This window comes from Aythya ferina (genome assembly GCF_964211825.1).
Source record: "Aythya ferina genome assembly, chromosome: 5".
NCBI classification, from domain to species: domain Eukaryota; kingdom Metazoa; phylum Chordata; class Aves; order Anseriformes; family Anatidae; genus Aythya; species Aythya ferina.
In genome coordinates, this window is record NC_140301.1 from 65,017,221 (window position 1) to 65,160,227 (window position 143,007).

Genomic DNA, 143,007 nt, shown 5'->3' on the forward strand with positions numbered 1-143,007 from the left:
GCTGGTGCTGCCGGAGGGCTGATGCTCGGGGCTGGCCCCCTCTTGCTGTGCTTCTCCGTGTGGCTCCAGCTTCAGCCCCCGCCGTCTGCCTCGCCATGCCTCAGCCCCTCAGCTGCCCCCGCAGCCCCGGAGGTGGCTGTGCTCGCACTGCCCCATGGCACGGCAGCACCCAGCGGCTGGCGGCCTGCAGCCCCATGCCTGCAGCCGTGGCACATCACAGACAGGCCTCCAGCTCTGCTGTCTGACACACAGCACCGCCTGCCAGCCGCCTCGCCTCTCCGGCTTGCCTTGCCCAGGTTGTGCCAACACCTTAATGCTCACAAAAGTAGCTCTGCAGGAACCTGCTTCTTTCTCCACATACAGTTGTGTGTAGTTTTCATTTCTTCTTAAATAAACATATTCCCCACATATTGAAATTAAATCTAGAGAGGGAAAAAAAAATAGCTTTAAAAAAAAAAAAAAAAAAAAGTAAACAGCCTCTCCACAAACACCTTCAAGAACCCACAACTATTTGTGGTCTCTGTGATTCTGGTAAGTCAGGGGGAGGTGTACAGATTTATCGATTTGGTTGTTGCAGGATGATTTGTAAACATGTTCCTGGCTCAGTGCAGGCTTTCCATGGCTCTCTTGGTCTTACCTTTACTTTCCAAAACAGAAACAAAATAATTCAAGCCTTTGTTTGGGAAGTTTAACCTCTCATGTTCCATTCTAGCCCTTCTGCTGTTCCTGGACTTTCTGACCTGCAGTTTTATGACACAACAGCCCGTTTCTCCCTGCTTTGCCTCTCACTTCCTGCCTCATCCACCTTAACTGAACACGAACAGAAGGCAGATACGTAAAAACAAATGAACAGTGAAAAAGTCACACCTACAACACACCTAAAAACTCCTCCTTTCAAAATTACATTCACCCACCTGCAGAATAAATTCTTCTATTGTCTTCTCAAAGCCCACAGTTCTCTTTCACCCATGAGGCACAATTCAGCAGCTGTTGGCAGCACATCTTCCCAGCATCCTGGGAGGAGACACTGAACAGCGAGGGGGATTCAGGAGCCTGACACCACCAGACACAAAAGAACACTTAATTCACAAAGGAATATGAACTACTGCCACCGGTGATCAGCTGATGTTTTACCACACAGTGCCAGAAAGGAGCATGTTTGTTGCTGCTGCTGGGATGGGAACTGTCTGTGGCATCATGCAGGGGACGCTCCTTCATAGCAGACAGGGACACACTGATTCTCCTAAATGTACTAGGGCTACTTTCAAGTCATGGAAGTCCAGTCTTGCTAAACCAAGATGGAAAATGAAGTCTCACCCAAGTCTGAATAAGTTAAGTTCCTCCTTTCCATGTAAGATGAGCAGAGAAAAATTCCATCCAGAGAGGTTTGTCTGTGTGGGAAATCCGAGCACCTGAGCTGCCAGGGGACCCCACTCGGCAGGCACCGTCAGGCTGCCTCCACTGCCCTGCACGGGTGAGTATCCCCATGTCGCTACATACTGCTAGAGACCTGTGGTCGGGTTTTATACAAGTGACGGCTGGAATGAGACAGGCTAAATACAGAATTTTAGATCTTCTGAGAAGAAAAAATGGATTGAAAGGAATGGGTTTCCCCACAGCATGGGTACCCTTGTAAAGCCCATCTTTTTCCCACCTTATTTCATTTCATACTGTTTATAGCAGGTGCCTTCTGCTATCACCTTGTCAAAGCATCATTTCTGTTTCCTTCTCATTGACACACAATAAACATGAAGGGTTGCAATTTTTAGCTTTTGTGTGCATTTATATGAGTATGTGATTCACTGTTCACTTATAAAAATTTTAGACCAAACGGAGATGCTGCTTTATGTGACTGATTTGTGTATTACAAAATGGGAGAAGCAGTCTCAAGCCATTACACCAATGGTATCTGCAAATCTGGGTCCTGAAGAAGCCGATTCTGCCATCACACACGGTTTTCACCAAGCAAATCCCTCTGGCTTCAGTAGTGCCACTTACAGGTAGTGCATTGCAAGACACTGGGGACACTGTGTCCTTGTTCTCCAAGTGCAGTGTCCAAGGGCTTCTCAGCCAGCCCGTCCGGCACTTTTGAGCTTATCTTACACAGTTCAAGCAGTCAGAGGTCTGTCACAGGGGACATCAGGCAGGCTGGTACAATCACAGACCTGACATGGCTGGAAATGCAAGGAACAGGGACATGAACCCATAGTGCAAACATTTACATCAGGAGGGGGCTAGACCAGGCCTAAGCGAGCACAGCCTCGTAGCCCACTGCTGCCACATGTGCACACAAGCAAGAGCACCGATGTGCTGCCAGGGGTCGAGTACTACAGCAGGGGAGGCAGCCGCAGCAGGACCAGGGATGAATCACTGCCAGCCACCAGGATATCTCAAATGACATAAACATCTACACGTAGTCTGAAGAATTACAAGTTGAGTACCAGGCAGTTTCCAAACTGATGCTAGCAAGCTATAGATATGAACCAATTCAGTTTTATCTATTCTAAGCCAAAAAAAAAAAAAAAAAAAAAAAGAAAGGCGCTGATTGCTCTGTCTGGAGATGTCAGCACAAAGCCCTCCCCAGGCAGAGGCAAGGGCAGGACAAGGCAGGGCAGTCCCAGCCCCAGCCCCAGCCCCCTGAGCAGCCTGGCACAAGCAAGGAGGCGCCGGCAGCAAGCCTGGAGGAGCACACTCAGGGTGACAGGTCACACCGGTGTGCTGTTGGGGAGTTTGTTTTCAAATCTTTGATGTTTCAGGAGACGACTTTGTGAAGCCTCCTGGTGAAAGCATCCTATGCCATCAAAAGCAGTGCTGGCTGCTGTTCTGTCCAGCCTCAGCCCTTCCACGCCGCACCCTAACGCAGCCAGGGCCAGGGCGGACAAACAGAGGTGGCAGGAGCTGTCCTTACCCTGCCGAAACACAAACGTGCCACCTGCATTTGGCAGCCAGGGTCGCTTGTCCATGTCACCCACACCGCATGGCTCCATACACCACCAGCCCAGGATAACCCCTTGGAGAAGGAATAGTGAACGGAGCACAGAGGGGTGTGCAACAGACGACATGGTTCAGACCTGCTGTAGGGAAGATGCTTTGTATCTGTTCTCCATGATGCTTTTAAATGACATCCACAGTACTTGTTTCCAGCTGGATAAACACTGGCAGAAAAACCCTGAAATTTATTAAAAAAAAAAAAAAAAAAAAAAAAAAAAAAAAAAAAAAGACTATATAATTTGGAATAGGTAAATTAATAGAAAAATGTAAACTATGTCTCTCACTGCTTTATAAATAAACATATGTATTCATGTCAGGGCCATCTTGGTTTCACCACTACATTTGCACAGGGGTAGTTATAAGGCAAATAAATCAGTACCTTTGGTGAAGGAAATGAGGAGTATCTATGTATTTAAAAAAAAAAAAAATTAGATTAGATTTTCCTGGCATCCATAAATGTTTACTGGGAACATTTGAGGAATGAATTTACAAAAACCTATTTGTAGAAACCACACAGAAGTATGCAAAACAGCAAATGGAGCTTGAATATTCTTGAGGTTGAAGGCATCCTCAGGGCATCCCTGCCAGCATCCTTGGGGCATTCCAGTGGAAAAAGATCTATTCTAGTCCTTGCACTATAGATTAAAAATGGTGAAAGTCACTGAAAATAGTATCTGAGGAAAAAAATAAAAAATAAAGAACCTGCTTAATAAAATTGCACCTCTCTGCCAAGGAACAGAAACACAATAATTTAACTTATAAAATCAATTATACCATGGAAATAGCAAAGCTCATGAACACAAACTTGTCAAAAAAAAAAAGTGTTTTCACATAGTATGTGAAGTAGCTGTAAAAGCAGATTGTGAGTTTTTAGAAACAAGTGGTTAGCATATGAAATCTCAGCCAGTAGTAAGCAACAGCCAAGAAGCAGTAGCATCATCACTACCATTCCTAATTTAGGAAAACATTCTTGAAGAAATTGCTTCAGCCAAATGTGTGTAACATTTGTCTCCAATTTAAATCTCACCTAAGCCAATATGTTACAGGCACACTGGGATGGAATTTGAGATCTTTGCTCTTACAATTACTGAGTTATCTTTGTCTAATCTCAGGGACCACAGTTTACAGCTATTTAATAGGATGGTGAGAAGCAGAGGATTCCTGTACCTTTGGGGACTCAGCTTGCTTTCCAGACCTTTCAGGGGCAGGGTGAAGGCTTCTGCCCCTAGGGCATCCTGCCAGTCCAGCAGTGTTTCTCTCTCAAAAGCTTCTGTGCCCCTTGTGTCCTCAAGTCTAATCCCACACGTGTTGCACTGTAGGAAATGGCTGCCTTAGCTCAGGATCTCAGATTGCTTGGTCTGGCTTTCAGCTCCCGCTCTGGCTTTCAGAACATTCAGCAGCTTTCATATCTTCAGGACAAATTTAGTTTTTTCATGCTTTATTGTGGAGATTATCGCATTGTGGAACAATTAAAAATTAAACATCAGCAACATGGCAAACATGAAAATCCACTTTCTGTCCTGGGGACAGACAGCAGTTTTCCACCAGTCCAAAAGGTTTTGGCAACATCTGGCTCCCTCTTGGAAACACAGGCCCATGTCTGTGTCTCGGACAGCAGGTCTGTGGACTCCTTTCTGTCTGGATAATCCCATCCGCACATCCAGGCTGCAGGATGCTCCCTTCACCTCACTGACAAGAATCACGAGTCAGAAGCAACAGGAGCCTGGCGCTGAAAGATGTGTGGTTCTTCCCTCTGACTGTGCTGGCCGTGATGCCAGCTTTGCCCCGGATGGTCTGCTTGCCAGCAGTTCTGTTATTCATTCCCCTGGCTCCACTCCAGCAGAAGGAAGAGCAACGCGACGCTCCTTGAGCTGGCACTCAGCAGAGGGCAAGCAATGGGTGCCAAGGACCCACATGCTGAAGTTTCTGGAGAGAACCCCTGGCTTTTGGGATTGCCGGTGCTTCCCTTGTGCCATGTGCCCACAGCCCTGTGCAGAGGAGCAGGGGACAAGCAGGAGCCAGCATGCAGAGCCGAGGCACCGTTCCCCAGGCAGCTCCGTGCTGCTGGGGATGCTGACAGCAGGCGGCCCAGCCCTGCCCTGCTGTGCTGCTTGCATGCGGGTGCTGGAACCACCTGGGCCTTTGCTCCCAGCGGCCTGGTGCAGAGGTGGTGAGCTGGAAAGCCCTAAACACCATGTCAGGGCTAAAGGCACCACCTGCGCCTTCCCCACAGGCATCTCAGTCGTTGTGAGTGCCCGCACCCCACCTCTCCTCACCTCCCACTGCCACTGGAGTTCCTTTGGTCTACCTTCAGAAGTGGTATTTCAGCAAGGATTGAGAGACAAGCATTAATATGCTCATGTAGTTAAGGCAAACATTGCAAAAGCAGTGAAATCTTTATATGGCACAAAACTGCTAGTGACAATTCACGTAATCAGGCAACTGTGCATGAGAATCATGCACACATATGGAGACCGGGGAACTTAAAACCAGGAGATGCTTCACTCCAGGAAAAACATGGTTTCCTTACGTCAGTCTTTCATGTTTAGTTGTGCCTACCACTTTCGAGAAAAGTTTATTTAAAAATACAGTGTATCCACATACCCCAAAAGAACTTAAGAATCAGGGCAGGAAACAGGTTCTCAAGTGTTAATACATATGAAGCTCTGTGCGACATAAAGTTATTAATTTGTGCAATGACTGCATAATTAATGTTTGGTCTCATCTCACTCTCTTTTAAATGTATTCCCACATTGCATAGAAGTTGTTGGCTAATGAATTAAACAGTTTGATGTTGATGAATCACAATTTTGCCTATCAATATTAAAATATTGCCAGAGGTATGCTTTTCAGTTTGGGTCATGAAAGTTTAAACTGTAATACTGTCAAAAATGCAGACATTGTGTTTTGCCAGGCTTCAGTTCAAAAGCAGACGAGTCAGAGTTTTTTTTGTTTTCAGATCTGGGCTTTGGGATTTACTTTTGTTTTCTTTCTTCCACTGAAGCAATGACATGAACACAAGGTATCACGCAAAACTCTAGATTTATCTATAATAGCATCTGAAATGGAGAAATCCAGTTACATTGGAAATCTCAAGTCAAAACTAGTCTGTTCCAGTCCTTGGACTATGATTAATGTGGTAAGTGGTACCAGATGGTAAATGCTTTGAGAAGCCTCTGCACTCCAAAGAAGTGCTAATTACTTTCAAGGCTGCAGCAAGAGGATAAGAGAGGAAGAGTCGGCACCAGCCCAGCACTCACCCCGCTCAGGGCAGCAGTGGGGCTCTGCTGCCCAGACCTGCAGCAGCTCCCAGCCATCCTCACAGCTCCCAGCCATCCTCACAGCTCCCAGCCATCCTCACAGCTCCTAGCCATCCTCACTGGCCGTCCCCACGGCTCCCAGCCATCCTCAATGCCCGTCCCCACGCTCCTGCTGCAGCTCACACACCTCGGGAGCCAACTCCTGTCTCCTGAGGAGGTAACTGCTGGTCTAGAAGAGTCAATAAACTCTCATTGCTCTCCTGCATAATAGACAGGAAATGCGGACTGGCATGGGAATAGCCACGTGTTAGTCCACATTTTGGCATCATGATGCCCCTGGTAACTGGCCATCATGTGGTGCCTGTAGCTGAGTTCAGTGGCAGACAGCACGTGTCTCCCCACATCCATGGTTAATTCCTGGGCCAGGCGGGTGCTGTGATATTCTCCATGTGGAGTCATAGGCTTTGTGCACATCAGTTTCCATCAAAGGGGCTGTAAGAGGAGAAGACTATGGCTGCATAAAATGATCTAATAAGCAAAACATCTTGTCATGAGCCAAACACTTCAGAAGGAGAGAGTAGAATATGTTATACCCCTTTCCATAATTTGGGAGACCATTAGGTCATTTTCTGTGCCAGAAACCACTTGAACCCCACCAGGGCAGCCACCTGCATGTGTAGTCACATCTTTTAAGCTTTGGAAGACCTAAACCAGGGATCAGAAATAAAGCAAATCCAACAGTGCAAGTGTGTTTTCCTGCACTCTGTGAGTTTGGGACGACCACAGCCTGCAGCTCCTCATCTGACCTACAGCTGCATCCCCTGCAAAAGCTATTGTGGAGCTCTCAATGAAAGTGTGTGAGCTTGTGCTGTGAGGAGGAAAATATAAGCAAGGAAAGAAGTCAAGTCCCTTCATCGTGACCTGCTGGAATGAGGAGCAGCAGAAGAGGCACACAGCTCTGGTTTGGGGGCCGGAGCCCGAACTCGTCTGTGCAGCAGGGTGAGACCAGCCTCAGGCTCCACACAGCACCGCCCTCCTGCCTGGTCACACTGACACCCCAGCCACCTCAGCACCAGCTGTTTCTGTTCTTTATTAGCCAATAAATATAATTGATGCATACCTGCAAGTTACACATAAGCCTGCTTCCAAGTCTGAGCAGTAGAAGTGCCCAGATAAAGCTGCGTGAGGAGCAGGACTGTGGGAGGGAGCCTTCAGGGGGCTGGGGAGCAGCCGGGGGCTCAGGCTGCAGGATCAGAGCAGGGCTGGGCTGCAGCGCTCAGGGATATGAAATGGGCTGCAGCCTGCGGGGCTCCGGCACAGAGCCGTGCCTGGGGAAGGGGAAATGGCTGGAAACAGCTGGCTGCTGGGGACAGGCGGCTCCTCAGGGAGCTCAGCCCTCCTGGCTGCCAGCAGGCCGAGGGGTGCAGCTAGCTGACAACAGCACTGCTAGGAGAGGTGTTGGTTTTGCTTCGATTCACTGCTGCATCAGCAGCCGCTGGTGGCACAGACCTTGCTGAGGTGGTCAAAATGCTGCAAGATCAGCTGTCCTAATGCCAGACACAGCCTCTTGTGGACTGATGCCTGCTTTCAAGGATTAAAGATGGAAAATAAATTAATAAATAAATAATAATTAAAAAAAAAAAAAAAAAAAAAAAAAAAAAAGATTATGTACACTAACAGGGTATCATCACTGCCTTTCTGAAGCAAACTTAGTATGTTAGAAGTAGACCACAACCACAAGGTAAGGAGCAGGTCTGTCTCCCAAAGCAACAAGGGACTGCTATTTCATTATGAATTTCCTCGAGGGGTGGAAAATTGTAACTGCATCATGTACCACAATAAACTGCCAGAAATAAGCATAAACTCTCTCTAAGGCTCAGCAGTCATCAATGTCCATGATCTTTGGCTGTTAATATTGTCATGACACGCAGCAGCAATGGCTGCTTTGTGAAGGGCAAGCCAAGGAGAACTTCAGGTCAGGAACATGACAGAGTCTGAGATTGAAGAGAAATTCAGATCTGTCAGGTTGGCAGCACGCAATTCACAGAGAACATGGAGGGCTCCTTGCAACTATTTAATTTAATAAACAATAAGCAAAGGCTTATTTGGATTACTTTACAAGTAGAAAGAATAAGTTTTAAAAGTCAGTCTGATGAAAGGTCTGCTGCTTCTGTAATTTCAGTACTCAGAAGGTCACATTACAGGAAAGCCAGTGCTTCTACAGGCACCGACAGAGGTGAGTGTGAAAGTGAAGTAGCTGTTACTGTACACCTAGTCTCTGTGCTACAGAGAGCAACTGCACCACCAGCACCCTTTAAAAATGTGCATCCCCCTCCATCACACATTAGATAAAATTCAAGCAGTCCCCATCGATACCTTGGGGATTGCAGGACCAGCCCCAAATTTCTAACAGCAAAAGCCACATATGACAAAAAGTGTTGGCCTTTAAATTTCACAGGCATTTTTATCTTTTTCTGCAATGTAGTGAAAGACATTTTCTGTCTTCCTTGTCCTACATCACAGACAATGTTCAGCAGAGGTGAAGCCTTCCAGCACTGGCAGGGATGGGGATATCTGACCTGCTGTGATTCCCAGCCACCAACCCAGTCTTGCCTGAGACCCAGCCATTTTTTTCAAACTTCTACCAAGAAAAGAGAAAGAAATTACCTCTTCAGAGTGCAACAACAGTTTCTAAATACTGATCCATACAATGAAATGCTGAAAATCCTAAGAATCAAAGCCTGAAGGACACTTCAATACTGTGTTTGCATTTGCTTTACAGCCAGCTCCTACTGCTTGGTGAGATACTTTGCAGTAGGCACTACAGCAATCCCAAGCACTACAGGTGAAAACTGCCTGGAGAGCTTCCCTAAGGGACTGTCAGACTGAAAAACTGAGGACGAAACATAGAGTAGTGGTACAAACAGTGATGGTTTGCCCAAACCTCCAGCAAGGCTTCTGCTTCGTGCTGCTATCAGCCAGGCACATTCTGGCTTCTTCCAAGGGAAGGTCCACTTTGGAAAGTTGCATCTCCTGGACAAGGTGCTACACAGTAGGCAGAAACTGTGGTGGCCTAATTATTGTAGAGATGGCTGGTGGTAAAGAGCACCTTTGCCAAAAAAGCACATGCTGTTTCCTCTAACAGGGCAGGAACTTTACTGAACCTCCTGGTTTTGAGATTTCTGGCCTCAGCAGAGCAAAGACGCTAGACAGTGGGAGAGACAATGTGAGGAAAGGACTCTCAGCAGCATCTGTGTCATAAATCTGATTTCTTTCACTACACTGTTGCCAGCCACACAGTTCACAGCTGTGGTGCAGGACCTGGTGCCACCTGCATCACACTCCTGCCACCATCTTCCTGATGGCCACTGGAAATGGGCCAAGTCCTTCCCAAAGCCTGCCTGCGGTACCCCTGCCACCCCACAACCCCCACACCACTGCCAGCAGTGGGGAGCACAGGCCCGGCCGGTGCAGCACCAGGGCACAGCAGGCAGCGAACTGCCCCGGCTCTGCTCTGCACCCTGGGGCCGGCAGAACTGCACCCGCAGAGCAGCCAGGGGTGAGTCCTGCCCTCCAGATCCTCTGGCAGGTTTCCTTTGCTAACCACTGATGATCTTGCAATTTGTTATCAACAACCTGCTGCTTCACCAGAATCACAGGGGGCTGTGCTGGCAGGGTGCTGTTAGGAATATCGAGTACCTCATTCCCTCTGCAAATCCAGCTCTGCAGCAGAGACTTCTCAGCAATAGGAGTTGCTGAGAAGTACATCTGTAAGTGTTTAACCAGGCTAACATCAGCAAACAGCTTTTAGGAGGATTAAGGATCTTTGAACTTACTCTATGGAGAATTTCAAGCTTTGGAATTTTACTCCTAAGGTTGTACTAATTCATACAAAACTTCATATAAATCTCACAGATAGATTTAGGAACGACAATTCAATTTTTAGTTATTTCATGGATTACCTTTTATAGAAAGCAATAAAAACATATATGGAGGTTGCTAGATTCTTCAGCTACATTAAGGAAACAGTTGTACTGAATACTGGCTGTGCTTAGGAAAAGACCATTCCTACTCCAAAATACTCACCATCTAAGAACATCAGATAGAAAACAATACACCAAACCAGCTTATATTTAGCATATTAACTCGAAAGATTGTGTATTAACTAATCCTTTAAAGTATCTGACCTTGTTCAACAGTAATTTATGAAATAATTTTAATAAATTAAAAGTTAATGCAAACTGTGACCATGCATAAGCATAAATAGAAGCAGTTTTGTAACGTGCTGTTACCAGACATCTCAGTAGGCAGCCATGAAGACAGGGAAACAGCTACATTGAGCTCAGATATTAAAGAGAAGGCCAAAGAATTGTGCGAAGAGGAAAACAGAATCTTAATTATGGCAAGAGTTTTGAAATTACTGGTGTGTGAGACCTCCCAAGGAAGAGGGATTAACTGCCAAGTACCCCCACTCGCCAACCAAGACACCCGTTCTCCAAATACTTGGGATTCAGCTCTGCAGCCTCGTATTTGCTATTAGATATATTGAAGCTACAATTAATCCACCAGCCTAATTTATCATACAATAAACTTTGCCAGTCATGAACGAGTAATGAATGAACAGATTGCCCTATTGCACATTTCAGCTATCTTTTAGAGATTATCAATAATAATGTTATTAATCGCTAAATCCAAGGACATAAAGAAAGAATAAAAAGACAAGATCCAGATTCCCCTACTGGTTTTTGTTTAGCTACAGCTCTAGATCACACTAAAATAAAGCCATCTCCAGTCTATACACAGAGTGGTCCCAGCTCACCAGGATCCTATGGAAAATAATCCCTGCTGGGGGAATGGAGACAAGTCCCTTTAGCCTCAGAGCTGCTTCCTCCATGGACCAACTCACCAGCTCTCAGGTGACCAGAGACACCCAGTTTTGGTGTAAAGACCTCAAGAAATAGAGAGCCTGCTATGGCCCGGAGAGAACTGCAGTCCTGGTTAATCACAGTCAGTCATAAAGACCTGTGTCTTATTTCTAGTCTGAGTTTGTCAGGTTTTAGCTTTCACTGATTGGCTTTTGCTAGACTTTATTTCTGCTAGATTAAAAGAGCTGTTAAAAGATGTTTTTATTTCTAGCTGCCAGCTCTGCAAACCTCTCCAAGGCTCTGACAGTTGAGCCAAGTTTCTCCTGGGGGTGGGGGAAAGCATGAGCTCCAAATAATAGACTTCATATGTTAAAGTTAATCTTCAGTGACACCTGTGCAAGCAAAATGCCTTCAAAGGAATTGCTAAAATATAATTGACTGGCCAAGCAATTGGAAACAACTGCACTGAAGATGCAGGCAGAGATGACTCCAGCTCACTATTCCCACCGCACCACATCTACAGCAGCAGCCGAGTCAAAACATTACAGACTGGTTTTGTATCACTCGGACATCAGGGAAAGGCCTCCTTGAAAAGATCGTGTCTTCTGAAAAGCATTCCTCTAACATGCCAACGTATCCAGCCCCCCAGCAGAGAGCTGATCCACAGCCACTGAGGACGAGGATGTGGCCGGGCCCCGCTCAGCTGCACCCCGCTGGTCCCCGGGGCGGAGGCGCGGCAGCAGCCGAGGGGATGGCACAGGGCAGGCCCCAGAGACCCCACAGCCGGCTTGGCCCTCGGCTGCCAGCAGATAAACCATGCTGATCATAGCATCACAGAAGCATTTAGGTTGGAAAAGACCCATCGGATCATCACGCCCAGCCATCACTAACACCACCATTAAGCCCTGTCCCCAGCCCTTCCTGGTGTGCCCATGCCGGGGGAGCAGTCAGGCCCTGTGCCCCCCACTCACCGTGCTCCCACCCCACCTGCAGCCACGTAAGCGCCAAACAGAGCAAACCTCTTCCCTCTGACTCTTTGATTTCCAGGTACTCATGCAGAAACGTGCAGCGTAGCCAATTATTTTCTGCTTGTGCCACTGTGAAATGCTCTGTTCAATTGACAATTTGACCAGAAAAAAACAAGCAAGGCGCGTCCTGCCCTCCCTGTGCCTTTGAGAGCAGGCTCACGCTACGCACCGAGCTCTCCCGCAGCAGGGAGAAGAGAGCCTTTGAACAGAGCAAAGTGCTACCCACACCTAGAAGAAATCTTAATTGGATATAAGAAAAGATTTTGTGTATTCCGTGTAGAGGAGACTAAGCCACTTAGAAAAGGATCAAACAAATCCTCTGAAGTGGGCCAGTATCATTTGATCAGCACTTGGTGTCTTCAGATCGAGAAGAGATTTTCTTCTTCTTTTTTTTTTTTTTTTTTTTCAGTTTGAGGAGATGCTGTGCTCAAACCACAGACGGTTGGAGCCTGTTGTGTCTGCCCACACAAGAGGAGCGTGTTACCCGCTCTACAGCAGTCACCTGCCTGCTCCCCAGCCCAGGATGCGGGTGCAGCCCTGAGCCTCAGCAGGAGAAGCACTGCGTGTCTGGCCAGGCCGAGTTTATCAGCAGCCCTCGCTGCCAGGCCTTTGTATTCCAGTGCTATTTGCCAAGACTTCTGGTATGAGATGGGCTCCCTTGTGCTAAATGCAGCAGGCATATGAATACCCGTGTAAAGCATGGTCTGCCTGCAAAGTGTCTTGATTAAAAAATAAAAAAGAATAAAATTAAAAAGTGACAGTGGAGGTCTTTTACTGCTTCTGCTCATAAGTGGAAATAGGAAAGCCAAGGAAATTGAGTTTGTCCAATGAGTCAGGTGCTCTTCCTCTGCCTCAGATCACAACACCAGGTTTCCCCTGTACCCTGTTCTGCAGTCCCACAATCTCGCAGCACTTGTGGCAGTACAGGGAGGCCAGGGGCTCTGAGAAGGCTATAGGCAGCACACAGCCCTGCAGAGAGAGGGTGAACACCAAAATATATAGAGCTCTGGGCAATGCTCAGGAAGATACTAAAGTTTCCCTGTGAGTTATCTGCACCAGTACTTCACCAAAAATGTACTTGTTTTCTTGTTAAGAAGACTGATGAGAATAAAAGAATAAAGTAATTGGAGAAAAATATTTCTCCTTTTCTCTCTCCCAGCTGCACTTCTGTATCCATTCTTTTGGAACTGATCTTGTCTTCCACTCACCAGTACAGAAATGGTTTGAGACAAAACACATCTGCGCAGCCCCGTGGTCGGCTCCGCAGCACGTGCACTGCTCTGCAGGAGAGTGGCGCTTAGCGAGCGATGCCAGTGCAGTGCTGCTGGGAGCGGGGTGCTGGGCTTCCTGAGCGAGCATCCCTGTAGAAGCGACCTGCCACAGTCATTCCCTGTCAGCAGTACCTTCTCAGTCTTTGAAGCTTTTAAGGATGTGCAGTCCCTTTGGCTCTGCTCTATTTCAGCTGGCAGAGATTGCCATGCCACATGGGGCATTTTCCCCATGCAGAGCAAAGGAAAGAGCTTTGTTCTGCTCCACAGACACACGTGAGCCCGGGCATCAGCAGATGCTGTGGAGCTCAGGGATGAAGAAGTGCTGATAAGGGCATGGGGGCGGTCTCTGGGGAGACCGGGTGTCACCGCCACTGCCTGCAAGGCAGAGGGATGTCCTGTGAAGCCTCCCGTGGTGGGGACACTGCTGATAGCTGTGAGGGACTCAACATTCCCAGGACAAGCCTGCAGCCAGATCCTGATGCGCTCTACGAGCCTCTCTCAGGATGCTTTACTTGTTGAAGAATGACTCTGAGAGGTTTGGCCCTTCTTCGATGGGGTGAGCAGCCAGGTGGGTGCAGAGATGCCCTGCAGTGGGGTGAGGCACATGGGTGCATTGCTGCAGCACATCTCATTCCTGCAGCGTGAGAAGAGGTGCACTGCTCTGAAAAGAGATGCTTGTGCAGCCAGTGCAGTAAGAGCAAAAGTCAGAGGGAAGAGAGCTGGTGATATCACTGCAAGTTATTCATGGCAGGGGTGGAGAGGGTGCAGCCAATCTCGCTAGCACCATTAGGGTAACAGGGACGAGCCCAGAGCTGGGGTAAATGTACTTTTTCAATGGAAAAGGGAAGCCCTATTAATGTTAGCAAGGAATACCAAGGGCCTCCAGAACAGAAAGAACAAGGCCAGGCAGAGGTTTCATTCCCTCTCTGTGCAATGCGCCATGCCAAGGCCCCAGTAAATCAGTTATTTGTAAGAAACACTCTGGTGTGGGTGTCTGTGCAGCACAGCTGTTACGCTGTAGCATTATGCTAATAGTTGTGTCTGGATGCTTTTCCAAGAAAGAAAGGAAGACACGTTTCTGTATATACACTTGAAATGCAAGCCACAGCTTCAGAGCAGCACTCTGGGGTCTCCTCTGCTGAAACGTTTATATGAAAAGCAATCCAACACTGGGCTTTCTCTGAAAGTGCATTCACTGAGGAGACTGCCTCATTTACGAGTCAGCTGGAGACCAGGTTCCTGTGTACAGATACACTGAGCTCAGAGGCTGCTTCTTTGTAATGGCACTGCACCAGGCACAGGTGATTTTCTTTTCTTTCCTTCTTTTTGTACTGGACAATCTGTCTCTTCTTACTAATCTTAAAAACAAAAATTGAACAGAAATTGATCCTTCACTCACAGGAGTATTAAAGTCACACTTTTCCAAGCCTTATTCTGGTATGAACCTGCCAAATGGCCTTAGCAGCACTGAATCATAGTGCCAATCTTGCCAAAAGTGGGCAGAAATCTTTTAAATTGCTGATTTATTATTGTTTCACCTGTGCTTTAGCTAATAGACATCTGAAAATTAAGAAAGTTTTTTTTACATTATATCTGAAAATAAATCATTTTTGCTAGCTCTTTTCTCCATATGCCCAAAGACGCCTGCAGGGCAATGTCTGTTTCATGTATTTTAATTTTGCTGTGAATGTTATAAATATTACAAACTCCCCTTTAAAGAAATAAGATACTTCAGCACTGAATTTTCTTTCACCAGGAAGGTCACAGCACAGCACAGCCAGGGAATGGGCAGAAGGGTGCTCCGAGCAGCTACGTGCCAGCAGCACCCCCAGACACTGCTTCTCCTGTGCCTCAGTCATTTCTCTGCCTCAGCCTTCCCCAGTTCTGGTCAAGCTATGCTCAGAGGTACAAAGCCAAAGAAGCAATATCAATTTGCACCAGAAATACATGCAGAATGCAATCTCAGCACTTTCCCTTTAGAGGAACATTCAGCTTTTGCCCCCAGGCATTAGCAGGTTCACAGCAATATCAAGCAACGGGCTGCTGCTGGATCCCCCAGACAGACTGGAACATGGATCGAGCTGAGCAGGGGCTGATGTGTACAAAGGACAACTGCCAGGATCTTTTTTTTTTTTTTAATCATGTCAGCTTGTACAGCATCATTTCCAGATAATCATAACAAGTCCCAGCCATTGCCTATCAGTTCTCAATGCAATTAATGAGTCTCTCCCATGGCATTAGCAAATTAATAAGAACACATCAGCTGTCGGCTGAGCTGCAGTCGGTGGCAGGAGCCATGCTCGGGTACCTGCAGCTCGCACTGCACAGCCTGCTCCTGGCCTGGCCCCGCCGCAGGTCTGCTCCTTCCAGCTGCTCAGCACAGGGGCACCTCAAAGAGCTCACACCAAGCACCCTCCTGAGCCAGGAAAAGACTTGTTTATTCAACAAAACAGATAAATAAAACTAGTAAGGCTATAAAATAGCAGATGTATATGGATGTGCAACGTTTCTCTCAAGGAATTAAGTAAGTGTAAAATCACTGTGAGACTTCCCACGAAGAGCTAACTAAACTCGCTAAAGTATTTCTGGTCCTGACATCATCATACAGCTCGTGGAGACTCAGTCAGCAAGGAGCAAACCTCGGAGCCTGTGGTGCCAGCTGCTGCCCACCACACCAGCAGCAGTAGCAGCACCGGGGTCACCCTGGACACTTGAGCTCTCCAAAGCCTACTCCTGCACCCCCAGTTCCCCACCACACGGCTCCAGCCTAGAAGCCCCACGCCCTGCCACCTTTTGGCCCTACAGGGCCCTTGCTCTCCTCCGCAGCTTGTCCCCCCCCCATCACAACACTCTGCCTCCAACGAGGAGCCCAGCACCCGCACAGTGACAGGCCTGCCCACACCACTGCAGCTCCGGGCAGCTTCCCTGTGCCAACAGCAATGAGACACTGGCACAAAATGTACAGAAGCCATGTCAGCAGCTGAATGAGAAGCAGATAAGTTCTTTTCTAGCCTTTAAACCATACAAAATGATTTTGAATAAATTTATACAAATGCAACTTCAGGTTCAATTTCTGCAAAGCATGTGTCCCGCTGTATGTCTGTGTAGCAACGTCTGAAGATGAACAAGGGTTTGCTATGAGCACAGAGACCAGGGAGTCCCTCTGCAGCTAAGAGCAGTTCTGGCAGCACAGGATAAATCTGGAGTAGCATGTAAGATTTGGGATCTACCATCTGAGAGCAGCTATTTGTGAGAAACCAGTGCTTTGCCAGAGCAGGAATGCAGATTTGGCTGGGTGACCACATGACTCCAGGTGCTGCAGCCAGAGCATGAGGGCACTGTGGGGGTGCTAGGGGCCAGGGTTCTGGCAAGCTGAGCAGGATGCAATGGGGAGCCACCTCCTGGCACGCTGCAGCGCCCAAGCAATGAGAAAGAGGAGCAATGGGACTTGCCACGTGCAGGCTGGCATCTTGCCACTCATCTGCCCACTCCCCTCACTCATGCTGGAGGCAGCACCAGCCTCCAGCCTCCGTGTGCACAGCAGCAGACTGAGCAGGTGCATGAGGACAGCAGGACATTGTGCACCAAGCCCATGGGCTGAGCCCTTCTCTGCATGTGTGTGGGGGCAGGAAGGAGCCAGGACAGGCACAGGAGCTCTCGTCACCTCCACTGGCAGCTGGGGAACCCTCTGCAGCCTGGCCCTGCGCTTCTTCAGCAGGGGAGTCAGTAAGTGAAGTGCTGGGTCAGAAGCAATTATTCCCAGACTGATCCCATCCCATCTTCTTGGAGGTTTTATGCCCACTGCTATGGCTGCTGGGAAGTGTAACATGGACGTGAGTTTTGCCCCCATTTAAATGTATTAGCTCTCCTTCTTGGAACCAGAACTCTGTTGTTCCTCAGATCCCACCGTGTTTGACTCACCGTGCTGTCTCTTCTGCTCTTGACAGATACAAACTGTGCAGATCCATATGTCAAGCAGTTTGATGCAGTCTGATCACAGGTTTTACATCAATATGAGTGGAAAGTTGTAAAGGATTTGCAAAACATCAGTTCTGAGACTGCGTCTGTTCCTTGTATGTACTTTACATCTGTTTTACTATCAAAAAGTCTTAAAAAAAAAAACACAGAACAAAAGAAAACCTCAAATGAAAAGACAATTTTTCTAAACTTGTAGTTTTTACAGAAGTTAACATAAATCAAATTATGAGAATGATCCTTCATATCCTTAACATTTTCTATATTTAAAATTTTTTTTCACTGAAATGCCAACAAGGGGGAGAGGGGGTGCAAATTCGGTGAACAAGTATGCCCCCAGAAGAAAGTACAGCTGTCACACTGAGCTCTGTAAGTCTCATTTTCTATGTTTAGGTATTCCACGTGTGTATAATCATGTAAACATGATTGCTTTCATATGACTGCAAAATAAGCCTGGTGAATGGATTGCAAATATGAAGCAAAGCTACTATAGATTGAACATAATTGCCAATGGAAATGATACATTCTTCTCCCTTATCAGAGTACTGTGGCAGCACAGCTCTGCAGCTGTCTCATTGTGCCTTGTCCCTGCATGACTGTCTCATCCTGCCACTGTTTAACTTCCTGAGCTCAAAACATTAATCCAGCAATTAGGAAATAAGGAGTTACTTTTCTACCAAGAGAAGTGCTGAAGACAAGCCCCACTCCAGGCAGATGACACAGTAATGATAACTATTGCCTTACATTAGAAGAAACAAAGGAGGAATGCCAAGATATTAAACACAGGACTTTGCAATAAGAAATTCTGGCAGATTATCTCCACTGAACAGTCATTTTCCATGTCTAAAAATCTCAGTCATTTCAAATGACAGCTGAGAGTTTTCTCTATAATGAATTCAAGGACAATTAGTTGGAATCATCCAATGAAACCTAAGATACCTCAGAGGAAGTGTTATGACTTGCCATAAAAATATATACACTTCATTTGTTATACTCAAAATCTTGTTACAGGCAAACAGGAGCGCACATCCAAGGTGCCAAAAATTTATTGCTGGTCTAATTAATGTTTTACCAGCCTAATCGAAATATGAGAACCAGTTATTATTAGTCCAGCTACAACAGCACTAACACCTACATTCCAAATTATCTCATTATTATTTTTTTAAATCATTAAAAATACAGCTACATTCTTGCTAGGTGAGCTCCCCAGCGCCTGGCTGTGCCCCTGCCCTAGCCCACAGGACCCAGGGCTGCTGGCACCCCTGGGCAGCCACTTCCCATTGCCACTCATTGCAGGGTCACAGATGCTGACCCCACCTGGCAGAGCTCCTTGATAGCACTGGCAAGTAATTAACAAAAAGCAAGTTAAGCTAAAACCAAAGCAAATTCAGGCAGTGGCCACCTAACCATCAGACAGTCGCTGTCCCACTGAAAACAAGCTCATTGTCTTGCACCACGGAAAGCCCATGCAAGGCTGGGACCACACCGACTTGTCAGTATGGAGCCTGCAGCTCTAATTTTAGATTTGCTATTGCTAGAGTAATGAGAGATTGGTTACTTATTTTTATGAAGAAAAATGTCAGGAAAAGCCATTAAAAAATACTGAGAAAATATACCTGGGGAAGAAAGAGGTGACCAGAGAGGCAGGAGGGTACCCAGGACCCAGAGCATGCACCTCCTCTCCAACACGGTTTTGCTGGAATCAGATGCATGATCCACACAGGACCAGCTGTGTGCAGCCAGTGGTAGAGGACAGATGCTTTCCATCCCTCCGGTCAGTCTGTTCCATAGGAATAACCATGCCAGATATAATTGGCCCTGTGGCTCCGGGCATGAGCCCTGGTCCCAGGAGGGTGCACGCAGGAGCTGCCAGGCTGCTGCTCTCCCCAGCCTCAGCTCAGCACTGAGCACTTGTCCCTTGTCCTCCATCACTGCCCAGAAATGAGCAAACACCCAGTGCAAACAGGCACAGGGCTTGGGAAGGGACAAATAAAGGCTGGCATGGTAACTTGTGGGCATTAGCCAGCACGCTGCCTGCTGGGATTTAGTCACCATTAGTGGCATGCGGTGTTTAAAATAACCAGCCAGGTTCTCATAAAGGCTCTCACATTGCCACTTCAGACTGCAATGTTTTATCTTGTGCATACAGCTAATTGCTGGACCAATTAAGATTTTTCTTTGATTTAATAATCTTCTCATCACAATATACTCAGAATCTTGGCCCAACTGTCTTGGCAGCAGCATTTCAAAGAACACACCCTGTGCACGCCAGCTTGTCATACCCAAAGCAAAGCCTTGGAGCAGGGGCTCAGAGGAAAGCCCCCCCTCCAGCTGCACACCCAGCCTGGAGCTGCCCACAAGCTCAGACTGAGCATATAAATGTAAGCTTTTATCCTTTAAGAAATTTGTGTGGTAGTGTTGGTAGGTAACCAAATGGATGTAAGTTTTGTATTCAGTGTTTTTTCTTCTCCAAAATAACTCCAAAGGGATAACTAAGTTACTTCCCATTCCAGCTTGGAGTTGTGGCTCTCTCAGATGTCACACAGACACATTTGCCTACTTGTGTTTTTTTCACCCCTCCAAAGGTCAGGTAACATTTATATTCAAAGGTTGCTCCTGGGCAGTTAAGGGACACAGCATTCTTAGTTTTTACACCAAAGTACCTGCTCACTTGGCTGTAAGCAGGCTGGTCCCTGCCGCAGACGGGCCGGATGGGGGACGTGGTGGTGCCTGCAGCAGGTCGGGCACACGGCGGTCACGGAGTGAGCCCTGGCTGAGCACGGTGCAGGCCAGGTGTCTCACACAACCCGGCAGGCATAGCTGCCTCTCTTCCAGCCCCTGTTGTTCAGCTCCAACAATCTGAGCCCCACTGCCTCTTCCTGGCCCCAGCCCGCCACGGGCCCCTGCTCTCCTTGTCACACACCACAAACGCCCATGGCATGCTCATCTGCACCACCAGCTCCCAGCCAGAGGCCTGCAGGGGCTGCACAAAGTACAGAGGACAAATTTAACACCCACAGGGTTTTGTCTCTCCCATCCATCACCATTTTTGCCAAGCTCAAGTCTCCTACCAGAGGCTGTGCTGGGGGAAATCTCACTTTAGCTTAGTCAAAATGCTGAAGTCAGAAGCCTGCACATGAAAAAGCACTGCAGTGGTGATTTATTTGCTTAACACATATTGATGGGAAACATGTATTTGCAATGACTTTGGTATCAGCGAGAGCAACAGGGTGAAACCTCAGAGAACTGAACTCAAGGCTCCAGCCAACAAAGGGAGTGGAAAGAAGCAGATTCTTTTAAAACAAAATACAAATGAGCCAGTTACCCTGCTTTTGAAATAACTTGTATCATTGTCAAGGGAAGGCTCCAAGGATCTTTGCTAAAATACATGAACTGCTTCTCATGTAAATCTCCATTTTTTCACTGCCTCATTGATTCTGAAAAGGGTTCAAAGATGGATAATGTGAAGACCCATTTAAAGCAGAGGAAGATACACCAAATAAGAAAAACTAAATGATCTGGGGGGGGGGGGGGGGGGGGGGGAAGGAGGAGATGAGGAGGGGGATTGAAAGAGAGAGCTGCTAAAGATGGCCATTTATATTTTTTTTTCCACATCAAATAGTTATATTCACCATACAGATAATCTGGAAGAGCAGAAACACCAGGTCCTCCCGCTTACTCTATTATTTCTTAAATAAAGTTATTGCTTCAAACAGGTTCACAGCTGGGGAGAAGAGAGAAAGGCTTGATATGAATAGCAGCAGGATGAGCAGTAGCCTATTTAATGGCAATTATCAGTAAAAAAGGACCAAGCAAGAAACCCCGTCTTGGTCTGCAGGCTGTCCCTAAAGGCTCGCTCTGAAGCCTGTAGGCGGTGGGCAGCAGGTTAGTCAGCAGGGGCTCCTGCTGTGGTGGTGATCCTGCACATTACCCCTCCTCCATCTGATGCATGGGAGCACTGTAAGTCTCAGAGGCACCTCACTGGGGCCAGGCTCAGCACATGCTGCAAGGCAGTCACCTGGCACGGCTGGCCCTCACCATCACCCACTGAGGTGAGATGCTCTGTTTTCTTGGGTAGGACTTCAGCAGGACGACAGGAGCAGCACTGAGGTTGCCCTCTCACCACATCAGGTGGCTCACTTGTCTTAACCAAAGCATCGAGCTACGCAGCAGTGTGCAAGTATTCCCCAACCATCAGGGGAGGACAGAACCACACATTTCATGTAAGAGCTCTACTACCAGAGGGCTGCCAATTCTCCAACTCCACCACCCAGCCCCCTTGAAGCATTAGTCCCTGTCTGAAACCTGACATGCATTTGCCTGGACCAAGGATGGAAAGGACTTGGCTATTCTACCATGCAGGGATGGAAGCTACCAGAAAGACAGAAAACCTTGTTCCAGCCCTAGCTCCACATTAAAAATCCCAACATACAATCCGCTACACATCTCCCATCAGCTCCGCTCGGTTCTCCCAGTGACATCGATTTTACTTTTCTGAAGGCACCGCAGAGTGCTGGGCCCTGCTCTGCCCCAGGTGGGGGCTTTCACGAAGTCCCACCCAAGCTGCCCAGCTCCTGCTGTGAGCACCGCGCAGACACAGCCCCACTGCAGGGCCAGGTGCCCAGGCAGATGGATGGCACCGAGCCCAGGCGCTGCCAGAGCTCGGGGTGCTTCCCAGGGGCTGCAGAGACAGGGAGCCTCCGGGGATCGCTCCTGGCCAGCAGGCAGAGAGCTCAATAAAACAGACACCCCCGTAACGCCGTGGGGAGGTGTGTGGAAGGAAGACACCCTGACGGAGCTCCTGCCCGGCACTCACTGCCCTGCACACACTGCCCAGCGCTCTGCATTGCTGTGAACTGCAACAAGCACTGTGACAGCCACCAGCATGGTTTCATGCTACAAACACACTTTATCTAAAGCAGAAGTGAAGAATTGTAAATGGCTTTTGATAAGATCCCCACAAGAGCCTATTAAGGATGCTTAATTTTGCTCCTCAGTCATTATTGACATAAGAGCCAAATAGAAAGAATGATTAAGATGACAGCAAATATTTCCCAAGTGGAACAGACACATCCTGAACAGCAGCTGAGGAACAAAGCACAGCAAATGAACACTGGTTCATAGGCTCCTGCACAAAGTGCAAGTGCGACACGAAGCTCCCGTGTGTGCACAGCTTGGTGCCACTCTGCCACGCCAAAACCAACTCCTCAGTGTGACTGGATGACCCCATAGACCCAACAACCTTTAAACTGGAACAGCCACACAGATCAGAACCAGCCAGGTTACAATTTCTCTCCCAGGAAGTTTACCAGTGGAACATTAACGGCACTCATCATCAGCAATGGTTCAGTTATGTTTAAAAAGGGGGCCCCACACCTCACACCCTGTTTTTGTGAAACTGTTTCCTTATGTCACTGTCAGCATCTTCCGATCAATCCCAAAGTGACATACTGTGGTTGGAACTGAGAAACGTAACAGGAAAGTCTTTCACCAAAGGTAACATGTGCTCTGTACATGTTCAGTAACGGGATTATTTGGCAGTGGGGTTTCTTGTTTTACCAGTCTGTAAATGCCTACTTGTATAAATTTGCTTTCTAAAGAAAACCACCAATTGTCTCAGTGGCTGAGCTCCTCTTTTCCATACTTACCTCAGAAGAGATTGCTGGTGTGACTCAAGACACCTCTAGGGAACTTTGTAGGTGGCGCAGCGGGATGAGAGACTTCATCCACTGACTCACTTCTCGCTCTGCATGCTGTGCAGAAAAGCTGCTTAATAGCAGCAAAGACGAGAGCAACAGGTTCATGTAGAAAGAGCAGGAGAGTCCCTTGGTTCGTTCTGTTTCCTTCCAGAATTAGATTTCCATTTAGAAGTACTCTTCTCACCACGGAAGGACAGACTATCAGGAGACTGCCCCAGAGGCAGCCGCTGAATCCCCAGCCCCGCTGGACCAGCAGCCCCCCAGAGAAGCTGCCCGTGCCCTCCCAGCTCAGGCAGTTCCCAGCTCTGCTCCAGATACTGTACACTCTGCACACCCACTGTTTGTTTCCCTATCCATCATAGACACAAGGCAGACATTTCCTGTCCTTTCTGATTCTCAGTGTTTTGTTTGTTGTTGTTTTTTTGTTTGTTTGTTTTTTAAAAGGGCATTACCATACGTCAAAGCCCTGTGTCCCAAGGTGTCACTTCTGGGTGATGTGTAACCCAAGCATCAAATCCCTCGCTCTGTCCTGAGACACCCCACCCTCTGCAGCCTGCTGACCACCCCACACCTGCCCCACGCCTCTCCCAGGGCAGGCACAGCAGCCAGAGCAGCAGCCCAAGAAGGCTCTTAAGCCCTCGGGGGGGGGTGGGGGGGAAGAAATCCATGCACACGCTGTGAGCCTGAAGGGCCGGTGGGCTGTGCCCTCACCCTGCTGCATACAGGGACCCAGCAACAGACCTGCATCTCCTCATCATCCCCAGCAGCACACAGACCCCACTCTTTGCTCAGGTGTCGTTAGCTCTGCAGCCCTGTTTGTCCAGATCAGAGACACTCCATCTAGGAATCAGGCAAAGCTTTCACAAACAGCTCCTAGAAATCCATCATCCCTTCTTTTCTCTATCATAACCCCAGCACACACTCCAGGGCTTTTTGTACAGTTTAGCTGATGTCAGTTCTGTGTTGGGGAGGTCACCCTCTTTAGGAAGGGATGCAGAACTGTCTGATTACTGCCAGCCCTGTCCATGACCGCTCACCCCACCACAGGGCATGAGACCTGGATATTGACCTCTGCACAACGCAGGGGCAGCAGCTGAGCATCCAGCAAGCAGACGGATCCTGCCAGACAAGGGCAGGGCTTCCCTCCACGGAGCCTTGCCCTGGAGGCGAAGGGCTGTGTTGTGCCAGCCGCTGTCGGTGCTCCAGGAAAGCAGCAGCAAAGCCCCCACATTCCTCCAGCACAAAAATATCTCCGCGTGGGCTGAGCCGTGTGAACGCTCCCATCCTAACCAGCATCTGCGCCGTCACGAAAGGCAAATGAGACGTAAAAATAGCGCTCTGCTCTTGCTGCTGCTCCACGGCCGGGCAGGAGGGCTGTGTGCGGGTGCTGGGCTGTGGCATGGCCAGAGGAAGGCGGCCCCGCACCCGGCCCCATCCTGCTGTCGCCGTGCCTGAGCTGCACCAGGCACTGGTGTTCTCAGACAGGACTGTAGACAGAATACGGGGGGCATGGGGAGCTGTGTTCCAAAAGGCTTCAGATCTGGCATGTCATTGCTGCTCATAGGCTGAGTCCTGAGCCTGCACAGAACACCTTTGTGCTACTGCAGCGAGACCTATGGTCAGAGAGAGCAAGGAACAGATAAAGGCAAACCCTTTACCCAAGCACGCATGCAACCCCCTCTTCTGCAAGTCTGCCTCCCATGCCACTCTATTTTGACCAGCCCAGCATAAGGACATCACCCAAATACATCAAGAGCCATTCCTTTCGCCAGGACACTGCTGGCATGGCCCAGGCCCCACAGGGCAGTACCAGTGCAGCCCCGAGGGCCTCCTGCAGCTCCCAGCCCTGAGGCTGCTTCTCCCCAGGGGGTCGGGAGCTGGGTGGGCAGCCAGAGGCCCTCCTGCGCCTCCAGGCTCCCCGACTCCTCACAACATTTGCTGTAGCATAGAGTCGGCACTGGGAACACTGAACAGGCAAGGGCCCCCAGAAAGCCCTTCATGACACTTGTAGGTGAGATGCTGCATGAGTCCCATCCTGGGAGAGGCACAGGAGCAAGCATCTGCCCCAGTGCTGAGCTCACACTTCCATCCCGAAGCACCAAGAACTGCTGGCAATATTTGTCCTGCACCATGCAAACGTTAAACAGACAGCATTTCATAAACTCCATCTGCCACCATGCAACATCAGCTTCTGCTGCTGTTTACTTAGAGGTGAAGGTAGAACATTTAGCAGCTGGATGGGTTTTGTGACACAAAAATGTAGAAAGAGCAAAGCAGAACAAGGCGTGACTCACCCAACACAAGCAACAAGATGTGCCGGCTGTGCCAGGACCAGCAGCAGTCAGAAGGGACAATCCTGCCTCAGCCCTCCCCCACACTCAGAAGGTCAAGATTTTGCTTCTGTGTGGGCAGAAGAAAGGAAATCTGAGTCAGTATGTCTGCATAAAGCCCAGTCAGCTGCTGCAGCTCTGGAGAGGAGATGTCCATGTGTGTGCTCACTCTTGCCGTTTCTTTCAGCTTGATGCCTGGACCAAGGTAGCCTGGCCAAGCAGTGTGGTTTACAGTTTCCAGAGCACACAGCACAGAGGTACGTGCACCATCACATTTCCCAAACCACAGAGAACTAGAGTCAGAAGAGCCCAGGTTGGAAGAGACCCCCAAGGACCATGGAGTCCAGCTCCAGGTTCCACATGGGACCACTCAGGGACCCCTGCGAGCATTGCCCAGGCGCTTCCTGAGCTGCACCCAGCAGGCGTGGTGCCACAACCCATGTGGACCCAAAGAAGCTCAGCAGCTCTCAGGCTCCCCCCAGCTCAGCTCCTGCACGCCCTGTACCCAGGCAGGATGAGGAACCCAGCGGCCCACGGGATGCACCCAGTCCCGTTCGACAGCTGGAGGGGAAAGGCCCAGCACGACAGAGCACCCACCTGTGACAGGGGGCAAAGGCTAAGGGAGGAAAACTGACAGAAGAATGGTGTTCAACCCTACCTAGCTCCCCCAGCTGCCAGCAGCCCAGGGCCTTGCCGCAGCGAGGAGCATGCCAACAGCCGCATTCAGCGGCCGTGCTCTGGGTGGGGGGGCCGCCAGCCCGTGCCCAGCCAGCACACTGGTCCCACGGGAACACCGATGCGAGTTCAGAGCTAGATGAACCGCGTTGCCAGTGCTCCCTGCTTCTGTGTCACGGCCCTCATACACCTGTGCTATTGAGGAGTTTAAATACCAGTAGCTTGCACCAATGCTTTTTCCAGTAATTAGTTCATAAGCTGAAAAAGATGTGCTTGTCTGGGAGGCCAAGCTAAAGACTTTTTTTTTTGTAATATACTTATTTATATTCTAGACCTTAGCAAGATATAAGCACGTTTATTTTGATTTTAAAAGGTCTATGATTGATAGTCTAGATTAACCCATATCTAGATTTCTGATAATTTTAAATTGTAATGCCAGGCACCAGAGCCGTGACTTGTCCAGGGTGATTTGTATTGAACCTTCATAGCACCACAATAGGGAACTATTCTCTTCTATGTGATTGTTTCTGAATGTTTTCATCTACCAAGTTCTCCCTTCAGTATCAAAAATACAGAACTTGTGTTCTAATGCATTTGGGGATGAAGTTTGCAAGGTACAACTATGGAGCCAAACTGCACCAAAAAACAATAACCCATTACTGCAAGAGAAGACCTTCAGCTCCTCACCTGCACCACATTTTTAGATCTACATTTCAAATGCTTGACTGGTAAGCACTAGAATGGGATTGATGACCTGCCATTACCTGCAGCAGCAGGAGTACAGCCTCTGCCACCAGCAGCAAGCAGCAGAGAACCAAGAGGTCTCTTCAGAGACACTGCCTGTCCCACTGCTCCCCTCCTCTGCATGTCTCCAGCCAGCCTTTGCCATAGAGATAGCATGCACAGTGCTGGTATCAGTTGTGCTGCGCTCCAGTCACAGGCACGTCCTCGGCCACAGCCCTACATAGCACTGTGCTGATGCTGCACATGCCCAGCAGATCCAGGCGCTTTGTGCAGCACTAGTGAACAGTAACAGCTTTCCCCTTGGAGCCTCCTCAGCACCCCATCACACAATCAATTCTTGGCACCATAAACAGAAGTCACAGCCTTTGCAGCAGGCAGCATCAGCTGAGAGGCCAGTGCTGTACCCACACACTTTGTTGGTGCAGCACTGTCCGCACCTCCTCTAACTGCTGCACTGAGCCTGTCATTGATTTGATGAATTCCTCTTTCTTACATCTAAAGCACTCGATGTGTTGTTCTTCCAGTGCCACCTGACAATGTTTGTTCCTAACTGCTGACACACTGTGGGAGGGGACCAGGAGAACTCACCCAATGCCACAAGCAGCTAGGACACACAGGCATGCATCCACTCTCCTCTGCAGAGCCAGAGCATCACAGGCCCTTGTCCCTTGGGTGAGGCTCTGCACACTTAATAATGCTGCCTCTATCTCCAACAAAGAAACAGAATCAGTTTTAGCTCTCCTATATTGCAGGGATTTTTTTTAGGTTCAGTTTATTGCAATGTGTCAGAAGTGCTGGGTGCAATTTGTACCCTGCTGTATCACTTTGAAGTATAACCTGCATCTTCACATACGAACTAGACTAGTTATTTGTTCATTTAATGTTATGAAGTAATAGGGAAAGAAAGGATACATGTGCACTCCATCTTTCTATTACATCAGCAAAATATACTAATATATTTCAACCCCATTTAAAATGCATCAAAATTCAACAGTTACACACCATATTATCCAGCACAAATAACAGGAACTACAACACTGCATATTCTAAAATAGCAGTCCTCACAGTTGTGCTTTATAGCACAGTTATTCACCAGAGGACTCTGTAATTGTGGTATGTCAAATATATTCACTATTTAATGACTGCAAAAGTTTCACAGCATGCAGCTGGCAAGATACTGTGGAGCATACTGTATTGAACTGCTGTGAGAGGGCTCTGTCAGGTCAGTCTGAACCCCAGATTAGATCTTATAAAAGTAAGAACTGTTCTGAGAAAGCTACCACCTTTTTTTTTTCATCCTTTAAGAATGTTTCTTTTTTTAAAGTAATCACAAAATCAACATTCTTTGGAGTGCTTGCATTCCACTAATACAGTTGGCTTCAGCCTGGATAATGCTAGCTGCTCATGTTCGATTATAAAGCTTCTCTGGTTTCAGTAAACTGCACAACAAATAATATTCCTGCAGGAAGAGAAGCCTTCCTTTCCCTTTCCCTCTGCCTGGGCTGCGAGTGGCGCAGGTTTCAGCAGGACGCACATGGGCTGTGCGTGCAGAGCACTGCACACCTGGGCACGCCGTGCAGCCACCCCACCCCGGGGAGCAGCACCCCTCCTGGAAGGAACCTAGAAGTGTGATTGCACTTCTGATTAGATGCAGCCAACATTCAGCAGACGTGAGAGGAATTCTGTCCCCCCTAGGCTAGAGCTATCAAATAGATCTGCCAGCCTGGAACCCTTTTCCCTGCTGCACCATCCCAGCGCACTGCCATTCCCCACCCACACAGAGGTGGAAAAGCAGGATGAGATCAGAGGGTGGAAACCAACAAGGACACAGGAAACAAATCCCTCACTCTCTCTCTGTTACAGCCAAGAACACTGCAAACAGAGGTTGACTGGCCAGGGAATGCAGAAGGCTTCAGGAGTCCCTTCTAGAACTGAATGCTAATTGGAAGCAAAAAAAAAAAAAAAAAAAAAAAAAAAAAGCAGCCTTAGACCGACCCATCAAGCAGGGAAACTGAGCCCAACTAACCTGAGGATAAAATCCTGGAAGGCTGAGCTGTTCTTGTACAACAGCTTCCAGTTCTGTGAAACATCTGAAGCAGCCACATACGTGCACAAAGAAGCCTTGATGCCAGCACACAAAGCCACGTTGCAATGGGTCTTTAGCTTCCCACAATCCATTAACCCCCCACAAACCCAGCAGTGCTGTACAACCGGGATTCAAGGGAGTCCTACCACCAACAGCCATACTTATGGGGAGCACAGAAGAGATAAAAAGCTTTGAGGGAACCACCCAGAGCACTGACCTGTGCTGGCTTTCCTGCCTGTCCTTGCAGCACAGCACCACTGGCAGCTACTCTCAGGCTGAGGCTTCTTCCCTGCCCCTAGCACCCCACCTCCCCCCCGCTTCCCATATCTCTCCAAACCTCCAGGCAGGGGCTGGGGGAGCACAGTCCCTCCCACAGTAAGGGAAGGGCAAGTCTGGGACCTCTGGAAGCAACTGAGCAGCTACAAGTCGGCAGGGCCCAATGCCATGCATCCCAGGGTCCCAAGGGAATTGGCTGATGGAGCTGCCAAGCCTCTCTCCATCCTATTTGAAGAGTCCTGGCAGTCAGGTGAAGTCCCCGGTGGCTGAAAAAAGGGAAACATCACTCCTATCTTTAGAAGGGGTAGAAAGGAGGACCCAGGAGCTACAGACCAGTGAGCCTCACCTCTGTGCCTGGGAGGGTCATGGAACAGATCCTCCTGGAAGCAATGTCAAGGCACATGCAGGACAAGGAGGTGATCCGAGACAGCCAGCATGGCTTCACCAAGGGCAAATCGTGCCTGAGTAACCTGGTGGCCTTCTGTGATGGAGTGACTGCATCAGTTGACAAGGGAAGACCAACAAATGTCATCTACCTGGACTTCCATAAGGCCTTTGACGTGGTCCTACACGACATCCTGATCTCCAAATTGGAGAGAAGTGAATTCAAAGGGTGAACCATTCAGTGGATAAGGATCAGCTTGAAGTTTGCACCCAGAGAGTGGTGGTCAATGGCTCCATGTCCAGGTAGACCAGGTAGAGGCTGGTGACGAGTGGTGTCCCTCAGGAGCCTGTCTTAGGACCAGTGCTTTTCAGTATCTTCATCAAATATAGATGATGGAATCCCACCTCCACAAACACGCTCCAGCACAACACCCTTGCCCACCTTCCCAACCCCAGCAGGGCTGACTTTATACCAGCTGGCAGGCTGGTCCATCAGACAGCTGGTTCCTTTTATCCTTATTTCTCCAGCTGCAACAGGTACTGCTCATTGGCTGATGCTGGGCTTCATCCCCCTAAGCCCATCACACCTGAGCCTGCAGTGAAAATGTGTCTGTAATGTCTGCTCACTGGGGCTGTAGGCCTCTTCCCTCTGGGGTGACAGGGCAGGGCATGCTGCAGGCACTGTGTGCGCTGCGTGTGCTGTGTGCTGTGCTGCCATGCCGGGGCTTGGCTTCACCCGCTCGCAGTGCCCTTGCACCTGCTGCCCAAGGAACACGGGGGTTTGGCCATAGCCTGACTCCCATGACCAGCGACCTTCAGACAGCTCGCAGAGACAGAAGAATGCACTGGTGTTACCTGGCAGTCGCAATCACCTTGATTCACCTCCTCTCATGGTGAGCTGCGGGCGCAGGCTGCAGAATGGTCACACAAAAGCTGCAAAGCGGTGTCATGGCCACACACAATGACAAGCCAATGTGAGAAAACTCTTAGTGGTATGCTTGCCCACTCAAGAAAACTGCAAAACTGCCAGCTGAAAATTTGAAATACATTGTGTGGACAGAGGTGACTGAAAGGAGACCCGGGATAAGAATGGGCTGATACACTAACAAATACATTTTCCACGGGACAAAAGAGGTCACATTTTGAAAATGCTTTTCCTTTGAAGAACATGATTCCCAGTGATCATTCAGACACAATGCAGTGCCGCAGACTGACATAACAGCACTGCATATCTCTGCTTAGTGCCTCTACGAGTGCCCTGCTTTGTCCGTGTCCTTCTGGGGTTGCCCTCACATTGCACCTGCTGTGTCCCCACAGCGTTTGGAAAAAACAGGAAGGGGACCTTCCTGCGTCCCCCGAGGGGCAGAAACTGCTGTTCCCGAAGGGCAGCTCAGTCCCTTCGTTTGCAGGTATCTGTGTAACTTCACATCCTGGGAGGTAAATACTGAAGTGAAGTGAACAGAGAACAAAAGGAACAGCAGAACTGCTACTTGTAGTCCAGGCCACCCCGTGGCCCTGCGCTGACTCCCAGACACAGCCACCAGGTGGGACAGGGCCCCGGGGTCCTTCCCCAGCCCTTGCTCTGCATGAGGCTGGCGCTGGGCTCAGGCCAGGCTGCTCAGGGTGTTACTCCATCAGCTCCCCAAAACCTCCAGGATGGAGATCCCCCAGCCCCTCCAGGCCCCACACCATGGCCTGGGACAGAGGGGAAGGTTTCTCCCCATGTCCAGCCCCTCACACTCCAGCTTCATTGTGTGCCCCCCTGTAAGCATCTGCCCAGACAGTGCGGGACCACGCGATGCCTGCCTCTCCCATGCCTTTCCCCCAGATCCCAGGGACAAGGTGCTAACAAACAAGAAGCTGTTTGTCTCACACACACTCAGGAAAGATACAGTGCCAGCAGTGAATTACCCACTGCAATCACATTTGTCCTCCAAGACAGTGGCAGGAGGAGATTGGTCCAGGCACAGACTAAATTCAATGTGTTTTAAAATTCAGTTGGATTTTAGGACTTTAAAGGTCAGACAATTTTTTAGGGATGAATACTCCTAAATAATGAAGACGAATATTAGACTACTTAGAAGAGAATGGCTGTTTAAGAGCTGTATAATTACTGTCATTTAGAAGCATGAGCATAGATACAGCAGTGGATATTATAATGTGAAATAATTCCAAAGGCCTATGTTATTTCTGATATAACTGGAAAAAGGGGTTGCGAGGTCATTAGTCTACAGTGAAATGTCTGCATCAAGGCGGGTGACAGCAGTGTGTTGACTTCCTCCTTGTCTCACACATTTTTGACTGTCTTACAGCCTCCTTGGAAGCCTATTTGACATTCATCATCCACTGGCTTGTGTTAAAGCTGAACCGGTCCACCTCAAACGTCGTATGTATAAGACGGTTTATAGAAAAAAAATCCCAGATAGCAATTGGTAACTTAAAAGGTGGCCCATGGCTCAAGGATTAAGGGTTTCTCTGCTGGCCCCAGAGCTGCCAGGGCAGGAGCTGGGGGGCACACCACCTTCCGACACACATACAGCCGAGAGCATGCACCCTGTGCCCCATAACATGTGTGCAGCTGCATCCCCGGGGGCTACTTGCAGCTTCCTTGTGCTGGTGGAAGGCTGGTGCCACCTCTCTCAAAGTGGTGGCAGTGGTGGTGGCAGTGTGACTATACACATTTTTGGCCAGTGTGCAAAATCACTACATTCATTGTGCTTCAGAACAGCAAAACGAACACAGGTATGACTCCTGATACAGATATGCTGGTAGGAAAATACCTAGGGTAGAAAAAAGTTATCTGTGTTATGAAGCAATATTAGCAAAAAAGAACTGGTGCAAGTTGTCAGCAAATAAAAATGTCTGATAAATGTCTTGGAAAGATCCCTCAGGAGGATTTGCAGAGAGGAGAGGTCTAACTAGGCTTTGGGCAGGGCCTGATTCATTTATTGGCAAGATTATGTGAGGCTGTACTCTGCAATGGGAAAGGACTGGACTGCACGTGTGCAGACAGCATTCCCAGTCCTCCTGATCCCGACAGCTGGACTGTTTCTATGTTTACTTTCCACTGCTTTAATTTCCAGTAGGCTTTTTTTTATTATAGATAAATTTCTGATCTGTCACTGTCCATCTTGTGGAGCTGGTGTCCCCCCATGGGAAGATGACGTATCCTGCACAGGACCGCCTGCAGCAGTCTGGCACACGCAGACCCCATCCAACGAGGTGGGAGTGGGCTGGGGGCTGGCAGCAGATGCCTGGTGTCTGTCTGTGGCCCGTGGACAGCGCGTCCTCTCCTGGGGCCTTACGGTGAGACCCCGGGGTAAGGAGTGCCAGGAGCTCTGGCAACAGCAGCTGGAGCACATCACCACCACGTCTTCTCTCCCGCTGGCTTTTGTTCGTGGGTTTTCTACACCACCACTGGAGAGCAGCCCTGGGGTGACAGCAGTCAGCAGTGCTTGGCAGGAACAGGAACTCAGCCCAGGGCCCCTGGCAGGGGGCTGCAGGGCGGGGGACAGCACGGAAGGCAGCGGAGGAACAGAGCGGGGACACCTGCTTGTCCCCACACACCGGGAGGGACTGGGGCCGCAGACAGCTTGTGGAGGTGCACAAGGAGCAAACTGCAGAGGTCACAAAACAAACTCTCCAAATCAGTGAGGGAGGAAAATATTTACTAATCTCAAAGTAACCAGTACTTAGCTGTTTCTTTGGCTGTTTTCCACACACCAGGCAAACGGCATACATCCACCATCCACCGGCACTGGACATGTGAACAAACTGGGCAGTTATTTCAGATTTCTGTGAAGTGACCCTGAAATCCCAGAGCTGGAGTAGCAATCAGAAGGCTGGCTTGCAGCACACGTATCCTGCATGGTGCATGTCCACCTGCCCCGATGGAAACATCCCAGAGGAGTGGAGTCCTTGCTGAGCTGGGGCCAGGCCATCCTGTGCTGGATGGACAACCTGGAAGGGCTGCCTGAAGTGCCTCCGTGGCCTAGTGAAGCTTTCAGGAGACTTAAAAGCAAACAAACAAACAAAGACCAAGCATGTTGTTTGAAGTGCCTGTTAAACTCAGTCTTGTTTAATACTTTGTCCTTGACACCCATGGCTAGTGTCTGGGTGCATGCCTCCTCAGACATGTATGCCTGGTACGGAGATTTGTGAAGATGACTCTCTCATTAAAGCAAGAGGACAAGCAGGCTTAGAGAGAACAGGCTTTTAGTGCTGGGGTCACTGCTCTGCTGGGATAGCCTGGGACCTTGCTTACTGACGGCTGAAAGATGCTACAGGAACAGGTCTCCTTGCGGTCCTCCTCGTGCAGTGAGGTCAGGGCGATGCTCCAAGAATACTTTGCAGCCAGGATACAGCCTCCCTCCCTCTCTAAAGCATGGGGAAAGGGCACGCCAGCAATTCCCACTCCTGCAATGGCAAGAGAAGGCATTCCCAGGTACAACAGCCACAGTTCCAGCTTCCCTGCTGGGCAGCAGTGCATTCATCAGTAACTCCGTAGTGCTTCATCACAGCTGAGCAGGACAAGAGCTGTCCCGGTGTCCCTCGGTTGCAGTAAGCACACGACAAGGCAATTCTCTCCTGCCAGCAGCAGAGAGAACAGAAAGGCCTGTGCTAATTTGGGATTACAGCTTGGGGCGTTAGTGAGTGATGTTTGCATCAGATATGGAAGATGGAAATGTAAATCCCCACTGCAGATCTAGTCAAATCTGGGCTTTCTGCTTCCCAGGAACCAATCCTCTATGGGCTGCTCGAGGGTTTCATTTTTCTCTGAAAACAAGTTTTTTCTTCATTTATTTTTCTCCCACTGGAAAAACAAAACAAAACAAAACAAAAAAAGACACAACTGAAACAGAAAAAGATCATGGTAAGTCTGCATACTTCTGTGGGAACAAAGTTTAATCAGAAATTTCCCAAGTAGCTGTCCTTGGTGCAGCACAGGACCGCAAGAGCAACAGCAGCCCACAGGCTGCACAGCCTGGCTGCCTCTTGCTGGGACACCCGGAGCACAGGGTGTGCATGGAGGTGCTGCTGGTCACGGTGTGCGCGGAGGTGCCGCTGGTCACACTGCCAGCACCTGGGCTGCCCGCAGCCTCCACCACTGGTGCGCCCTGGGGGTCTGTGTCCTTGTCTGTCTTTCTCTCCACCGGTTCCCACTGCCTCCTTGTCACCTACAGACATGTTGTCCGGAGCTTTCTCAACCTGTTAAGAAAAGCACTTCCCAGTGTTAATCCATTCACCTACTGCGGTGAGCAGCAGCGGTAGCTGTGAGCTGCTGCCCACTGAGCGCTGCCCGGCCCCAAGCTGGTGGAGCCTGGCTGAGGGCTGCTGCCCACCGAGGTGGCGACGCTGGCACACGCAGGTGTCAGGAAATGCTGCTAGTGGGCCAGCGTTATCTCTAGCTTCATCAGCAGAGACGATTGGCATGATTCTTCAGTAAGTATCCAAATTCTATTTTTCTTTAACAAGTCATTTTTGCTTGTTGATTTTCCTCTAATCTCTTAATGTATGGATGAAATGCTATTAAACTATCCAAGCTAAAGCAATCCCCTACTGCTAGCCCACCAACAGGGCTATTAAAGACAGCGTGCAGGTGGCAAGCTCTGCTCTTCAGATATTGCAGGGTTTTTTTTTTGCAAAATGTGATTCACATCTTCTGCAAATCTGACCACGGTGAAATCTGGATTTCTAACTAACATTGAGCTGACAGGTGGAACTTACCTTGACAATTAATTAAAAGGACATAAAAAGTAATCAGCAAGGGAAAAACAGCTCTGCTATGTGCGTGAAAGCTTGAAATTGGAGCCATTGACTGAGGGTAATAACATGGTATTAATGTGAAATGAAATCCTGAGAGCTGATACGGTCTTTGCAGGAAGAATTTGGAGCTTGTTGGTTTAATAAGGTTTCAGCAGCTGCACAGCCTAATGCAGAATGTCAAAAGGAAGAAACAACCTCTCATTTCTTCTTATAGCCCCATCTCTGAATCATGGTTTCACGCTACTTGGCTGTTTCACAGACTTCCTCCGAGAAAGGCCAGTCATCCTCCGTCTTCACCAGGGGTCAGCGGGGTCTGCAGTCAGAGCTGTGGTGATTTCATGGACTGATTCCACCAAACATATTTTTTTTTAAAGTAGTTTATTTTGGGCTCATCCTTTTCCAGAATTCAAACCCCAATTACACTATGCAGTAAGGAAAGGGAAGAGCAATATGTGCTGTTATAATCCAAGTAGAATCCAGTCTATGTGCAGTGCCAGAAAGATCCCAGGTCATGCTTCATGAAAGAGCATCGAGTCCAATTCCTGATCAAAATTTATGGGTTTTCCTCTTTAAATGTCCATCCGGCATTCTAGTGCACCGGACAAAGCCCTGACCATTCATCCCTAGGGTCTGCGGGGCCGGACCAGCCCCATGCCTCCTGCACACACTCAGCCCGGGTGAGCCCATGCCCCTGCTGCTCGCCCCGTGCAGCTCCACAGCCCAGCTCTGTGCTTTCTGTGCTTTGGCCACCTCCAGGCAGCCTCAGCGGGTGCCCAGCAGCTGCTGATGCTCCTGGGTCAGCTCGCACTTGAGATGACAACCATTGAGATGTGGCTGTCCCTGATGGTGCCGCAGACCCCAGGTGAGCCCCTCGGACGGGCATCTGGGCTGGTGTCCCATCTGCACAGGGCATCAGCAGCCGCCCCTGGGAGCAGTCCCTGCCACAGAGCCCTGGGAGCCGTGGGGATGGGACAGGGCCGTGGTGCTTGGGCAGCACCAGCACCTGCCCTCCACACAGCCAGCCCCACCGGCAATGCTTACACTGGCTGTTTTTTAGGAGGTGTGCTGGATTCACTGTGTTTCCTGCTAAAGATATTATCTCTGGAAGCCATATGGAATTCTTAATGACAAAGAAAAAAAATAAAACCCTTCATCTTGTTTGAAAAGCAAGCCATGATGGAAAGTCTCGGTGTCATGCTGGACCAGAGTGTGCCGAAGGCGCTGGCGCAGCCACAGGCAGCTGCAGCCCCCACAGCCCCCAGCTGCAGCCCCTGCAGCTCCCGGCTGCCCCAGGCCCCAGCCCCCCGAGGGCTGCCCTGACTCAGGACTGGCAGCGCGCCCAGGGCTGGTGCTGCCGGAGCACAGGGAGCCTGAACACAGCTGCACCCCCAGGGTCCTGTCTGGAGGAGAGAGACGCGGGTGCAAAGGCAGGGTTTTGGTGGTGCCCAGGGGCAGGAGGGGCTCCCCTCCCCGCTCCCAGCCATGGGGTGGGCGAGATCCAGGCGGCTCTTCCCGAGGGGACCAGGGGCAAGGCACAGTGTCCTGCCCGCACCACAGCACCAGCAGCACCGTGGCACCAGTCCCACACCGCGCTCGGGGCCGTGGTCACGGGGCAGCAGCACCCGCACACAGGAGGTGTCACAGCCCCGGGCACTGCCCTCCGAATCAACCCACATGCCAGCTCCATCGTAGTAAAACATTTATTCGTTAAGGTGATATAAGCTACCATGTTTACAGTTTGTGAACTCACCACTGGCAACGTTTAACATGACCGGTACTGCAGCTGTTGCCACCAAATTTTTCATCATTAGTTTTATAAAAACCTCAGACACCAGAAAAAAAGGAATTTAGACTTAATGTGGCAGATGGGAGATGGGGAATCTGTGAACTGGGGAAGGAAGTTTATCTGACACAGCCAGCCTCCACAGCCTCTTGGCTTTGGCCGTGGCTTCAAGTAAGAGTTTTGACGGGAGTGAGCACGGTTCAACACATCAATCTTCACTGCGATGGAATCGTATTGTTTTCTGCCGAGTAAAAACGTCGGTGGCAACGTTCTCAGGGAGCGGAGGAGGGCAGGTGTCCTTCGAGTCAGCTTCTGTGCAAAGAGACAGAACAGAGACAGTGAGGGGACAAAGCGCAGGGTCGGGCCTTTCACTCAGCTGCAGCAGGACTGCTGGCTGGCCCCTTGCTGCAAAAGGCAAATGAACAAACAAACAATGCCCACATAAAGCAACGACCAGGTAAAGATCATTGTTCCAGAATCAGAGGATTTTCCATTTTCTAGATCGGCTTTTGCCTTCTCCAAGGTGAAGCCCTTTTCTACGGCAAGGATTTCAGCTCCTAGTATAGTTTCAGAAGTGTGCACAGAAGTGAAAACACCAAAAGAAAGCAGTGGATGGGCACGTGTCCAGCACTGGCCCTTGCAAGGTTTACATGCAAGTGAAAAAGTCACTCTGTGGAAAACGTGCAGGTTTGTAAGTGCTGTCCCTGAGCAACCGCACCATGCGCCGCAGGGAGCAGGGAGAGCAGGCGGCACAGGGCACCCCTGCTCCTCAGGGAGCCACTGCCGTGAGGGGCAGGGCTGCGGCCTCGCTGCCTGCCGGCCCACAGCCTCACTTACCTTTGGGAACACCAGGCTGCAGTACCCTCCAGCCAGCCGGGTGCCCTGCTTTCAGCTCACCCTTGGCTTGCTGTGGGTCACAGCTCTCCCAGCTGCGTGAAGCCAAGCGCCGGGGCCTGGGGGGCTCCCTGCCCACCGACCCCATAGGAAGGTTGTGCTGCCCACCACCACCCCACCCAAAGGAGAACAAGGGAGTAGAACGAAGGTGCCAGAACCCTTCATCTTCCTTCTCATTGTCCTCTCCAAATGAAATTTGCTGTGCAGAAGAGACGGCATGACTTGCACACAAAATCCCCATTGATGCTGGGAGACCAAAGCTGCTCCGCAGTGGCCCTGTGGCTCCTCCCAGCCACAGAAATGATGCACCTTGCGGGCTCACCCGGTGTCTCACAGGGCTCCAGCATCAGCAGAAGTCACCCTTAAAAGGCAGCTTCAACATGACAGAGGAAATGGGCCCCCATGGCACAGCCCCGGCCAGCTAGGCAGCTGTGCTGAGCCAGCCTCGAAAGCAGCTGCAGGGCAAAGCCAGGAGTTTAATGAATGAGTGCCCATGAGGCTCCGCATCAGGCTGGGACATGCTGTGACTATTCCCACACTAAAAGCTGCCCCTGGTAGCCCCCACGGGCTCGTGCAGCCCCACCAGCATGCTGCACGTGCAGGAGGGCAGCAGCTCCCAGTGCACTTGCGGTGCTGGGGACCCGCTGCTCTAGCTACAGACGGGGGGAAAAAAGCAGGGAAATGCATCCCCTCCTCTGCTCTCCTGTCTCCAGCATGTGGCCGCCCTCCTGAGGGGCAAGGGGTAGCCCCTCCAGAGGTGCCCCCCAGCACTGATCAGGCTTCCCCTGGGGGACACGCATTGTGGCATCAAGGTAGGCACATGGATTTGCTCCCAATTTCCCAATTGATAACAATTGTTATCAATTGTTATTAATTTCTATCAATTGGGAGGTTGATATCAATTTAATAACAACTTCAAACGGCCTGAGGGGGACACGGCTTGTTCCAGCACAACAAGAGCAGCACAGCTCATCCTGCTTACTTCCACAGAGACAAAGTTTGAAACTCATGGTCTCTCTGCAGCCAGCAATTTGCCATGTTTGCTTTTTTTTTTTTAGTTTCTTTCCTTGCAAGCTAAGCTTCCTTCTTGCTAAAGCAGCAGCCTTCACGCCTGGCTCTGTGAATAAATCAATTGTATGAAAAGCTTACTATCAGCAAGATCAGTAGGATTTGCCTTTTCTTGGTCTTGTATTACTGATGCCAGGCTGTACATGCTTTAACCCATTCAATTTTGGCCCCACTAACCTGCACACTTTTGCTTCACAGACACCTGCGTTTCTGTGAAAGCAAGGCCACAGCCTTCAAAGAGTGACTCAGAACACGGCACATTTGTTCTTTTTACTTTATGATGTTGACTCCATCTAACATCAAAGCGCATGTGCCTAATGCAGCCACCTCCCCGCAGCCCTCGTGGGACAGTCGGTGCTGCCGTCCCCTCTCTGTCCCGGTGCCCCAGGGACATGGCAGCGCTGGGGCAGGCACAGCGGTGAGCACCACGGCCTTGCAGGGGGTGCAGGCTCAGCGGGGTGCTGCGGGCAGGCTGCCTACCGGGGGCACCGGGAGCACCGCCCCAACGGGGGCCTGGGCACCCCAGGGTGGGAGAGGTAGCACAGCCACTGCCATGGGGCAGTGCTTTCCTTGCACAACACTGTTAGGCTGTAGCTGTTAACGTTAACTCTATAAAGGGAAAGTTTTCCTGTGTGCAGTAAGAGCATTTTCCTTTAAAATGATGGTACGCAGCCGGCGCACCACACCTGTGACAAAAGTGCACACTTGCACATCTGCACAGACGAGAGGAGACGCTGCCACAGCCCGCAGCTGCAGAGGCAATCAGCGTTTTGGTGTCATGGTCAGTGCTGAGCTAGAAGGCGTGCAGAAGGACATTTGCAAAAGCAAAGTACTGGAGACATGTTTTCAGTAAGCAGGACCCTATTGATTTTGCTGTGTTTTTGTTTTTTGTTTTTTTTTTTTAACCAGAACTTTGACCTACCTTAAAATTACTTACTAAGTTACCATGGGAAAGGCATTGTGCTGTTCTGTTACTGTTGTTATTGTTGCTTTAAGAGAGCAAGAGAACATCACTTGTTACAAGCAGCACCTTAAAAGAACAGGACAGTAAATTTTCTGGAGATATTGCGAGGTTGACAAATGTTGCCACTCTGCAAGCAGTACTTCTGAGGTTCCAGTTTCTCCCAATTAACAAGAAGAGAAGCAACGGTAAGTGATAACAACTGTGACCATTACTTTTGCTTGTTGGATCAATCACTGGGGACAGAACCCACTGCCTCTCCCTGCACAGTGCCTGCTGTGGCTCTGGGTGCTGGTTTTACAGACGACGCAGGAAGAGCTACGCTGTGCCTTTTGAAGGACACGTGGGCAGTGGGCATAGGGACAGCAGGCTGCAGCAGGACCCACGGACAGCCGGCCCTGCGGGACTGCCACCCACCAGAGCTTGGCATCGAGCGGCTGGCTCGTGCTGCTCTGCAGGCGCGCAGCTGGCTCGCGTTACTCAGGACCGCAACATGCGAGCACGAGGCAGCAACCAGCAGACCTCCAGGAACATGCAACCAGCTCTGCTCCGCAGGGAGCACAGCTCCAGCCTCCAGCAGCTCTGCTGGGTGCAGCACCAGCCGCGGGAGTCCCGCTGGGACAGGCGCTGGCGCCACGCTGCACACCAGGCACGGCCGCGAGGACGCCGGCAGAGCAGCACTGCGGGAATGGGCCCTGCCACCGCCTCCCGCCGTCCCTGCCAGGATCTGCCCAGCCACAGGACGTGTCCCTGCAGCCACATGGCGGCCGCCAGCACCGGTGGCACAGGGCAGGGTGGCAGCCTGCGGCACAGGGCAGGCATGACCCCGCAGCCCTCCGCGGGCATCGCCCACCGGGCCACACGCACCTCCACGCCCCCGGCCCCTGCCGGACCTCTGCCTGGCACCCGGCTGGCAGCCGCATCCTCCCCATTCACCTTGTTATCTACCGCAGGGCTGCACGGCTGCCTGGGAGGAGGCTTCAAGCAAACCAGGACACGTTGCCAGAAATAAAGCCACATTTGCACCCAGAGCTGAGCAGTACCATATATTCACTGTCAAGAACATGTCCAAAACATAAGCAGAAAGCAGCACAGAAAGAAAAGCTAACACAACAAACTTTTTATCCAACAAAACCCTGCTTCTCCATCCAAACATTATTTGTACCAGACCTCCTTAACAGAACAACCATGCTCTGGAAAAGGGATTACCAGTGCATTTCGAAAGATGTAAAAGGAAGCACGTGCCAGAAATTTTAGTAGGAGTAAAACCTATTTTCAAGAGGCATCATTAAAAGGCAGCCGACCTGCAGGCCGGGTGATACCTGGAGCAGCACGGGTCTGCCTGCTGGCTGCGGTGCCGCACACCCCTTGCACAGCCCTGGGCCAGAGGCGCTCAGCCAGGAGCAGGGCCCGGCACAGCAGACCCCTGCGAGTCTCAGCAGCACCCCGCCAGCACCCGAGCTCCCAGGGCCTGCCAGTGTGAGCACCAAGCACCCACAGCGGGGTACTCCTGGCTTGGATTCATTAAACGCACACTTTTGTTTCCGAAGAACTAGAAAATTTTCCAGCACGTTGAACAAACATACATAAATGTTATTCTTCTGATCAAGCAATATCTCAGCACTTTTTCTGCCTCTATCTGTTGGCAGCCTCTGGTTGTGCAGAACAGAAAGGACAGAATTTCCTCCTCCACACGGCTTTCTGTGGAATCAAGCCCAAATAAAGTGAAACGTCCTGCTGTACATTTACTGCAGTGGCAGTGGCTCAGTGCATACCAATGGATACTTGTCTGATGAAGAGAGAAAGCTGCATGAGAAGAAACCTCAGCTTTCCAGGTCTAACTCTTCCTGCAATATTAGCACAGAATTAAATCAAACACGGTGACATACGGTCCTTCTAAGCTGCTTATACAAATGCACTGTGGACAGAATACTCAGCTTCAGTGTTTAGAAAATCGATTCCTTAGAGTAAAAAATCAAAAATATAAAAATAAAGCCCCCTAAGCCCCCAGAAGCTATTAATATTTTAGCACCTTCACAAAACATTAGACACACGTCCAATTTTAGACAACATATAAAGCATTTTCATTTGATGTTTTTAAAACGCACAATTAAAACAAGTACCTCAGCAGAAAACCTTTAGAGCTGTCTCCTTACCCAAGCACAAAGGGAAGGTACTACCTGCAGAGATTCTGCTCCTCAATGGGGCACGTAAGTACTCATTTTTTCCATACTTGACAATGCCTTCATTTTCAAACTACCATCACTTTGACAAATATATCACTATCTCTGGTGGTGCACTATTTTACTAGCTAATTTATGTGCATACATCCCCTCTAGAAGAATGTGATCTTCCAGAGAAATTTGGAGGGATGTTTTTAGCTTTTCCAGCAGGAAACGGGTATTCTAATTTTGAGGCTTCGTTTCCTTTCTGGTCTCTGCACTTCCAAAGAAGAAAAAGGCCTTTCTAAAAAAGAAACAGCCTCTTCTTTTCCTGTGCTTTACACCACCCCCACCCAGGATCCACGCTTCCCAGACAGACAGCCAAGGCAGGGAGCGGCACACTGCAGACAAGACCCTCTGAAGGTTTTGCATGCCCCGGGGCAGAGCTGGAGCTCAGTGGCAGGGTCCCAGAGGACTGCGAGGAGAAGCCCCCTTCCACGACAGCCCTGGGGCCGACCTGCTGCATGGATGTGCTGGCTTAGAGCCAGGACATCTTCAAGCATCTGCTTGGGTTGTATTTCCTTCAAGCACAAGCACAGGGGGTATAAAATTTAACTATTGTATCACTTTAATGGTCACAAAGCCTATATTAAAACCAGTGTTTAGCATCTGAGAATCCACTGGAATTGCTCAGTTAAGCTGTCTTTGATTTAAACACAATGACCTTACAAGTTTAATTAATAGTAATTGTAAATTTTTCTTTAGAATGAGCAGAGCAGCAGCACATTTGTCATCCTCACAACGTGGGTGTTTCAACTGTTACCACTTATTGCCATATGCTTGTCTTTACATCGTGGCCTGATGCAAACTGTAGCACTTAGAGGAAATAGCCCTCCAAAGGCCCAGACAGACCAGATTGCCATCACCACCCCTGCCCTCGTCACCCCCTGCCATCCCGAGCTGCCAGTGCTCTCCTTGGAGCTCAACAAATTCAGGTCCCATGCAGCAAACCAAGCTTCGCACGAGCTGGGAGCAATCGGCCAGGTATTGGCCCCAGACACTGCGCTGAAAGGCGGCAGTTTTCCTGGCTTTGGCACCGATACCCCGGCTCTGGACAGAGGGGGACCCTTGCCCCAGTGCTCCCCTGCCCCACTCCTCCTCCTCCTCCTCCTCCTCCTCCTCCTCCTCCTCCTCCTTCTCCTTGTCTGCGCCGGGCAGGGCTGAGGGCGGGCAGATACCGTGAGGCCGGCTGGGTGTACCGAGTGAGTATTTTATTTTACACAAGATAACAACACAATGTTGTTGTTTCTGTACAGCATCTGCCTAAAAACAAAGGCAACACCATTGTCACGGAAAAGAAATATACAGTCTGACCATTTTAAAAAATATTTTACTGATTGATCCAGAAGTGGTTATTTGTTAGCTTGGAGGAAATTTCATTTCCTTTATAAAAGGCTTTTTCTGTGAAAACTCTCTCTTTTGTTTTCTGCTACTGCAGAACCAGGAAGCCAGTCCTAGAGTAGGGAAGGCACTGGTGCTGTATCATGCTTTTTTCACCCCTTAATTTTTTTCTTTTTATTTTTTTTTTAATCTCTCAATGTTGCCTTCAGTTTTGATAATAAATGAAACAAAATGGAAACTAAATAAAACCCTGTGTGCACTGGGTGGCTTATAGAGAACCCCGCAAGAACAAGCCATTAATCAGCGAGACAACAGTGGACTTCCAAATCCCATTCCCTAGGAGATGGAGTTTCACACAACGTTTGGTGCTTTGTTTTTCACTGAAATAAAAATTAAATTAAAAAATAAAAATTAAAACAAAAGGCAGGTCACACAGTGCTTTCCAATATCCACTCAGAACTCGAGAAAGTTGCTTTTCCACTCTCCCCGTCAGAGCGGCCTGCCTGGGTCAGCATCCCGTTCACGGAGAGGCTGCGCCTGGAGCACAGTCCGCCCGCGCCCGGGGCGTCCAGGTGGCAGCGGCACTGCAGCAGCTCCCCGCCCAGCGACAGCCTGCGCTTGGCTCTGGACGTGGCGGCTGGCAAAGTGAGAAACTTACTTGGCTTTGATTGTGCTCTTTTGTACGTGGGGGCCCCTTTGTCAGAGTCGGGGGGACGGCTAGCTAGCTGCAGAGCAGTGGAGTTATTTCTGTTAGTGTTTTGGGACTCGATATTCGTGACAGCTTCACTCTGCGGCTCGCTGCCTGGCTTTGGCCCCGGCTTCCGCTTCTGCTTCTGGGGGGCAGAAGCGCTGGAAGTCCACGCGTGAGGCAAAGCGGAGGTAGTGGTGGCGGCGTCCTGGCCAGAGCCGGCCTCCGGTGAGGGAGCGGTGCCGTCACTGGCAGCCTTGCAGCACTGGACGCCCTCCTCGTGCCCGACAGCCTGCTTGGACACGGACTGGGACAGCACCCCGCCGCAGCCCTGCATCTGAGCCCCGTTCGTCTGCGAGTACACGTTGCTGACCTTGGTGGCCTTCTGCTGCCCGTTGTTGTTGCACACCTTGTAGCGGATCATGAGGATGATGATGAACACGAGCACCGAGGCCACGATGATCCCACCAATGATGATAATCATGGTCCCACCCAGGAACTGGGACTGCATGAAATGGCAGCGCACATAATCCTGCTCGGTGGTGAACTGCGTGCACCCCACGACGCGGGTGGCAGTCAGCGAGGTGATCCCGTCATCGTAGATGGCCAAGACGCACAGGTCATACACAGTCCCCGCAGCCAAATTGTTGACCAGGAAGGTTTTGCTCGTGGGAGGTATCATTCTGGGGGACAAGGAGATTGGCGTCAACAGACCCAGAAGACCCAGAGCCACCTCCCACCCCAGCTGCCGGAGCCCCCAGCCATGCCGACCCCACCAGGGCCTCAGTCCTCCCGTCCTGCCCATCCAGCCTCCCCAAGCTGCCTTGGCTCTGGTGCGGCAGCAGGCACCGCCACACTCCCCCTGCACAGCTCTGCTCGGCCAAGCCCGTCTTGAGAAGACCATAGTGAAAACATAGATGAAATTAAGAAAAATACAGTTTTGAAAGGTGTGAGTGTTACAGCCGAGACTCAGAACAAATCCACCCAGGGTGCACAGCACATCCCTGCACTGCTCCTGCACAGGCACTGCCACAGCAGCCTGGGCGTGCTCACAGGGGCACATTCACAGGCAGTGTTTTCCCTGTGTTTTCATAAAACTGAGAGAGTTAACATCCACTTAGCTCATCTAACTTCACAATCCTTTTGCTAATCAGATTACTTTAGAGGATTAGAGGTCCGTTTGGATTACCAAAAATAAGAGCACTCAGAGCAATTGCCCTATCTGCGAGCTGAGCACCACATTACTGCTCCAGCAGGCTCGCACCGCCGGCCGCTGGAGGAGCGGAGAGCACCCAGCCAGGAGGGGCCCTGGGCATGGGCTGGGCTGGCTCTGCCTTACCTGTAAACCAGGGAGTCATCGTAAGTACCATTGTACTGGATCTGGAACATGCGTATTCCAGGTATGTTTCTTTGAAAATTGAATTTCAGCAGAGCAGTAGATGATGTTGCTTCAGCGACGACCACCTTCTTGTCTTGGCTGACTTTAGTATCCCCATTGCTGCTGCTCGCATTAGAGCCTGACTTGGTGGACGTAGAGATATCCGAGGAGCCAGGGTCAGGCTCGTGGATGTGGTTAGTACTGTTCAGCAGGTGAGGGAGTTTAATTATGTGCAGGTCCACTGTCTGTGTGGCTTCCCCAGCTGGGTTGGAAGCAATGCAGGTGAAAGAGCCCGTGTCCTTCACCGTCGTTATGAGGATGTCGAGCGTCCCGTTGTCGTACACCACAGACCTCGTTGCATTAGAAATAAGTTTGCCCTCAGGTGAAATCCAATGAATTGCTGGTTCTGGATCCCCCCGGGCCTTGCACCTCAGCGCTGCCCTTTGGCCCTCCAGCACCCTCAGCTCGTGGGTGTGCCTGGTAATGAGAGGAGGCTCGCACAGGAACTCCTCCTCAGGGATTGACCAGAAGTACCGGCCAGACAAGAGCTGGGGCGAAGCACATGTCTCCAGGTCGTCTTCCCTGGAAAGGCGCCTCAGCCACAGAAGCTCACAGTTGCAATGCAAAGGGTTTCCACCAAAGCTTAACGCAAAAGTAGAGGGGCTGATAATTCCTGAGGTTGCCAATACCTGAGCTCGCTGGAAGAGAGGATCAGGCGGTAGCTTCTGCAGTTTGTTAGACGTGACATCTAACCTGGTCATCTTGTGGAGGTGGGAGAAGGTCCCTTTAGGAATATGGTCAATCATATTGTGGTCTAGACTGAGAGTATGCAAACTAACCATCTTCTCCACGGCATCCCAGGGGATGGTTTCCAGATTGTTGTATGACAAATCCAATTCCTCAAGAGCTAAAACATCATCAAAAGCTGTGGAAGAAATCAGAGTCAGCTGGTTGTTGTTAAGTATCAAGTGATGAAGATTGGAGAGTCCACTGAACATGTCATTGGTGATCTTAGTCAATCGGTTGCTGTTCAAATGCAAAGCCCGCAAATTGCGCAAGTCAGCAAATGCATGAGGTGTGATAAAACTTATTGTATTCCTGGACAACGTCAGGTCCACAAGGCTGGTCATATTGGCAAAGTCTTTCCTTTTAATATTTGTAACAAAGTTGTCTGCCAGCCTTAATTCCACGGTCCTCCTGTCAATGTTTGGTGGAACAAATAAGAGCCCTTTCTTGGCACAAAGGGTCGCAAGGTTCGGAGACAAAATCTGACAGACACAGCGCTTTGGGCAGATCTGAGCTCTCACTGCTACGCCAATGAACAGCAGAAACAAAAGCAGTTTTTCCATTGTAGATTAGGTTCACGAGCCTGTAAAGAAGAAAAAATGGCTGTTAATGCTGGCAAGATTAGCAAGTAAGATCATAAAAAAAAAAAAAAGACAAACCATTTATGGTTAAATCATGAAACTGAGGTTCATATAACAGTCTTTCTTTCTCATCTTAGTACCAGATGTCTTATAATTGTCCATATCCTGACATAGGAGCTTCTACAATACCTTCCAGAAGAACAACTGAGATTTTTATATGTATGGATACAGACATATATATACGGACATGTACACATTTATATGCAAATGACAAAGCGGTTCGGAAGCAGTTGGTGGCACCACATGTTGCAGCAGTGGTGCCTTTTGAGCCCCTCCTGCTAGAGCTCATCCACAGACTTGCAAAGCAGTCACTGAACTTTCAGAGATGCTCTTGACCTCATGATCTAGAGCCACTTTGTGATAATGCCATTTGCATATTGGAAAGAAGGGATGTTTCATGTGTGCTTTACATGCTAAGCTAAAATTCTCTGTGGCCTCTAAATCATTCAGTAGGTTTATAACCATTTCTACTAAACATTTAAACTCTTAATGCTATTTTCAGAATAAACCCAGAAGGAGCTAATTTTGTGTCATTCAAAAAAAAAAAGAAATAAACAAAAATGTGAATAAAGCAAGCAAACAAAGAAAAAAAAGGCAGAAAAAAAAAAAAAAAAAAAAAAAACAATAGCAATCTTAATAAAAGTGGAACATGGACTAATTTTAGAGTATTGCTGCTTTCCCTGATGCCACAGCAGTGCTGCACTCTTATCCCAGAAACCCTGACAGTTCAATTAGCCTTATCTTTTACATTGCTAGATCCAGTATCCTCACAGAGTATGAAAACAAGGAAGATAACAACCGTGCCCACACCAATTAAATGAAATCGTCTATCAGTGACTCTGCTGAAAACTTCACAAGTGCTATGCCACCAGTTTCTGAACACCCCTTTGTCACAGCACATTCACTGCAGTACCCACTGGTGGATGGAGACAGTGGTGTGCCAGGTATGCCTCCCTGCCAAAGGGGGGAGTGTGGGCAGAAACACAGCCCTGCTGAGCAATACGTATGAGTTTGAGGAGAAAAACTGCTCAGCTTTAAGCAACTGTCTTCAGGAGGACTCCACAATGGAAATGAAGCAGTCAGCTTCCTCTGGGATTGCTAAAACACTTCACATACAGACTAGATTATTCAGACACATCATCATCCTAGAAGTGTACTAACAAAAATAATGTAAAATAAAGTTTCAAAGCTAACCATATGCAGGGCTCTTGAATCTTCACAGATATTTAAAGGTATTTAATATTACAACAATAATTAAATCTCCTGTTGTCTAGTCTATCTATATCCATGCTGCCATGCAAACCTAAGCTGCAGCAAGGGTAAGTCAAAATACAAGTCCCTAAAACCTGCCTTTCAACACTATTTTTTTTTCTCTTTTGCTAATATTTCTCATGACTACTGACTATAACCAGTAAGTCCTCATTAAGGAAAATAACGAAATATAATGAAAAATAATGAAAAAAGAAGTCTTTAACTGTCGTATTTATGTTCAAAAATGGATATGCCACTGAAGGCAGGGCCTATTGCTATGGCAGTGTTGGGAACCATCCCAGACCCCTGGTGAAATCCCCAAACATATGGCCTCCTGATGAGTGAAGCTGCTCGTGCTCAGCGTGCTGCCAGCTCCGGGCAGCCGGTACTTGCTCCCAGCGCTCCCCATGGCCCCACCGGCACCCCGGGCCTTCCTCCCACGGGGCCTGGCAGGGGGTGGCTCCGAGCAGGGGAGCCCAGCTCCTGGCACCTGCCAGCATGTCCGCTGTGCTGCCACGCACCAGCAAGGCTTGCTGAAGAGAACTGCTATTTATCTGACAACTGGAAAAGGATATAAAAACAAATTTACTTTTTACAGCCAGCTGAGAGTGCAATTTGCTCGCTATACAATCCAACGTGGCACCAATTTATATGGGACTCCTCCAGTGGAAACTGGCCGTTCTTGGGCTATAAATGCACCAATTAAATTTGTTTCCCCTTTCCGTTAACCTCACGGGAGGCAGCCTGCTCTTGTCAGAAACTGTAAAACTTTAGAACGAAACCTTTTGCACTCTGTTGGGGATAATTTTTTGCATTAATTGTAGCAGAAAGCAAACCTCCTGAGCAGTGTTTAAATATATTTTGTGGGTTAAATTTTGTACCTCTTGTGTCAGCATTGTACATCGGGGTTGTTCTGCAGATGCAAACAGAACTAAAGGACAGTTCTGACACCGGCCATGGGCTAAGGAAGTTCTGCAGAAATAACCCACCTTGTACAACACACCAAGCCCGCTGGGAACCGCCCCCCCCAGAGCCACCTCCCTGAGCAACCACTGCAGTTGCCCACCCGTTCCAGGCAGGATTTTCTCTTTTAGCCGGGATCTGGCGCACACAGATTCAAAATGAACTTTGCAGCTTACCATGGCCTGACTGCTGAGGTCCCCAAACAATCCTGGCTTGGGAACACCATACTCATTTAGATTTGCTAATACAATAGAGCTAATTTAGATTTGTAGCTGTGATTAAAGTAAGGCGCTCAGCGTTTCTCAGATTCAGCCAAGTTCATTTTCAGAGCTACGCAGGATTAAAACAAAGTCAGCAAGGTGCATTTCAGTAAAGCAGAGGGTAAAGCTTCAGATAACAAGTTTGGAAAGACTGTTACAAACAAAACGGCGACATAAGCAAATGCAAACTTACAGACTACCCACAGTGCCCCTGTTCCTGACGCTGCGCAGCCCCCAGCAGAGCTGCTGCCGCAGGCCAGCCCCGCAGGTACCCTGTTCGCCCTCCATAACTGCCAGGTCACTCGCCTCCTGTGCCAGACGGGACCTCACCCTTGGTCTAACCATTTCCACCTCCTGCAACTGCCTTCACGGGCAACTTATCTGAGAGCAAGCACAGCTTCAAGCAGCCTCCCAGTTCCCAGCCTTCTTCTGACCAGCTGAGCCAGTGAAACACACTGTGCCAGCAGCCCTACATCACTCTCAGTGCACATGGCAATGCAAATGAAGTGCTGCCTCAGTTTGACTGGAGTGGAAGCAAGCACAGATCCCTCCTACAGCCGGCTTTTCACCTGAGACCTGCACTGTGTCCAGGAGTCACCACACCGGCACTGCCCCCGGCAGGCCCCGGGGCTGCCGCTGCTGCCCCTTGTGCTGACGGAGCCACAAGGCTGGCGCTCTCCTGCCCCGTCAAGGGGTTATTGCCAACACACCAACACCAACCACGTCTTCACCAGGCACCCTATGCCATCCCGTCCTGCCAGGGCACCGACACATAGCCTGTCCCTGGGCTGGACCTCAGCTAAGCCTCACAAACTCTGTGTGCTGCCCAGGCCATTAATGCACACCAAAAATTGCCATGCCCTTACTTAACAACCTACTGTTGCAGCAAGGCCAAAGACCAGCCCCACTCCGCCAGGCCGTGGAGCTGGCGCAGGGACTGGGGGCAGCTGCTGGGGCAGGGGCGAGCGTTTGCCCGGCTGCTCGGTGCGCGATGGCACGGGAGGCTCGGCAGGGCCACAGCCATGGGCGGCTCGGGACAGGGGACGAGCTGCTGACAGCCCTGACAGGCGGGTGACTGAGGCTTCAGCTTCTGGCAATCTGTGAGGAGCGTCTGTGCTGAGTGTGGGACAGACGCAAAGGGAGAACATGGAGCTGGCGCCCCACGGATGGGCGGTGGGTGACTGCTGCTGGAGAAGGGATGACAAGAAAATGTCAAGGGCCAGGAGCAAGCTTCAAGAGCTCCAAGACTCCTCCTTCAGAGCCCACTGCCAGGGCCACCTGCCCTCTCCAGCACCCTCAGCCACCTCCAGCTGCCCGTCCTGCACAGCCAGCACAGCAACACAGCCATGGCCGACCCCAGGCGAGGCAGGTCCTGGGCAGCAATGCCCTGGGGAGTAGAAGCTGTGCACGTGCTTGCAAGTGTCCCACCACACTGAGCTGGGTGAGTAAGCCCTTTCTGCAGGCCCTCTGGACACCCACTGGCCAAAAGCAGGTCAGTGGCATAAGGATCTCAGCTCCTTTGGTCTAAACAACACTTTTGCTTTGAGTCTGCAGCTGCTCCCCTAAACAGTAACGGGATGGGTGGGGGGCTCATGGCAGCCCCAGCTTGTGGGACATACACAGGGGAAGGGAGCCCCAGCCCATGGCAGGGCACCCTGGGGCCACCCCTTTGCTGAGCACAAAGACCCCCTGACCGCAGGAAGCACCGTGTGGGCACAGTCGTGCCATGAGGGCAACGCGTGGCACTGCCAGACAAACGCTGCTCCCATAGCTTGGAGCACTTGTCCGGGCAGAGGTGCTGTGTGAGCCATGTCCATCCCCTCCCAGCACACACAGCCTAGAGCCTTCCTCAGCAGCATCCTCTGCAGCAGCCCCCTTGGGGAGTTCCTCACCTCGAAGCTGCAGCTAAGACCAGTTTCCTAGCAGATGAAGCTCAAGAGAGGCGAGCACAATGTTCTCAAACAAGGCGGAAAAGTGCAACCCATCTGTGACAAACTTCTCTTCACAGGGCTGCACGGTCAGACGCGTGCTGCTGCCGCGGAGCGAGGCATCCCCTCTGTGGAAAGGGCTCCTCACCCTGAGGGCGGCTGCGTCTGGCAGCAGGGCTGGCAGAGAGCAGGCTGGGATCAGGAATCCCACTCATCCCCATCCACCAGCACAGGCACAGCGTGCTGAACAACTTGCAGCAGGGCAAAGCAGGCGTCAGCAGCTCCCACGTGCGAAACCTCCCTGTGGAGTGGGACACGGAGTAGCGAGGCTGCAGGCAGCCCAGCACAGCCTGCAAATGCTGCCCTTGGCTGCCACTTGGGGAGGGGAACACCTGACCACAGAAAAGCACTCGTGATTACTTCTTACTTCATGTGCCCCCAGGCAGGGGCATGGGGTGGGGACAAGGCCAGAGCCCCCAGGTAGCGTCTGTCCCATCCCATCCCATCCCATCCCATCCCATCCCATCCCATCCCATCCCATCCCATCCCACCCCATCCCATCCCATCCCATCCCATCCCATCCCATCCCATCCCATCCTATCGTGTCCCATCCCATCCCATCCCATCCTGTCCCGTCCCGTCCCGTCACGTCCCGTCACGTCCCGTCCCGCCCCGTCCAGTCCCATCACGTCCCGTCCCGTCCAGTCCCGTTCTGTCCCATCCCATGCTGCAGGAGCTCAGCGGAGCACAGCCAGGCCTGGTGTGGAGCACTCCATGCCCCACACTGCCCTCAAAGCTTGGGTCTGCTCTCCTCCCACAGTCCTGGTAGAAAAGCTCACGCCCCAGAAACGGAGCCGAGCCAGCACCCGCATGGCGGTTCTGAAATCCAATCAGGTCTATTGGCTCTCTTGTGCTGCAGTGCGAGAAACTGCTGTCAGCAAGTGCTGGGGCAGAAAGGAGGAGAGCAGAGAAAAGTGGGTGCATGGCTCTTCTCTGATCGTGGGCAAGCCCCACAAGGGGGTCTGTCTCCACACTGAGAAGTCCTAATGAAAACTGTAGGTGCTGTGGGGTCCCTGCTTCTGCCCAGTGCCGAGCTAGTCTTGTCAAATTGTTCCTTATCATTCGCAAGGGTTTTTTTTAGAAGTGTCATGTAAGTTGCAATATAAATGCGAGCAAAGCTTAAAATAAAGCTATGTGTTTGTACAAGTGCTCACAAGTGCTCTAAAATCTGTGTGTCATACAACGATGTACTGACATTTGCAGCTGAAGAATAGCACAGGATATTACAATTAATAGAAACTGCACTTGGCTTTGAATTGCCGGGCCCGTGCTGCAGCCTGCACAGCTCCTCAATACAGGGAGGGCACCCGGTCCTGCTCAGGCTCACAAAAGTCCAGACGTGTTTCACCACCTTGCTGAAAGCCTCACGGAGATGCTCTGCATCGCACACTGTACCATGCCAGTGACCAAGGATGAGATATTTGGGGAGACGGCCGAACCCACAGGATGTGGGTCACAGGAGAGCCACCCGCAGAAGACACCTCTCCGGCAGGCCCAGCACGGCTCCCAGCTGGGGGGCTGCCCACGCCCCCTGCCCCCCAGCATGCCTCGCCCCTCGCACCAACAGCAGCACGGCACAGCTCATGGCTCCTCATCAGCTCTGCAAAGCACTGCCTGATTCTCATGGCTTGCTTAAAAACATAAAAAAGAATAATAAAAAAAAAAAAACTAAATGGCCAGAAAGTATGCACCTTGAATGTATGCACTGCTTTAATTTGCTGCAAAAAGGCAGGGACACCCCAGCTCCTCGTGTGATGCTGGGGATTCAAGTAAAAAAAAAGGCTCTCAAGGTTTAGATTAGTTTCATTTAGTAGATTCTTCACTTTGAGTTATTCAACATCTGCAAAAAGTAACCATGAATTGCATGGCTCCGTGGCTCACTGCCATGCAGGCTCTAGAACCGTGTCTCCCCAGAGCAACATCGCCGCCCTCCCGGCGCACAGCTCCTCTCGGGACTCGCCCCAGCTCAGGCAGGTGCCGGCTGAGACACCACCAGCCTCCCGGCTCCCAGGGAGCCCAGCTCCAAAGCCAGGCCTTTAAAAGCAGCCCCAAGGGGTGAGCTGTGTGGCAGACACCAGCTGTCCTTGTCACCCACTGCAGATCGCTGCCCTGGCAAGCTGACCGGGGAAGTGCCGACGTGATGGGCAACAACGCAGCTTTTCTCGCTGTGCCAGGTCTATCCCACATGGCTTCTGAGCTCTGCACCAGGCCCCGTCAAAGCCATGCTCTGAGCACAGACTTCAGCCCTGGGTGCTGTGTAACAGCATGGAGGTGCCCTCACACCATGCTCGGCCGGGCAAGGGAACATGGGCAGACCCCAGCGCCACACGTGGGTACCAGGACAGGCCCCAGGGGGATGCTGTCACTGCGGCGTCCCAGGGCACCCCAGCACCCGTGGGGTGGCAGGGCTGGAGCCACCCGCACCCAGGGACTGTCACACCTGCCCTGCCCTGCATGGCCAGGGCTCAGGCGCCAGCAGGGTTCAGCAGCAGCTCTGATGCCTGCACCAAAGGCCTCAAGGTGCACGTGCTATGAATGTAAACGACCACCCATTGCTTCTAGTAACCAATTGAGGTCATGCAAACAGCTAATGAATTTGAAATTTCTGCCTGGAGTTGATCCAGGGGACACGGAATGAAATGGCAGGCACATCAGACTGAAATCGCTTCCTGTTCCCGATGTACGGCTTGCTGACTTTTTTCCCCCGTCTTCACTGGAGTAATACACTTCAGCAGATTTCATGTAGCATCTGCTGGTGTGTCCAGTGCTACAAGTTTCATTTTCATATTGTGAGCTACGTAACAAAGGGAAGCAGCGGGATGCTGTAATTAATTAGCAAATGATTTCCACTGCATCTGAGTCTGTTGGATTGTAGGTGCTGCACACAGCGAGCACATGGGAAAACTGAACACGGCACACCGCTGGCTAGTCAGAGCCAGCTCTAACATGGTGCCTGACTCAGACATAATCTGTCATCGCTAAGGTCATGACAGAAGCTATTGACTGCACATCCTATCCCTCCAGGCCTCAGGAGAAGATTTTCAAGGTCTTTGCAAATGTAATTTTGTGGTGGGGAAAAAAAGTCCAGAAGCTGGTCATATTCACCTGCTAGAGATGAAGGATGAGGAAATAGCTGGCAACAGTCTTGAAAGGCATCTGGAAGCCATGCTAAAACGGGCGCATATAAATAGAGATGCTGTGAGATGTGGCTTATGATCTGCTAAAACTACTTAAGCGGAGAACGCGGAGCTTCAACTTCACAAAGGTCAATGGTTTGTAAACATGCCTGAGTGTCCTCCCGAATCAGAAACAAAGCACACCTAAGAAAGCAGAAGCACTCGGTTCAAAACACAATTTCCCAGGGGCCGCACAGCACAGACAGGACCCGTGTACCCCAGCAGCGCCCAGCGCTCACAGCCCCATGGCCCTGGTGCAGCAACGGGCACCAGGGAGCAGCGGCCGGGGGTCCCCCTGCCCTCCCGAGTTTTGCAAGGAAGAAGGAGGGGCTGCTTTGGGGTTTGGACACCTGCAGTGCTTGCTGGAGGATTTAACAGGTTAATCACCACGGGGAGGCACATTGCCAGGGAAATGCTGTAGCCAGTGCTGTGTTAAATGGCTTCCAACACTGCAACAAACGCAGCTGCAACCCTCAGCTTTCTGAACATTAAATTCTGCCTGCTCCACAGCCTCCCTTTTGTGTGCCTGATGCTACTGCAGAGGTGGTCAGGGGCACCCCAGCAAACAGTCTCCCTGTAACTGGTGCAGTATAGCCCATCGCTGGAGGCAGACTGGCTAATGAGCTGTTTCAGCGTAGCTATTCTCGTTTTCCTCCAGCCTTCCGCCGCAAGCAATACACACTTGAAGTAATGCATTCTGGGAGACAATTTTTCTCCCCGTAATGAGGTCTAAACCAGCAAGATTAAAGTGAAAAATAACATTTATTTTAATTAAAAAGATTTCTAAAGAAAGCAGAACCAGTACTAGTAAGACCTAGACCGCACTGCTCACCGGGCTGATATCTGCAAGCAAAGCTGTTGCTGTTTCCATCCCCAGTGTGCAAGGCACGGCACTGAGCATGAAAGGTGAGCCCGTCCCTGCACCAAGCTGGCCGGGACCTGAGCGTGTCGCCAGCAGCCCTGAGCACAGCAAACTCCTGAGCACAGCGAACCCCTGGGCCGCAGGGCTGGGAGCAAGGCAGAGGCAGGCCCTGTGCCCATCTGGTCCCCGGATCTCCAGAAGACAAAAAGGTGACATAGGAAAGGCTCAGAGAAGGGCTTGTGTCTGGCACAGAGAACGATCTCTGTATGAGAAAAGTTCAAACACATGGGAAGGTTTTGTGAAGAGTTGGCGGAAAAGGCAGCAGCACTGGAGAGTAACTGCTGCTTGCTCCGCAGGAACGGGTGGCACTGGTGCACAGAGGAGCAGCACTTCAAGTCCTTCCTCTGCTGCTGCTGTGCCTCACAGGATCCCGACCCGCACCCCACTCACCTGGGCTTTCTGTGAGCATCTGCCCACAGCCTGTGGCAGAGCTGGGACTACGGGACAGACCTCTGAGCTGAGCCACAAAGCGCCTCCCCAGTTCTGTCTGAGGCAGAAAATCCCATTTTTCACCAAAAAGTAGTAAGACCTCCATGCTGCAGTGTGGGCAGAAAAACTACATCCTAGAGCTTCAGGAGTCAGAGGCCATTTCAGCCAGCCAGCAGTAACAGCAGCGAGGGAAGGGCAGAAGAGGAAGCCGGGGCGAGGCGCAGCGCAGGGCAGGCAGGCTCAGGGCCCGGCGATGCTGCCAGGCTGGGGCCTCGCACAGGTGCTGCGGCAGCCCTGGGCACTCGGCCTGGCTCCCCACCACCCAGGGCAGCGCAGGCATCTTCAGGAGGGGCATTTCAGTTCCTCTGGCCCACTCTCACGTGGTCAGCAAGGCAGGAAGGAGAGGAGCACACAGCCCCTGGGAGCTGGTACCACGCACCAGTAGCGCAGGGTACTGATGACACGGAGCAGCGTGATACCACTACGTGCAGCATAGCCAAAAACAAAACTGTGAAACAGGGGCCATTACCAAACAGGTAAAGCTTTGATTCACAAATATGGCACTTTTTATCCTCAGCGCACAGTAAGCCTTTCCCCAGAACAAGTGACTACACAGACTATCACAGTCCTTTACTGAAGCGCTTACCAGTTTCCTAGATGCTTTGTTACTAAAGCCCAGATCTTATGCATATTTGCTCATGGATGATGGAAGACAGGTAGAGCCAACTCTACTGGCCAGCTGTGGTGGGGTACAGCTGGTGACACAGCACTGCAGTGCCAAGGCAGGCACTGCTCTCCCTGGCCCCACCACCCCAGGGTCACGGCACAGTGCGGGGGCTCGTGTCCTGCTGCCACTGCCATCCCCACAGCAGGGGAGCGCCAGACGTGCCCACTGCCTCCCCGTTCCCTCCCAGAACACCGTCCCAGTTGCTGCAATCAAAGAGGGGCTGTCACCTGGACAGTACTAAAAAGTTGTTAAATCCATTATTAATGTTCATTCTACACATTTCTCAGTTGTCACTCGGCTACGGAGAGAGCCAAGCAGTAAGAAACAGTTACATTCCAACAGAGAACTGAGGTGTTGCAGCAGTTTGGCTTTTTATTCCCCACAGTTCATCTGTTTCATGAGCAACTCTATTTCCTTAAATTGTTTGTAATCTTCAAGACAATTTGCAAGTTGTTACTTGCACTTATTTTGTCTGTTTATTTTATTATAACCCGTAAGATTGGAGTGCTTTGATATAATACTTTGTTTCAAAATCTCATCAGTGTAAAATTGGCAGAGGATGCATCAAGGGCACCAATGCAACTGCAAATTCTCGCCGCCTCGGTGTAGGTGCCCCGGGCCGTGACTCCCTGTGCGTGCAGCTCCCCAGGGGCACCTCCTGATCCAGGCCTCTCTGCAGCACACCCGAGGCACAGCAGCCCCTTTCAGCAGAGCAGGGCAAGCCGGTACTGTGCCATCTTTTCTCCAGGACACAAGCTCCTGATGCCCTCTGCCCAGGCTGGAGCGAGGGCATGGGCACACAGCCCCGGCACAGCTCCCACAGAGCGCAGCCCCCGAGCGCTCCCCGGCCCGCAGACCCCCCGGCAGTACTGGGCGCCGTGCGCAGCTGGCAGCGTGTGTCCAGGGGGCAACTGCTGCTGGACAAGGCCAGGCTGCTCCTCTCCTGAGCAGCCCGGGGAGGCTCGGCCGGCCACGGCAGCAATGCTGCTCTCAAGCCTCCCACAGCATTTCCAGAGATGCTGCTCACAGCACGTGCCATGCAGGCCAACAGAGAGGAGACAGCAGATGAATTACTGCCGCTGCAATGAGGCGTTCCTCATGCCGATGCATCAGCAGATTGCTCTGGCTCCTCCAGCTGCCTCAGCTGAAAAGCAGACCTGGCCTTGGAGCAGCAACAGGACTGGGCTGGGGGAGGGAGAGGTGGGGGGAGAGGGGCTTCCAGCCTTGGTCCGCACTGCCGGAGCGCAGCTGCTGCAGAGCCATCTGACGAGCACCCGGACTGCTAGCAGGGAATGGGATTTGCTGCGTGGAGTGAGATCACCGGGACATCACACCTTGTGCCTCGCTGCTGGGAGGGGCTGACGCTCGCTCACTTCCAGGAAGGCAGCCCCAAACAAACACTAGGATCATGTAGACGCCCACCCTCACCGGGACGGAACCACGCTTTCTGCATGCTCTTAAATTAGCCCTGCATCCCCTGCTGCGTGGGACGTGATTACCTCAGCCTGCAGTTCCACTGATCATTTCAAAATTACTCATCCCGCCTTAATTCCCAGCCTCTCGTTGGTCGCTGACCTCAGAGGATCTTTGTGTATATTGTATCACAGTTCTGGGCAAAAAATACCTCCCCTGCGTCATCACAGTCGCTCAAGCTTACTCAGGAAATAACAGGAAATGATGCAAAGGAAAATTGGTCATTTGAGGGCAGGCCCCTACAGAGAGCTACAGAACCGCTGGGCTGGGCCAGCACCTCCGGGGAGCGCCTCGTGCAGCCCCCAGCAGGGTCCAGCAGGGCCACCTGCAGCACCCTGCCCAGGCACATGTCCTCCAGACCGCACGTCCCCCCCGGGGCACACGCACCTCGAGCTGAGGAACGCAACGCCACCGCCTCCCCACACCCACCAAGCTCCAGCAGCAGCCCCCTGTTCACATCCCCAAGCAATGTCCAGCTATGTGATCTGTAGGGTGACTGTCCCTTATTTACTACTACAGCACTTTGATTTAGGATTATTTCAAAGTGGAGCAGACAACACCCCAAAATACCAAGCCCTCAAAAGGGAAAAATAATATTCCCTGTACCGATGTAAACAAAGCGTGGTTCTCTGCTTATGGACAAAGGATTTCCAGCAGTAACCTAGGAAAATGGACACTTCAGGCAGCCTCCTCACTTCTGCTGACACAGTTCTTTCCCGAAGAGCTTATGGGAGCTCTGCATTTCTACACAGACGCAGCAGCACCTGTGCCAGCGGATGGATTGCAGTGACAAGGTGGAGCCCCAGCTCCATGGCACTGTGGGACCAGCACCAGCACGGCACAGCTGTGGTCACAGCGGCACCGGCACAGACCCCAAGCTCTCTGCCGTGCAGGCGAGGACAGGAGGAGCACAGCTGAAGCAAGTCGCAGAGATTTCCAGGAATTTGTCTCGTTTTCCCTTTCTGTTCTGCCCTCCACTACTTGGTCTCTCTCTCACATGCTTCGCAGCAAAACGATCTGAAAATGCCAAAGAACGGTGCTGTTGCCACCAGCTGCTGCCCAGCGCACTGATGGCAGCGTGTGACGGGCGCTGCCGTGGTGGTTCCTCTGCACCAGGAGGCCACCTGAGACGGGAAGCGCACCGCACACACACCGCACACCTGCACAGCTGCTGCACCGCTGCTGCCACCGCATCCCTGAGAGCACGGCCAAGCACACAGCTCTGCTCCACCACTGCGATTATGGGCTAAAATTAATGCGTCTGAAATTCAATAAATTAAATGCTGAGCAACTCATACAGGAAAGAAAATTCAGGCACGCAAAGCTGAAGCGAAGGCAGCTCATTAGGCATTTGTAGCACAGAGAAGGGGCAGAGAGTGATACATGGCGTGACTCAACACGGCGGTGTAGGAACAAGGCTGCAGCTATGGCATTTATTAATAGCTCTGCCGTAAGAAAACCCAGCGAGGCGACCGCCCTCAGCCTCCTGACCACGCTGGGCTCTGGGAGGCGCTTCTCACGGGCCCTGGGACCAGCCTGAGGAGATGGGTACAGACAAACCAGTACAGACAAACAAGGGCTGCTTCTGAAAGAGACACCGGCGAACATCTCAGGGATGGCTGCGGGAGAAACAGGCACGGGGCTGGACGGGGGGGTGCCCCGCAGAGCCCCCCAGCCCAGCCGGGCGCACAGCGGCACAGGCAGCAGCTGCCTGCCCAGGACAGCGCCTGGCCCTGCTCGCCCATGCCCCACAGCACCTTCACCCTGCTCTCTGGGTGCCCACCGGAGGGGCAGCGCCTGGCGGCACGGGCAGCCCAGCCAGCGTGCCCCTCTGTGGGCTCCCTGCAGACACGGCAGCACCTGGGTCCTGCCTGCAGCTGCGGGGGATGCTGACCACCCTCAGCGAAGCCTCGGCAGGGCCTTCACACTGCAGCTCCTCAGGGCAGTGCAGGGCTGCCTGGGCGCATGCTGTGTCAAGCCACTGCTGCTGGGTTTGAATACTTGCTTTGCATCCCAGCACTTCACTGCAAGATGCCATGGTCCCCAACATCTGCACCCCCTGACGTTCCGTCACAGCACACAATCTCCTGTTCGGCCCCAGTTTGGTACAGGTCAGTAACCACCATGATATTCTGCTGTGCTGCAACAGACTGCTGTGAAAACATCCAGCCAAGCGTGCCTGTGCCCTTCCTACATCTGCATCCCTCTGAATGCTCAGCTTCTGGTTTTAGGTACTCAGCCTGCAGAGGAAATGGCCTCTTGGCTTCATTTTTACTGATAAAAAGTAAAGGGCGTATTTGCACTCCCATCTTGTCCATTGTACAAGCCAACGAGCTGTTTGTGGCAGTGTTATTACCTTGACTTCAAGGCACAGCTGAGAGCCTGCTTTGGCTTTTTTCTTTGTATACCCTCCTTGTCCTTGAAATAGAAAGTCTCCGTAACACATCTTGGTCCAGCAGCAGTGTTTCCAGTGAAGCACTGACTTTCTGAGGCAAATCTAAACAAGTGTACATTAATAGTTATGTGTAGGCAACAGATTATTTTTTTTTTTACCACCTGAATTGTCTATCACTACTGCACTAGTTTTTCTTTTTGCACTTGTTGAAAGACGTGCACACAGCCAGAGCATCCTGCTCGGTGTTCTAAGTGCCAGAGGTCTGCAAACACAGCGGGCACAGAGTGCTCATCTTCTCCACATCTACAAAATAGCTATTACAAATTCTTTTCCTTTCCTTCAGCCAGCAATAAGTATTCATGCAGCCATACACAATGAAGGAAGTAGAGCATAATTTCCTTTATGACTGGTGTGTTAGTACACCGTGCTCAGAGGGAGTTCCCATCCTTCCAGTGGAGAAGTGCAAGGATATGTTTTGCTCTTGATCAGCCCTCGTTTGTATGAAAACTCCCTGGGCACCCAGATGAGGCTGTAAACCCACTTCTCCCCTGCAACTTCTGCCTTTGCAAAGCCGATGGTTTCAGGCAAGTGAGAGCGCAGCAGAGCCAGAGGGTCCGGCTGGTGGGGGGCAGCTGCCCTGGCTGAGCAAGGGGCAGGGCCCGGCCGCGGGGACACCACGAGGCAAGTGCTTTGCTGGTTTTTGAAGTGAGAAACACCAAGCTATTACATTTTTCATCTGCTGGGGTATTGCCATACTAAATACTACAAAAATATGCTAAATGCTGACTGTAATATCAGCATTAATTGTGCAGCTTGAAAATGTGAGCAAGCCTAAGTGAATAAAGTGAATAATTGTTTAAACAAAACAGCTTTTATCTTATCAAAACATTGTTATTGAATTGGAGTATCACGGCATTTTCAAAACTAAGTGTTTTTGCAACATCAAAACACAACAGAAACGTGAAGGGATTTGCTTTGACACTTCTCTGTCACAAAGTTTGCCAAAATCGGTGCTTTCCCACACAGCGTTTCAAAAGCAATGCTGCCGCGCTCTCCCATGGAAAACCCTTCCATGCATTTCCTTCAGCCAGCGCCACCTGCTACCTGCGCGAACACCCTGCCACAGGCCCCGCCGGTGCTGCCACGGCTCTCACCCCAGTGCGCAGGGACAGAGCCAGGACCCCCTGTCCGGCACCCCCTGAGGCCACACCAGTAGCAGCTGTGCCATGCTGTGCCATGCTGTGCCATGCTGTGCCATGTCATGCCATGCCACGCCGTACCGTGCCAGGGCCATGCAGGGCTGGGAAGTACCCAGCGCCCACCAGCCAGCACCCAGCCTGCCCCCAGGACCCACCTCGGCCTCAGGCAGCAGCTGGTGGCAGGGTGCGGGAGGAGCAGGGCATCACTCAAGTTGCTGCAAAAGGACGCAGGGAGCCAAGAAACCCATCCCAACACAGAGCATTTCTGAATGGCAGGAGGCCAAGGAGAAGGAAAGCTGTCACAGCCTTGGGGTTTTGGCCGAGCAGCCGCCACTTCCCCAGTACAGTGTGCATCTTGCAGGGACACGGCTCCTCCGCAGGCTGCCTTGGCACTGTGAGCGGCTCGAGGTCGGCATTGCCACAGTTTGGCAGGGCACAGACTTGCCTGGCGCCAGCAAGCAGCAGAAATCCTGGGACTATCCAGAACATGCACTTTCAGCTTCACTTTTTTTTCATACTTCTACTTTAAAGGAGTTCCTAGTCTTGGAAAACGCAGGTTTGAAAACTCAGCATGAAGTGGCCATTTCAGAAATGTCCACCCAAATGCCAAAGCCTTGGCTTCAGGGCAAGGTTAGGGACCGGGGGCACTGATGCCAGGACTTGCCATGACCGGGCATGCAGGACGAGTGCCAGCGCTGCACACCAAGCTCCTGCATCCTGCCCCCCTCTGCAGCCCACAACCCCTCCAGGCGTGGAACAGCAGCCAGTGCCTGCTGGGCTACCCCAGTGCCCCAGGGAGCAGGTCGCAGCCTCACCTCTCACAAGCAGCTGCCTCTACTCACAGTCTGCCCCTGCCCTGCCGTCCCCGGGCCCCACTGGCTGCCCCTGGACTCCAGCCCGGCCGGTGGGGACCCGGCCCCTGCCCAGCCCCAGCCAGAGCCACTCGGCTGCTGCCCAAGGAGCCCGTCCTGCTGAGGGACTGGGATGGATGGTGCTCACCAGTAATCAGCCATTAAATATTTTGCTTTATCTGGATAGTGTACTTGTGGCCACAGGATTTATTCACTGCTCACTGTTCAAACCTTGCTCTGGAGAGAGTTATTATCTCCTGCGTTGGCTCTCCTGTTGTTGATTTCCAACAACACCCATCTCCTCAGCTCCCTGAGGGAAGCCAACGCCGTCCCTGTTTCACACGCAGGGCCCTGACTCCCCAAACACAGTCCTGAACCCTGGGGGAGATCCCCACAGGCGCTCGCTGCCCTCCCTGTCCTCGCTGCCCCGAGGGGCCACGCACACCGAGGTGGGGCAGGGCCTGGCAGCACCCAGCACCCAGCACCCACGGCACCGCGCCGGGAGCGGTCACAGCAGGCACCGCGCTGGTGGCGCTCCTCCGGGGCATGGCGCAAGCTCTTCTCCTGGCAAAGTCACACTGGGAATTTTTAATTTGTGTCAAGCAAGGAAAATAGCAAAGCTCTCACCCAAAAAAGTCATCGGTTTGTTTCCTACTTAAAAATAAATTAAAGTCATCTCAGAAACTGCTGAAATACATCGTATCGAATAAAAAAGACATTAGCTGTAGGTAAGCAATCGATTGCAATTGCTTCAGCCCAAACACAGCCCAAACACTTAAGGTGTAACATTATTATAAACTAATGAAAATAAGCGTAAGATTTGGAAATATCTGACAACCCTACTAATAAGCAGTCATGAGGCTTTTCTGTAACACGGGGCATGCCTGAAATGAAAATGTTAGAACTGTTCTTGAGAGAGCAAAGTCATTTGTCAACACTGCAGATTTGTTTTGCTGGAATTTTAATTTCAGATTGCAAATTTCCAAAGAAAATTTAACTGAAAAACCCTCAAAATAAGTTATGTTGTTATGTTGTTTTTTTTGTTTTTTTTTTTTTTTTTAAGAAGCCTTTTAAGCTTAAGGTGCGCCCAGTGCATGACCTTGGGCATTTCAGGGCCGATGGCACAGGCAGCTCTGGAGCATCCTCACCCACAGGTGCTCCCCAGGCCCCAGCGCGCCAACCCCAGCCCAAACCCAAGCTCAGCTACCAGCCCGCAGCCCCGCAGTGAGCGTGGCTTCTCCCCCGTCATTGCAGCTGGACAGGCGTTTTCTACCTCAATGGCTTTGACAGCATACATCTATCCACAAATCCAATTTTCCCATGAGGAAAATCTCATTATTTCTATCAAAGAAAACGATTTGCCATTCAGGAAAACAAAACGAGACATTTTGTTTCAGCTTGTTCTGACACTAATCAGTGTTTCATGGTGAACTCCCCTGCATGTTTCGCCTGACTGCGGCCCAGGCGCTGCGGCTGCAGCCCCAGCCCCTCACCGGGGCCGGCAGCATCTGGGGCACAACGCCAGAGCCGCGCTCCTGTCCTGGGGCCCTGTGACTCCTGGCACGTCTGCTCCTGCAAGCACCTCGGCACTGTCCTGCAGGTGCCTGGCACAGGGAAGGCTGCTCCGCTCCACCAACGTCCCCCCATGACCCTGGAGCGGAAGCGACTGCAGAAACAGAGACCCGTGCGTGGGACAAGGCCTCACAGACAGAAAGCCACAGCCCTGCGCACTTGTGGAGCGCTCTGTGCCACGGCGGTCAGACAGTGCCTCCGTCACAGCCTTCACCTTCCTGTCCCACCTGCGTCCCTTTCCCCTGGTGGGGAAACTCCTGACAACACATGAGCACACACACACATACACAGATCTGATCAGACCTCTTCCAAACGGCTAGAAAAGCAAATTTATTCAGGTACCTGCAGTTACCCGGGATAGCAGAAGGGATATCCCATAAAGGAGGACACCGAAATGTCCTTGCTTCCCTCCGCACAGAGCTGAACTAGAGGCTTGGTAGGAAAATCATCCGGAAGAATTGTTCTGTCCATAGCCTGCCACAAGGCTGGCTCCACCACACAGAGCGACCTGAAATACACTGCACCAAATCCTGGCACTTGTCGCTGCCAGCAGGTGCGTGAACAAGACAGCAGAAGCACCAAAGCCGGCCTGATGCCTGCAGAGGCTCCGAGCAGGACTGACACAGGTGGCCAGGCACAGCGCAGCACTACACGTACACCTATAGTGTAAGCATCCTGCAGCTGCGCTGCAAGACACAGCAACTGGTGCTCAAAACAAAACCAAAGCAGGAAAAAGAGGACTAGACACCAAAATGCTGCATCAGACTTTGCTTGGCTGGCTGAGCACTCCAGCTACAGGGCCACTGGCTGTCCAGTGGGGATCCTCTCCTGGAAAAAGCACAAAAAACATCTCCAGCAAATTCTGGATTCACCTTGGAGTCACTAGTTCACTCCCGGAAACTGCAAAAAGCATATGGGAAGCATTTCCTGCCTGACTCTTATGCAGGGCTGGGCCTCGTGAGGGCTTTTGGAGGACAGAAAGCTCAGATGTTTCATAGCCAAAGGTACCCACGTGCCAAGGAACCACTCAGGGACCCCTGTCTGAAACGGGGCATCTGCATGAACTTCTCTGCCGGCCCCTGCACACAGGTCAACACGACACCAACAAACCTCCTGCTCCGCTTCCACAGTGAAGCTCCACATAGACACAGTGCCCTTCCCTTAAATTCAGGGGGTTCATCTTTAATAAAAAGGCTTCATTTTCAGAAAGTTCTGCATGTTCTCAAATGTAAATGCAGCATTTCATGTACAACAAGTACGAGCCTCATCTTTGCCTTGGGATCTAGCCCTTTATCCTCCCTCTGAGGATTACTCCAGAGCTCATACTCAGTTCCTGACCCACTTCTGGCACCCGCCGTGACAGCTCAGCCCCGTCACCGCACCTCTCCCCAGGGACCTGGCCACCTGGGGCACCACAGACCTGTGAGCAGAGGCAGACACAGGGCCGCCTGGCAGCTGAGAGCACAAAGCAGCTCCCTGAACCCTGCCATGGAGCTAGCGGCAGGTCCCTCACACACTGCTGTGCTCTCCTGCAGCAGCCTGGGCCAGCCGGCTCCATGCGGCAGCAGATGTCCCGTGGGACCCAGGGACTGTGCAGCCCCGGGCAGGTGGCAGGGCCCTGGGGGACCCCTGTCCCTGTGCCCCGGAGGCCTTCTTTCCCTGCAGCTACTCGGGTGCTTTTATAATTAACTGGTAAGGAAGATTTGCGAGCACAGAAACATGAGTGGACAGGCTCTGATGTGAAACCTGGAAAGCAGGAATCTGAGGGTGATGTGGGGAGGGGGAAGGACTGGCCATGGGCAGGCTGCCCTCCTTGCAGCAGGGGCAAGTCCCACAGAGCTGCGGAGCAGCTCTGGGCCAGCCAGGTGGTGCAGCAGGACCCCTCAAGGCATCTCTGGACAAACCCTGTCTTAAACACTGTGCTTTAGTGGGCCTCAGTGCTTGAGGGCATAGCTACACTCAGTGAGGCCAACTTCACTCATTGCACAGGTCAGGGAACTTTGCCCACTGAACCAAAACCTGCATCAAACCCCGGATTTCTGCCCGATCTGGTGTGCAGCTCCACATCCAGGGTAAGCATGCTCTAAAGGACAACAGACAATTCACTGCCCAAGTGGGCATGCAGCTGCCTGCCTTCAGTGCCCCACAGTCTGCTCTCTGCGAGACGCCTGGAGAGAGGTACGCTGAGCGGCAAGGGAAGAGCGCGCCTCGCTGAGCCACACAGGGTGGCAGGGGGACACCAGGGGAGCCCCGCGACAGTGCTATCCAAACACTGTCTCTGCAATGGAAAATGGACACATGGAAACAGAGACTGTCCTGCCATTCCCATGCGGAACAAGTGTAGCGGGTTTATGTGGCAAGGTTTTGGTAGCAGGGGGCCATAGGGGTGGTTTCTGTGAGAAGGATCTAGAAGCTGCCCCACGTTTGGGAAGGGCCCCATTGTTTTCCAGAGCTGAGCCAATAAGCGATGTTGTTTTGCGCCTCTGTGAGAGCATATTTAAGACTGGGAAAAAAGAAACGCTGTGCCACACAGCAGCTGGGAGAGTGAAGGGAGTGAGGAACGGCCTTGCAGGCGCCAAGGTCAGTGAAGAAAGAGGGGGAGAGGTGCTCCAGGCGCCGGAGCAGAAGTCCCCTGCGGCCTGTGGTGAGGCCCATGGTGAAGCAGGCTGTCCCCCTGCAGCCCATGGAGTACCACGGTGGAGCAGGGTTCCACGCTGCAGCCCGTGGAGGAGACCACGGTGGAGCAGGTGGCCCTGCACCGACGGAGGCTGCCGCCTGTGGAAGACCCCTGCCGGAGCAGATTCCGGGCCGGACCTGTAGCCCGTGGAGAGGAGCCCACGCAGGAGCAGGTGACCTGGCAGGAGCTGCTGCCCGTAGGGGAGCCAGGTTGGAGCAGTTTGCTCCTGAGGGATGGACCCCGTGGTACGGACCCATATCTGGAGCAGTTCTGGAAGAGCTGCTGCCTGTGGGAAGCCCACGCCGGATCAGTTCATCAAGGACTGCATCCCGTGGGTGGGACCCCACAGCACAGGGGACGAGAGTGACAGAGAAGGAGCGGCAGAGAAGAAGCGCTGTAGGCTGACCATAACCCCCATTCCCCCGTTCCCCTGCGCCGCTCGGGGGGAGGAGGTGGAAGAGGGTGGATGGGGGGGAAGGTGCTTTTGGTTTCTTTCCTTTGTTTCTCACTTCTCTAGCTTGTTAGTAATGAGCAATAAATCTTACAATCTCCCTATGCCGAGTCTGTTTTGCCCGTTACAATAATTACTGTGTGATTTTTTTCATCCTTTTCTCAACCTTTGATCCCTTTTCACATATTTTCTCCCCATTCATCTTTGAGGAGGGGGAGTGAGAGAGCAGCTGTGGTGGAGCTCGGCTGCCCACTCAAGCGGAACCACGACAAGGGAAATGATCTCTCCACTGTCCAAGGCTTCAAATACCCAAGCTCCACCACAAACCCAAGCTCCACTGCACACCCAGCCAAGCTCCACCATGCACCTGAGCTTCATCATGTTCATGATCTCCACCATGAGCCAAGCTCCAGCACACACCCAGGCTCCATCACACACCCAAGCTCCATCGCCCACCCAACCTCTATGACCCACCCGCAGCCCCAGTGGCCCTCACAGGGGAGCGTGGCACCATGACCACAGCTGAGCTGGAGGCAGAGGTGCCCTGGGCTGTGCAGGTGAGACATGTGCAGCAGCAGGAAGGATCCAGCCCCTGCCCTGGCCCCAGTGCTCCGGCTGAGCTGGGGTCAAGCTCAGCAGCACGCCCGTCCCTGGCTCGGGGTGCCCGCAATCACACCCAGTGCCAGGGTGTTGTCCAAGCTGGGTGGGACAGAGCAGGAGAAGAGAGAACCAGGACCTGGAGCACATCCTGCCAAAGCTGGCCAGGAGCCCATGTCCCTGCGCACTGTCACTGTCACAGCCGTGGGACCTGCCTCACCATCCCATTGCCCCACCAACACCAGCTGGGCGAGGAAGCCCAGGACACACAGGAGCAGAGCCGCAGGTGGCGCAGGCTGGTGGTGAGGCCAAGGCATCCCTGCTGCCCAGGGCCAGCGCAGGGGAACGGCACAGCTCACGCTCCCTGTCTGCCAGCACTGTCACCCTCTGCACCAGCACCATGCCCGAGCACCTCACCTGCCGCCAGACCCGCCTGCAGCTTGGGCAGGGTGCGTGGGCAGCAGGAGAAACAGCACCGCCAAGGAGGGGGGTCATTAGCTCGGCGTATCAAAGTAAAACGGGGTTAATCGTAATTAGTTTTCCAAGCCTAAGCAGTCCATAGGTTTTATTAAGTGCTGTAAAAATAACTCAGTTCTTTCACTGCCTCACTTACACAGAATCTACAAAATTAAATGAAAAATAAACTAACAATGATTTACTCCAGATGGACATTTATTATCTTGGTATTAATATTTCGCAATCATCGCAGGACTAACTGAGGCCAATTCTTTTCTTAGTCACTGTACTTATACGTAAACACGGAGTAAACTAAATGAGCCAAAAACAGATGAGCATTTATTAGGGTTTCCTCTACACTTGCCTCTACATTACTTAGGGATGTGAGCCATAAAGCATAAGCTGGATTTTAAGTTCTAAAGTTTAATTTGACATCAGCTAATACCAGTTGCAAACTGTAGATCTCTCTCCTGAAATAATACCTATTTAGTATCTAGGTCTAGCCTGTTAACCGGTAAATCAAAATGGATATGGTCAAATTAGCTGCCGAAATGATATAAGATGTACTACATCTACAGCAGTCTCAAAACTTCAAAGACAAAACCAAGGAATCTCAAGGAGATAAAACATTTTTATCACAATAAAGAATGATGTGCTTAGGCAGAATACGTGTAATAAAAGGACAACAAGAGCTGAAATGGAAATTTGTTTTGCAGAAGCCAAGAATAGTAAATGATTTATATGCACTTATTTTAATTTATTTTCAGGCTGAGCACAATTTATCTAAAGTCATCAAAAATTAATAGGCCGTACAGAAAGGAGTTGTAATAAATTCAAACTTAGGGGCATACAGCAAGTGTATCTCTTCTCAATTGCTATTAGCACTTAACTATCTAATTAATCCACCACGTTATCTTGCCTGGAAGTCCAAGCAGTCCCCTTCCCAGGAACCACGGGCTCACAGCCGCCGCTCCCAGCAGAGCCGCAGTGCAGAGGAGCAGTGGGGTGCTCAGAGCACCCCCAGCCTGCTGCCGGGCAGGGGCGTGGGACGGGCCCAGTGAGAGCCTCACACTGCTCCCACCTCCATCCCTCTCTGGCTCTGAAGTAACTCCACGTCTTACCGTCTGGGAGGTAAAATCAATTCAAATGTAGTTCAAAGCTGAGACTGCCTTAGGGCTTAGATCAATTCCAAGGGAATGTTTCAGAGCACTAACGATGTGACCTGCTCTGGCTGCTGGGATCCATCTGCAGCCTAACAGCGAGTGCCAAACCCCCGTCTCAAATGCCCCATGTTAAATGTTCAGAGCTTTAAGGTGACAAAACCAATTTTCCCCAACTTGTTTTAAACCACGGTTCATAAAGAGAATTACAAACCAGGCCAGCAGTGAGCAAAAACCTGTCACAGTGCTCCTGAGCATCCCCTGCACAGCACCTCCACCACAGCAGCACGGGGTGCCTGGGGGCACTGCTCCCAGCCCCAAACCACGGCCTCGGGTACAGCGGGGCACCACTGCCCGACCCACCCAGCGCGTCCTCGGGCACAGAGTTTGACCGCCCTTACACCCCCGGTCCCTCTCTGCGGGACGGGATGCACCGGGTGCTGCCAAGGGTCAGACCTGGAGGAGATGAAGCCCAGGAAGCCCAAGAGATGAAGCCCTGGCCACAGACGGCCAGAGCCCGGATCTCCCCAGGTCACACGGAGTGTCACAGGAGCCCAGCGCGGAGCTGGACCCAGGAGCACGCCCGGCTGCGGCACTGCTGGCGAGAGGAGCATGAGCACTGTCCAGCCGCAGCATTAAGTGGATTTAGATCCAAAAGAAATCAACAGGCATACTAAAAGGAGTGTTTTCCTTTGCCTACCAAGGACGACAGTTTCAGTGAAATACTGGGACCTATATTTTTGAAAACTTGATACATCTGTCAGGTTTGGGCAATTTTGCCTAAAAGACAAACTTTCAATGTGCCATAAGGGAGAAACTATTTTTTGCAGTCTTCCCTTTGGCTCAAAATCTGCTGCTGGGATTTTTTTTCAGGAGGCAGTGCTCTGTGTGCTTGACAAACCTGATGGCATTAAAATACATATTTATCGTTTCCTGATATAGGGAAAAACAACAGAAGAAAGTAATGATGAGCTGCATGAGATATTAGCAGAGCTCTAGAAGCAGGACAGATAAGCAAATTTAGGACCTGTGACAGCTTTAGGGGAAAGGCAGGAACAGAGGGCTGGCCCACATGGAGCCCCCTGGGGCTGCCTCCCCCGTGCTGTCAGCCAAGGGCAGATGAGGGGGAGCAAGCACAGGGGCACACTGCTGGGTGCTGCAGGCAGCAGCCCCGTCCTGGGGCACCAGGAGAAATGCTCCTGTAGGAGATATGGCAAATAACTCAGCTCACCGGAGACACAAGCAAAGGATCCCACCCTCTCCGGGAGAGTGAAGAACAAATTTGTAGAGGACACAGCAGAAGATAACACCCTGCAGAAAGTCATTAAGCCTATCTCTGTAGTGTAATCAGGAAACTACAGACCAAGCCCGTTCTATCAGTTCATATCAGTTCTTTCCATAATTGATGGCATATTATTTAGAGGCAACAGAATAATGATGCCAAAGGGCTTAAAAACCTGGCATGCCTCAGAGAATACATGAGGTCACTGGGTGTAGGAGAATTTATACGGAAAGCTGTGCGAGAGGGGATGCAGATAGAAAAACCTGTAGAAGCCTGTGAAACTTAAAAATTTCCTCTCAGACAAAAAAGGCCCAAAAACAGAGCTCAGCACAGGTGAGAAGAGGTCCCTGGATGTACTTTGGGACACAGAGGAGTTATGCTGGTCGGTGCCCTGTGCCCGCAGTACCACGCAGCAGGTCCCCCACCACAGGCGGGTCACTGTGGGAGCTGTCTGCAGCTCTGAGGGACAACACAGGAGAGTGTTCGGTGATCACAGACTGCAGCACCCATCTTACAGACTAAGCATCAGTTAGGCACCTGTCAGTCAGCTAAATGGGAAACTGTTTAAACCAGAGCTATGGCGGCTAAGAACTCGCTGTAAAACACTGGGAGGTTTGGAGTCACTGACCCAGAGCCTCGGCTGGGTCCTGTTCCACCCAACGGGATTTTCTGGAACTGGTGGGTGAAAATGTCCTTCCTACATTTGTATTAAAAAAAAAATCCAGTAATATCTAATTGTATTTTAATAAAGGAAGAAGAAACAACAGGCCAGATAAAGCTCTGCAGGGCCAGGCCAGGCAGCAGGAGCAAGGGAAGCTGCCTGCGCAGAGGGGAAACACTTCGGATAGCTCCACAGGCGGGCTGCAGGGACAGGGAGCTCTTGGGAAAGGGAGCAACAGGGCACGGGAGTCCCACGGCCACCCCCAGACCAGCAGGCGTGGGCAGGACGGGCAGGGCGATGCTGGAGGTGCCCAGCACACGGCTGGCACCTGCCCAAGGACAGCCCCGGTCTGGGCTCTCCAGGAAAAGGGAGGACGGGAGATCACAGCCGCTGGGCACCGTGTGGTGGAGGGGGCTGGGCAAACTGGTGCGGGTACGGGTACTGGAACAGGAGGGGAGCACGGGAGGGATCAGGCCAGTGGGAGCCGACAGCACAGTTCCCCCTGGAGCCAATCATACTTAATTTTTCTATCAGTTTTCATTAGCCCCTTCCCATTCCTCAGGATTGTCCATGGTGTTCCAGGATGTGATAAAAATAAACCTTTGCTGTCTCAGGGAGCTCCTCGGCCAATTATTTTAATACTCTTGGGTACCTGTTATCCAGCTCTGCCACTTTTAAAACACCTTACTTAAACTGTCACTTTTTAACCTTTTCTTAGTTCCGGCAGAGGTAAAAAAACATCTCACTGTCACTGTGAGTTTGCATTTTTTTGCTTCTGTGGAAATGGCAAACAGAAATAATTACTGAAAAGTCCTTTCTTTTCTGCACAGCCATTGACAATATTTCTGTCTTTGCCTAGAGTTAGGTCATTCCTATGACAGGCTTTTACTGGTTTCTAAATGTAATTCTCCTTCTGCACCCAGTACCTGACCCAGGGGTATTGAACATTTTAGTTAAAGGACTTTGACTGACCTCCGAAGGCATGTCGATATTCAGGCACAAAAAAGAGCCTTAGCACACAGAAATTTTTTTGGGGAGTAGGACCAAGAAGCAAAGACATGGTCTCACAGAAATGTAGCTCAGGAAATGGCAGCAAGACAGGCGGTCCCAGGAGCAGTTGTACAGATTCGCCCCAAAGGATGCCCGCGTGCCCAGGGCAGGAGGAAGCCCGGCTGCTCCAGACACAGCTCTACGTAAGTAGGTGACAAAGTAAGAGCATCATTATTTAATGTGTTAATTGGTGTTTCGCCATGCCACATTGCTTCACATTATAAACACCGATGTTTAGACTAGTCAGGGTAGTGTGTACAGAAGTGTTTACTGGTCATTAAGCACCGAACTTTGGCTAATAAATAAATCCTACTACTTAAATCCGGGCTACTTATTTTAATAACCCCCAACTCTGAACTTAAAAGAAACTGGATTATGGATTAATAACATCACAGAAACACAGACAAGCTGCACAGTGATTATTTTTATGACCTTACCTCATCTCTGAGTTAGAGTTTTGAACAGTTTCTGAATCAATCTAATTATCATGGATCATTTTAATTAATCTGGGGAACGGCTTACAGAACAGTGCCTTTTTCCAAAAGAGAGATAAAACTTCTTATAGGATGATTAAAAAAAAAAAAAAAGGCAAACAAAGCAGATTTCCTTTCAGCTGGACAAGATCAAAAATATTTTACACAGATTTCTGGAGAAACAAAAAGAAATCCTTAGCATGCTTTCAAAGTTTCTATCCCAGAGGAATTGTTCTAAAAAGTCTTCTCCCTCCTTTTCTGCATCTTAGGGTATAAAGAAGATACCATCAAATCTGCAGCATGAGATCAAGTAAGTTTGCAGGTTTTATAGCTATCTCTTCTGTGCCAGATAATTTAATGGGTCTCTTGGTCCTAATGTTCTTAACTCAGCAATGTGTCTGAGCATTTTAGATAAGAGACACACTTAAGGCTTTGGCAAAGAAGTTTAGATTTTAATTGCTGCTTCAAAAATTGATCAACTGTGCTTCTGTTGCAAGATTTCTGTTGGCCTCATGAAATGAACACTTGATAGACACCTACAACCCCACCAAAATCAAACCCATCAGTACACCAGTTGAGGCTAATCCTGGCTAGAGTCATCAGAAATACCTAGCGTTGTTGGCATCTGTAAGCATTATATCTGCACCACATTTCTGTTGCGCTCAGCTGTAGATCAGCCGTCCTAGAGCCTGCGAGGCTTCAGTAGAGCAGCCACAGCTTTCACCACTGAGCCGCACATCCTGCAAAGTTTCCCCATGCCACTGCCACTTTTGATCTTCGCTTAGAGGAGACAGATTTCAGGAGATCTGGAAGCCCATTCATCACATCTTCCTGCCTGCCCCTGCAGCTCCCAGACTGTATCTTCATGGCTTGTAGGAGCAGCACGGCGGGCTCCAGACTGAAGGCAAAGGGCAAACTCCCTTGCTGCATCAGGTGTAAGCAAAATTAGCCAGAACTGCACAGCAACCTGCCATTTGCCAGCACAGAAGGGCAAAATCTTTCGTTGATTTGCAAGAGGGAATTCAACACCTGCTGCAAGCCCATGGCCGCTGCCCGCTCTTCCAGCAACCCTCCCAGCAGCACGCCCGGGTCTGGGCAGCAGCGCGCAGGGCTTGCCCTGGGGACAGCAGCTCAGGGCCAGTCCTGCACCAACGCCACCCTCGCCCCCCGCACTCAGCCCATGGGCTCGCTGTGCAGCACGGTGAGCGGGGCCAGGACCTGCAGCCCTCGCGCCCTGGCAGGGGGCGGCCCTGCAGCGAGGAGGCTCCGTCGGAGCTCCACATGCAGCCCCTTGCAGCTCTGCAGCTGCAGGGGGCAAGAGCAACAAGAAGCCTTAACTTCAGTGCCTGCATCACTCAGCTGCTGGTGGCCATAGCATGATGGCTGTCTGTAGTACCTCCTACCTATGTAAGCCTTCCCAATTCTCTGATATTTTCGAAGTAAAAATGAGAATCAAGTCCATACAGCTCTCGTGCACCTCTGTTACACACGTTCCTTGCGATGCTGTCCTATCAGCTGACAACAGAAGTCCCGGCTGTTTAGGATGCCTGTGCCTTCCAGTGACCAGGCCAGTGATTTTAACCTGGAGTTCGGGCTATATATTAAATGTAATAATTTCCCATCGAATACATTTAGGTATAATTCTCTCCTATCTTAACTAGCATCAGGAATATTACACAGTTTCCATTTCACAAAAGGAGAAAGAACAGCATTATGCAGGAAAATACTTGTAGAAACAGGAAGCCTCAAACTTTTACCGAAGGTAAATTAGCATGACTTTACTGAAGCTAATTGAGTTATCCCTAAATTATGCACTGAAATCAAAGGAGGTACTTTGTTCTCCCTAGAATGTTCTCTTTAGAAACGTACTGCATTTTCTCATTTTTAGGCTTCCAGGCATAGGAATGCATTTTCCCGTGATGTGGTGCATGTCAGATCCTACTCATCAATCCAAGCAAGCTTGACAGAAAGAACCTGAATGAGAAGAAGGACTGGGGAGGACGCGCAGGAGAGCCCATCGCCTCCCAAGCAGGCAGGGAGCAGCCCTGGGCATGTCACTGGCACACTCCTGGCATCTCCCTGGCGCAGGGAGCAGCACACAGCCATGAATCGCCCTTATTGGAGAGCTCCCGCACCCAAGTCCTACTGCTTAGGTGCCACTTGGATCTACATGAGAAAGTGAGAGATGAGGAGTGAAATCCAAGCTGGGCTGCTCCCCGCGCAGCACCCACAGCACCCTCTCCAGAAGCTGAGCAGAAGCTGAGAAGAGCCGCCCTGCTGCACCCGTCACCGCAGGTCTGTGGTGGGGGTGAGCGCAGCGCACACCTGCACGAGCCTTTTTGAGCCTTGGCACCTGCAGGGGATCAAGAGGAGGCAGTTGGTGCCTGGAGATGAGGCAGATTTTTCATCTGCGTTTGCTCTAGCAAAAAAAAGACAACAGTGTGCCCCCATCTGCAAACCAGCACAGCCCACACAGAGATGACCAAGACAGCAGTTGAACAAGAAGGGATTTTGGTAGGGATTTTTAAACTTTTGTTTCACTCTGAACAAGATTACCTCTTTTGTCTTCAAAATTACCATAGGAGAACCTGAATGCCTCTAACTGCCTGGAGACCAACAGCACCAGCAGCTTCCTCGGCACCAAGGGCAGCACCGAACGCAATGCAACGGCTGGGCCCTGGCAGCCGTGGGGTGCCAGGCCCCGAGGCTTTGCGTGGCAGCTTGACACAGCACTGCACACCTGCAGCTTCCAGGCACTCCAGGTCCATCTGAAACCAACAACCCCAGGGCAGGTTATTCAGAAATTTGTCCTAAACATGCGAAAAGGCCATCGAACTTGAAACAGTCTGAGCACAGCATTTTGCAGAAAATTTCCGAGGTATTTCCTGACACACAGACCGCAGAGCACCCTGGCAGCAGAGCTCACCTAGTTAAACCTTAGCTCTCACAGCCCCAGCCCCAAAGGCAACCTCACACGGCCCCTTCCCCACGGCAGGGGAAGCTGCTGGGCCAGGGCCCCCAGGCAGTGCAGCCCCATGCAGGGGCAGGCAGGGGTACAGCTCGCGCCTGCACCCACCCGAGTGGGACACCCCAAAGGCTGCTCCGCCTGTGGCAGCGCGAGGGGCCCAGCTGCACCCCACGACTGCCACACACAGGTCCCTGAGAGACAGGGTTCAGGGCTCGCCCCCCAGACTCGCATGGCCCGGGTCTGTAACGCACACGCAATTGCAAGGTGTGAGTTACCACGGAGAGACCAGGGCGCAGCCCACGGACTACGCGCAGGCACCGTGCCCTCCCCGGGGACAGGCAGCCCCTGCCCGGCTTCCTCAGGAAAGCCTGGAGCTGGCTCCCATGCGGCCATGAGCAAGGCTGAACAGCTGCCACAGGCAGGGAGCCACCGAGGGCCAGGAGAGCATCAGTCACAGTGGAGACCTTGGAGAACCCAGAGACATCAAACTACCTGAAATAAACCACCCAGGAGAGGTGAGGTCTCGCATCCTCTGTAACATGGTGACAGTGACTGTCTGCCACGGAAAGCACAGTGGCACAGACCCAGGACTGCACATTTTGGAACAGTGTGAATGCACCACTTGCCGTGGCTACTGTGAATGTACTGCAATCTTTTGCCAACATTACAACTGCTGTTTCTGATTGCTGTTTTGTTCCTGAAGTTTTACTCTACTAAGGAAAGCAACAGAAAAGCAAAAGCATTATCGTTGGTCCGTCATTATCACTCCCACTGCACTGAAGCCTCTGAGATATGCAAATAATTTCTCATACGTTGAATTTTATGCTGTAAAGAACTGAAGCTAATTGTCTTTCTTGCAATAAAAGAGCCTTTTCCTGAAAATAAAATTTTATTTTAAAGAATCCAAAACTTTCTTCTTCCAGCTTTGCTATCAAAGTTCTTCCATTCCAATCTGTTTTTTTGTTTGTTTGTTTGTTTGTTTGTTTTTGGTTTTGTTTTTTTTTTCCTGGTCCTTTTGTTTAATTCTACAATTAAAAACGAGAGGGGAAAGACAGAGAAAAACAAAATATTTCAGTTTTACAGTGTTGAGACAGATTGGCACAGCCACACTGTGGGCTGCACTTTTAATGCTCACAGGGCTGGAAATTGTTTTCAAGTTAGTTTGGCACTCAGAAGCTCAAGTACCACTAATTTCGTGAGCGCATCGATGCTTCACCTCTCAGAAACAAGACTCTTAAGTCTTTCAAGAGATATACGTCTTCTAAAAATTACAGTTATGCTTTCTAGTCAAGGTTGCACATTTTGCTCATCAGAGAGAAGTTTTTGTAGTAATCAATGCAGCAGCATTTGTTCCACGTTTACCCCTCAGGTGCTGCAGTAAGGGAGGAAAGCTAGCTCCTTCACTGGCTGGGATGAGCCCTTCAGTCTGTGCCTCGACCCTGGCTGCCACAGACCTTGAAACACCGCAAGTCACTGAGATGCTTCAGAGTTCAGTTCCTAATTAAAAATCACTCTTCTGCCAATTTTATTTATCTGGCTGTAAGCTCTGCAGAGCAGCACTTCTGTGAGCAGCACGTGCCATGGTGAGACTCCAGTGTGAGCGAGTGCTGTTCTGCTGTTGTATCTCAACACAGATATGGTAATCAAAGTCCCAAAATCACTGATACAGCCGAACCAAAGTTCAGGGTCACAATCCTCCTGGAGAGGTCCATCTTCAGAGAGCGTCTGTCCCCAGGCTGCTGCTCCCCTCCGCACCTCCCTCTTCACTGCACTAACCGTGGGAGATGGAGTCTCCAAGCACAGAAACCACTGAGTGTTTCTTCTTGTCATACGATAAAGCTCCAAGCACCCCTGGCTGGCCAGCAGACAGAGGGAACCCTCTATGCCCCTGCCCCTGGCACAGGCGGCAGCCCCTGGCATGGTGCTTGTGGGGAGCTGGGACACCTGGGCCCAGGATGGGGCATCCCCTCAGCAGAGGAGCGGGGCCATGGGGCTGGGGAGAAGATTCCTGGTGGAGCAGGGCTGGCGAGGCAGCAGGACACGGGACAGTCTGCAGGGGCTTGGAAGCAGCAGCCTCAAGCAGGGCAGGGCCGTGTAGCAGCAGGGGTGGCGGAGGAGGATGGCGGGTGCAGCACGGCTCACTCCAGCCCAGGCCGTGTCCTCTCAGCACAGCACGCGGTGCCCAGGCCGCACAGCACCAGCGCCACAGGGCGGCACGGCCTGCGCTCCCCGCGGCCCCGCAGCCCGGCCCTTCTCCCCCGGGGCCCCAGCCCCATCTGTCCTCGCAGCACCATTCCCGCAGCCCCAGTCGAAACCCAGCACCTCCCCAGCACCTCTGGCAGCCCCCGCTGGTTACAGCCTTCCAGAAGCGACCTTGCAGAGTTGCCATGCTGCTCCCCTGGCAGAGGGGACTCCTCAGTCAGGGATGTCAGTCTGGACAGGACTGACTCCTGGGCTGTTTTTTTTTAGTCACCGAAAAACCTTCTGGGGACATGTAAATGCCCGGCAGCAGACCAGCCTCTCACAAGTCACTGAGAGCAACCGCACTGCTCCCAGGACCAGTCAGAGGCAACAGCGAGAGCCCGGCTGGCTCCCAGGGTGACACCCAGACACCCCGGTGGCAGGTGTGCTGTGTCCCCACTGCCACCAGGACCTGCTCGGCTTTGACAGTGAAGGGCAAGGAGCAACAGTGGGCGGCAGCAGCCCAGCATCACCTCTTTCTGAGCAGCCACAACCAGAGGAAGCACCTGGAGACACCAGTGACAGCTCTGGCACTGCCCAAACCACACCGGCACTGCTCGGAGAACAGCAGCCACAAACAGGAGCACTGCCCAGGGAAAAACAAAGCCTTTCATTCTCAGGAGTGATGCCCTTAATGCAAGAAATTACTCTCTTTCAACCTGAAGGAGAGGTAGGAAACAAATCCCTGGGATCCTGTGCTCCAGACATCTGCCTCTGTGCCCTGGCCACTGCCTGCAGAGGCTGCCAGGCTGCAGCAGAGGCTCTCTGAACCAGACTTCAGTTGGGTGTCCACAGCAGATCTCATGAGCATGCCATAACTTGCTGCATCCTAACCACGGCAGAGCAGTGGCTAGGGAAGCATGGAAATATACTGCAGAAAATGTGAATTAGTACACCCGGCACAAGCACAGCCTTTTCTGACACACTCTGACGTCTAAAGATGACATATGGGAAATGAGTTTCTAATAAAGCAGTGCAGCAGAGCCACGACACAAGACAGCTCACACCACTAGAAAGGAATAGGGCAACACTTCGCTTTGTTCCAACCATTTAAATTAGAGGAATGTGCTACTTTGCTATTTGCAATCAGTTAAACTCTCATTTACATATGCATAGAGCAAAACAAACAAACAAATCCCAAAAGCACTGAGCAATATCTCCTAGTGATACCACGTCAGCCTTTTACACAACCTCTGAATGAGATCTGACTATCCTTACTGTGTCTTTTTGGTGTAAAGAGCTGTCTTTATGTGCAATTTCCTTTCAACATATTGACACTCTCAGCACTTGCACCCACCATGGCACAGCTGGAAATATATTGGAAAAGACCTTTTGCAAAGCAAAGCGATTACATTTTGAAGCTGATGTCCCTCAGTAGCTGAATCTAATGAAATAACAGAGAGGCCCATGCTCACAGCAGAAGGATTCTGCCATCGCCTCTGTCCTCGGTGATAACAGGCAGAACACGTTGATATAATGTGAAAAAATGACACTGCATGGGACGTAAGCATCATCACTTCAGCAAAACCACTGAGGAGTCACGGCCTGACAAAGCAGGCACATCCTGGGAGAAGGATGCCCACCGCTGCCTGCCACATGGCCCGGGTGAGGACGCAGGTGCACGTCTCCCGGCTGGCAGCACCGCAGGGCACCCTTGACCTGAGCTCAGCCTCAGCTTCCACCTCCCCGCAATTTCAGCCTAGCAAATTTCAGGAGACCTGGCAGTACTGCATGCACAGAGGGTTGCACAAGGGCCCCTCCTGCCCTCTCATCCCCAACCAGAACCCACAAGATGTCCAGGCTGCCCTTGGAAAATGCTGCTCAGCCCTGCCCTGACTCAGGCTGGGAGCATGGGTATTTCACTCTTTCCTGCTCCTCGTCTGGGAGGCAAGCCTAGCCCAGCAGGCTCACAGACCACTGCCAAACAGCTGTTGCCATTTGATGGGATGCAGTGGCAAGGCGCACACAGATGGTCTCAGCCCACCTCCCCAGCACTGCTGCACAGCAGCCAGCCCCCTGCCACCCAGCTGGGCTCCTGCTCACCCGCTCCTCTCCCAGAGCCCAGCCAGGTCAGCCCTTGGAGAGGGGAGCACCACGTGCTGCAGCCAAGCCCCAAGGGCTGGGCAGCGTAGTCCTATGGGGGCAGTCACAGGGCCGCCGTCCGGGCATCCTGCCCGGCCGATGGGACTGCCCTGCCCTGGGGAGCGGGACAGCCCAGGGGTCCCCGGGAGCAGTGGGCGCAGGGCAGGGGTGCACAGCTCTCGCCCAGGATGGGCAGCCCCAGGCACAGGAGCTCACTGGTGGCAGGGCAAGCCGGAGCTGGGGTCAGCTCAGTCACACGTGGACAACCCAAAATGTGGGCATACAGAAGATCCCAGCCCCTAGAGCAAGGCTCAGGGCAGGGACACAGGGACACAGGGACACAGGGACATAGGGACAGGGACAGAACACTCGGACGGCTGCACACAGGGAGCTCCACAGTCCAGAGCAGCTGGATCTGCTGTTCTGACACTGCAGAGATGAAGCCATCGTTGCAAGGATGACAAAGTCAACTTTAAATCAAGTTGGTTATGTAGGCAGGTTGCCGGTTCCATCCCTGTCCTCATTTGCCGAGGAACTGACTTTCCTTCTATTGTTTTCTTCCCCTTCATTAATTTGTAAAAGGTATCCTCCTTCCCTTCAGCCCCTCCAACTACCATTAACTCATTCATATGCCATTATCTTTTCTGTGCAAGTGCTGGCTGGTAATTGGGAGCACTGCAGAGACTATTGTTCCAGGATGCCCAGAGGTGTTGTATTTGCAATTAATTTCCTGATGAAGCAGCATCCATGCATCAACACGGACTGACATTTAGAAGCATTTAGATACCATCTTACTGCAATGATTGTACCATATTAGTGTACAAAGCACTTTATGGGAATGAATGTCATGTCAAAGTTACAGCCTTAACTAACTGCATGTTTTAAAGAGAAGCAGCAGGGCACAGGTAAATAGAAAATCAGACATTGCATCACACAGTGATGGGAAAAGAAATAATGTCAGGACGGCTTGGCATCACCAGCATGTGAAAACTGACCCTAAGCATCAGGGAATTGCTGCTAAACTGTGATTGACCACGGAGACCCCAAGCTTCCACTTCTGCCCTCCAAGCAAATGGGCTCAAATCTTACAATTTTGGAAAGGATTTGAAGAAGCTGCTTGAGCTTCTGGGAGAGAAGCAGCACACAGAGAGGTTCAAGTTCTGTTCACACATTTCAGGTTCTGTAGCCGAAGGTGTAAGCCGTGGGGAACTGAGGTGTGCAGGGTGCTGTGCGGCTGCATGCTCTGGGCACACACCAGCAGCCAGGGCACCCATGGCCAGGGGGCCTCAGCTGGGGCAGCCCCCCGAGGGGATAGAGCCAGCCCCCCCAGCCCCCCCCCCCCCCCCCCCCCCGCACGGCTCCTGTCACCTCTTGCGGTGGACAATGGCATTGGAAGGACACTGCCTGTGCAGATGGAGAAGTTGGGAAACCCATACCTTAACCCTTTGTCTTTGAAGCCCTGTTGCTACGGTTACTGTATAAGGGCCTTGCAGCAGCTGGAAAATCAGCATTCCCCCTTCACCCAAAAAAGTACACGCTTTCTTCCAGTGGTGGGTCTTTCTGTAAGGAGAGCCACGATTTTACAATGTAATATAGCACAAACTGGACAGAAACCCGCACCGCTCCCAGCCACGCAGCAATCACCACGTGGGGCCGAGGCCGCGCTGTCCCCAGCGATGGCAGGCGGGTGCCTCTGGCTTTTCTCACCTTAGTGGGGGAATAGCTTACTGCCCAGGTCTCATTTATTTTACCATATGTGCCTAGTTTGCTGCAAAGGCAGCTGCCCAGCCTACTAGCAGGTTGGGGCTTTCCTCCTGGCAAACAGTAACTGGCAGCCAAGCAAACTCCCTGCAAAGTGCAACTGAGAAAGTAAGTGCTGCAAAATACGGGCATGGCTTACAAATCGTTCCTTGGTCCTCAGATTATTCTCTTGTGCTGTCTGGTGCTTATATTGTGCCAGCACTGCAAGGCTACATGAGCTGATTTTATGTCTGTATTTGCACATACGTATAGATAATATAGGTATCTTCTCACTGTATTTGCATTCAACATATAACACGGTAGGCATTGCCTCATCTTTGCTGCAAATTCCTCATAATTTTGTCATGGGATTGCATGGAAAACCAGAGCATGATTTTGACCAGCATCGTTGTTTTGGATAGTAAAACCCACTGGTTGTTCTGGAAATCTCTGGCAGTCCAGAAACACCTTTTGCACCCACCTGGTCCCAGCTGCACGCTCGAGTTGGGCTGGCCATGTTGCATGGCATGCTTCTCCCTGGGAGCAAATTGCCTTTCACAGTTTGGTCAAACTGTGCTTTCTGAGCCATGCTGAACATTAAATACCCAGCCAAGCTTGAAAACATTTCATAAACGAACACTAGTAAAAACCTTAACAAATTCTGCTGTTTTAATGACTGCTCAGGAGTAACACACACTAGCTAGTCAGAGTCATGCAGGTGCGGAGGCTGAGTGCTGCATGCTGAAAGCTGGGGCGAGTCAGGTCCTGCTGCAAAGGCATGAGGGCAGATGCAGCTGTGCAAGGCCTGGGTTTCCCTTCCAGCAGGCGGCACCAGAACAGGCAGCACGGCTCATGTTGGGGACAGCCATGGTCGTGGTAGGTATCAGGGCTGCCTCCGCACCTTACCTTACCCAGGACGGCGCCAAGTGAGCATGGCGCAAGAGATGAGGAAATGGCCACGTAGGGTTGGACTGAAGCTTTGCCTGTGCTCCCCTCCTGCTACGAGTAGTGGTGATCAGAGGCAGCTCTTAGGGAGACCGGGCATCCTGCAGTGACTCTCCCCTGACTTTCTACCACCAGCTCTCTGCAAGGCAGGAGGAGCAACCAGAGGCGCAGCCACCTCAGCATTTTAGCTTGTAGCTACTCTCTCCAGCTTTTGCCATTTTGGTTCAGAGGCCAGAAGGGAGCTTGTCGCTGAGCTAGAAAGCAGAGCTCAAGACTCTGACCTGGCTGGCATCCACATCTTGACATCAGCAGGTCAGCCTGTCACTAATTGAATTATACCTGCATTACTTAATGAACAAAGAATACTCTCCACATTATTACAATGTAATCCTTTAATTGGTTTATGAGCACAAAGTCCCACAGGGAGTGTCACAAATCCATCAGGATGCCCTGAGCACTGCATTTCTGAGCTGGCAAGATAAGAAGTGTCACACGCTGCCGTCCAGCCCTGGGCCGAGCCTGCACGGAGCCAAGCCAGCGCCCCGCAGCTGCGTGCTGCAGAGCTGCGCTGCCGGCAGCAGCGAGCCAGGCTCCATGCCAGCCCCATCCCAGGGGACACCCCACACTGGGGAGCCCCGCTCGGGGCTGCTCCCAGGGAAACGCAGCAGGACAGGACAGCACGCTCTGCCCGCGCTCCGTGTGCTCCAGCCTCTGACCCCCGTCTGGTCCATGATGCCTTACCAAAGCCAGATCTGTGCCACATCCCAGACACACATGGTGTGGATATCAGCCCCTTACCACCCATCATGTCACCCTGGAAATGCTCTCCTGCTGCCCCCACCACTTGCTAAAATAGACACAAACCAAGGCTATGTAAGTGAAACCTAGCATGCTTAGACAGGGCACACGGAGACTCCCCTAAAAGCAATAGGATGTCCTGCTTCATGACGCCCTGCACACACAAATCTAAGTTAAGAATCCAGCCTACAGCGTAAAATATCTGCTTTCGCATCTTAATACTACTTAATACTGCTTTTGCATCTTAATACTCAGCATTATTTGCAATCTCTGCACTGCTGGTCAGAACGTAAACTGAAGAGGGACACGGCACAATGCAGCGGGACAATGAGCAAGCCGTTGTCCCTGCCATGCTGCATGGACGCAGTCAGTGCACCACCAGATGAATGGGTATTCTGCAGAGATGTTTTGGTTTAGATTTTCTGTGTCCAGCAGTAAAGGAGAAACACATTGCACCCTCAGAGTATGATTCTTCTGATTTATGTGGTAATTGTAATGCTTGTGCCCTTCACTCTCCTCTTTTATCCTTCACCTCTCTCCACATTCCAAATATAAATCAAAGAAGCATTACTGACCATCAGGGAACCACTCGGGTATCTGGTTTCATGTATGGCCTGAATTTCAGATGGCAACTCTGCATTCTGAGAGCAAAATTCTGACAGCCGGAATTTTACTCCTAATTATTGCTATTTATTTATTATTATTTTAACTTTCCAGATGCAATTCAAATACAGTCACACAGTCTGTACACAGGCCTCTCTAATGCTTCTTGGTAGAAATTAAGCTCATTCAGTCGAGCTGTTTGTATCCTCCAGTGGAAGTGTGGAAGACAATAACACAACGTCTGCAAACAGTGAGGGGCTGTGATACTCAAACAGAGCTAACGCTGATCGCTGATCGCGTTAAGCGGCATTTACCTGAGCAGTTTATCTGTTACTCGTTTTTACATATTCCACAACGCTGCACTAGGAACATTCATTTATAAACTATATTCCTAATTTGTTCCCTTAGAAATCCATACAGTTGTCATGTGTAACTAGCAGTCAGCTGTAACTATCCTTCTTTACCTACTACATCTTTTTCCATGGTATTTATCATGTTTTCCTTCTATGGGAAGGGAAGGACATGGGGATTGCTTCAATACACAGAAGGTGTTTGTTTGCAGACTGCCTCTGAAATAAAACAAGTTGGAAACAGAGTGTCTGACCCAGGGCAGTAATGGGCAATAATGAATACAACAGAAATGTGAGCCCTGAGGGAAGTAACCTCCCATTTCAACAACCGCATCAAAATGTCTATAGGTCAGGCTGTTTGAACACAAAAAGCAAACTGGAGTGTGCTCTCCTTGTTTACTTACAGCAGAGCAAACAAAGCCCCTGTCCAGGACCACGGTGAGGGACGAACGTTCTGCAACTCAACTCGCCCAGCTGCCCACGAGCCCACACGCCACGCGGGGCAACGGGGGCCGGTGCTGTGACCCAGGGGATGCCCTGAGACCCTGCATCCTCAGCGAGGCCAGGGCCAGGTCCTGGATCTGACTTCCACAGGAGAGGGGCCAGTGCCCCAGGAAGAGGCCAGGCCAGCAGCCAGCTCTGCCGCCTTCTTCTCTTGCGCCCACGGCACTGGGAGCAAAGCGAGCACAGCCCCAGTGCAGAGCAGAGCTGGGCCAGTGCCCCCAGCCCCAGCCACACCAGCTGCACCATCATGCCCGGGAGCAGCGCACGGCACGCCACGAGGCAGCCAGGCACACTGCCCTTGCTCTTATTCCCCATCACACCAGGGAGTAGGTCATCACTCAACCCTAATGACCAGTGCTCGTTTAATAAGACCACCGTATGTCATGTGAAGAAACAAAAACCTCCTCCTAAGGTGGCAGCCCCTCCAGAGATGTGTTTTTCTGTAAATCTGCCACCCCACACAGAGAACTTCATGGCACTGCGATTTATGACTTTCTACTAAATTTTTAAAAGCCAATGTTTCACAACATGCACAACTCTTGTACTGTTTCTAGCAGATTCTCCGAGTAGAGCAAGTTCAGGAAACCCCTCTTCATGTCTCTGCTGCTGCCCTGGGCAGGTGCCAGCTCTGCGCCGCTCCCAGCGGAGGAGCAGGTCCCAACAGCACGCTCCTCTGCATGTGGAACTGCATGTCCAGCAGTGTCCAGCAGTGTCCAGCAGTCCATAAGGCACGACCTTATATTGCTGAAGTAACACGGCTAATAACAGCCAGTAGGGCCCTGAGCCAGGCAAGCCCTCAGGCATGCACTTCCTCTAGCCCTGTGCACAGTCCTATGGACTCTAAAAGGATTACTGCAACTAAACCTAGGTAAGTATGTTAAGCACTAGGCTGGATGAAGGACTACACTGCCAGTGTGCCAGGCCTCTATGAAGGATGCCATGAGACAAGAAACCATGCTCAGCTCTTACGCCAGCAAAACTCCGATTTGGTTCCATTTTTATGGAGCTGAAATATGAGAAGTACTGACTGGAGTGCTAAAGTTTTCTGACAAAATGTAAAATAAAATAAAATAAAATATAAAATAAAATAAAATAAAATAAAATAAAATAAAATAAAATAAAATAAAATAAAATAAAATAAAACAGAAACTGCATTATACTACTAGAACAAGACCAAAGCATTGCTCTGAATCTTTTAATTGCAAAAACAGTTGTGGGGGCTGGGCTGAAGAGCCATTTACGATGAGCCATTTATGGCTGCTCACTGCAGGAAGGGGCAGCAGCAGAAGCACGGCACCTACCTGTCACCGCACACATACACTGTTAGGCGTACACCTATTTTTAACAAACCATCAGCTGAAATATCTTAGTTCTATCTGGAACATGAACAAACCTCCTTTTCTTGGACAGCTGAAGACATGCAGCAGAGGACTAACCATATCCCCATGGGTTTTCCACTAGCCCACAACGGGAGGGCCTCTCGCTGCTTGCAGACACGGGGATGCAGAGATGGGGAGGTGCATGTGAGGCAACTGTTGTGATCATCTGCGGTGAGAACTGGGGCTCTGTGCAAGGGAACAAGGAACAACTAGAAAGAAAACTGCACCCGCAGAACTGGTCCCCAAGTGCATCCCTTGCCACAGTCTGAGTGACAGGGACCAAACATGCTTTGGAGTGGCCCAGTCCATCACCGCTACAGCCAGGGCACCAAACGCTGAGCAGCCCAAAGAGGGGCATCCATGTGGGTGCACTGCTCGCAGAGTCTGGGCAGAGCCCCTGCAGTGAAATGTCACCTGGCACACTGGTCGTCCCCACACACACTCCACAATCCTTGTCTCCAGCACAGCACAGGTCTTTCAGGCTGTGAGTCTGCTGCCTTCCCAAAGTTTCTCCCACAGAGTCACAGAATGGTTTGGGTTGGAAGGGACCTTAAAGATCATAAGGTTCCCATCCCCCTGCCATGGACAGAGACACCTTCCGCTAGACCAGGCTGCTCCATCACACCTGGCCTTAAACACTGCCAGAGATGGGGCATCCACAGCATCTCTGGGCAGACTATTCCAGTGCCTCACTACCCTCACAAAAATAAAGTTCTTCCTAATACTTAATCTAAATCTACCCTTTTTAAGTTTAAAGCCATTACTATCAGCCTTGTTCTATCACTACACCCCCTGACAAAGAGTCCTTCCCCAGCTTTCCTGTAGCCCCCTTTAGGAACTGGAAGGCTGCTGGAAGGCCTTCCCAGGGCCCTCTCTTCTCCGGGCTGAACACCCTAACTCTCTCAGCTTCTTGTGCAACAGGAGAGCTCCAGTCCTCTGATCATACTTGTGGCCTCCTCTGGACCCACTCTAACAGGGTATGCACAGAGCTGATACACAGAGAGAAGCCATGGAGTTGTATCGTGGCACTGGGTTGTGCAACAAAGCCTCTTTAGGAACCAAAGCCATAACCTAAGGGGCCCAAATGCTGCAGACTCACAAGCTGCACTGTGAGGAAAGTCCTCATGGACCAACCTACACCACCTCCCCAGCCCTGCCACAGACTATCCAAGAAGATTCCTGAACACAGCCTGCTGGGACACCCTGCAGTTGCATATGGGCAAACACCACCACAGCCTGAACTGAGGCTTGTACTTGTCTCATCTGGTTTCCTCACAACCTGGCAGAGGCAGACACACAGCCCTGTGTCGGTGCGGAAGGGTCCTAAGGGTCCTCTCGTGGCACTTGAGACCAACACAAGTGGCAGCACCTGCTCAGTGGCGCCAGTGCTCAGTGGAGCAGTGAGGAGCCCAAGCATAGCCAGGCTCAAAGGTAGCCCGGCGCAGTGCAGCTGGGTTGTGGCCCCGAGCAGGGGCTCTCATGTGAAATGCCATGTCCTCAGCACAGCCACTAAGTCACAGCTGGCAAGGCAACACGTCCTGCTCGCCTTACTCAGACGCCATCCCACGAAGCCTGGAAGGGGGCTTTACATCAAGTATTTTAAGAGTGTGTTGGTGAAAACAAAAACAATGCAGCTTTCCAGAGCACAGGCAATGCTGCCAACTGTATGTGTTTTCCTTTGCTGGGATAGACTGCATGAAATGGGTAAATTCTTAACTCTGGCTAAAACCTAGAAGAAATTCAAACCACGTCTCATCCACATGGAGCATAAAGTCTCTGAATTACTGTTCAGTACTGTTAGAGAAATCCCATGCCCAAATCCTAGGACCAGAAACATTCCCACCAGTGTGCTGAAAACACATTTGGGGGTTTCCTGTCTGTCGGACTTTTTCTACTACACTGCTTCTGCCTTTTGCTCACTGCTGTATTACAGCTGGTGGTCAGTCTTCGTGCTATGGTAGGTAAAGAGCTGTCACACCTCCCTGTTGCGGGCTCCTTGCCAAGCTCAGGCCTCTGGTCTCTCCGTCCCCCTTGGCCAGCCACAGAGACTACGCAAAACAAAGAATTACAGTGACGTACCAAGGGAATATCAGATATCTGGCAACATAACAATGTTGAGGCAATGGAAACAGTTTTATGCCTCTAATCCAAAAAGCAATCCAACATGATCTTGACAGAGGAGCCTGAACAAAAACTTCAAAGGACAAAAAAGCCATTCAACTTTAAAGCAAAGTTACCTAATCACGTGTTTTCATGGAAATGTTTTGCTAAGAGTTCCTGGTGAGAAACTTCATCTGGAAGAGCAACCTCAAAAGCAAGGCATTAGGCAAAGGTTTCGCAGCATCGGGAACCAGCTTCAGGCACTCAGAGTCACTCTGGCCACATGCTACGCAATTAAGGAGGCCTTCACTGAGGGTTCCCATTAGCCATTTGACAAATCACCCTTTGCATTATTCAGCCATCTCAGAACAAATATTATCTGCAGACTGATTTAATCCCCAGGCAGGTGGAAGCTGCCACACCAGCTAGGCCACCAACGCCAAGGCCAGGGCCAGCAGGCAGCCACCCCCCAGGGCCTGTGTGGACGGAGCCCCCAGGCCCAGCGCTGCCACCGCCCTCCGGACCAGGCACCACCTGGGCACATGCTTGGCCAGGGACCTGCCCCCAGGTCCTCCTCCCTTCAGACACCACAGACGCCACTACACACCTTTCTAAATTACAGGGTGATTTGTCAGCTAACATAGCTGCTACTGAAATCCATGTCCCCCGGTCCTTGGCCGGGCAGTGGCCTCCAGGGCCAGGCTCCTGGCACCACAACCTTTGACCACATCACAGACCTCTGGCTAACAGAGTCTGGACCTAGGATTCACCACCTCCAAGGGCGGAAAGGCACTGCAACACGCTGCCCGGAGAATCTATGGATGCCCCATCCAAGAGGGTGGTCAAGGCCAGGCTGGGGCTTGGGCAACCTGATCTAGTGGAAAGTGTCCCTGCCTGTGGCAGGGGCTGGGGGTAGAACAACATGCTCTTTCAGGTCCCTTCCAACACAAACCATTGTATGATTCTGTGATTCAAGGGCCTGAAGAGGGCACAGTGCCTGTCCTTGGACATCAGGGCATGAAACACCAGTCTGAAGACTTCTGAGAACCCTGCTTTTACATTCTTTGTGCCCTGTCTCCATGCCCTAAGAATACCAGTTCCTCTCACTTCCTCTACGGGCTGTATCAGTTCTCCAATAACCATCAGCAAGAGCTGCCACAGAAAAGAAAATTACTGTTATTACTGTTTCATGATGGGCTGCAGGCTAGACAGACAGCCACATAATCACCACAACCCAATGAGGGATGCTGTTTGTTATCTGGGAATACATCAAAGGTCTCCATCCCTCTTCAGGAGCCCCACAAAACCCTCACTACTGCAGGAGAAATGCACACATAGATATGGACTCATCATTGCATTCGCTTTTGCAGCAGGGTTCTGTTGGAATATTTATGATAGCCTGGAATTAGGGCATCAGCTTTTACCCCTGGGTCTGTAACACCATTTCCAAAACACGACCCGGACAGCAATTATTATTATTCTCCACCTCAGCACTCGGTGACACAGCTTCCCAGACCAGCTCCTCCACCAGCAATTATTCCCTGGTGCACAGCACGGCTGGGTGGAGGGCCGGCCACGGGCTCCCCGCTCACCCAGGGCCCTGCTCTCCATCGGGAGCTGCTCGGTCAGTTAACCCGGGGAGGAGAGTCCTGCTCCCATCCTCCCATCGCTGTGACCCCCCCTGCTGCCAAGGGCAGGCAGGTGCCACCCTGGGTGCTGCTGTGGAGGAGGGGAGGCCCTAGCACCAAAGCACCGGCTGGGTCCCTGGGCCCAATACACACTCGCAGCAAATGAGAAGGTGCTTCTTCAGTATTTTGTTTCCAGAACGATGTCTCAAACTTCAGCATACCAGAGATATACTTGACTAATTGGAAGCAAATATTTCCTTTTCATTGCAAAGTACACATTCGATATATATTTATAGAAGAAGTGGTTCACTTTTAAGCAACAAAACCCTGTACTGGTTTGAATTTGGCCTTAGAGGCTTGAGCATGTCTCCAATAGTGCTTCTGTTCAACTACATTATTTTCTGCTATCCATCTGCACTGACAACATGCTTTTACTTCCAAAGCATTTTAGGTAACTACTTCAAGAATAATTTTTATTTAAAACACATGCAGAGACATATCTCTTAGCACGAAACTCATCAAATAGTGTCAGCAAGCACATTTTAATAGCATAATATTGAAAAGTAATTTTACTACTAGCAAGAAAAGTCTGAAGACTGCAGAGGATATATTTAGATGCGTATAAATAGACAACACTCAGCAATGTCTGGTCAAAGGAGTACAAATCTTCCCTAATGCATGGAATATGCCTGGCCCAAAACGCTTCAATAGCACTTAGACAAGCCTTTTCTGTTTGGCTCAAATTCTGCCAGGCCTGTTAATAGCAGAGCTATTAGCATGATTTTCTGGACTGGTTGCTTGCTCAGAGAACATTCAAAGATTGTTCTATAAAACTGAACCTGTTACCACATCTGAAAGCATAGGAAATATTGATCAGCAATGGAAAGCCATTAGCTCTCCAGCATCTGACATATCCCCATACACCCCAGCAGGCGAACAAGCTCTCCAGGCACCTTCAGGTGCTTCATCTTCCCATTGTGCTTCCAGCTTGCAGGCACCCTTGCTTGCCAAGACTGTACCTAGGGGCACACCAGGCTCTCCATGAACTCTGTGTGAAACTATGCACACTAAGCCACCTGCAGTGGCAGCAGCTCACAGGAGATCTGACCAGGGAAGACCCGTTTCCTTCTTGCCACACTGTTCTGCTACATTTTTTCTTGGGTTCTGATCCGTTTTGCGCCACACACCGAGTCAGCCCCATTTTTGGGCCAGGGAGACAATCCCTGATCCTTCTTCCCCTGCGTTATGACCAAAGTCTATCTCCACTCATCTCTGTGTAGCCAAATGGAAGCCTTTCTAAATGACAAGAGTTACATGAAAAATTCAAGAACCACCCCTAGGAAACCATCCTGAATAACACTGCACCACAGAGTCCAGCCTTTTTCTTGATCATAAACGGAAGATAAGATCATCCAGCCCTCCGGCACTCACTGAAATAGCACAGTTTGGAGTCCATTCCTGTACCTGTATGGGTTTTAGTAAACCATCAAAGTGGTAAACTACCTCAAACTCATGCTAGATGTCTGAAATATCCAGGATATATTTCCACTGACTGCATTGCCATGATAGAACTAGTAACTGCTCTTTCAGAAAGAAGCTATTATGTCAAGGGAAGCTTCTTAGTAAGGTTTGTGACTTGAGGCCTAGCTGGCAAGCTTGGGTATGCATTTTGATAGTCTTATGCATTTAAATGCATTTATTATGCATTTAAACAAATGCACAATCCCTTGAATACAGTATGTATTTAGAAATGTACATCAGAAAGGTGTTTGGGCACTGACAGCACTCAGTTTCTTGTATGGTTCTTCTTAGAAAATTGAACCTGACACCCAGATCAGCAGAGTCCTTGTTTTGGAGCACACCAACTCCAGTCCACCAGGACAGACCTCCAGCAGCACTGCAGAGTCCATAGGCTCATACACAGCTCACAGCTTTGGGGGAATGTCTCTAAGCTAATGGGGATCCCAGCCAGTGGCCATGAGGCACCATAAGGCATGTGCAGCCCTGAAAGCACAGGTGGACACCATGCTCCTGGAAACATCTGAAGACACGATTTGTGCTGTCAGAACCAGCTGAGACCCTCCTGTAGAGCAGCAGCAGGCGCTCAGAAACACAGCTGTAACCAAAAAGGCTAAAATGACCCAGGGTGGATCCATCCCATCTCACAAGTTTGTTGTCTGGCCACATTAGCTTGAACACATCTGGACATGCAGCACTCAGCCAAGAACAATCAAGGAATGAACTGACACAACGTTACTTTGGAGACATGTGAAATGCAAGCAGGGATGGGAAAGACGTCAGAACAGCAAGATGACCAAGGCATGGGTATCCAGGCTCCAAGACAGTCAGCTGGAGGCTGTGAAGGCCGTAGTGTGGACGTAGCTAGAGACACCCAACTTTCCCACACTCAGTTTGGGGGACTGGTCAGGTTACGTTTGCACCTGCAACTGAGACCAGCAAGTCCTGCTCCAGACACTCCATGCAATGACAAGCAGTGCCTGTCCCAGAGACCTGACAGACCAAGCTAGACAAGACAAAGGTTCGGAAGAGGAAACACTGCTGTCTTGCACCACAGAAGGCAATGAGAGAGGGCAGTGCTCACGTTAACTCTCATGGCAGACCTCAGTGGGTGCAGATCCTGTGCCTCCAAGCCAGTGCTGGCAAGCAGCAAAGGAAGGGGCTTTCAAAAGCACTTCCAGCCCAGCCACGCCAGTGCTCCCCTGGGTGCGGCAGCCCCAGAGCCAGCCTGACTGTGCAGGCTCCCCCTCGGGCCCCTCCTCGGCTGCGGCTGCTCCCTGGAATCAGGTTTGTTTGCTCCTGACATCAACATGGCTGCAAGGTTTCCGCTGGCTCCTCTACAACTGTTCTGCCGTCTCCCCAAACGGGAACCTTCCAGCAGCAAAAAAGGTTTCTCCCGTCCTACATTTGCTTTCCCGCAGACTAGAAGCGTACGCTACAGACAGACAGAGGGGAGGGGAAGGGACAGCAGCACACACATAGCCCGGGATCCCGGGGACAGCCTTTCAGCACCGAGGACAGAGGCGTGAGCCCGGGCGAGGGCAGCGGGACGGGGCGGCTGCCGGCAGCCTGCGGCCGCGGGGACAGGCGAGGTGCCGGAGAGCCGGGGCCCCCCCCGTCCAGCCGCCTTCCCTCCGGAGGAGCTCCACACCCCCGCGGCCGCAGGAGCCGACGGGGCGGCGGCGCAGCCCCCGCGTGAGCGCCCGGGGGCTCCGAGCGTGGCCGCAGCCCCGCGGCGCCTCCGCCGGGCAGGGGCAGCCCCGCGCGGGCGCACACGGCGCGGCAGCGGAGAGCCCGGCCCGGCACGGCCCGGCCCGGCACGGCACGGCCCGGTACAGCCCGGTACAGCCCGGCACGGCACGGCGGTGCCGGCGCTCCCCAGGCGGCGGCAGCACCGCGCCGCGGCGCGGAGGGGGCGGCGGCCGCCGCGGCATTCGCGGCCCTGCAGCACCCCCAGCCGCGGGCGGCCGCCGGCGCCGTCCCGCGGGCAGCGGCGGGAGCGCGGCGCGGCCCGGCCCGGTTCGGCTCGGCCCGGCCCGGCCCGGCCGGTCCGCGGGGCGCCCGCCCCGCCCGCCCCGCGCAGCCCCGCGGCCGCCGCCGCCCTCCCGGGAGGGGCGTCCCGGGCGCCGCCGCCAGCCCCGTCCCGGCGCCGCCCGCCGCGCCGCGGGGCCAGCCCTGCCCTGCCCTGCCCTGCCCTGCCCTGCCCGGCCGGCCCGGGACCCGCCGCGGCCGCCCCCCCGCGCCCATTCCCGCGCGGACGAGGACCGGCGGCTGCAATGCAGATGGGGCCGGGCTCGGCCGCCCGCCCCGCGATTACCTGGTGCCTCCCGGGGAAAGACGGCGTCCGGAGCGCTCCCCCTGCAGCGGCGGCCGCGGCCAGGCTCCGGCGGGGCTTCGTGGCGTCGCGGCAGGCAGGCCGGCCGCCTCTCTGCCCTGTGCCGGCGCTCAGCAGCCGCATCCTAGAGCGGCTCCGCGGCGGCGGCTGCCGGCGGCCGGGGCGGGCAGGGCAGCCCGCGCGGACGGCCCCATGGAGCGCGGCGGCTCAGCGCGGCGCGGCCGGCGGCAGCGCACATGCACACGCGCGCAGCCCGCGCCGGGCGGGCGGGAGGCGGGGGTTCGGCGCGGGGCACGCGGCGGCGCAGCCCGCCGAGCCCGCTCGCATCGCCCCGCCGCGGGCAGCCCGCTCGGCTCCGCGCCGCTCCGCGCCCGCCGGCCGGCCGGTGACCTTGCCGTGTACCTGCGCCAGGTTAATCCTCGCCGAGCGCTCTCGCTCCGCGCCCCGCTGCGTAATCCTGCGCGCCGGGGCGCCGCCGCTGGACGCACGGACGGGCGGGCGGACGGGAGGGGGGTGCGGGCGCGGGGCGCGGCGGCGGCGGCCCCGGCGCCTCCCGGGGGCAGCTACGGCGCAGCGGGCGCGCGGCGCGCAGGGGCGGCCGGCGGCAGGGCCATGCGGCTCCGCGCCGCTCCGCGCCGGGCGCGCTCAGGCGGAGCAGCCGCGGCGCCGGGCGTTGCGGCGGGGCAGGGCGGGGAGCTCGGCGCCCGCGGCTCGCCCCTCCGCCGCGGCTGCTGCGCCCATCCTCCGCGCCGCCGGCGGCCGCCCGGCCCCGGCCCCAGCCCCGGCCCCGGCCCCGGCCCCGGGCAGCCGCGCCGCTCGCTGCAGCATGGAGGCAGCCGCCGCCTCCCCCGCGCCGCGCCGCCGCGCCGGGGCGGGCTGCAGGAGCCGGGCGCCTCCCCGCCCCGCCGCACGCACGGCTGAGCCGCAGCCGCCGGCCGCCGCCGCGCAGACGTGCCGCCGGGCGGGGGAGCGCGGGGCGCCGGCACCGCACCCGGACCGGCTCCGGCGCCGCGCCCGGCACACGGCACCGGCACGGCACCCGGCACCCTTCCGCCTGCCCGCGGTCCCGGGGCGCCGAGCTCGGCCGTGCCCACGGGCGCTGCCGCCCCCCGTCCCGGCGCGGCGCAGGGCGCGGGCTGCGGAGCGGGCGGCGGCGGCGGGGGCTGTGCGGTGCCGGGCGGCGGCCGCCGCTGCAGCGCGCGGGGAGCGAGGAAAGGAGAGAGAGGAGAGGACAGGACAGGACAGGACAGGACAGGACTGCTGCGACCCGTCGTGAGTGCTGGGGTTTCGACCTGGCCGCGCGTCCGGCAAAAGCAACCCGCGGAATCAGGAGGAAGGAGCGGCGGCGAGGCGGCGGCGAGGCTGAGCGCTGACCTGCATGGTGAGCGGGCCCTGACCGCAGCCGGGCCCGCGGAGCCGTCCTGCGAGCGCCTGGTCCGAGGGCACGGCCCTGGCACCTGACGTGGAGGGGATGATCCTGGCAGGAAAAGGAGAGGCTGGGTTATCTCTGGGGTCAATAAATTCGGGAGCTTTTAGGGACTGAGAGGTTGTCGTCTGGCTCCAGAGATCTCTAACGGAGAGAAGAGTGCATCTCATGCTACGAAACGCTGGTACCTTTGCTCGGTTCTCTTTTGTGAGAAAATTTCAGTGGTGTTACAGGACTGTCAGCAGAACGGTGTGACAAGTACTGCCGGGAAAGCCTTGAAGACGAGCTAACGAACCTCATCCACCTGCCAGTGACTGTGGTTGGGAGGAAGGTGCACGCCCCACGCCCCCCGCAATGGGCCATCTCCTTGGTTGCCCTCCGCAGGGATAGCCCACGTCTGCCTGCTCTTCTGAGGTGCCCAGGCCTGCCTGGCTGCCCTGGCAGAGGCGCTCAGGGTGCTGCTGTCTGCAGCTGGACCAGCACACAGGGCAGTTGCTGCTGCAGGGTGCAGGGGAGGACTCAACAACCACACCGTGCGCGCAGCGGCAGCGGACGCAGTGCTGCTGGGATACCCTGGCATTTTGCTGCGGGTGCACGTGGGGGAAGCTCCACCCCAGAAAAGGAGAGATGTGGTGCCAGTTTTCACACCTCTCTGCTGACACTGTTCGTGCACCGGGATCCAATGTGTGGTGTCAGTGTGGGTGAGAAAAGGGAATGCAGCAGTGCTCCTAGGCTCGGGTCTGTCCGTGCAACCCAAGAAAACTGCTCGGTTTGCAACCTCTGAGGGGGAAGAGGAGTTTGTTTTTGTGGTCTTCACAGCAGCTTGTGACCGTGGTCCAGAGGGGAGTGCCCCTCCCAGAGCAGCAGCCGTCCTCTGCTCCTCCAGCAGCCTGTGAAGCTGCCCAGGGCCTGGCAGCCAGGCTGGGTACTCGTGGCAGCTCTCATAAGTCAGTGTTTATCTCCAAGTCCCAGCTGCTGTTTCATGGATCTGGTTCAGGTTGTTACAGGGGCAGAGAGGCTAAAATGCTGGAGGGAGGGAATGACTAACTCTTCTTCTCCCCTAAGGGAAAGGTCAAGGCAGAAAGCTGAATTTGCTGAGGTTGGCTCATGAAGATACTCTCCCAAACATTCACTTCTATCACTGTTGGCCTTTGGAGCTGGAGACAGTGTGTTCAGCTTTCCTCAGTCTTGAGTCCAGCCCTGCTCAGCTTTAACAGTGTGCTCTCCTCTGGAGAGAGCAGAGACAAGAAGCTGCTCTGTGGTATAACGTTTGCAGTCTTGGCTGAGTTCTACCACATTAGACAGTCTTCTCGGGCTTGCTGTGCACAGCGTTTGCTGCTCTGGCAGTCCTCTGCTGCCCCAGGAATAGGACAGCTGGCACGGTGGTGATGCCAGCTGTGCGGCTGGCATTGACAAAGGAAGCAATGTTTGGATATGGCTTCCCTGGCGACAGCGAAATGAAAAAGCTCTGCTAGCGGAAGCTTGCTCTCAGAGTCAAGCTTATACTGGAGGCTCCGTTGGTTTGCTACCATCCAACACAAACACACCAGGAGGACTGGTCCAGAACCACTGTCTGAACTGGTAGTGTGACAGCACAGCCCAGAAACTGCCTTCTTGCAGACAGCTACAATAACGCCCCACACCCTCTGGCCTCAGGGGACTGTGCAAGGGCTGCTGCAGCTTCTCTGCCAGCCTGAGGTCCATGGCAGACATGGGGTTGAAGTGGCACCACTGCCTCCTTAACGTACCTGGTGGAAAACGCTCCTCCGTGGAGTGTCTGGGAGTGTGGAGAGCCGGGGGTATGCTGGAGGGTGCTCACTCCCTGCTGTTTGAAAGGAACACAGTTCGTCTGGTCACTGTACATGCCAACAGCGATGCTCCGAGAGACGCAGCATGTCTCTTCCAGTCACCTTCCACAGCCCTCGGCCTTGTCTCCAGGTTGCCTTGCAGGTGCGCTCCCCTGGTAACAGCTCCTGGGGTCTTGGTTAAAGCAGGGCAGCCCCTAAGGCATGGGGATGCTCTTGGCTGTGATTGCTAGCAGAAAGAAAGGTGCTCCAGCTGCAGATCAGGAGAGTCCCTTCCTGGGAGCACCATGTTGGTGACAAGCCCGGACTCAGCTCTGAAGGACCAGTGGCTGTAGGGGGACTGGGCTCTACCTGCGCTGCCCAGCGGGCGGTGCCACTCAGTGAGCGGTCAGGCTCTGCCTGGATGCCCCTGTCCTGGAGGCACGTGCCCACCGCCAAGTGTAGCTCCATTGCCTGTTAGAGCAAAACCTCAGCTGCTTTCAAGCAGGAGCAGTCACCAGCGTATTCTGTTCCACGTCAGAGCAAGGCAAAGTGAACCCTGGGGCCGGCGTTGCTGCCTGCTGTCCTGCCGGTGCAGCTCCCACCCCAGGGCTCTTCCCCTCCCTCTGGTCCCCCCTGCACTGGGGTCCCTCGCTGGGGTGCCCGGGGTCGGGCAGGGGGAGCTGCGCCTGCACACTCCCTGCAGCACTCAGGGCGGGCTGCATGGGGAGAGACCTCGGTGGCCCAGGAAGGGGCCAGTCCATGCCTGAGGAGCCCCTGCACGCCCGGCAGTGTGCCCCCAAGGTGGCCTGGGCGCGTGTCACCCACAGGGCTGGGGGCGCGCAGGGCTGCTCACCTGAGCTCTGGTGTAGCTCTGGTCCCCCCGGCCTCGGGGAGCCCTCACTGCTCCAGAGCTCAGGCACCATGTGCCTCGCCCGTTCCTCTTCTCCGCAAACCTTCGGGGTGAGCTTTGTCTTACTCCAGCCTCCAAGAGTAGTATTACTGCCCTTTTTTCTGAAAGAGTCAATAACTCCTTAACCTCTTTCCTCCCCACGGTCTTTTTCTTATTTTATCACCTTGGTTTTTTGGGGCTGAACTAAAAAGAGATCTTTTTGAGGCAAGTGGTTTATACCAGATAATACATAGAGCTGCTCTGATGAGCTTTCTAGCCCTAAAACAGCTCACAGAGCAGGGACGTAAGGGCTGGGCACAGTGCCAGCAGCCTGCAGCTGGCTGGTTGGGGTGCTGTGCCCACCTCGCTGCCAAGCTGGCTCCCACGCCTCGCAGACCCAGCTGCCTGCCCTCCGCGGCAGCTCGCAGCAGTAGCTTGTCCCTCATCAGTTCAGACCTCCTCCCTGGCCCCACGCCATAAACCCACGTGCTCCTTAAAGATGCAGCTGAAGCAGGTACCATCTGCAAGAATTGCTGCCAAACAGCTGGGCAAGCAAAACTGAACACTATTCTTGGGGTAAAAAAGGAGAAATACTTCTTTTCTAAGGTGGTGGTGGTTGTGTGCAAGTCTGGAGGAGTGACAAATTAGGCATACATCATTCTGCATTGACCAAAATGCTCTGTGTTGGGGGAAGAAAAAAAAAAAAAAAAAGAAAAAAAAAAGAAAAAAAATCTTTTTCATTAGGTACCTCTGATTGTTCATATAGTGTGCTGTGTGTACACCCTAAAGGAGATCAGCAGCAGTGCAGTACAGCAGTAACAGCAGCAGATTGGTGACTGCAAGTTTTAGCATCCCTGCTAAAACTTTAAGGCAAGAGGGAGTAAATGTTACTTTTTATGATAGGCTGTTGTGCCTCATCAGAAAGTATGTGGAAACTGCAGTGTTTACTCATCTTTACAAGAAGAAAATTCACTGCTTTAATCACTGAAATGTCAAGTGCAGCATTGCGTGGAGTGGATTTTCCCCTCCTCCAGAGCACTTGGGAAATGGGAAATGCTGCTGGCACAGGGCTTAGCGTGAGCTTCTCCCTCCAGAAGAAGCAATGAAGTATGTTGAGTTGCCCAACTATTTGTTTCACAAGATTTTATTTTTTTTTCCCATTTTAAGTTCTTTAGTCTGTAAGATGGGGGAGCTGTTGCATTGTACAAAAAAATTGCACAGACAGTTCCTCCTAGTTACTAGGTGTTGTGTCATCTCTTAAGCAGCCTGCAGCAGGAGTTCAGTAGAAGCCAGGACAGCTGTGCAAGCCTGCAGCAGGCACAGAGGCTTGCTGGAGTAAGGGCTTATCCAATTATTGCATTCATCAGCCAATGAGGCACTGAGAGAGCTGTGCATGAACCTGACCCAGGCAAATTGTTGGTTGAGCCTCTTCCTTATAATTAGTTCTAAGTTTTTTCAGGGTAGACTGGCTTTGTGTTTATGCCCAGTGTACTTTTGTTAGTGGTAAAGCATCAGCACAGATGATGCTTTACCACCAAAAGATTGATTTATTGCTCTCTGGTGTGCTTCCCTATCTGGTGACAACTGGCACAGACAGTGAATCCGTCCCTGCATCTGAAAGCGCCATGGAGAGGAGGGAGATTGTGGGTCTGGGCTGGTCCTCAGGCAGACTTGGTTCATCAGTTGAAACGAAATCGAGTAAAGGAGATGCTTAATAACTGAAACCTACTTTTGTCAGGTTTTTTATCTTCTTTTGAAAATCTTTTTAATTGCACTGTTTGTTTGATCTTTTAACATATCTTCTTTTTGAGAAGGAAGTAAAATAAAGCACTGTATGTAGTTTGGATTGTTTTTTAAATCTCATACAAGATTGTATGAAGATTTCTACAAATTGGTACCTGTCTGTCAAAAAAGTGTTTAATATCCTTCATATCCTAAGTATTTTTAATTCTTTACATATAAACTGGAGTACTAACACAGATTAAAACTGGACATCCAGTAGTGATCTAGCACACTAAGTAATTTTGTTTCACTATGTGTGAATAATAATCCGTTATGAATCCATTTTTTAACTCCGTTTTGTAAGAGATGCTGGTCCGGTGTAACACGAGCACCTCTCCCTGTACTGCAGTCCCTCGAGGTGGGGGGCAGGCACCATGGTGGTGGCTGTCACTCACAGCACAGAGGCACAAACGCCCCAGCCGCCAGCCCAAGCTGGGTGTTGGGCAGAAAGGCACCAAGCACAACAGGGAGCTGCCGCTGCGGCAGGAGGGCAGCACTGCTGTGCTGGGGCTGGGGCAGAGGTGAATGTAAAACAAGGGGGCTGCTGACAACCCCAGCAATGCTGTCTTTCCAGCTGTAAAAGGACATACAGGTGTTACTGAGGCAGACACTGCCTTCAGTCTGTGACGCCTGGTTCTTGGTGCAGGAGTGTTTTTTACTGTTGCTTTTCAGCTAACAGCAGGAGGTGGGAGCCAAAAAATACCAGTGGCCAGGGAAAGGACCCAATGCTGCCATGCAATGCTGCTGTGTGATGAAATGGTATTGAGAAAAAAAAAAAAAAAAAAAAAAAGCCCTAGACTCCTTCCTCTGAGGGAGTTTAACCTGCTGGATCTAAGGGCAGAGATCACCCATCACTGCACAAGGATCCCTGCTGGCACACTGCACAGCACCCACATCCCCCTCAGCGTCAGACCTCATGTTGCTGCCATAGCCTGGCCCAAACTGCACCTGCCACAAGGGACCCTGCCATTTCTCTCAGCCTCGACAGGCCCACAGGGACAGGGATGATGATGGAGAAATGCAGAACACAACTCAAGGAGCCATCATCAGAGCTAGCAATCTTTTGACCCTGTACATGTGAGTGTGCTTCTGCTGCATTTAGGCAGGCAGAAGTGCTGGGTGATGTGTGCATGGGACAGGCTGCACCTGGCCATAGTGCAGGTACCTTTGTCCTGCATCATCAGGGCTCAACACCCACCTCTTTGCTTATTTAACAAAACAGAGTGGCTGAGTTAAGGATGCACCCTATTGCCTGTCACCTTCTCCCTTCTGGTAGCATTTAGGTGTGCCCTTAACATTTAAAAAATGTCATTCCTTAATACTTGCATTCTCTTTGGTTTGTTGTTTGCTTAGTTGTTTTGTTTGTTTGTTTGTTTGTTTTTAATTCTTTCCTGTTCACATTCTTTCTTCTGTGATTTATATTTTCCTTGTTGAGGTGATATCTCAGCAGAAAATAGCAAAATCAGTATCACCAGCCTTCATGCAAAGTCCCTTAGCATGCTTGCTGCTTCTGAAACAGCCATGTGGAGAGCTTGTTTCCATAATGAACTGAAAAATTGTTTGCTCTTCTCCCAGTTGCTGATTTAAGTGTTTTTCTTAAGCCAAGTCTTGCATGGAAAAGGGTATCCAATAATTCAAGCTGTTTGCACTGTCTTCCTTCCACATGTCCCGTCTCTTCTCTTGCATCCAAGCAACAAGCTGAAGGCACATGTTCAGATGACTGTGATGGGAGCATGAAGAATACTAGAAATCTCATTTATGCACACAAGCTTAATAAATCAATAAACACATTATAGTATACAATCTTTAATTTATAGTCTTTACAGTCACAGTTTAAAGCCTACAGAAAGTCACTACTGGTGTAACCACATTTAAATGAAAAAGCTAGACGAAATTTGAGTCAATTGTCACTCTAAAATTTTCCTCTTGAATGCAGGCAAGATCCAGATTTTTCTGATGATTTGGTCACCAAAGAAAGAATGCAATATTCCACTGGACTAGGAAAAGAAAGCAGGCTGAGTGACTGTTAGGAGTAAACATCCTAAACAAGCAGAACTGAAAAAATAATAAGGTAACTAATATTTTGGGGAAGTTGCTAATTGGAAAAAAAATACAGACACACATGCAAAAAGAGTCTACTAATAACTGTTCAAAAGAGAGTGAGCTGAAATCTGGCATGGATCCCCACAGCTTCTGAGCTTGTTCAATTAAAATCAACACTGAATGGTTTTTCTTTCACTTCCATTACTCAAGCTGCATTCTTCAAAGGGATAGCAAATGAGTGATATGCATATGAAAGAACCATGGAGTATGAAATTACAAAATGATACAGGGTTTGGATATTTGCACTTTGAGATATTAAACCTTCTGAAGGAAAATATTTGAGCAAATTCTGAATAAAGAACCCTACAGAGGAGGAAGGAAGAACTGTGAGATAAATCTAATAAGGAAGAGACTATGCAATTGCCAAGCACTATTGAATTACTTACTTTAGCCATGACACAGTATTTCAAGTGGAGAACTTACTCCTGTCTAGTCAGGCACATTGTAAAGGCCATTTGGGCCTGTTTTCTATTCATGTCTGCAGTGGGGCAATCTGTGGGGTGCACTCATGTCCTTCTCATGCAATTTTTCCTGCCACCACAGTGCCACCAAGGCGTGGTTTGGGGACCACAGTGTCTGTGTCTGGTCGTGCTGGGCTGCACTGCACGTTCAGGATCATTCCCTCCTTCCTACACCTCTCTTCCCCACCACTCCCTCTGCTGCCTGCTCTCCTTGGGCTGCCAGCATGAAGCACACCAGACCGCATGCAGCCGTGTTGGTCCCATTCTCGCACAATCCACCCATGTGCAAACTGGGGGGGGTGGAGGACTAGTGCTACCTGCTGCAAAGATGTGCCCGCTTTGGTCTCAGTCTGCGTGCTGGTTTAACACTGATGGGCACCTCAGCTCCACTATGCCACTCTGTCACTCCCTCTCCTCAAAAGAACAGGGGGGGAAAATACGATGAAAAAGGGCCCACGGGTTGAGATAAGGACAGGGAGATCACTCAACAATTACTATCATGGGCAAAAGGGAGATAAATGTAATTTATTGCCTACCACATACAGACTAGAGCAGTGAAAACTACAAGTAAAAATGCCTTCCCCCCAACCACCCTCTTCCACCTCCTCTCCCCGAGCAGTGCAGGGGAATGGGGACTGGGGGCTGTGGTCACTCCCTGAGGCTTCGTCTCAGCCACCCCTCCCAGACCCTCTGTGTCCCTGCTCTCCGTGGGATCCCTCCCATGGATGCCGTCCTTCCCCAGCTGAGCCTGGGGGGGCTGCCCGCAGGCTGCAGCTCTTCAGGAACTGCTCCCACACGGCTCCGTCCCATGGGGTCCATCCATCCCCCAGGAGCATACTGCTCCAGCACGGGTCCCCCACAGGCAGCAGCTCCCCCCAGCCCCCTGCTCCTGCGGGGGCTCTCCACAGGCCGCAGCCTCCTCCAGGCCACATCCACCTGCTCCACCGGGGGCTCCTCCACCCATGGGGGGGCTGCAGCGTGGAGATCTGCTCCGTGTGGGACCCATGGGTGCAGGGGGACAGCCTGCTCCACCAGGGGCCTCTCCACAGGCCGCAGGGGACATGCTGCTGTGAGCCTGGAGCACCCCCTGCCTCCTGCTGCACTCACCTTGTGGTCTATGGGATCGTTTCTCTGCATTTTCTTGCTCCTTTCTCACAGCCGTTGTGCAGCAGTTCTGTTATGTTGGTTTTTCTTTTTTCCTTTCTAAACCACCTCACAGAGGCACAACCAGTGGTGCTCATGGCTCGGCTCTGGACAGTGGTAGGCTCTTTTTGGAGATGGCTGGAGCGGGCTCATCCCTAATGTGGGCAGCTTATGGGCTCTGCTCACAGAGACTCTCTCTGCAGCCTTGTGCTACCAAAACCTTGCCGTGTAAACCTAATGCAGTCTGCCAGCCTACTTTATTTTGAATACTATGTACAGATCAGAAGGCATTAAAAGTCATCTGATTGGCACAGAATTATCTTGTGCTTTCAGGAACATGCTGCATGCAAAGCACTTGGAAAGTTGCTTTAGAAAAGCCCTGGCCCTGACAGTCTCTCTAATCGCGTAAGACTTCCATGCTGTGGTTAAAAATCTCAGAATGTCATGAATTGATGGTAATTAGTGATAATTGTTTCACATGCAGGCAGTAAATCTGACTAATAACTCCCTTTACAAGAGTCAGGGAGATCGGGGACACCCGGGTCAGAAGCCGTCACTGCTAATTACCGGCTCGCTCCTCCTGTTGCTAGCACAGGCTTCTCTGCGGAGTCTGCTGCTGGTGACTGTGCAGGGAGAGGGCTCAGCCCTGCAAGACGCTGAGCTACCCTGGCACCACGCTGGGGCATGCAGCAGCCGGGTTGGCACTGCAGCCCAGGTCCCTTTCAGAGGCCGCAAACAGATTTTTTTTTTTTTAATATAAAATAAAAGAAAAAAGGAAAAGAGAAGAAAAGAGAAAAGAAAAGAAAAGAAAAGAAAAGAAAAGAAAAGAAAAGAAAAGAAAAGAAAAGAAAAGAAAAGAAAAGAAAAGAAAAGAAAAGAAAAGAAAAGAAAAGAAAAAAAAGGGGGGGGGGGGGGGGGGGCAGGCATGTAATCCCTGTCTGAACTGCTACAGGGCACAAGCCAAGAGCCAAAAGGCTTTGTGCTGCTGATTGAAGTTCTTCTAGAGATGAATCCAGGCTGGGATGAAAAAAGCTTCATGAGGCAAAACCCAAACAGCCCCTTGGGTAAGTTGCTCCAGCGACTTACTATCCTTATTGTTATAAATATGCATCTTAAATTTACTTTTAAATTTTACTCTTTAGTTTCCAAATGTGGGAGTATATGTGTGTGTGTGTGTATAATTTATTTGATTTATTATTTTGAGGCCTCGCCCCTGAAAATAAAGGTTTCTCAGCACTGGGTAATATATGGTAGTATGGTGAAAGGCCATGGGATATTAGGAAGGGGTGAGGAGATATTAAGAATTATATTGTCATCTCCAGAGGAGAGAGGAGAAAAAAAAAATAAAAAAGAACACTCTCCTCTTAGGAAGCACCTCTGCAAGGCCACACATCTGCAGGCTCTTGAAATTCACAAAGGTGAAGTGAGAGTGTTACTGCTGATACTGCCACAGCAGCTGGAGAAAATATGACTGCAAGGAAGGGACTGCTAATCTGAAAGGGTCAAGAAACCCTGCTAAATCAGAGGCAGCCATTTACCAGGCTGCATTCCCCCCTCCCCTGCCAGCCCAGCCCACCCTGCTGGAGTCACACCTTGGCCATCCCTGGGTGCAGGGAAAGGGATCTCCCTGCTGTCAGACCCTGCTCTCAGGTGCCTCATTCCCCTGAGGTGCGCGGGGTCCCACTGCCCAGGGCCCAGATTGCTGTGTCCCCTGCCCAGAGGTGTGCTTGGGAAACGCTGCCGTAGCTCAGGGAGAAGTTGGAGTTTGCCTTACTGTGATGAAGGGACCTGATGGGGGACAGCAGTGATGGCGAGCACCCAGCCTCACAGGAACCCCCGCCCTTACTGCCCAGCATGTGCACCCGCCAGCTGGAAGCTGCTGGTGGAGATTGCCCCCTGCCCCGGCTCGCAAACCCCTGTTCTGCCAGCCCTGCAAAGCTGCCTGTCTCACACAGCACTGTCCTCGAGGACAGCAGGCATGAAACCACATTTCCCTGTGAATATCAAGCACTTAGATGCTCCTACTGGTATTAAAAAATGTATATGTTTTATAGAATCAAAAGACAAGATTACAAAGATACAGTGCCCTGAAGTCAATGAGCTTCTGAAGTCAGTGAGCAATATGAATATGCAAAACAAATATGCATTCAGTACATATAGGAACATGAAATTGTACAGGAAGTGGGAACAGTATCTACAGAAAATGTCCTTTACACAGCAATGACCAAGCACTTCAGGTAGCTGTGTGAAACAGCAGTCATTCATACGCACTGAGTGAAAGGCAGTTCTAGAAACCTCCCCCTCTGTGCTGGAGATAATACCCTTCAGAAATGCTTTTCCCATTACAGACACCATGCTACCAAAGTCACGTCTGCACATCCCTGCCTCTCCACTCTCAGAGATCTGTGCGTGTTGCTACAGCGCAGCATGAATTCTACATTGCCAGTGGCAGACACAGTAATGAAAAGCATCTTCCTTTTGCAGCAGCTTCAGCGCCCTCGCAGCAGCCTTCTCAATGAGCCCATGCAGGAGCCTTTGCTTAGCGCTGACCTGGAAATCTACCTATCTGCCTCCTGGTAGGAGGGAGCTCAGGGCTGCTGAAGGCTGTTATGTGTACACTCAGCATAAAAACCTCTGCTCACCTTAACGCCTTGCTACCCTTCCGCAGCCCCGCGCTAGCCGCCACACTGGGAGCAGATCGACCGTTTCCCCCAGCAAAAGCCTGCTTGGGAGCCTGCCAGAGGGGCACTCGGGGTTCTCCCCATGTCAGAGTGGCAGATTTCTGTTTGTGCTGCAGGACGCAGCAGTGCCAGGAACCCACACATCAGGGCGGCTGGAGACATTGTGTGCAAATTCCTGTGCATCAGACAGGGCTGGCAGGGAGACGGAAAGTACAAATCAGGAGCTGCATTTGCACTAAGGCTCACGTATGTTTGTGCTGCTGTTCCTTAGCTGGAGAGGACTCTGTTTTCCACGTTAGGGCCTCTCTTTCTGGTGACTATTGCCTACTGCCTGCTGTTCTCCCCAGACAGCTCAGCCCAGACCAAGTGTGGAAGTCCTCAGGACCCTCTCCAAGGAGCTCTTCTGTCAGCCCTTCCCCAGCACAGCGCACCTCACCCAGCCAGGGCAATCACATTTACCTCCTCCCAGCTAAATTGAAATATGTTTGTCCTCATGTACTCCATGCAGATTGGGTCCATACATTATTAGGTTCAGGATAAACCTGTCTAGAGAGTCAGTCATTAAGAAAATGTTGCTGGCTGGGCAATTCTGCTGCAATTGGCTTCCCTTAAGCCCAGTCTTTGTTTGATAATAGATACATCCACTTATCTTCAGCTGTTATTTCTTCTCAGTTTCTATTGCAGCTTTGCACACAACTAAGGACTAACTTAAAGATGCCTGTTTTGCTCTCTCACTTCAGCCCCTACTTTCTTAAAATGTAGGCCCTAGTGCATTTTTTCCATCTGATGATACCATCCACAATCTGATTGTTCCTAAAAACCTTGGTTTTGGTCTATCACAACAGTACCATGGGGAGGAGAGCTGGCTTTTGTGGGTAAGAAGCTCAGTGGTCTCAGCTGCTCCTCAATCCATCAGCTACCTCTATTCCATAAACTTGCTTCCTTTCACCAGCATCTTTCAGTGCCTCTGTTCACCACCACAGGCCTTACCAAAGACATAAGCATAAAGTGAACACATCTGTTCTTCTGCCTTTCACAGCTTTATTTTAATCTTGGCCCCAGCCAAAATGCAGAGGAGCCATCTTTCTCTCATGTTGCTGAACATAATGGTTCAGCGTGGTACTCTACATGCTGTGTCAAAGCCTATCCTTACTTTTCTTCTGGAAATTTTACTTTCTCTAGGATTCTCACTGTCTCCAAGATGCACTTTCCTTTGCTGTATAATCTTTTTTTTTTTTTCTTTTTTTTTTTTCCCCAACTCTTTGCAAGTTCTCTCACTCCTTATGTTCTCTTTAAAATTGTTCATCCACTTGGGACACCTTCACTCAAATTTTCCCTTTCATGAAGGAACATAAATAAAGCACTGCACAGCTATATTTCAGAAAGGCATTTTTTGATATCTGAGTGGGATTTTTTTTTTTATACACAATAAAGAAATAGGTACTATTGTCTCCATTTGACTTGTTCTCTCATAACTCCCCTCTCAAACTACATAGCAAAAGGATGTGCTGCCAGAAAAGCTTTTTACCTTCTGGAAAAGTGCAGATACTCATGAATAAGATGTTCTCAATCAGTGCATCCAAAAATCTGCTCTCTATATGACCACAGAAGAACCACCTTCCTTTTTGAGACTTTGAGCTTATTGAACTACTGGCCTGGTCCAGGATGGGGTTGTATTGCTGGTCACACCTGGGAGAGCTGCATTTTACTTCAAGGAGAGCACTGACTCTGAAACACCAACAATGAACAAATTTACTTTCTCAAAAACAAACCAACAAAAGAGAGAGAGAGAGAGAGAGAGAAATCATCTTCAATCTTGCTCATCTGACTGGAAAAACATTTCTATAGATTTCATTAACTCTACCTGATTTTAGATTATTTTTTTTAAACAAACTTACCATTGCAATTTAGTAAGCCCATGTACTTTTCCAGTAGAAAGGCAGAAGAGATTTTTGTCAATCCTAGTTTTATCTCCAAACATGAGAAAAACCAAAATGTGCAAGAGAGCTCACATGCAAAACAACAAGTCTAATTTCTGCTGTTTTTCCATATTTAACATAGTTTAATGGAAAATGTGTAAAACTACCCTGCTGGCCAGATACGAATCTGCTGCAGTGGGCGTGCAGGAAGGCAGGCATCCCTGGAGCCCATATGCTCGTGGGAGAGCAGCGCCAGCCACGCGCCAGGGGCTGCTGCCAGGGGCAGGCTCTCCCGTGTGATAAACAAAACCCATGAGCTACCCTTGGATTGGCTTTTAAGTTAAACTCCCACTGGGGTGCCAAAGAGTGGCAAAGAACGAGCACCTTCCTGTATCTCCTTCAGCCTGTTCTGCAGAAGAAATATGAACACAGCCAGAAGTGGAAGCAGGGTGAGGAAGAGGTGGGTGAGCCAGACTTCCTCTTTCAGTGGTGGATCTGCTTTGCTTGGCTTATAACCTCATCTGCAAATGCTCTGTCAGGATGCTGAGGCACTTATTTTATCAGCCCTGGACTTATTTCAAGCTTGCTTTCTGTCAAAAGCCAGTAACTAGATGTAATTCTTTAAATCATTAAAGTGTTTGTATAGTTAGCAATTACCAAATTCTACATCACAATTCTACAATTAGCAACTCCACATTGTTAATAATGAATTTAAGACTTGTGTGATAACTCTCAAGTGCTTTGATTCCTCCTGGAAGGATTATGCTTGCATTATGAACATGAGTCTATACACTAGCCAGCCATCACTAACCTGGTCCAAGTCTGAAAAGTGTTGGCATTTCCACAGTAAAGCTCAAGAGCCAGTGTCTTTTTTTGGAATAAGGAAGCTGCAGGTCAATCCTGTAGCTGTGAGGGCAAGGACTCACAGGGAAGGTGCCATGAGGCACCGGTCCTTGAGTACATCCAGCAAGACAGAAGTAGTCCTGCCAGTGGAAGGGTTTGGGAAGGTGGTTGAAAACAATCTCTGAGTTTTCTTCCCTTCCTCTCTTCCAGACAGCCCCAAGTGAAATTGCAATGGACGTGCCTCCTCCCTCGTCCCTCTAGCATCCATTCCCAGACAGTCCATGTTGCTCACAGAGCACAGTGCCCACTCTGGCACTGCATGTCCCAAGAGGGCTGTGTGTGACACAAAGGTGCCGAGGACTCCCAGAGTCATTCTCTGGCTTTGTTTTTCCAGACAAATTCTGAAAATTCTTCAAGAATGAAAAAAATGCATGGAAGAATCCTGTGCAAACAAACAAGGCAGCATTCTTGAGATGAATGGGACTCAAAGCACTATTGCAACCTGGCTTTCTATTTTTCTTAAACAACAGCTTGTAACAACTAGATTTCCTGTTAGCTCTGCGGAATAGACTTTGTGGTTATTTGTGGTTTATTTAAATAACCCACTAGCATTGCTAGAGTTCTTTGATGTTGAAAAGGTTGACATTGAATAAAACTTAGTTTACATTTAAACTAACTCCCTTGTGCTCTCTCTCTCAAAAAAAAAAAAAAAAAAAAAAAAGCCAACAACAACAAATCAAAGAAATCCAGCCAATGAGTCCTGCTTCTTCTCTCTTCTCTCCTCTTTGCTTTCTCCTCATCATACCACATACAAAATGGCAATTTGTTCCCTAAAAAAATGCTTTTTGCCACTGCTCTGTACTATTTGCGAAGGCTGGAGATCTCATTGCCTTCAGGAGGTTTTCCAGGCCAGCTAGGTTCAGTATCCACTGAAATGAAGGTAGAAAAAGGATCTAACCCAAAAGCTGGATGAACCATGAGATGCAAAAGCATAGCAAGCAGTTTTTGTGGTTGGTTGGCTGCCCATTCCAAACCGTCTGCCAGGAAAAGGAGACGATGGCTGCGAATATGTGTGCAGCCCTTGACAGGGCACTGCCGCTCCTGCAGGCCCCACCACGCCGGCACTGCCTGCCCTGCCTCTGGCCTGGTGGAGCTGGGGCAGCCGTGTCTGCATTGACCAGGGCTGCGTCTGCTCTGCTCCGCTTCTTCTTGTCCTTGCATGGGCTGCAGCCTCCAGGAGCTACTCCAGGCTGGAGCAGTGTGGACCACCAACACATAGACGTTGTGTGGGGAGATGGGGAGTCACGCAGGAGCAGAGGCGGAGACGTGGAGACGCAGATGTGAGGCAGGGCAGCGCAGGGGCGGCGAGCAGTGGGCATGGGAGACCCATGGCTGTGCACAACTCACCACCAGCGGTTACAGAAATGCACGGCTGGTGTTTCACACAGCTGGCATGGGGGGGACAAGGAATAGCACCTAACACATGCAGAGGCACCACATGGCATGTGTCCAGGTGTAACCTGGAGCTGCAGGGCAATGGAGGAGAACATGTCAAGGTATCGGCTATACCTACAACAATACCCCGATCTCCCACACCTGCCCACAGCAGTGTGAGGATGGACAAGCGCTGGGGACACCAAGAGCCCTGGCCATGGGGGAGAACAGCCCCTCCTTTAGCCTTGCTGACAGCCTGAGAGGAGGGAAGGAACAGCCGAGCTGTGAGCCTGGCGGTGCTGGAAGGTTTGGGATGATACATCCTCTGGAGAGCGTGTCATGTGTCCTGTGTGAGCTCATGAACTAGACATTGCTGTTGTGGATGCTACAGGTTCACTTGAACTGAGGAGTGATTGGGTATGTTTATAATGAAATTAAAAAAATAAAAATCCTGTATTTTTAAATACAAAACTATTTGAGCCACAAATTCTGGGAAATTGGAAGAATGTTCTAGGGTTATATGTTTTACTCTAATCTCTTTTCCAGTTACTTGCTGTCAGCCAATGTGCAAGTCTGTCATCTTTACTTTTAGGTCTTTCTCATTCCTACATTATCCAAATTTTCTATTAATTTTGGTGCATTTTTGTCGTGGTTCTGCTTGAGTGGGCAGCCGAGCTCCACCACAGCCGCTCTCTCACTCCCCCTCCTCAAAGAGGAATGGGGAGAAAATACGATGAAAAGGGCTCAAAGGTTGAGATAAGGACGAAAAAATCACGCAGTAATTATTGTAACGGGCAAAACAGACTCGGCATAGGGAGATAGTAAGATTTATTGCTCATTACTAACAAGCTAGAGAAGTGAGAAACAAAGGAAAGAAACCAAAAGCACCTTCCCCCCCATCCACCCTCTTCCACCTCCTCCCCCCGAGCGGCGCAGGGGAACGGGGGAATTGGGGTTATGGTCAGCCTACAGCACTTCTTCTCTGCCGCTCCTTCTCAATCACTCTCGTCCCCTGTGCTGTGGGGTCCCACCCACGGGATGCAGTCCTTGATGAACTGATCCGGCGTGGGCTTCCCACAGGCAGCAGCTCTTCCAGAACTGCTCCAGATATGGGTCCGTACCACGGGGTCCATCCCTCAGGAGCAAACTGCTCCAACCTGGCTCCCCTACGGGCAGCAGCTCCTGCCGGGTCACCTGCTCCTGCGTGGGCTCCTCTCCACGGGCTACAGGTCCGGCCCGGAATCTGCTCCGGCAGGGGTCTTCCACAGGCGGCAGCCTCCGTCGGTGCAGGGCCACCTGCTCCACCGTGGTCTCCTCCACGGGCTGCAGCGTGGAACCCTGCTCCACCGTGGTACTCCATGGGCTGCAGGGGGACAGCCTGCTTCACCATGGGCCTCACCACAGGCCGCAGGGGACTTCTGCTCCGGCGCCTGGAGCACCTCTCCCCCTCCTTCTTCACTGACCTTGGCACCTGCAAGGCCGTTCCTCACTCCCTTCACTCTCCCAGCTGCTGTGTGGTGCAGCGTTTTTTTTTTTCCCAGTCTTAAATATGCTCTCACAGAGGCGCAAAACAACATCGCTTATTGGCTCAGCTCTGGAAAACAATGGGGCCCTTCCCAAACATGGGGCAGCTTCTAGATCCTTCTCACAGAAACCACCCCTATGGCCCCCTGCTACCAAAACCTTGCCACGTAAACCCACTACAATTTCATGTATTTACTAACCAAACTGTCATTATTTTCAGGCTTCAGGATTTGACCTGCAAAGTTAGAATGTATTTTCTAGACCTATGTCCTGTTATTGCCAGCTTTAGGTTTTAGCTCCTTTCACGGTATTGCACAGTGATTTGCATAGATTTTTAGGATTTGGGGGTTTGGAGGTACATTGCTTTCTGAGTCTGCTCATGCTGGATAAATAGTTACATGGACTTTGGGTTGGAAGTGGAGGTTGTTTGCATCTTCTGCTGTATCTCTCAAAGTGGAAAATGTGATTTTCCTTCCGATTTGCAGAAATAACATACTTAGAGCTAATCTAAATACATAAGTTAGGTGAAGTCTATGTAGAGAGATTATATCTTTTAATAGAACCACTGATACAGTAGGCACAGTTTCAGATCCAAAGAGCTTTTGTTCCTGAAATATTGCCTTTTTTTTTTTTTTTTTTTTTTTTTTTTTTTTTTTTTTCCAGCTACATCAGGTAGTAAAATAAAAGATCCTGTCTGCTATAATTCTGCCTTGCCTATATCCTTACAGCGTCATGGCTACAGCAGCCCTAGTGCTGTACTGTCTGACAAGCGATGTCATTTCTGTCCTCTGAGGAAAAACATGGCAGGAGTGGAATCCCAATTAATGGTTTTAAAAATAGCCTTGCAAACCTACTTCTTATTCAAATGTTAATTTGGTAAAAGATCCCCTATAAGACAGAAATGTTTGCATTCACTTGCTTTTGATTTACATAACAATATGTTCAGGAAGAAGCCCCTTTTACATTTGGTACTGCACTGAGCTGCTGGTAATGCATGTAAGCCTTAAACATATTAAGGATTACTCTGGCCAACTATGTGCTTCAAGCTCTTTTTAATTGCAAGCAAGTATAAAAAGTTAAAATGCCATAAATATAAAGCATTTCAGCAATTTTCTTAACAGTTACTCGAGCAAAGTTTTGTTTTTCTCTAACACAGGATACGCCTAACACAAAACCAGCTCACTGCAGTGCCCACATAACCTTGCAGCAAGCCAGAGCGGTGCCGTGCCCCAGGCCACCTTGGCGCCCCTCAGCAGCCTCCTAGACCAGGTCTTGCTTCACTGAAAGAGTGCCAGGCGCTTCCAAGGGCCAAGGCCACAGGGGGCTGGGTCAAGCCATGCCCGGACACTGGGTGAACTTCTGCACCCAGTCAGCTTCATGACATTGAGCAGAACTGCCCAGGAACACTTGCACAGCAAGGCACAGTTGTCATGCAAGCAGCAGCTGGCAGAGGCTGCAGTGCAGGTGTGGGGACACGGGTGGGCAGGGAGGCCGGGGGAACACGGCAGGTCCGTGCCCAGCCAGCAGCTCTGCAGGGAATGCACACAGGGAGCACAGAGCTGGAGTGGCTGCCTTGACCCCAGTGGTGCCCCTGGTGCTGCTGCCCTCACCGCGAGGAGCAGCCACGGCCCTGCACAAGCAGGAGTGAGCCATGTGCAGCCCTCAGGCGGAGCCTCACAACCCAGAAACCAACATTCATCATCACAGGGGTGTTATCCCAAGCTTTCAATTGCTGATATAATTAATGTAATACAAAACACACTAAATAATATATCAAACAAGATCTGATACATTGCACACATCAGAGAAACTTACTTACTGAGGACTTGTCCTCTATATTTTTCTAAGCTTCACAAACCAGTTTATGAGCCACAATGTTGTTTTGCCCATTCAGGTATCCCTTCGTGATTTATTCTTTTTTTTTTTTTTTCCTATTTTTTTATGCATTTATTCAATCTGTACTGCATAGTAGTGATTATTTATCTCTGGACCACATGACAGTGAACCCTGCTTGGCTGGCATTCAGCAGTCTGGAGGTACCTCATTCATCTTTTGTTTGCCTTGAACATAAGTCATAAGAAAACCCTGGCCCCTTGGAAATATATCCTATTTTTCTGCAAGTTAAATATATAATTCTGCAAAACAAATACACAAATAAAGCATAAATGTATATTTTGATATTTCTATGAAGTTTTGATTAAATAAAAATCAAGCACTTGGGAATATATTTCACTTTTTTGGAAACTGTTTTCATTTCCAATCCCTCTTCACCTGCAATTTCAGGTCTCCCTTCCCTGCTTTTCCCAGTTCATTTCCAATTTCCCTTACTGGAAAAAAAAAAAAAAAAAAAAAAAAAATGGAGGGAATGGAGGGAGTAGAACATGAAATAAAAATACTGAAATTCTGAGCTTTGTGCTTTCTTTCAATAAAAGTGAAAAGTCATTGAGGTACATTTGTAGGACAGAATTTAGGGACTAACCAAAAGACAGGAGCAGCCTCTGTTTTACTGTAGAAGTTCTTTGAATAAAACTGAAAAGAGATGTTTCCTTTCCTTATGCTGCAATGCAATATGTGCATGGCCCCAAACTGTCAGATGGGAATTAGCATCTGTTAGTTCTCATTTTAAGAGTACTTTCTTACAGCTATCATGAAGACAGGATAGGTAGACAACTGATCAGCCAGAAATTACTGGTAACCCGTGCTCCATTAGTATTACAAGAAGCATTATAGTTTTGAGTCCTGTCAAAATTAAGACACAATCTGAACTGAGAAATTGTCTTTCATTACTGAAACAGAAAGACAGACTGTCCCTTGGAATGGGAATAAGATCTTTAAGGGTAGATCATTTTATTAGGAACAAAGATTTTACCTAAACTGATAAATATTAATGAATCACCAGGATTAAGTGACTGTTCACCCAAGACTTCTGTGGGATTAAAATATGATATTGCCCAAGTACAAACTGCAGTACGTAGCTTACTGTATGAGTCGCCACTAGTGCCAGGCTCCTCTCACTAGGGCTCCAGGGGTCACACAAGACGCGAAAGATCAGACATGAGCACAGACTGGGAGAAGAACTCACTGGGAACAGCCCTGCAGAGAAGGACTTGGGAGGTTTGGTGGACAAAAAGCTCGACACAAGCCAGCAGTGTGTGCCTGCAGCCCAGAGACCAACTGTGTCTGGGCTGCATCAACAGAGGGGTGGGCAGCAGGTGAGGGAGAGGATTGTGCCCCTCTGCTCTGCCCTCGTGAGCCCCACCTGGAGCCCTGCACCAAGGAGGATGTGGGGCTGTTAGAGCAGGTGCAGAGGAGGGCCATAAAAATAATCAAGGGGCTGGAGCACCTCTGCTGTAAAGAAAGGCTGAGAGAGCTGGGGCTGTTCAGTCTGGAGAAGGGAAGGTTCCAGGTGACCTCATTGTGGCTTTTCAGTACTTAAAGGGGACTTATAAAACAGATGGAGGGTGACTCTTGGCTCAATCTGATAATGACAGGGCAAGGGGGAATGGTTTTAAACTAAAAGAGAGGAGATTTGGATTAGAGATTAGGAGGAAATTCTTCCCTCAGAGGGTGGTGAATCACTGGAACAGGTTGCCCAGAGAAGCTGTGGATGCCCCATCCCTGGAGGCGTTCAAGACCAGGTTAGATGAGGCCCTGGGCAACCTGGTCTAGTGGGTGGCATTCCTGCCTATGGCAGGGGGTTGGAACTGGGTGGTCTTTAATGTCCCTTTCAACCCAAGTTGTTCTATGATTCTATGATTTTTATCATGGGCACACCTTATGCAAAAGTAACACCAAGACATTATTGTGAGCATCGCTGAAATCTTAATAGTCAAATCACTACCAATCCAGAGCTAATAGCTACAGCAAAAGCAGTTACAGTTGCTGTACTCCAGCCAAGGGAGCTGCAGGTGGGTGATGCTGAGCTCAGGCAGTGCCGGTGTGACAAGCTCCAGTGCTGGGCCTGGAAAACTCAGTGCAGAGCGCATAGACTGTGACTGGCAATGACAACACCACTTCACAGGGTGACACAGCTGCATTTCCCATCTTTTGATAGCCTGCAGATTGCAGCTGTCACTCAAAAGCACTGTAAGAATGTGTAAATCCCTTTTGAGTACAGCCTCCCCACCAGGGCCACACGAAGGAGCATCCTAGAGGCACTTGCCCCTTCCTGCTCTGTCTTGCTTCGTGACACCCTGTGCAGCTCCAGGGGAGCTCTGCAGCTCACTGTGGGATGGACAGCCAATCCTGGTTTGTGAAGTGCCTCACGTAATTCCTAACAGAAAACACAAATCTACTCTAATTGCTAAATTAGCTCTATAATGTGTAAAGACAAGTTCAGAAGTCTTGCAGCTGATAAAAATGATCCACTGGGCCACTCACTTGTTCCATCCCCATGAGCCCCATGTGCCTACAGCCCCCTGCGTCGGGGGGCAGAACCCCACCACTGGCAGCTCCCTGCTTGCAGAACAAGGACCTGCAGAACAGTGTGAAGCAACAAGCTCAGTGCCAGCTGCAGGTCCATATGTGGAAAACTTATTAAGAATCATAGGATTACGATATATAAATAAAGCTAACATATGCACAAACTATGCTACTTCAACATTAATTGTTGCCATCATATGAATCATGCTTTGCTCCTCTGGAGATTGTATCCACCTGTGGAGTGTTCATGAAAGGTGATAATTAACCTCAGTCTTTATGTATTACATTTAACTAACTTTACACAGTCCTGATTTTTGTGATGCATTTCTTCACAGAAGTGTTATTCGTTCACCAGTGTGGCCCCCTTCCCCACATCCCTTCCCCACACCCGCCCTGCCCTGTTGCTGCCCCAGGGAGACCCTGGCTGCCCTCACCCTGTCCTCTCCTGTCCCGTCACCTGCTGACAAGGCTCTGACTGCAGGAATCAAGCCCTTAATTGCTCCGGGTCCCGGTACAGCAGGGTGCCATTACACCCCCACTGTCACAGGGTTGCCCACCTGTGCACCAGGGCTGCTCCCACCCCCAGGTGCAGCAGCTGCTTGGCCAGGGTTGGCTTCTGCTTCTGCTCTTAGCTCTTTGTTTCTCTGTGGTTTAGGTCTGATTTCTTCCCTCTCATCCATTCATCATGAACTATGCTGCTTGTTCTTGTGGACGTTTTAAGGCTTTGGGGAGGAAGAACATAAAGGTGGTGTTTTTCTTTAATTCCACACATTTGCACTCAGCTGCTGTGCACCCTCTCAACAGCCACGGGGGCTGCTCGGTGCTGCACACCAATGGCCCCTGCTCTGCTGCCTGTTGGGAAGGGTTGTCGTGTGTGCTCTGGGGTCAGTGGCAAGCTTTCACGAAATCTTAATGTGGTGTTTCCTTTAGCTTTGTTTTTGTTTTCATATGGTGATTCTATGTTTGTTTCTTTTCATTCATTGGTTTTGTTTTTTGTTTTCTTTATGAAGTGAGCCTGTCCTGTCTTTTTACAACATCAAAAACAAACAAACAAACAAAAAAAAACACCTCTGTAAACAGAATGCAGGACAGAAGCAATGAGACTTTTCCCAGAGGTCTTGCACAAGATCTGCCACAGAGGCAGCTCTCTGCAGCTTCCACTCCCCCTGAACTGCTGGGCTCACCGCTCTGGGCTTTGGGGCTCCTCCCCAAAGGTCCCTCAGTGGCTTGCTACAGGAGAGGCAGGGGTGGAGGCTAGGGCCTGGAGTCCCCTTGTCTCCGTGTCCTCATGCCTGGCCAGGATACAGCTGCAGGAGGGGCTGTGTTCGTGTCCCTGTCCCACCCCCCTGCTCCCAGACAGGGCTCCCAGGGCCCCCAGTGCTTGGGCATCCTCATACTTACCCCTGTGGGGGGACACAAAGTCTGGAGATGGTTCAGACCTATTCAGAACAGCTTCCCTTGCTACTAAGCTTCTCTTGGTCCTCAGTTTTGTGAGATCCTTCTTCATGTCTTTCTAGTCAGCTTTAAACAAATGGGATATAAATTAAGTGACTAAGTTCAATCAGTTGGAACAAAAGGCAGAGTGCTAAAAGCAACTGTTCACTGTGCATAACTAGAAATCATTTATTTTTTCTTATGAACAAAGGGAAATGTAATCACTGTGAATACCTGCCATAAGTTCAATTCTTGGAGATAGCTACAAGTGTCTAAAAGGATGCTAAGAGCCTCCTTGAGATAGTGCTGCCTGGTTTGACTTCCTTCCTGCTTGCTGCCCTCTGTAGCCCCCACTGGGCTTCCTGCAGTCGTGGTCCCACCTCACAGAGAAGGATGCCTGGGAGCTGGAAAATATACAGAGGACAACAGTAGTGGCTTTCATGTAAGAAGTAACCAAACATAATGAATCTCTTCAGCCCAAGGAAGATATGTATACATGGCTGGAATGATAATACTCAGTAAAGGGGGAAAGAAGATAGAGAATTAATTTTCACTGTTTCTCACATGAACAAAGGAGCACAGCAAAAATGATCACATAGTAAGTTTAAAGCATAGACACACACACCAAAAAAAAAAAAAAAAAAGTGTTACTCCTTGAAGTGTCTTTGTTCCTTGTCCAATTGTTAGAGAAGTGTATGTATGCAGCAAATACAGATACCTCTTCTATTTTTTTTTCTTTTATGGAATACTATTGTATGGATTTGATTTTGACCACTTTTCTGTCTTGTCTCTCTCAAGTATGTCCTCTGCCAGGCTGACAGATAAATGTAACGGTTTACAGGAAAATCGGGCAGTGCTGATACAGTTTCCAGCTTAGGTCACCTCAGTACATCCAATTATAAGCTCAGAATCGCCACAGCTATCCCACGGGTTAGAGCAAAGAGAAGTAGCGACTTGGGATAAACCTCGGGTCATCCGCTTTAGCTACACAGTTAATGGGAATTGTTTCTGGAGATGCTTAGCTTTCACTCAGTGCTGGATGCTAAAGCCAAGGTCAGATGTACCAGGAGGGGAAGAGGGGCCTTGGTGCAGGAGGCAGGCCTGCGGCTGCTGTGGCAGCAGGAGCACAGCGCGGGGCCTCTGCCGAAGCCAGGCCAGGCTCGTGCCGGTGCCAGCAGCACGAAACCCTCCCGGGGACGGGGGCACGAGGCCTGCACGCCCCAAACGCCTGGGTGCTACTGGGGAGGTGGCTTGGGCCTCTGCAGTAGTGTAGGGATGGTTGGCCACTTTCTCAGGGCAGTAAAGGGCTGGGAAATCCAGGAAAACCTGCAAGTGCATTCCCGCGACAAACTTTTAGCCATGCAGCATTGATCCCACTGAGCAAGGACTACTCACTCAGCTTTGGCAGAAAACAATGCTCCTGTGCACCCTCCCTGCAAGGTAAAGCCACCCGGGTTACTGGGTGTACAGCTGTGTTGCTCTCTCAAAGTGGGTTTTTAGTGCATGTTATCACAGAGGGTTATTTTATTCCTGTGCAAACATCCCATTTTTCCACCATTTCCATGCTCAGACAGTGTGTGCTGGATGCTGCCACACAGCCACATTCAGAAGTTTCTGACAAATCCTAAAGCCTTCTGATTATCTGATACCTTTAGTATTTGTACATATAAATCACATGGTTAGAGAGATATAACTTTCTGAGTGAATTTGTGTATGGGAGAAATCTATAGAATTATTTCAGCTGGAATTAATGGTTATCTCTTAAACATGCATATATATATTTAAGAGATAAATTTAATTTACCACAGCTTGCTGTCATCCGGGAACTCCATGCTCTCACGGGCAAATGGAAAACTGAAGAGGTAAAAATGAGGGCAGGATCTGACCTTATAAAACTGAAAAGTTTATGGTGATTTTTAGAAAAGCCTGATATTTTGCAAAATATTTGACGCTCTCATTGGTGAACTGACTAAGCTGTTCTAGGTAACTTGTCAGGGCAAGGATGTAATTTATTACCAGCTATATATTTTCAGCAAAGAAAAACCTTGTATTTGCTGAGTAGCTAAAGTTTTCAGACTGTGTTATGATCTCAGTAAAATGTCACAGATATTGGGAAGGACATTTTGTATGTGATGAGGTTTGGTGGTCTCCATATGAATGTTATAGCATGGCGTTATTTTCAAAGAAGATGAAGAGAATGAGTGGCATTTTTTCATTTAATTCTTTGCCAGAATGAGTCACTAGTTTGATATCCCAAACTTTTCCTTCTAGATAGTTTTCTTTTATCTTCCATCTAATTCATTCAAATTTTAGCCTATTATTTCCATAAAATTCTGAACATGTTGATGTCCTTCAGTTATCATGGAATTTGGGGAGCTTTCCTTGTATGGAAATACCAGTAAGCTTTGAGCTGCATTTGGAGTGTGTGGGCCAGTGATTAGTACCTGTGACAGAGACCATCCCCTGCCAGTGAGTGGCTGCCCTGGGTGCAGGGACCCAGCACAGCTCTTCCACAGCCTGGCCTCAATTCCTCTGTCCTGCAAAAGGGCTCCATTTAATTGCTGTGATGGGCGTTACAGTTTCTTTCCCATATACATTAATGGTTTGGGTTCCTTGGCAGATCCCTGCCTGAGGAGTGAATTTCAGTCTATTCCTAGATATTGCAAAGTTGTAAAAATCCTGGGCTCTGTGTTTCCACTGGTGCTCAGAACAGATGCCTTGTTGCCCCCAGTCCCCATTTGCAGGCTGATTCAGGACTGTGGCCATTTCTTAGAGACTGCTGCAGTGCACCCTGAAAATCACAGGACACAAGAAATATCTCCCTCATCAGCGGTTCCCATGGGTGAGCAGGTGCTGCAGCAGGGGCAGGGCTGACCGGCCGGGTGCTCCCCTTCACAGGCTGGTTACGGTTCACAGCCCGTAACGCTCGGGTGCCAGGTGCCCATAGGGGTGTGGGCAGTGCCCCTCCAGCCCATGCAGGCCGGGGGCAGGGGCCAGGCCAGGGGCTAGCAGCACTGCACCACCAGGATGCTGGAGGAGGGCTCACAGAGGCTCCACGTCCAGGATACTCTTCTTTTTCCTGTTTTGGGCAGAGCTGATAAGCAAACCTGATGCAGATCCCTTTTCTTTAATCAGGCCTTTCTTCTGCTACATTATTTATGACTTGTCAGAAAGAATAATAATTGCAGGATTGTTCAGTGAATTATGCGTCACGAATAATGCACATTTACTCTTTCCTTAGTACTTCCATCTTGCTTCACTGGAAAGAGCAATTTGTTGATTGCATTTAAAATAGAAAGACTGTTAAGAAGCAGCACATTTAAGTCTTTTTGCTCAAGCACTTCCCGTTGTTATTGTAAGACAGTAGCCCACAATCTCATAAAGACCGTTTATGTGCTAGTAACCCTTGGCTGAGGATCCCCAAGGACCCTGAACTTCAGGAAGTTTTACATGGAGATTGAAGATCCTCCAGAGAGAGAGAAAGGTGGAGTCCAGGACCTGCATGGCACACACAAGTTGTCTGGAGGGCTTGCCCTGTACATTTGATGCCAGTGCATCTTTGAACCAGAGCTGCTGGTGCTTCCCTGAGCCAGCCCTGCACTGCACAAGCCCTGAGGGACAGGAGGCACCAAGCGACAAGAGGCACATGGAGCATGTTCAGCAGTGGAGCAGCTTGCCCAGTGGTTTTGCCAACAATTTTGCCACCTCCTGTAAAACCTTCTTTAGAGAAATTTTATGATGCAAGCTCAGCAAGCTCAGCATCAGTTTCCCCCAGCCCATGGAGGAGCAACTAGTTTAATGAAGGTGATGCACATTTCTGCTGTCAGATTAACATTTAAGCAGTTCAGGGGAACAGACACTTGCCATTAGTACTTTTTTTTTTTTTTTTTTTTTTTTAAGTCTTGCATCTTTCACATCGTGTCACTGGCTGGAAACATGGTGTTTTCCACTGTAATTAACTGCCTTCTGACAAGTGAGAATATACAGTCACAGACCCAGCTCTCTGATCCCAGACTGTGTCTCTCACCAGGACCCACAAGGGCATTGCCACCCTTAGGGACTGTGACTTGCAAATTTAAACCCTTACTTTTGCAGGGAGTTTGGTGGATTTCTGTTTTCCGTGTTTGGGGCTTATGTGTTCAGCTAGTAAATTAGGCAAGGTGAGCTTGCACATGTAGCTCACGTATCCAGTTATCAGTTCTTTGACCCCGCCACAGCTGACAGTCTGCATACCTGTGCTGGCAGTGACAGCTCCCTCCTCTTCCAATGAAGTGGTGACGTATCGCTGTATTATCTTGTCTGTACTTCAGAGGTTATTAACTTACTTGAAGTCACAAGGTCACCTACACAGAGTGCAATTGGTTTTCATAAATACTTTTCATTATGCAAATTCATTATTTACAGATGCCATTAAGCTAAAGTGGATGTGAGGAACAGAGTAATAGGAACTGTGCTTTTGACACTAGGAAAAAATAGTTGACAGAAATGAATTAGGGCTTGGCCAAATGAGTGAAAAGTAATTTGAAGAAAAAATAGTTGGCAGAAATGAATTAGGGCTTGGCCAAATGAGTGAAAAGTAATTTGAAGAATGGCAATACAGGCACTTTTTGGCTAAGAAGGGACAGAGCCCTCATCTAGAGCTAAAGCTGGCGCACTGCTCTCTCAGGGAGATTTCGCTCCCACATCCCTGTCCCTTCTCCTGCCCCCCCAGCTGTCCCCAGTGCAGATGTGGCACTGGTACCTGCAGCCCTTTCCTCCCTACCCCTCTGCAGAGGGCTTCTTTCTGCAGGGAGGCAGGAGTACCTGCCAGATCTTCCTGCACTTGTCTGGAGATGCACTTTTCAGTACCCACATCTCTATGGAGCAAATGTATAAACCATTAAATTAATTTAATTTGAGGAAGCCTGTAGCTTCATGGTCTAGATACTTAACCATGGTTCCCACTCCTTAAAGCAAATGTTTACTGTTCTGGCCATGCTTCTTATTTGTCTTTTGGTTTCTTATCTACTCTCTGTGGAGGAACCAGAGTAAAACTTTTTAATTCACTCAGCACAAAAGTATCAGCTGGAGTCTTGCAGTCAGGCTGTCAGATACTCGGACTGTATTTCCTTTGCCCATGGTTGCCATTAGGTACAACTCTGGGTCCCAGGGCAGCCCAAGGGAAGGCCTATGGAGACACACAATTCACATTAAGGCAGGACACTCCATGGACATGGTCTGCAGTCCTTTACCAACAGCACTTAATGAAGGCTTGCACACTCTTTTAATACAGTGTACTGCTTCAATGGTTGTTTGTCCTATTAGCTCTTTGACGGGCCATAAGTGGGAATGAATTTAGTAATTTCTTAGTCTGTCAGTGGTGTAAAAGCCAGCTCCTCAGCTGACCATGGACTGAATGAAGACGGCACCATTGCTGGACATGGTGCTCTACTGTTCTGGTCCTGCTTGTCTCTGCCACTTTTCTTGAAATGGAGGCTGGCCCATTTAGTGCTTCTTTTTCCTTTTCCCTTCAGCTGTTGTTTGCCATACAAATATTTTCACAGCTACTGGCAGTCACAGTTAGGTGGCCCAGGCTATCTGTTTGCCTAATTCAGGGCCCAAGATGGGTATTTTGCTGCTGACCCTACAGAGCTTGGTGCCCATTGATCCATCCTCTGGGCAGCACACAAAGCCTGTACCAGAAAGGTGTGCTGGCTGCCAGTGCCACTCAGGGTCAACCTCCCTGCATCAGCACAATGAAGCAGTAAGGATGCTGTTTGTGAGCCTGAGTGAAGATGAGGGAATTGTTGGCAATTCCTTGTTATTGAATCCATAATTGACTCCAGAATATTTTTGTCCTGCTGGGTGCTAGTGGAAGTACTAGGAGCAATCCCTTTACCTGTTCTAGTAGTGCCCATGAGATAATTCACAACACCAGACTGCAGGCTTTTAATCTCCAAAGGATAATAAAAAGCTCCTGTTTATATAAAAAGCAGCCAGGGGAGTTTTAGGCTAGATGTTAGGAAGAACTAGGGGAGTTTTAGGCTAGATGTTAGAACAGGGGAGTTTTAGGCTAGATGTTAGGAAGAACTTCTTCACTGAAAGGGTTGTGAGGCACTGGAACAGGCTGCCCAGGGAAGTGGTGGAGTCACCATCCTTGGAAGTCTTCAAAAGACGTTTAGATGTAGAGCTTAGGGATATGGTTTAGTGGAGGGCTGTTAGCGTTAGGTTGGAGGTTGGACTCGATGACCTTGAGGTCTCTTCCAACCTAGAAAATTCTGTGATTCTGTTTGGATCAGTGTCACTGGTATTTCTAAAAACATAGCAAGCAAAGCAAAAAAAAAAAAAAAAAAAAAAAAACAAAAACAAACACCTCTTCCCCAGTAAATCACAGAACCATTTCACACTGTATCTCCTCTCACTCTTTCCATGTGCCTTGGAAGTGTTGAAGTCAACATGCATAACAACAGCCTATGCTCAAAATCCTAAACTCTTCTTTAGGATTCACTGGAGAAAATGTGAGTTCTGTGTGTGTGTGCGCACAGGTGCATGCTCAGCTGAAGAACAAGGCAACATCTCACTTGTTGACAAGTTTCCTCTTCATCCACAAAGCAGGAGAGTGCTACTACAAGGGAGCACCTAAGGCAGAGAGGCTCCATAGCTGCATTTGGAGACGTGCCTTCATTTTATCCTAAACCAGTAACTCCTTCTGCCCATGCCTCCTGTGCAGCCAGCACTCACTCCCACTGTGGGACATGCTACCAGTGAGGTGACTTTTTATGCTTTAAGAGTCTTTTCTGGTCCAAAAAGAATAGGTAATTCCCAAAGAAGCTATGAGGGAAGAAAGATGGAATTTGTTGATTTATTTATATATATATTTTTTTTCAAATAAATTGGTTCCCCTATGGAGAACACCAGAGCAGAAATGACGGCGTGAGGTGATGGGGAGCTTACCTGATCCTGGAACTCCCTGGTCTCTGCAGCGATGCTCCCCAGCTCCTCACCCAGATCATGGAGCTGGTGTCAGTTGCTGGGAACCCCCCAGGGCTCTGGCTGTGCCCCAGTGTCTCAGGTCAGCTGCCAGGTCCCAGCTTGCTCCCCTTTCTGGGAAACCACTTGGAAAGAGAGCAGCTGCCCATAAGTCTTGCTAATGGCTGCAGTGGTGCTGCATGATGGCCTTAAAACTTCTGTGGCCTCAGAGGACCACAGATGAGGTTTAAAGTTACATGGAAATCTACTTTCCACATCTACACGGTTTTCACCTGTAATTATAACTTCAGGCTTGACAGATAAATCACTTTTTATCACTGGAGCAGAAAACATCTTCTGCTCATTTTGATATATTGTAAGTGCAGGCAAGGTGTGTGTGAGTTACAAAATGCAATTTTGTCTATGAAGCTTTAAACTATAGTAACACCACTGGGTTTTATTTAGCAACACTGAAGTCGCGGCATGATGGAGGTGAGTGTTATCTTTTCCTTCATCAGTGAGTGTGTAGATTATGGGTGCATTTCCCTTTCAACCCTGCCTAATTTTATTTTAGTGATCCAAAAATACCACACCAAAAGTGCAATTTGATATGATGGCGATATGAAAACAAGTGCAGGGTTGTTCCCTGTGCAGTTACTGACAGCATTTCTCAGTGATTGCTGACAACGCCTGGCAAAGGCTGGAGACTGAGAGGAGTTTCTCATAATCTTCCTTAGGGTTGTAGGAGGTGGCAGCACACAAACCCTTATGTCCTTCTTCTGCCTTTGAAAATGTCTGGAGAGGTTTGGGTCTAAGAAAACAGCTGGATACCACACCAAAAATCGTGGCATTTTGCTTTTCCCTTCTCCCTTGCATCATTGACCTGGTCTGAGTGACCCCTAGAAGAGGGACTGTGAATTTCCAACACCCCCAGGGTAAGCCCCAGAGGGGCCATGGCACAGCATGGTATGGAGCTGCGGGAGGGCAGGCTGCCTCACCCTGCTCGAACTGTCTGTGCTGGTTCATGGCGCTGCAAACAGTAGGCTCTGTTAATTACACATCTAAAGTAGCAGGCTATGCTTTTGCCTTAACATTGGTAGTATTCACCACTTTTCAGTTAAAGACTTGCCTGATGTGGGACACATTTAGTTTAATATGTTCAGTAGAAGAAATGGAGTATTGGCCTGTATAAAAATTCTTTTCAGACACACAGTATACTAGATCTTCAGGGCCAATTAATATTGCGATCCAGTGTTTCACCCTTTGTCTGGATCATAAACCAGATCTAAACAGCAGATTTCTTACAGGGCACCGATTTTGGACTGGCAAGTGGTGCAACCAGAGGCCACAGGCTGCCCAGGGGCCCTGGGCTTTGGCTAGGTCTGGCCACAAGTTTCTACTGCAGTGCCAGGAGTTGTAGCAACATCCGCCGGGGTAGTATTCTGGCGTGGAATCACCATTGGCTGTTTGGCAGACAGTAGGAAGGTGTGAAATGACTTATGACTCAGAAAACAGACCTGCTCATCATGCAAACCTACGTAACAGCCACCTGTGTAGGGTGCGTTTCATTTTCCTTGGGGGTCTATATGTAAAATGTTGTTACAATGAAGCAGTAAAAGAACAGAGCATGCTATCTGCAAAATTCTCTAAATATAGTTCAGTACTAATGCTGCTGCTTTCTGCAGATTAAAAATATATGTACCTTTCAATTCTATAACACTGATACAATCAAATACAATCATAAGCAACATTATTCACAGTGACTTGATTAGTGGAAAACAGAGTATGCTAATGAGATCTCTAACAGCATCTTTCTCTGTGTTTGGATGTGACACTCTATCTCTCTGAACACTTCTGTGCATCTTTGCTGGACTTGTCAGTCTCAGTAAAAGCAAACCTTCCCTCTTGTTCTCTCAAAATGTGTGGGCTCCAGGAGGATGAGTGTACTTTGGGGTTTCCCCACTCCAGGTCTGCAGCAGTCTGTGCCCACCGCACCCTGGCAGTGCAGGGCTCCCCACTCCTCCTCTTAGAGAAACAATTGCATGGATAATCTCCAGTGTGCAGAACTTAGCTTTCTGTACATGAAACATTAGCACAAGAATACAAAGAAAATTGGAATAGTTTTGAGTTGTGAGTGTGAGTGGCGTGCACTGCTCTGAGCCTTCCCATCTACAGAGAACTGCAACAAACATGAAGAAGTTCGAGAAGGATTTTCCCACTTAGATCATAGGTCAGGAGACAGCATGAAATTGTGGTCATGGGTCCAGGTGAGAGGTGGCAGCCAGGCAGCATTTCCATCCCCACTCTGGGTTTGGCATCTTTGTCTGAACTTCCTGCCAGCTTGCAGGGATGGTTGTGAGGGTAAAGCAAGCTAAAGGCTGCAAGTCTGCAGGAGCAGGGCTCACCCATGGCCAAAATAGAAATGATGCCATGGGGCAAACCAATGCCTGCAGGTCACTCCTGCCCTCCCTTCTCCAGTGCTGCAGGGCTCCACAGCACAGGGAGTTCTGCGCTAAAGCCCGGAGGTGAGGAGTGGCCAGGCACTGCAGCTGCAGCACCCAGCTGAGGAGCAGGCCCCAGGCTTCCGACACAGCCACTGCTCAGAAGAGCCTGTGATTTCCAGGCCAGATCCAGCTTGGGCCCTGGGGGCAACCTCCACAGCAGCAGGAGCGTGCCCTTCCTCCAGCCCTGCCGTCTCCAGTGCTGGACAACTCTGGAGGCAGGATGCATTATCACCTTCATACACCCCTGGTCTCATTTCATGGCTGTCCACATTAACGTCTGGTCTGCTTTGGGAACTGTAATAAGTTACCAGCCTCAGTGATAGCTCTGGGCAGTGAAATAAAAGCACCCAGATGTTATATATGGAGTGGTAATTCGCGTCAGAAAAATGGTTGATATTAATAAAGACGAGGGAGATTTGGGAATGCTGCAATGGGGGTCGGAAAGCCTCGTGGTTGGTGATAACATCAGACTCTTGACCATGAGGTCATCAGGAATGTAAAGAGTTTAGAGGAAACAAAGAAGGGTGATTGAGGCGACGCCCTGCCGTCTGGGGTTGCTTGTTTTCCCCTCTGTTAAGGCACGGAAGTTGCTGGGGGGGTTGCTGGTTAGAACTGTTAACATTTATTGTTCAATGTTATATGATACTAATATTATTAGTGTGATTTCAAGGGTTAACGAAACTCGGGAAAAGCAATCCCGTTTTGTTGCTTTCGGGAACCTTGTGGTGGGCAGAGCATGTGCAGAAGAAGAGGGAGACAGTCGAAGCCGCTCCTGCAGTCTGGAACAAAAGGTTGCTAATGGTGATGGGGAAACCGTCAGCCTTTCACCCACAACGACCACCACAAAGAGAATTATAATATGAAGCGGGAATAGGATATCCATATGTATAGGCGTACTCGGGTTTCTTGTAAATATGTAACAGCAATGTCCTCTATATATTTGGAAAGTTCGACAGGTGCGTGTGCATGTTGGTAGAGCATAGACTCCCCGCGCACCCAGCGCTGTTTACTTGCCTTTTATAAATATTCTTTTATGTTACTAAATTCAGAGTTGAGACTTCATTTATAACACATACAATTAAAGTTGCAGGTCCTCAAAAAGGAAGAAAATCATTCAAGCTTTCATCACGTTACATTGTGAAAACAAACCTCACAGTGCCAGCTTGCGCTTAGCTGCTCTGCAGAGGAGTAGCAGAGACCTCTGTGATTGCCATAATCCTCTCACACCACCAGGAAAATGCATGCTGGCTGTGAGGTGTCGCACAAGTCGCTTGAAAGTAGAAATGATGGCTACAAATCAGAGGAATCACGTGAATTTCCTTCCATTTTCACAGCCGCAGACAAAGCAATCTGAAGTGAACGATGATGAAGGTTTGAAAACAGCAGGAAAACCATTTTTGTTGCGGACCCCAATGGCAAGGTAACGCCTAATTACCATTACAAAAACCTTTCTATGCAAAGATAAGGGGACAGTCGTCAGCACTACTGGAACTAAAAGGCCTCTAAGTCTTTGTAATTGGTTTAATTTGGTTTATTTTACTCTGTCTAGTAGATAAAAGGAGCCGGCCCCGCAGCCCAGCCTGTTCAGAAAGCACTTGTGGTCGCCACGAGCGGACACACACGGTGCCACTTTTCCCACAACAGCAAGCGTTAAAAAAATATTTTAATAGGCATTCAAAAATGCGCCGCTGGCCTCGGGGGTGCCGCGGGGTGCCCCCGTGGGGGAAGCAGGGCCTGAGGCAGGGCACGTGTCGGGGTGCAGCACCCGCAGCAACGCGGCTGTGCCCGCCTGGGTGCGGAGGTCAGTGAAGGTGGTCCCGCAGCAGCCGGTAAGCGCGTGGGATGGATTTCTCAGTTGTCATTTTCCGTGCTGCAGGGGGGTTCCATACCTCCCTCCAAAAACTGACTCTGAAAATCCTGGGTTTACAGTCTGTGTTTTGGAGATAAAGTCGTATTTGTGCAATTCACTTTGAAACGCCTGTTATGTGGTTCATTCTCCACAGATTCCTGTATCTTGGCTGCTTGGCCTGAGATGTGCACGGGTTTACAGTCTGTCCACTCAACTCCTTTGTCCTCCTTTTTTAGAATCTTATGTAAATGATAAATACCCTTGGACCAACGTACATGTATGTACCCATAGAACCTCCTTAAAAGCAGACTAATGTTTTGAGGATTTACAGATAACATTTTAAAATAGTTTTATGTACCCTATACTATCTAATGATGGCATATATGAAATAGTAATTACCAGAGTAACAATGCCACATTCAGCAGTTAGCCCCACAAGCTGCCAACCCCACAGATTTTTAAAGAATTTTCGGTGCCTGGAGATGCAAATAATTTGTGAATGTGAGTTTCGAGCCATCGTGAAACAAGGTTAGGGAAGGCAGACACTCCAGCTGCGCCTTCATGCAACCCTTGAAACACAAATCCCACACAGAACTCCAGCTCAGCTTAGGTGCACTGCAACAGGGCTGCTGCCTGCAACACACGGCATGTAAGACCCCACAAGAAGATGTTACCACAACAGCAGCAAGAGCTCTAAGCAAATTAAGGGACAACTCCATCAACGTGTTCAGTTTGATTTGTCTCAAGCATCCCTACAAAATGCCTTGGGGATTAAAAACCTCTCATCAAGAAGATCAGAAAATCCTTTGCAATCTACATTGTAAATGGCAATGATCAAAACGACTAATTAAAATGGAAATCTGATACCGTCTCAATCTTCTCCCGTTTTTTTTTGTTTTGTTTTGTTTTTGTTTTTGTTTTTTAATCTTATCAATGTGAATTTATGCAAGGCACACAGCTGCCTTGCAAGTCAGTAGGTAGAACTTGAAACAATCCAGATGTCCAGTTTTGAAACATTCTTCTTACTACTTCTACTCAAGTTTTACTTTTTCAGAGGAATATTATAAGAGGTTATCATTTTCTAATATATATTTTTATTACAAAATATTTTGTTTTGATATTTAGATTTTCGCCAAAGTTGACTTTAAGCCCCATAGGCCTGTAGCTGAGCACTGCATGTGCAGTACTGTGTGTGCATTTTATATGCCCCAAGGAGAATTTGGTGTTGCAGAAATCCAGGGAAGAAAACACTTTTATTTTCATTGTATGTTTGAGTTAATATTGGATAGTGGATCTGTCACTCTCCCTCTTAAAAGCAAGGACACAGTAAGCTACTGCAGAAGAGAGAAGTGAGAGAGAACAGAACTGCCTTGCTGAGAGGAGACTTCAATGTTCTTCAGTACTTAGTATTTCATATAGCAGCTAGAGTGACACACCATGAGGGAATGTACCTGTATGGCAGACTAATGCTGGTGAGCCAAAAGACTGTTGTTTCAGAATTAGAATAGTTCATTTGGAAAGGGCCTACAAAGTTCAAGTCCAACTGCCTGACCACTTCAGGGCTAACCAAAAGTTAAAGCATTTTATCAAGGGCATTATCCAAATGTCTCTTGTTTAGTTTTCCATTTGACAGAAGGTGCCTTAATAAAATAAAAATGAGGCCACTTTTCCACTCCAGCCCCACCACACTCAGGCACACAGGTGAAGCACACAGTCCCATCCCTGCCCCGTGCAGAAGCAGCGATGTGCAAGCAGAAAGCTCAGCGGCAGGGGAGCTGGTCCATCTGGAGCCAATGGGCTACGCAGGGCTCCCGTGGCCTGCAGCCACCTCATCACCCACCGGCTTCCCCTGGGGTGCTTCAGACCCTTCAACCAATGTAAAGGTTCAAAATCTGTCAGTAACGGTTATCTGGCAGCAAGTTTTCTCCCTCCAAAAAAATTCAGCTCCCCGCCCCAGAATAAGGCAACCTCAGAAGTGCAGATGGAGGTGCTCCAAGCAGAGCTCTCTCCTGGTTTCCAAGGAGCAGCTGCACATCGCACACAGAATGTTTTCTTGTCTGATCGAGAAAACATTTCTGTGATTCCTTCCAGGCTTGAGATTGCACCTTAACAGCACTGGTGAAAAATATGGACCTGAGGGGCCAGGGTGCATTGAGAGCCCCTGCAAAACACAAGGGCTGCAGTGCACATCACCAAACCCAAGAAGCAACCAGAGCTGGTGCCAGCAGCAGTAAGAGCAGCCCTCTTGGCTCTGCTGTCACCCAGGGATTTCCAGAGAGCTCCACCTGCCTGGAGCAGCCGTGGACATGGGTGCAGCCATGGGGCTGCCTGCCCTGTGGAGGTGGGACTGGGGGGGACAGAGAGGAAGTGGGAATAGAAACAGAGAAGTGAGGGCACCAGCCTCAGTCAGAGACCCCCTGCTGTGAAGAAATGGATGGACAGTCTATCTCAGGTCATTCTGGAAAGAAAAGCATTTTCTGCTTCCTAAACACAGCACGAACCCTTCTAAAGAGTTTCCTGTGGCTCTAGTGCTGCATTATTCAGGCTGTCAATAAGACAAAAATAACAGCATGTGCTGTGTAATTTGCAGACAACTTGACCCAGGAAGCGTCCCAACTCTGCCAAGCCCATAGATGCACAATGCAATTGTTCCTCAGATTTTCTTTTTTTTCTCCCACCCCAGTTTCCTGTCACAGGTTACCAGGCTGCTCCACCGCAGAGCATGTTTGTCTGCGTTAAGCATGCAATGTGTTAATGGGCATGTCAGCTTTGCTATCAACTCCACACAATTTCTTGCCATTTCTCTGCACAAATGCTGAGCAGTTAAGGCATCGGTGCAATTGAGGGATGAAGCCTTAATTTCCATGAAAAGATCTTATGTTGTTCTTTTCCAGACACAGAGGGAAATGCACATTCTGATTTGGACATATTTTGCTCTTTCGCACAGTTATAAATACCAAGTACATGGGGGCAGAGTCGCTCTGCATGCTGCCGATGGCAGGGTGCCATGGCTCTGGGAGCAGCTCCCTGGGGCAGGGATGCAGGGTGTAGGGGACATGTCCCCATACCCCTGCCTTCCACGGCCCAGCTCCAGCAGGAGCTGCCCTCTCCCTGGTGGCTGTTCACCACTGCTCCTGCCCCAGGCAAACTGCTCTTAGAAAATCACAGTGTTAAAACCACAGAGGGGTGGTGTATTAACCACAGGGGAGTGTGTTAACCACATGGAGCCACAGCAAGCACAACCTCAAACCTAAATCCTCCTCCAAAAGCAACAGTGGTGGTATGATTTAAAATTGCATTTTTGGACCCAACATGCCATATTTACAAAGACCAATGGCAACAGAGATGATCAGCTCCCCGTCTAGCTTGCTGTGATAATGATTTTCCCAGATCTCCTGTCTGAGCTTTAGCAGTTGTGCCACTGCCTCATTCTCAAAGTCTCTGTTTTACCTCATCCACTCCTGAGTCACGAATGATTACTAGGAGTCAACTCTCATACCATTACTTTGAATTGTTGTACAATTACAACACTGGAGCATAATTAGTTCCCCTGATCCTCTTTAGTTGTTGGCAGCTGATCTCAACAAACATGCAATGCTGGCAAATCATCCCTCTGTTTCGTTACATATGCATGCACCCCCACACACCCATGGACAAGTGCACACACTGCAGTGCTGGAGAGCCCCAGCAGTAAGAGGTAGCTGAAGAGGAGCAAGTGTGATGAGATCAGCAGGGGATTTTGGACCCCACAGGCTATAAAAGCAAAGAGAGAAAACTTAAAAGTAATAAAATATTTTGACCACAGGTACCAGGAAGAGGAGAATACCTCCCACCAAGTACTTGGAGGTGACCCAGCCTTAAGTGGCACTGCGCTAAGAACGGAGGTACCATCTCCCAAATTCTGCTCAGTATTAGAACGAAGAAAAAGTTAATATGCTTAAGTAGAGCTGAAAACAAATAGCTTTGGTTTAGCAATATGTTAAATTTGAGAATCATTTAAAATGTAAGCATTTTAAAAAGAGAAAATGAGCCCGCTGCGCCAGGCATTTAAATGAGTTTCAACAGGAGCTGGCTGCCCATGCGAGTGGGCTGTGCAGGTTCAGCAGGGATGGCCAGTGCAGGGACATGAGGTCCAAAGGGGTGGGGGGTCCTCAGTGGGTGCCTGGGGAGCACCAAACCCCACAGGCTGGGCCATCCCCACCAGCAGGCACCCAGCTGTGGTGGGAACAGGCAGGCACAGCTGGCTGCGGGCAGTGCCCACACTGTCACACAGCAGGACGCAGGCTCAGGTTAAATGCCACCAGGTACCCAAGCATGAGCAGAGTGCCTTGGCCAAGAGGATATACAGGCACAGCTTGGGTCCTGTGCTCTTCTGGCAAGGACAAAACTAGCAGGAGGTATATGAGGTACAACAAATCCCTACTTGGGTGACTCTTTCCCTCCTGGCACCTTCATGTGGGAGAACAATTGGGACAGGCAGTGTAATGCTGCCACCTGGTTGGACTGACAGATTCCTGTCTAGCTGTCTGGTGCCAGAGAAACAAACCTCTCCCTTTGCAGGTGAATAACAGCTCACTCTGATATTACCGTAGACAAATACTCTTGCAAAAAGAATTTAAAATAAATAAATAAATAAATAAAATTAATGAATTCAATTATTTGATGAGATGTACTAGCATGCAGTGATGAGTAATAGCCCCTAGAAATAATACACTGCTCTAAGCAGCTAAGCAAAGGAAACACATGCTTGGGTATGATGATACAAAGTTCAGAAAGAGAGGCCCCTTTTTCACAAAGTGCCCCAAGATAGATTCACCCTTGGTTACACCAGGTTTTTTTTTCACTGAATTGATACAGATGGGAACCCAAAAAGCCTCTTATCTTCTAATTGCTTAATATGCTGTTTGTGAGGTTTGTATGTGCTATTTACATCTCCAAACAAATTACAGAGTGATTTCCCAAGACAGCTAATATCTAGTTCATTATAATTTAATGCTCAGTCACAGGGTCCCTTGAAGCATGAAACAAGAACAGTTCATCTGCTCATGGCAACACTGTACCTTTCACACCATGTGCAAGGCCAGAGGTCTTCCCAGCCGTGCCCACCACACCATTTCCAGGATCAGGCAGCCCACCCTGTCATACTGAGCTGCAGAAACCCATGCCTGGAAGAGCTGACAGCCTCTGTAAAGCACCCACGCCTACAGGTCAGGGTGGACATGGGCGGGCCTGAACCTGCAGCAGAAATGGAGATCCATCCCCATGCATTTATAGCACAACATACAGCCCAAAGACTGCCCTTAGGCAAACAACAGTAGTACAAGCGAGGAAATCATTTAGTTACTGAGCTCCTGTTGCAGGGATCAAAGTCATCTTCCCACAGAAAAACTGGAAAATCTCTTGGTAGCTGAAGCCCACGACACACAGCCTTGTGCTGTTTGCAAGGTGCACGTGGTGGCCTGGCTCTGGACTTTTGGTGCCAGTTCCCCAGGAGAGATGTGCACACCCTGTGCCCCCAGCACGCGGCACCTTGCTGCAGGAGCCAGTCCTGCTCGCCCTCCTCCATCTCAAGACAGCTGTGGGCTGATGGGAGTAGCAGCAGACGTGTTCACTGCTCTATTTGCATGGGCACGACTGCGAGGCCAAGTGCTGCAAGGCAGGAGTGGGGCTGAGCTGCATTTCTAGGAAACGCTTTTCTGTCTGACTCATTTTCAGAAAAACTCCTGCTTGCTTTTGTAGATAAATACTAGATTGACTGAAAAATCAGTTTTCTTGGTGTAAATTATAACAAGTATCAAATAGATATGAACTGCATAATACATACATTTTGTATATATTTTAATTAAACACATTATTTTCAACTAAAATATATATTTATATATATTTGTAGCGAGCATGGGATGCTCATCCTCACCTGGTCTGGGTGGGATGGATGGGCAGAGCTGTGCGTCAGAGGCTGGGAAAGAGGATGTGAAACAAACAGCTGGGAGGAGAAAACGCGAGCAGAAGTAGCAATGGTGAAAAACTATTTGCCATCCTGCCAGGAGCAATGGTAAAATTTGCATTTTCTTGGACATCACCCTAACTTTTTTCCTAGTACAGCATGCAACAGCTGTGAGTGCTGTGACAGGAAACATCAGCCTCCAGAACCTGGCATGGGGTTTTCTGCCTGCAAGTCTCACAACAAGGAGAACCGAGCTGCACCCAGAAGCAAGGCTTTGCCCTCCCGATGAGCACTGCCTGTGCCCGTGCCTGGCAGTACCCACAGACAGAGGCCATGCCGGCAGCGTGCGGGTGCTGTGCCTGCCCCGCGCCTTGCCTGCAGCAGGTGCTGCCCAGGGAAGGCAGGAGCCAGCAGTGCCCCGCACACGGCAAGAGGCAGAGCAGATGTGACCTGCCGCTCCTTTCCTGGGACATCGCTAGCACGAGCAGGCAAGATGAATGCGCATCAGCCAACAACTTTGTTAGGCTGTGATGGGACAACTTTTTTACAGTAAGGCGTGGATAGGAGAATGGCTGTGATTGCAGACTGCTTCTGAAATTTGTCACAGTGCCCTAATACCTCACAAAAGGGGGAAGGCAGACCTTGCTGCACAAGAAACAGTAACAGGTACAGACTGGGAACAGTACTTCAGGAGGAAAGCACATGCTGTCCATCTCTCCCTCAAAAACACAAAACAAGGTAATTTCTAGTATCGCTGCTTGTCTCCTGTTTCAGGGCACCACTGCCTAGGTCCCTCATGCACAGTTACAGTCCCACTTACTGCTTTGCCACCACAGTGACAACACTGCACAGAGCACCAGTATCACAAGTGAAAACAAGACTTCATGATTAATTTTGCACAGGGGAAGCACAGTTTACCTGTCTGTAATGATGTCTCCCTGCATGTATGAGTAGTACTTTGCCACACATTTGAGACAAGGATGTTGTCCTTTCTTCAGCTCAATGAGAGAGAAAATGTCCACGTGGCTCCAAAAGGGAGACACCACTCAAGAACCCAGACACATTTTGCTGTTTAGGGAGGGTACAGCATAAACTCAAATCATCCCTTGTGCTTTACCCTCAACCATATATATTTCATAAAGTGAGCATTATATTAGCCCAACTGCTTACTTGACTCAGGTTATGAGGTTTTGGAGGGAGGCTTCCATGACCAAGGCAGTAACCTTTGTGTGTTTTTCAGGAAAAACAAGCTTCCATGTGCAAGACCTGGGCACAGAGCTCCTGAGCTAGAGTCAAGGATTCCAGCAGTGCACCTCGGAGTATGCTCCTGCAATCTGATTTCTGCTGACAATGAGCAGCTCCATGCTTAACATTTCTCGTGGCAGAGCTCTGTCCCTAAGTTAATCACCAATGTCCAGTAGCTTGGTTTGTCCATCCCCGAACCTCAGCTTGAGCCCAGGCTGTGTACAAACTCAGATGCCAACATGTCCAAGGTGAGTTCCCAGACTCCACTGGTTTTTGTGTGATTTCTTTTTACCCACTTTTCAGTGGTATTCAACCAATTCTGTTTGCCCAACGTTTTGATGCCAGTTGCAGATCAGAAGCATCATTTTTACTCTCTGTCAGTAGGGATCTTGCCTGGTTATATAGGTCAGGATCGGTCCTTTTCACCCAAATTTCTGTTGTATTTTTCAGTCTTACAGAATTCAGTATTTCTCCTAACTTTTTTTGAAATATTCAATTTTTACCCCTTTTTTCCTTACCTTGGCTATACTCTTCTGTTGTCTTCTCTCCGTTATCTGTCTGATGTGAGAAACGAGGCATTGGACAATGGTTTATACATGATCCAGAATTTCCTTAAGCCTTTGAACTCTGCACAGATACCCTTCTGGGTTTGTCAGACAGATACTTCCATTACACAACTTAAATGTTCAAGAATAATAGTCTGTATCTTTTCAAATATCAAAACTTACTCCCACTGGAAATCAATCATCAGACAGACAACAAGAGACATGTAGGATAGCAGAGAATTGCCTGCCAACTTTCTTTTTCTATAAAAGCTCATGAAAGCCGGCAAAATATAAATGACTTGTCAAAGGCAGCTTAAAGAGAGAAACTGAGAATATAATTATGGCCACAAAGAATTTGCACAGATAGTTGCAGTAAGGGCATGTACAGAGAAAGACGTGTGAGAAGCACAGGTTACGTGTCCAGGAGCAGAAGGCTGTGAGCCATGCTCTGAGCAGATGATCCAGGAGGCCGTAGCCGGCACAAACTATGGGACAACAAACCTGGCAGCACCATGGTAAGGGTAATGTCAGCTTCAGGTCAGAGAGCAGTGATGCTTTCCTGCCCCCTATCCTCCTTGGTTGTATACATCTGTAGAAAATAGAGATGTGAGAATATTACAGAATTTGCAGTTGTTACTATACAAGAACGTTGCATTTGAAGATGAAATATGGCAGCTACCGAAATGGATGAAAGTCATTCTTAGTCATTTTATTAAAACTTTTAAATGAACATGCAAATAAGCAATGGCAAATAGAATTTTTTTTTTATGAGAAGAAGGAAATCTGAGATGTGACAAAGGTGAATAGATGTCCCATAATTTTCAGTGTGTGCTCACCATAGCAGCACCACGCCTTGCTGGGACTGGGCTCCATTCACCATCACGAGCCCTCCGGGGAAACAGCCCAGCTGCCCTGTGCTCCTGTGCCACTGTGCCCTCGACCCCGCTGGCAGAGCAACTTGTAGGTGCTGAGCTCAACTTCCCACCTCGCTGCTGAGCCCAGGGTGCCAGGGCACAGACTGGGAGAGGGGCATGGGGCCTCAGAACTAGGAACCCCCCCGGGATGGCAGCCTCAGCCTCAGCTTCTGCCACCTGAGCACCCATGACCTTCTCCCACCCCTTGTCTTCTCCAGCACTCCCTGTGTCCCACAGTAATAAAATCTGCTGAGAATCGAAGCTCTGCTTTGCTCCTTCCCTATCCCCATATTATGTCCACAGTACTAATACTTAGTGTTTGTCACTAAATATCTTTTTATTTATGCACACAAAAAAAAAAAAAAACAACAAACAAACAAACAAAAAAAAAACAACTCGCTTTATAATTATATTATAATTAACCTTTAGGCAAGCTTTAAAAAAAAAAAAAAAGTCTACATTTTCTTCCCATGTTATCTTTATAAGGTGTTTAACTACTTACTATCCTTCCTGTTGCTTGTATGAATCAACAGGATAAGGTCTTTAACTTTGCATCACGTACAGATATCATCCTCAGAACAAGTCGCTACAGAAAACCACAGCATTAATTTTTCATAAAAATATTCCTACATTTGTGATATTTGTGATTTTGCCAGTGCTAAGTTCTCTCTTGGAAAGGTTAATGCATTTTGTTCTGTATTGCTACAGCTTTTCCTATCTCTTCTGATAGCTTCCTCTTGCATGAAGAACCCAGATCATTTTCTTTGGTTCTGTAACCATAAATACTTGGAAATATCAGCTTACCTTGAGGGAAGGCCGTCTGGGAGCTAGGGAACAGCTTTTAACTGTTTGGGGCTGAATTATCCAGGATTATGTTCTCCTGGCACAGACGTCCCAAACAGTAATAACTCATGGAAGATAAGGCTGAAGGACCTTGTCAGTTCAGGCTTGGACTATTACATTTTTCTGAAGGAGAGAGAGAGGTATCACTAGAAAGGCACAAAAAAGCTCCAGGCATACCTGCCTCTCCCTGAGCTGGGAAGGCTCTGTGGCACTCCTAGTGTCAACATCATGGTGGTGATTATCTGAGCTCCCGCTCAGAAAAGCCACCTAACTTCTGAATCCCCAGGCTTTAGCTGTTGTAACTGTGGCCTCCAATTAGCACTTGTGAGTAATCTCTGCCTAGTGCTCCAGGAGGGTTCAGACAGAGCTGCCCAACTATGACAATATCCATGACTCCTGCTAGAGAACAGCCTGGCACCCAACTGCTTGGGCTCTCTTTCTAATCTGTGTGTGTCATCATCACTCTGTTTATGCCAGCTTTGGTGAAATGGTTTACGTGTTTTAAATTAGAGTCCTATCATTTTTCACTGTGGTGAGGCTTTGGCTCAGGTGGAAACAAGGCAACTCCTGCAGGTGATGCAACCAAAAGCAATGAGTACTAGTAAAATGGAAAGGTATTAGTGTGGAACAGGTGTTCCAAAGTAATCCCCTCTTCTCTGCTCACTAACTTACTGATGTCATGCCCATATGTCCCAGGGCAAGTCTGTCAAGCAGCTGCTAGCTCTGGTGTGTTCGGCAGCTCCATTGCCTAGTAGAGCACTGAGGCTTTACTGGCATCTTATCATTGCAAAATTAAGAGGACAAGCTTACCTTCTCTTCCTTCCCCGCAGGTCTCTTCCACAGCCATTTTGTTGTGGGCTGTGGTGCAACAAGCCAGAGCTGGACTTGTCTTCTATTTAGGTACCAAAGTCATATCTGTATGAGACCACAAAACTCAGTGGTATTTGGAAATACTTGAGAAAAGTGATGCCAGAGAAAACAAGTGCAGTCAGGAGCAGCTTCGCTCTTTGCCCAGGTGGTCTATGGCTGCAATTGCTCATGTTAGTATGAAGCTTCAAATAGTGTCCAACAGACCTGGCCCCATGGCTGTGGCATTTCAGGGTTTTTAATTTTTTGGTTTTGTTTGTTTACTTGCTTTTTTTCTGTGTGTGTTTTTTGTTTGTTTGTCGTTTTTTTAACTGAGACTCCATGCACTTCACTTCAGTTTTCCTTTCCATATGCTGGCTTCTGCCTGGAAAAAAAAAAAAAGTGTTTTTTTTTTCAGCTGACAGGGACACCCATCACATACCCAGTGCACAGCTTCTCTATTGAGCTAAGAGGAATAACACTGGGCAATCTGTGGTGTAAATGCCTGAAGTAACTAGGAAAATAAAACTAACATTCACATTTTTAAGGAAAAGGTACAGCATTGAAGAGGCTTTCAGGGTAGGGCATAACTGCTTTATCTGAGCGTTCCCTAGGCTCCCAGCCTTAGATGCTATCGCGCTGGGGAAACTTGGTGTGCTAGCTCTAAGGAACAGCACGGAGCATAGAGTGGAGTGGAGACACCACGGCTAGGCTCTGTAATCAGATGGGACCTCGATTGTTCTTGTGCACAAAGCTGCACTTTTTGCCACCCTAAGCCAAAGACCTGTCATGTTTTGACAAATGCTGTACCCTAGTGTACTTTTTGCTCATTATAATATCATTATAATACCAAAACACACCTCCATCCCAAAAGCTACCCGCCTCCAAGGTGCGACCACCCCTCACTGAGCATGCGCTCTGAATTCCTCGGAGCCTATTACTTTAAACGGAGACGGGAAAACTTTACACCAATCATAACTAAGATATGCTTGACTAGAGCCACTCAAGCTCCACCTAAAAGATAGAAAATAATATAAATTGGCCCAAGAGAAAGGGGATGTTAGGGAAGATACCACCATCAGGGGAGATACCATCCCGAGGACAACATCCTTAGGACCTCCTGACTCTTGGGATCAGTCGACGGGCTGAGCCTCTCTTCCCCCCCCATTGGGACGCCTTTGGGTGAGATCTGAATACTTGCTTATAAACCTCTATAGAGTCTTTGATCCTTTTAACGCGTTTATTTCTAAGCTGCGCACCTGTAACACCTGTAACATCTATAACATCTATAACATCTGTAAACACCTACAACATCTATAACATCTGTAACACCTATAACACCCATAACACCTGTGTATTTTATGCATACTTACTTGCTTTTGCAGACAGTCACTATCGCCGGCAATCCAAAAGAACCTGATTATCTGTTGCTGTAATAAACCATACTTGATTGCATTGTGATAACTCTCATTGAGTGCAACGAGGGTGAGGGTGGTTATCCGTGATAGTTCAGTGTTCTGAATCTAACCAGACCCCCAGGCGGTTAATGCATTTTTGGTGAATGTCCGAACGGACCCCCAGATGGTTAATGCGTTTTTGGTGAATGTCTGAACGGACCCCCAGACGGTTAATGTGTTTTTGGTGAATGTCCGACTGGTTCAGTAACCTGAATCTGACCGGGCCCGTAACGGTTAATCAGCTACACCCCTTAACGCGACAGTAAAATTGGCGTAGTCGGCAGGATTGCTATGGATAAACGTCTGCAAAAATACAAATGTGCCCCTTCCCAGGCAGGGAAGGAGTTTTCCCAAAAGTTTTGGAAAGATGAGGAGAAAGTGGTAGAGTGCATTGAGCATTGTCAGGCTTCACGAAAGATTGGTCAAAGAAAGGGTAAAGGTGCAATTTGTGCTGTGTTAGGAGCCTGTTTGTCTTGTGCTCGGCAAAAAGCTAAGGAAACTCCTGCTCCCAAACTGATCTCTGATGCGGAACATACAGCTTTGAAATCAGTGAATGAGGTGTTGAAGTCATCATTGGCCTTTGAAAGGGAGACAGGAAAAACATTAGGAATCAGAGTGGATAAACTTTTGGATGAAAATAATAAACTTTCCATTGAGAATGACAAACTTGTGACTGAAAATGATAAACTTGTGAGTGAGAATAATCATCTTAAACAATTGCTGGAGAGGGTTAGTCATCTGTTAAATAAAGTACAGCCTTTCGCTCCGGTCAAGCAGATTCGTGGAGTGCTGCATAGTGTAGAACCTGAAAGCTGGGACAGTGATTTCTGGTCTGACAGTGATGATGGTGTTGAAGAGATTTCTGATTCTGAACCTCAATCAATTTCCTTGAGACCTTTGGTTAAGACTGAGACTGCTGTTGATGATAATGATGAAATCCGTACTACTGTGCAAACGATTCCGTTGTCACCAGCAGAGTTGGTTAAAATACAGGAGAAGTTCTCAAGGCGGTCAGGGGAATCAGAAGTTGAGTATGTGTGTCGAGTTTCTCTTAAAGGAGGAGATCGAATGATGTTGTGTAAGGAAGAAGTAGGAGGCTTTTGGAGACCTGGAGTATTTTTAACCACCACACCAGGAGCTGACTTGGCTGTAGCAGTACAGAAAGCAGCCTGCATTCAGGCAATATATGAAAGAGATAAATTAAGGAATTCCCCAATGTTAGCTCCTATTGACCCGGTTCAATTAACCCCTCTCATCCGTGGACTCCCTGATTGTCTTAAGATGTTTGTAGAAAACACCCAAGATCACATACTAGCTGCTTGTAGGGATGATGATAGTGGTTGCAGGCGAAATCCTAACTCCCCTATTCCCACCTGGAGTGAATTGGTACAAGACATAGATAAATACGGATGCCAAATAGGCTGGATTAATTCATCCAGTGTTAAATCCCAAAACCACTCTCGGCGAGTCTGCCAAATCCACACTAAAAATCCCAGATATCCCAAATTCAAAGAGAGGTTGAAACCTAATAGGGAACGAGGTGAGTTGTGGTGTCGGCAAAAAAACTCTTGTCCCCGGGGAGGGCAGTGAGCCACCCTGCTCAGCGGGTATTAGCAATTCAATGGCTCTCTAATGAACACTCTGACCCTATAATTGCCATTCCTGTCGAACCCCCAAAAATATTGGTAAATTTTCTTATTGATACCAGGACCCAAATGTCAGTAATTACACATGAGACAGCACAAACCC

The 143,007-nt window shown here is 50.1% G+C and overlaps 1 protein-coding gene and 4 long non-coding RNA genes across 9 annotated transcripts in view; 1 reads left to right on the top strand and 4 right to left on the bottom strand.

The window, feature by feature from the left end:
- Nucleotides 1–16,013: 16,013 nt before the first annotated feature.
- LOC311437900 lies at nucleotides 16,014–30,065 on the bottom strand. The gene is made up of 2 exons (XR_014693793.1): nucleotides 29,547–30,065; nucleotides 16,014–17,523 (listed from the first exon to the last, which is right to left on the bottom strand). It is a non-coding gene; the product is annotated as an uncharacterized lncRNA (long non-coding RNA).
- A 6,967-nt stretch (nucleotides 30,066–37,032) lies between these two features.
- LRFN5 (leucine rich repeat and fibronectin type III domain containing 5) lies at nucleotides 37,033–94,986 on the bottom strand. 4 transcript variants are annotated; one of them, XM_084521533.1, is made up of 4 exons: nucleotides 94,719–94,769; nucleotides 45,647–47,054; nucleotides 44,278–44,990; nucleotides 37,033–37,445 (listed from the first exon to the last, which is right to left on the bottom strand). In XM_084521533.1, the coding sequence occupies exons 2-4, from the start codon at nucleotides 47,032–47,034 to the stop codon at nucleotides 37,342–37,344; spliced, it is 2,205 nt and encodes a 734-aa protein (XP_084377659.1). In that variant the 5' UTR covers nucleotides 47,035–47,054; nucleotides 94,719–94,769; the 3' UTR covers nucleotides 37,033–37,341. The 4 variants fall into 4 exon arrangements, with proteins under 4 accessions (XP_084377659.1, XP_084377658.1, XP_084377657.1 ...); XM_084521532.1 differs by lacking the exon at nucleotides 94,719–94,769 and adding an exon at nucleotides 94,299–94,693; XM_084521531.1 differs by lacking the exon at nucleotides 37,033–37,445 and having other exon boundaries at nucleotides 43,469–44,990; nucleotides 94,719–94,986.
- Nucleotides 94,987–101,226: 6,240 nt separating this feature from the next.
- Nucleotides 101,227–104,351, bottom strand: LOC311437716. 2 transcript variants are annotated; one of them, XR_014693657.1, is made up of 2 exons: nucleotides 103,872–104,351; nucleotides 101,227–101,920 (listed from the first exon to the last, which is right to left on the bottom strand). It is a non-coding gene; the product is annotated as an uncharacterized lncRNA (long non-coding RNA). The 2 variants fall into 2 exon arrangements; XR_014693658.1 differs by having other exon boundaries at nucleotides 101,227–102,197.
- A 33,070-nt stretch (nucleotides 104,352–137,421) lies between these two features.
- LOC311437420 lies at nucleotides 137,422–139,406 on the bottom strand. Its single transcript, XR_014693461.1, has 3 exons — nucleotides 139,332–139,406; nucleotides 138,917–139,078; nucleotides 137,422–137,787 (listed from the first exon to the last, which is right to left on the bottom strand). It is a non-coding gene; the product is annotated as an uncharacterized lncRNA (long non-coding RNA).
- An 897-nt stretch (nucleotides 139,407–140,303) lies between these two features.
- The window catches only part of LOC311437269, a 3,633-nt gene continuing 929 nt past the window's right edge, over nucleotides 140,304–143,007 (top strand). The window contains exon 1 of the long non-coding RNA XR_014693394.1: nucleotides 140,304–140,983. This is a non-coding gene — a long non-coding RNA (uncharacterized lncRNA). The remainder of the gene's footprint in view (nucleotides 140,984–143,007) is intronic.

Bases quoted from the DNA above. Each gene is read 5' to 3' on its own strand.
- LRFN5 (XM_084521531.1), bottom strand. From the start codon at position 47,034: ATGGAAAAACTGCTTTTGTTTCTGCTGTTCATTGGCGTAGCAGTGAGA. The intron at 44,991-45,646 runs GTAAGGCAGAGC...CTTGTCCCCCAG, and splicing joins GATGACTCCCTGGTTTACAG to AATGATACCTCCCACGAGCA.